Genomic DNA, 144,179 nt, shown 5'->3' on the forward strand with positions numbered 1-144,179 from the left:
TGGGGGGAGGGAAGTAAGATTAGGGGAAAAAAGTGCAAAACTCAAAATAAATAAATGTGCCTTTCCTCATAAATAAAAGAGATACTTGTTTCTTGTGAGGGGGAAGTGAGATGATTTTATTTTTGACTACATATTTGTGTGGACCTTACCTTGGTCTGTGTGTCAGGCATATACTGTAACATGTAGCTACCATCTGCTGGGCTGCTGACGCATTTTCCAGGCCGTTCTTTCCAGGAAAGCCTGACTTCAGGAACCAGTCTTTGGGTTTACTGAACACCGTGCTACTATATACACTATGGGTAGCTGCTCTGTCCAGTGACTGATCCATTTTTTAACTTGCATCGAGTTGTTTTGATGGTTGCTGTGTCTTAAATGCATTTTCTCCTTATTGCTATAACTGACATTTCCGGAGTGAATTCCGAATTTGTGCTAGTTGGTAATGATGATCTTGGCATCCTTGCTTTACCTCTGATTTTACTGGAAAGGCTCCATTATATACATTTGATAGTGTTCTTAAACATTTTTTTACAGAGCCTATTTATACAACCATTTCATTGCATTTTATTCCTCTGGCTCAATAAAATTATTTGGATTTAACCGTCAACAAGCTTCTGGAAATTTGCTTAAAAAAATAAAACAATTAAAAAGAGATTAGAAAGAGACCAGGTAGGGTCACACACGCGTGCAGGGGGCCTCCAGATGGATGAAGGAGGCAGGATGAGGTCAGGGGTCAGCCCAGGCTCCGTGGGGGGCGGGGCCGTAGCCGCTCTCCCGGGCTGGGGGAGGGGGAAGGACCCGGAGGCGGAAGAGACGGGCCGCGGGGAGGAAACTGAGGCTCGGGGAGGTGACGTCATGCGCGTCACCCAAGGGGGAGCTAGCCGACCTGGGGCTTGAACCCTAGACCCGGCACATAGGAAGCGCTGCTGTTGTTGTTGTTATTATTATTATTATTATTCATGGGGGACAGCAGGGCAGCCGCGGCCGCTCGTGCCGGACGCAGCGCAGAGGCGGAACCGTCAGGAAGGAAGCGGCCAGGGGCTGCTCCGCCCGCCCTTGATCTCCTCCGCCCCGCGGCATCCGGCGCGTCCGCATGGCAACCAGAGGCGGGACTTCCGGCCTGCGTTCGCGCCGTTTCCGCCGGGACCCGGAAGTCCGGCGCTGAGCCGGCGCGGCGAGGGGACGAGCCCCGCGCGCCTTCCTGCACCCCGCCGCCGGGCCGGGCCGCGCCGCGCCGAGGCTTCCGCTCCGTCCCAGGGCCATCGGTGCCGCGGAGGCGTCCCCGCGCCGAGGCCCGCGCCCGCGCCGCGCCATGATCACTCCCGCCTTCGAGCTGAGCCAGGACGCCGAGTCGCTGACGATCGCCATCCGCGTGCCCTACGCGCGCGTCGCCGAGTTCGAGGTCTACTTCGAGGGCGTCGACTTCAAGTTCTACGCCAAGCCCTACTTCCTCAGGTGAGGGCGGGCGGGGGCGCACGCGCGTGGCAGCAGCGGCCCCAAGAGCTGGCAAGGCGGGGAGGCCGCCTCATTCCCGGCGAGAGGCTCCCCGAGCCGCTGGGAGGAATGGAGCCCTCCCCGGCGCCACCCTGGCCCTTTGGCCCTTCCTTTTTGGCTTCTGGAAAAACAAAACCCTTTGCTCATTTTTTTATCATCACGCCCCTCATTTTCTATCTCCAGTCTTTAACCTCGAGGCACCATCACACTTGCATGTTGCCCTAAACTCTAGAGAACAGCCATCCCCTAAGATAAGAGAACAAAGACAAGGGGAAAAAAAAGGTTAGGGACCACTTGCCCATAGAAGCCTGACAGCTGCTGTGTGCCTGATTTTTAGTATTAAATTCTAGAAGGAGAACCAGATTCCTAGTCTTGAGTACTTGGGTTTTTATCTCAACTATGTTTCTTTACAACCTACTTGATTTGGGGGTGCTTTCATTTTATTTCTCGGTTTCCTTTTCTGTGAAATGAAGGGTTTGGCTTAGAGAATCTCCCGAGGCCTTTCCAGCTCTGGATCAGCTCCAGTCAGATTCCAGGGCTTGCAACTCCAGTCAGTGTTTCCAGGGCTTGCAACTCCAGTCGGTGTTTCCAGGGCTTGCAACTCCAGTCGGTGTTTCCAGGGCTTGCAGCTCCAGGCAGTGTTTCCATCCAGTCGGTGTTTCCAGGGCTTGCAGCTCCAGGCAGTGTTTCCAGGGCTTGAAGCTCCCAGTCAGTGTTTCCAGGGCTTGCAGCTCCAGTCGGTGTTTCCAGGGCTTGCAGCTCCAGTCGGTGTTTCAGGGCTTGCAGCTCCAGTCGGTGTTTCCAGGGCTTGCAGCTCCAGTCGGTGTTTCCAGGGCTTGCAGCTCCAGTCGGTGTTTCCAGGGCTTGCAGCTCCAGTCGGTGTTTCCAGGGCTTGCAGCTCCAGTCGGTGTTTCCAGGGCTTGCAGCTCCAGGCAGTGTTTCCAGGGCTTGAAGCTCCCAGTCAGTGTTTCCAGGGCTTGCAACTTCAGTCATTGCTTTCAGGACTTGCAGCTCCAGTCAGTGTTTTCAGGGCTTGCAGCTCCAGTCAGTGTTTCCAGGGCTTGCAACTCCAGTCGGTGTTTCCAGGGCTTGCAGCTCCAGTCAGATTCCAAGGCTTGCAGCTCCGGTCAGTGTTTTCAGGGCTTGCAGCTCCAGGCACTGTTTCCAGGGCTTGCAACTTCAGTCGGTGTTTCCAGGGCTTGCAGCTCCGGTCAGTGTTTTCAGGACTTGCAGCTCCAGTCAGTGTTTCCAGGGCTTGCAGCTCCAGTCAGATTCCAAGGCTTGCAGCTCCAGTCAGTGTTTCCAGGGCTTGCAGCTCCAGTCAGATTCCAAGGCTTGCAGCTCCGGTCAGTGTTTTCAGGACTTGCAGCTCCAGTCAGTGTTTCCAGGGCATGCAACTTCAGTCAGTGTTTTCAGGACTTGCAGCTCCAGTCGGTGTTTCCAGGGCTTGCAGCTCCAGTCAGTGTTTCCAGGGCTTGCAACTTCAGTCAGTGCTTTCAGGACTTGCAGCTCCAGTCAGTGTTTTCAGGGCTTGCAGCTCCAGTCAGATTCCAAGGCTTGCAGCTCCGGTCAGTGTTTCCAGGGCTTGCAGCTCCAGTCAGATTCCAAGGCTTGCAGCTCCGGTCAGTGTTTTCAGGACTTGCAGCTCCAGGCAGTGTTTCCAGGGCATGCAACTTCAGTCAGTGTTTTCAGGACTTGCAGCTCCAGTCGGTGTTTCCAGGGCTTGCAGCTCCAGTCAGATTCCAAGGCTTGCAGCTCGGGTCAGTGTTTCCAGGGCTTGCAGCTCTGGTCAGTGTTTTCAGGACTTGCAGCTCCAGTCAGTGTTTCCAGGGCTTGCAGCTCCAGTCAGATTCCAAGGCTTGCAGCTCCGGTCAGTGTTTTCAGGACTTGCAGCTCCAGGCAGTGTTTCTAGTGCTTGCAACTCCAGTCAGTCAGGTTCCCAGGGCTTGCAGAATATCCAGAGGTGCCTGTGAGCTTGTTGACTACTTTCTTTGTGTCTTTGCATCTCAAGTACATAGCAACTAGTACATCCTAGGTTCTTATTAATCCTTGTTGAGACCTTGAATTGGCCTGATAGTTTCTCTCAATTCATCCTTGAAGATAGTTCTTGACACTTAGTAGCTGTGGGACCTTGGGCTAGTCATTTAACCCTGACTACCTCTTATCCAGGGCCATCTCTAGTCATCCCAATTCACATCTGGCCACTGGACTCCAGAGGAGAAAGTGAGGCTGGTGACTTAGCACAGCACCCCCCCCTCCCCCCAATGAAATCAAATCCTTACTTGTCACAGCATCATCTCATCTCTTATGATGTCATGGTCTTCTAGAAGGAAGGACAAACAGATCATCCTCTCTCTAATTCATTCATTCTCATGGAATGGGTTCACACGTCAACTTTAACCTGAGATAACTTCTATCCCTCTACCCTTTCACTGGTAATCTTGTAGCTTGCCAGGTTTCAGTTATCTCTCTGTTGATTATTCTCAGATCTTTTCATCTAGTCCTGACTTCTTGCTTCTCAGAGCTTAATTCTCCATTTGTCTGTTAGTTCCAAACTGATGCCCCAAAGACATCTTAAACTCAACATAATCTGGAACTGGAAATGCTCCCGTTCTTTTAAATTTTCCTCTTTCATCCTGGAGCACCCTCTATCCTCCTAGTCACTCAGGATCACATTCTTTAGGTTTAACTCTTGATTTCTCCCTATCTTCCCCAACCCCACAGTCTAATCAGTTGCCAAAACTTGCCAATTTTATTTTTATAATTTCACTTCAATTCAGTAAACATTTCTTGAGTGCCATCCTTGTGCTAGGCACTGGGTTTGCAAATAAGAAAAACTGTTCATGCCTTCAAGGAGCTTACAGTCTAATGGGACAAGACTGGAAAGGGGAGGTGGGGTGTAAGGGGTGTCCTAGGGTATAGAATGTTTCTGGAATACACTACTGATGAGGGATGGGAGTTCTTATTGATGATGTTGTCAAAGATTTGTGACTCAAGAGGTCTCTGCTCCCCAGGGAAGGCAGGTGCTGAGCTGGGTGAAACTAGGGGCTTATATGGGGCAAGAAGTGTTGTGTTTCTAACAGGATATGTTAGCTTTACAGTACAGAGAGGAGTTTGTTGTTATGAAAGCACCATGGAACCTTGGTGGAAAGGTGCACATGGTTACCCAGAATGCATATAGGAAAGCCTATTTAGAGTTTATTAATATATGTTAATGATATTATAATTAGTGTGACCTTAGCTAGTAAGACCTCATCATAAGTTCACCCAAGGACCACAAAGAGATGTAGTGAATAGGCACTGCTCTAGGGAAAGCTCCTCCTGTGATTTAGGCTCCTGGGTCCCCATTTTGTTGCAGCCTTCTTCTTGACTGGCCTCTCTGGTATGTCTAAACAGGATGATGTGGCCTGGGGTGGGCTGATCAAGTTATACTTTGCCTATTCTAGTGAGATCCTGTGAGGGAGTCAGGCCATTGGGCTGGGGGCTTGGCTAGGATTCCATCACTCTCTTTTCTCTCACAATTATCATGCTAGTAGATCCCTATCATCTCATATTACAGGAGCCTGCTGGGGCTCACTGCCTCAGGTTTCTGCAGACTCTTGGTAAATCTGACACTTTTGTCAGTTTGGGCTTCCTAAAGCACAAATCTGACTGAGCCCCACTTCAGGCTAGTGTTAAGCTCTCTGAGATTATCTCCAGTTTATTTTGTTGCTATTTTGTTTGCACTAGTTGCTTTTGAATTGTCTCCACCATTAGATTTGGAAGTCCTTGAGAACAGTGATTGTCTTTGAACACCCAGGGCTACTTAGCACAGTGCTGACACATAGTAGGTCCTTAATAAATGACTTCCTGGAGGACAGATTGTAGGTGTAAGACAGTCAGACCTGGGCTGTTGCAGTGGGTCAGATGAGAGGACCTGAACTTGTTTGCTTATTTGTACCTGAGTGGAATGAAAGGCACAGTTGACTCCTCCAGCAGTGGTTAGGATGGTGCAGGCTCTGGGGGCTCCTGTTCTAATGGGGGATGCTTTCTTTAAGTCATGATTAGTCCTGTTTTCTACAGAAAAATGTCTTTCCCAGTCCCTTGTAGGACAGTTAGAGGATCCAGTAGATAAGACTCCTCTCCCTGAGTTCAGATCCATCCTCAGACCCGTACTAGCTCTGTGACTCTGGGCATCATCCTTTTTTTTTTTTTTTTTGCAAGGCAATGGGGTTAAATGGCTTGCCCAAGGCCACACAGTTAGGTAATTATTAAGTGTCTTGAGGCCAGATTTGAATTCAGGTACTCCTGACTCCAGGACCAGTGCTCCATCCACTGCGCCACCTAGCCACCCCGAGTATCATCCTTTTGGCCTTAGTTTCCTCATCTGTAAAACAAGCTGGAGAAGGAAATGGCAACTTACTCCAATATCTTTGCTAAGAAAACCCCAAATTGGCTCACAAAAAGCTGAGCACAACCGAAGGACAACAAATGACAATCCCTCTTAATTCTAGTATCTTCTGTCTGTCAGTTATTTCTTATTTATCCTTATAGAGCTTACTTTGTATGTATTTGTTTGCATGTTCTCATCACCATTTTACTGGTGTGGACATTGAGCCTGAGACAGACTCTGACTGGCCCAAGGTTACACAGCTAGTAAATGTTAGCAGGAGGATTTAAAAATGGGTCTTTCTGATATGAGATCCAGAACTCTCTGCTAATCAACTGCCAATTTAATATATAATCTTGAGTAATAAGCTGCCCATTGTCTAATGGGTTCAACTCTTGCCTTAAACAAACACTAATTAAGTGATCCTGGACTAGTTCCTTAACTTCTTCAATCCTCAGGTAAGGATTAGTTACTAGGGATTTAGGAGTTTAGTGTAGATTTGTATTAGAGTGGCCTACCTGGCTTTGCGGGTATGGATTCCAGAATCAACAAATTCACAGGTCCATATCCTGCTCCCTCAGAGAGGGAAAAAAAAGATAACTTGCAGAGTCATTTTTTTTCAAGTGTAATTTTTTTCATTTTATTGGACATTTTTAAGGTAAGTCTGCTTTTCCGTGGTTTTTGTAATGTCACTAAATTGCTCAAACATACTGCTATTTGATTTAAGTGCTTCATAAAGACTTTTTCAAATCTACAGATTAACTCTTCCTGGAAGAATTGTGGAAAATGGAAATGAAGATGGTTCTTATAATGTGGATAAAGGTACATCATTGGATTCCTTATATATATATATGCTAGGAATAATCACATAATTGTAACTTGAGGCACTAAGGGGATCTCTAGGGGGAACTAGAATCAGTCTAATAAAACATGCCATTACTTTTTGTTTATCCCTTAATGTAGTGTGTTTAACATTTTATTTTAATGCTTTTATTTGCCATTGTAATTTTAATCTGTTTCATCATAATGTATTTTATCTGTAAAATAAGGGTATTGAAGTAGATAATCTCTGAGCTCATTCTCAGCTTTAGAATTCTGTGATTTTATATTCTGTGTTAAATGGAATACTAAAAAGTTCTTTGTAATCTTTAAAGTGGAATTTCAGCCACAGTGGTGGTTGATATTCTGTAGTTATCTTTTTTTAGTTATGGAGTGATATTCAGAAATCAGAAAGTGTGTGAGGCAATTTCTAATCTATGAACACTGACTTTTGTTATAGAAGTGATAGTATAACATCTTAATATTATTCTTGTGCAATTTTAAAATGAAAACATAAACTTTAATACCTAGTTTACCCAGTATCCTGGATATAATTATGAATGACATTCAAAGACAGGTTAAATTTTCTTTATATAGATGAAATGAACTTCAGTTTTCTTAGTTTATTTACCAATGCATTTTACTCTTGTTCACTTTATTTTCTTATTACTAGTACCCCATTTCAAAACTCCTGCCCTAGACAATTGAAATAGATTCCAAACAAATATATTATTCTTACTCATTTGTTCTGTTCGTTATTGCTAGGATAATCTTCTTTACCCACAGCTTTGACTGTGACATTCCTCAGCTCCAAATCTGGTAACTCCTCATTTCCCAACTGGTTTCTTTAACCTGATCCTCTTCAGTCTGGTTACGATGTCCTTTTGAACCTGTCTCTCAAATGATCATCCAGCCGTCATTTTCAGAGCATACAGTGTCAAATTCTGTACCAGATGCTGGAGAAAAATGAAATTACCTGTTCATGAGGCACAAACATTCTAATGGAAGTATCCAATTCACATCGAAACAGCATAATTCCAGATAATGTAGTTATACAAAAGGTGGTCTAGGAGTGAGAGCATTAGCAAGTGGGGGGGGAGAGAGGGACACTGAAGGGTCAAAAAGAAGGAATATGATTGGACGATGGAATGGCAAGTTGGAGGAGCTTTGAGAGAAGACTATTTTGGCTGGATCTGAGAGTGCAGAAAAGAGAAGCCCTATCTATCAAGGCTGGGAGATGGTGGGGATGAGGTTGGACAGGGCTTTAAGTAGCTGAGGATGGGGATCACGTGATCAGAGCTTCACCTAAGGAAAATTGCTTTGACTGCAGTTTATGGGATGTACCAGAGTTGGGAGAGACTTATAGCAGTTGGGAGACCAATTGGAAGGTTGTTGTCATCCAGGCTAGAAGTGGTAAGAAATTGGAAACTGAGTTAGAAACAGGAAGATTACAATTGATTGGGTATGTGAGGTGAGGGAGGGAATTTAACAGCAAGGAGGTTACAGACTTGGAAGATTGGAGGAATGGGGGTATCTTTACAGAAATGGGAAAGTTTGGAAGAGGGAAGGAGAGGTTTAGGGTGAAAAACATTGAATTTAATATTGGACATGCTGAATTTAAGATACTCCCAAAACATGCAACTTGAAACGTTCAGTGGTCATTGGTGATGCAGGGCTGAAGATAAGGGTAAAGACTGGCCTGAATATATATAGATTTGTGAGTCATCTGAATAGCGCTGGTAGCTAGTCCTACCTACGACAACCAATGAGGTTTTGACTATAGAATTGAGATCTGAAGAGGAGGAAAATGAAGGGAGAGCAAGGCTCTTGACTTGAGAAGATACCGAGAAGTTGGAGAGATTGGAGATCTCCATAAGGATCCAAATGGATTTAGAGGAGAGAGGCGAAGGGAGTTAACTTTCAGAATGGCAGAGTTTTTAATTCAGGGATTTCTAATTCACTGTCACATATAGTTTTTAGAAACACGTATACTTTTAAAGAAAAAATTCACTGTTACATATACTTTTATACTTATACACATATACTTTTTAGAAACAGTTTTGAAATATTTGAAATTTTATACCATCTGCTAAATTGTATATAATGGGCTAAATTGTAGATTCTTTTAATTCAGAAATTGTTTCATCTTTAAGGAATCTTTACGCTTCGAATGTCAAAAGAGACTCCTGGTCAGCATTTTGAAGGATTGAACATGTTGACATCACTTCTGGCTTCAAAGAAAACCAGATCTGCAAAGCCTCTTGTGGAAGTGACTGGTATGTTCATTTCCATTAGGATCAGGAAAGCTTCTGGAGTTGTGTGAGTCCTTGGTGTCTGGGGAAGAGCAGAGAGCAGATGAGGAACCAGGGATTGTGGAAGGGAAGGAAAACTATGTGCTATAGGTTTATGAAACATACAGGGGTTCCCCAGTTAGAAATAAATGTTTCTCATTGAGTTAGTTTTAAGCCCCCCCCCCCCCCCCCCAATTTCAGAGAATGTTATGTAGTGTGCTTATTTGCTTAGATTTTTTCATATATTTCTGGGCTTGGAGTCAGGGAGGTTCAAGTTCAAATATGTCCTTAGACACTAGATGGGGGATCAAAATATATCACCAGAAGTGTCATCCTAATCACCACCATGGGAAAGTGGCCTTGGAAGATCACTCTTTTTCACAGATTCACAAAGTACATGCTCTGGAGGCGGGTGCTCTGTCTCCTGTCATGGTCATGGGGGTCACTGGGTTCAACCTACTCCTAGTTGTTGTAGTTCTGTAGTGGAGGGATCAGGTCACTTGGCCTCATCTGTAAAATAGGGATAATCATAGTGCCTGCCCCCAGGGTCATTGTGAGGATCCAATGAGATGTTTCTAACATGCTCAGCACAAAAGTGAGTGATCAGAGCCAGGAGAAGATGGCACACATCTCAGCAGCACCATGGGAGGGTCAACTGGGAAGGACCCTGCTCCTCCCAGCAGCACCGGATCCATGAGGACTCCCAGAGGCTGATGCTGTCCATATCCAGACAAAGAGCTGATAGACTTGGAATGCAGAGTCAAGCACTGGCTTTTTTTTTTTAATTATTTTATTCTTTCTCATGGTTATTTTTTTTTCTTTTGATCTGTTTTTCCACAAATGAGACTGAGATGGAACTTTTATGCAAATTAGAATACAAATATAACACAGTTAGTACCAATGATTTTTTTTTTTTTTTGGTAAGGCAATGGGTTAAGTGGCTTGCCCAAGGCCACACAGCTAGGTAATTATTAAGTTTTTGAGGCCAGATTTGAACTCAGGTACTCCTGACCCCAGGGCCAGTGCTCTATCCACTGTGCCACCTTGCCACCCCAGTACCAATGATTTTACATGAAAGCACAAGTATAACACAAAAGCCCTCCTGTAATGGATTATTTAGCTGAAAATTTTGAAGTGTAATGTAAAAGGTAAAGTCTTTTTTAGGGGGCGGTTTGCAAGGCAATGGTTCAGTGACTTGCCTAAGATCACACAACTAATTAAAAATTGAGTATCTGTCTGAGGCTGGATTTGAACTCAGGTCCTCCTGATTCCAGGATGCTCTATTCACAAAGTCTTTTGAGAACTATGAAAACCTTGATGAATTTGAGTTTCAACCCTTGAGTTAATGAATTTTGATAAGATTGTCATTTCTATAACCTAATGAAAATCATCCTGTTTCCTTTATTTTATTCAACATATTTAGGTTCTTCTGAGCTTCCTGTAGAGTCTAAGGAAGATGAGGAGGAAGAGTTTGATTGGGAAATCGAACAGTCTCCTTATGAAGAATTAACAGAGAGTGATTTGAATTCACAGTACCATTATGGGTTTGGAAACTTGCGCTCAGGAGTGTTTAAAAGATTACAGGTTTGTCTGAGACTTTTTTCTTATATTTGAAGTCATTGCTTCTCAGACTCAGAGTCGCAGCATGTTCATTGAATTTGATAGAAATGTGAGTTATTATTATTCAATGTTTATTGACTATTATTTATTTATTTTTAAGATTTTTCAAGGCAATGGGGCTAAGTGGCTTGCCCAAGGCCACATGGCTAGGTAATTATTAAGTGTCTGAGGTCAGATTCGAACCCAGGTACTCCTGACTCCAAGGCCGGTGCTCTATTCACTGCTCCACCTAGCTGCCCTATTGACTATTATTTTAAACTCTTACCTAGTGGGGTATGGTTTAGGGGCGTTGCTATGCTGAGCCCAGAGTCAGGAAAACCAGGGTACACACCCAGTCTCAGACATGGACTGACTGTGTGACTCTGGCATGTCACTCCACCTCTGTTCACCTCAGTTTCCCCCTTTGTAAAACAGGGATAATAGCACCTTCTTCCCAGAGTTGTTATGACGATCAAATGGGACATTAATTGTAAAGGGATTAGCACAGAGATAGCAGAGTTATTACCTAGTAAGCCCTTGATATTTGTTAATGATAAAGATAATAAGCCATCTATATGGATGAAAATAGAGATAAGACACAACAAAGGAAAGAGACTTTTTATTTCCCCTATGGCTTGAATATTTTGCTACATTCTATGAGAATAAATGAGAAAGAAGGGTGAGACTTTTAAGTGATTTTCCCAAGAGATGATATAGGATGAAAATATTTGAGAACTGCTATCTTCATCCTTTTTTTAAAGTAACATTTCTTAACTGCTTATTAGATTTCGTGTGCCCCAGGAGACTTAGTATTGTTTTTATAACCTAAAGCCAAACTGAGACTTTGGGGCCCCCTATGCTTTGAGTATTGGATGTTAATCTGTTGCTGTAACCCATGAGGGCAGGGATCCTATCTTGGGAGATCGGGCAGGGAAGGGAGAAGGTGACCCTGGTTGGGTTGGCTTCCTTCAGGGCTCGGCCGTGCATTGGGACTGGTCCTTTCACTTTTCTGAGCCTCAGTTTTATTGTTGTGTGAGCCTCTGCAGGTTCAGACATGGAATTGGGGGGATGTTTGGGATGTTACTTGAATCTTGGTGAGACTTTCCTTAGACAGTTCAAATAGGGGTTCATTATTTCCAGACAGGTTGCTGATAGAAGTCAGGAATACCTTCATGTTGCTTCAGTCCTCTCCCCTGGTACCTCTGAATATGGGATTTGTTCTGTAATGGATCAGATCTGTGCTTGTACAAAAATATATTCAGGGAAAAGTAAACATATTAAAACAATCTCCTTTTAAACTTTTTCCTGTTGTATAGAAGGAGGTTTAAATAGTAGTCAAGTAAAACTTCCTGATCAGTCTGTTTTTGTGTTTTAAAAGGTTTTTCCTTCAAAGTGTAGATTATACTAGATAGGATGACCTTTCATCCTTTCCAGCTTTGAGATTCTATAAGACTACACTTTTTTCCTTTTGTATTAATATTAACCCATTACGCTCATGAACATTAAAAAATAACTACTTCCCACAAATACATGCAAACTGAGATGTCAAATGGTTTTTTTATTAGGTTTTTTTTTTGCAAGGCAGTGGGGTTAAGTGGCTTGCCCAAGGCCACACAGCTAGATAATTATTAAGTGTCTGAGACTGGATTTGAACCCAGGTACTCCTGACACCACGGCCTGTGCGTACTACCCCACTTAGCTGTCCCATTCACTGCACCACCTAGCCACCCCATTCAAATGTTAAAGAATCCATTTTGGGGAGAATATTAATGTGTTGTAAAACTGTATTTTATACACCCAGGTCTAGAAATTTCCAGAAAAACTTGCATAGTTGGGTTAATATGCAGAGTTCCTGTGTAATTTTATGTACTCTATTTATGATAATCATTCCATGTGATTAAAACAGATTTATAGCTTTAGACTAAAAATATGACCCTTTTAATAATTCATGCCAGTAATGCAGTTAGAAGAAATTGAAATAATTGCTGCATGAATAATAGCTTTGAGGAAATTGCTACTAATTTAAAATTGTAGATTTAAAGTCAACTTTAACATGCTTTGAAATACTGCTTTCCCATTTAAAATGACAAACTGGTATATAGTTGCTGCCTTTGGACCAGATAAATTCCTCAAATTATTTTGACTATTGTGGCAGACCTGTGAATTCGTCCCACCTCTAGGGCTTCCTATCCACTTACTGCCCCAACCTGAGGCTGCTTAGACTTGAGGCTTCTGTGGGCCGATGACTGCCCAGACCGCTTGCTCTCAGCAATTGGAGGAGGGGGATTGCATTAGGGGAGACTTCCAGGTGCTGGAGCTCCCGGGTCCTTCCTTGAGCCATGCTCCCCTCTCTACTTCCCTCTTTAGAATGGAAATGTGGGGGAGAAAACAATAAGTGCACAAATACTGTTCTCTGTCTGTCTGGGTCACCGGCTGCATTTGCTGCAGTGGGTCACTCCGAGCTGGAGGGTTTAACAGTCATTTTTCTGAAATCCTGTCCACTTCCCTCTGGGAGATGTACAAAAGCAGCCTTGAGGATCAAATAAACAAGCTACCAGATGGAGGCATGGGGGTTCTCTCCAGAGTCTCAGAAGCCATCTTTGTCCCAGCTGATCTGTAGCGGGGACAAAGCGCAGCCCTAGATCCTTGCTCGCCACACCCTCAGTTTGTGTAGTGGGAATGAGTGGGTCTGCTCACGTTCTCCTAGTTCCTTCCCGTTATAGCTGCAGGCTTTGATTGTGGCCACACAGCCGTAGTTGGTAACCAGGAATATTCAAACCCTCTGGAGGGGTGGTCTCTTTGTGGGCTTGCATTTCTTATTCTGGACTGCCCCTTGCTTAGTGACTGCTGCATGGTGAGTGACTCCTGGAGGAGGGTGGGTTGTTTCAGATGAGAGGCCCCTTTGGGCTGCTGGCTGTTCCAGTCTCTTGCTGTTTTGCCTGTCCCCATGCGACTTAATAACTGATCAGCCTGGAATGGGATCTCTTGTGCTAGTTCTGCCTGCCGATGCCATCCCACAGTGAGCTTTTGGGATCTGCTCTCAACTTGTTTTAGGCTCACCATTGATTGACCTAAGCAGTGAAGAGACTTCTGATTGTGTCCAGATTGTTTGACCATGGCAAGCCACTGTCCACGATATGTACACTGCCCACCTCACGAGGCTGTGAGAGCTGCTGCCATGTAAACATGGATGCTTATTGTTTCTATTTTTGGTTTACAGGCATTGGTAGATAATATTTTATTTGTTTTCCAATCACATGCAGAGGTAGTTTTCAACATTCATCCTTTTGAACACTCCCACCCTCCATTCATGACAGCAGATAATCTGATCTAAGTCATACATGTACAACTGTGCATTTGGAGATATTTGTTCTCGTAAGCAGGGTCTCAAGAGAAATGACCTATAAGCAAACTCCCTAGTAGATTGCACTTTGGATTGGGAAAGATAACGTGTGTGTAGGTAGAAACAGTTTATTTTAGACGTGAATTTCTTGAAAATGTGGTTGGGTGTAGTTTTCTTTAGCTTCCTAAATGAAAAATTCAAACATTTCTAATGAGGCATTTTTTCTGCTAGTTGGAAAGCATTTTGAAAAGTTGCGAATATAAGATATAAGAAGTTTATTCAATTTGAAATGTTGCCATTCTAAAAATGTCAGTTTACTAGCGTGAATGCAAGGAAGCTCTTTATTTCCTTTTTACTGATAGGATGATGTACCATAGCTTACAGAATCAGCTTGCTGAGAAAGCCTGGTTGTGTTGGGTTTTTTTGTCTGAATTTTGTGTCTTGAGGCTAAAGGAGGTGACTGGTTCATCTATTCTTTTCGTGCTGTCTGCTGCTAGGATGAATTGAGTGATGTCATTGACCTTAAAGACCCAGATGCCACTCCCCCGGCCGAACGAAGACAGAAGCGTCTTGCTGCTGAAGAGTCCAAATTTGATCCCGACCATTACTTGTAAGTAGCGTGTTTAGTTCTAGTAGGTGGAATAAAGTCATTGGACATGTTTCTTCTACATGCTCCCCATCCCAGTTTTGAGAAAGACATTGTAAAAATTGAGTCTTGGGGGGGGAAATAGTGATTTTAAAATTTCCTAGATGTCATAGGATCTTAACTGGAAAAGACCTTATGGTTTATCTTGGCTCACTATCTTTAATAGACGACAAAACTGCAGCCCAGATACTCACATAGGTTGTAGGTAGCAGAGTTTGAATTGAGGTCCCCTGCCTCCAGATCCAGCCAACCTTTCTTCTGTAATATGACTTTGGCATAAGGTGCTTCTTCTGGCTTAACTGGCCATTTAACTAAGTCACAAGAGCAGTGCCTCTGTGAACCAAATATACCCAATTGTAAATTTATGTATAAAATGCTATTTTCTAAATGACTACCTTAGCAGCAGTAAAAGCTTTTAAAAGAGATACTTCAAACTCTGTTTGTCTAGGGTAAAATGTAACACTAAACTTAAGGAATGAGGATATTTTAGATAATCTATTATTAAGACCAATCATTTAGTTTATTTTAAAATAAAGTGATCAAAGTCATTAGTAATGAAACTATTTGAATTTTCATTCATATAGTTCAATTTTTACCTTTTTGCATTGTATAGCAAGGGTCCAAGCTTAGCCAGTACTTTAATGTACTAAATCTTGTCTTCAACTAATGTATAATTCTTCACCAAAGAAGTATAAATAGAATGCTAATATAGATATTTAAACGAACATTCCCCCCCCACCTCTGTCTGCCTTTGACATCAATCTTCTTGTCAAGATTAGTTAAATAGTTCTTTTTTTTAAAAGATTTTTTTTGCAAGGCAAATGGGGTTAAGTGGCTTGCCCAAGGCCACACAGCTATGTAATTATTAAGTGTCTGAGGCCGGATTTGAACTCAGGTACTCCTGACTCCAGGGCCGGTGCTCTATCCACTGCACCACCTAGCTGCCCTAAATAGTTCTTTAGTAAAGGTCAGACTGAGTTCTGGAATCGAGAGGGGCAGCATGGCAAAGTGGATAGAATGTCAGACTTGGAGATGGAAGACCTATCTCTTGTCCTGAAGTGATTCACCTCTCTTATGTTAGGATCTCTGAATGCCTGCAGTTACTCTAGTAATTAATATTTTATCTGTTTCCTTTTCTCTAAAATGGGGATAATAAAATCCCTAGAATCTTTCTTTACTGAGACTTGTTGGTGGGACTCAGGTGAATTGATATGTGTAAAACTCTTTGTAAGTGCTTCATTAATATTATTTTATCACATTGATTATAGTATTGATCTATTTTTTTTGGTCATGCATTATAAAGTGATGTAACAATGAGTAAACCTCATTGTTTTAATAGTTATTCAAGTCATCAATACATTTGGATATACAATTCTATATGTTTGTATTTATTTAAACTTACTAGGTTTATTCAGACATTTGCAAATTTTAATAGTGCTAAAGTATTAATCATGAACATTATTTTAAAGAACTATTTTTTATTATGAATTTACCATTTTATTTGAGCCATAAAAACTTTTCTAGACTATATTCTAAATATAAGTTCTCATTCCTCTCAAATTTGCTCTTTTTTTGGAAACAAGTTTTTGGTAATTGGGATCTGCTACTAAAATCATAAAGAGAAGTTAACATTTTTTTCCTAATTTGTTCTCATGTATGATCTGTGAATGCTTGCTGTTATTCTAGTAATTAATATTTTATCTCCTGTCACAGTATGAGACTAATTGGAATAAAGTATATCTTATTTGCAAATGTCATGTACTATATGATGTTGTGATAAGTGGCAAGACTTTGGGACATTTTAAGGGGACAGCAGGAGTAGTCTATCTTTTATATTTTAGAGGACATCTAAGGTTCTCCTCCATTTATGTTACCATTTCTAATTATGTTTATCTCACCAATTGGTGGTTTTAAAGATCTCACCAATTGGCAGTTTTAAAGGCCTGCTGAAGAGCAATTTGAAGAAGCCCATTTAAATTCATGCTGAATATTTAAAATAGAATATTCATTGTCAGCAAATTTCTCAGGCAAGGTAAGGGCATCCTGAACATTTCTGAAAGGGAAGGAGCTTAATTAGAACAACTGCCTAGCTTGTGTGAAAAGGAACAGAAAACTGCTTGGACTAAGGATATTAAAAAATTTTGTTTTATGGTTCAAAGTATTAAACAAGAATTGTCTTTTTCTCCATCTTTTTCTTTTTCTTTTATTTGGAACTTTATCATTTTAATTGATATGCAAGCACTAATCTTTGTTGTTTATTTTTTTTAATTTTAATTTCATTTTATTTATTTAAGGCAATGGGATTAAGTGACTTGTCCAAGGTCACACAGCTTGGCAATTATTAAGTGTTTGAAGCTGCATTTGAATTCAGGTCCTCCTGACTCCAGGGCCAGTGCTGGATCACTTAGCTGCCCCCTTTGCTGTTTATTAACAAATGTGATAATTCTTCTGATCATAATGTTTGAAAAAGGTATTTTCAGTTAAGACACAAAAATTAGGAAAATGGAAGAATGAAAGTCTTGTTTCATTTGGTGTCCATGAATATGCAAAGTTTTAAATTTTATCCATTTTACAGACTGCTATAAGTGATTATGTTAGTTGCTAAATCAAATGTAAACTTGTTGATTACCTGAAAGCTAATTTTTTACTACACATATTTTGATGCTAGCCTAGCTTCTTGTGGAAACAGTCTGATTCTTTTCACTTTCAACTGGTATATGAACTCAGAAAATTGTAGTTTAGAAAAAACTTGTCCCTCTCTCCTATTTATGTCATCAGTTTATTATTTTGGGGGATTTTTTAGAAATAAAAGAGATGATTTGCATAAATCCCAAGATATTATCCTATTTAAAATATTAGACTTGGGGAAATGGTAAATGTAAAATTGCCCCAATTCAAAGTAATTAGAATAATCCAAATTAATGAAAAGACTAAATGTGTAATTTTCTTTCTAAAGAACTATAATAATATTGTTGCCCTTATAGGAAAAGTTCTAATTCTACCCATTTCTCCCTCAATCAGTTCATACGACCCAGATTCCCTGAAGTTGTTGATCTTCGTCATTTCTTACAGCTAGAATCTTCAGTTGTATTCATATTCCACAGCTTGTTCAGCTGTTCCCCATTTGTGACATATATAATTATTGGGGTTAATATAAATTCACTTTAATCTCCTACCTTACTGCATCTGCTCCTGAATTATTATATCGGCATCCCCAGCCTAGAGTCATTACTTAGTTCTGTGAAACAGAATATTAGAAGAAACAGTGTTAGAGATAGTTCTGTCAGGGTATTGTTATAAATGAAAGATCAATTCTTGGGGGAGGAGCAAAATTGATTATAAAAGCACGTACCTCCATCTGTACAAATTCACATCCACATATGTCCATGTGTGTAAAGGGTCTTTAAACAAGACCTGAGACTCGTTTTCCTAAATTGAAGTGCCAGACTGAGCTCTCACCTCGTCCTTTATAGTCTGTAAAGACCAAGAAACATGAAGGGAAGAACAGGCTATTTGGGGATGTGGTCTCCTTTTAGCTTGAAAGAAAATTGAGCCCTGAGTCCCAGGTGAGGATGAGGAAGTGGGGGAGTGGGGACTGGGGGCAAGGTGGGCCTAAGGCAAAGAAGCAGTAGTGGAGTCAGCTAGGAGGGGCATCTGAGAAGCATCAGAGAGAGGAATAGCAATGTAGAGAAACAACATCCTCTCTGAGATTACCAACTTTTTTTTTTTTCCAATTCAAAAATACAAGAATCTCAATCATTTTATCAAAAAACCCCAAAATATTCAAAACAAAAAAGAATAAACAAGGAAATTACATTTTGATGAAACACTTATTAAATTGATAAAGGAAATATTAGCTGAACTACAAAGAGGCAGCAAAACATTGTGACAGAAGATTTCACTGTCCCTCTTTCAATTTCCAGTAAGTCTAACAAAGATAAACAAAAGGAAAAGTATGAATGAACAAATTCCTAGAGAAACAAAGTTAAAATAATTATGGCATATTTTAAATGAAACTGCAAAGAATAACTATTTTTCAGTATCACATGAAATATATTTAGGACTAAGATATTGAAAAAAAGTTTTTTTTATTAAAGATTTTATTTATTTTGAGTTTTACAATTTTCCCCCAATCTTACTTCCCTCCCCCCACTCCCCCGCAGAAAGCAATTCCAACTAGTTTTTTTTTTTTAAGGTTTTTGCAAGGCAATGGGGTTAAGTGGATTGCCCAAGGCCACATGGCTAGGTAATTATTAAGTATTTGAGACCGGGATTTGAACCCAGGTACTCCTGACTCTAGGGCCGGTGCTTTATCCACTGCGCCACCTAGCCACCCCCAACTAGTTTTAAAGTAAGCAATTTATTCTATGATTTATGGGTCTAATTTAATGATGGCCCTCAAACAATTATAATAAGATTTTAAACTGTAAAATTTGCTTAAAAAAGATACTCTATTGAAAAATCATCAATTAAGGAAATAGTATATGAAATAGCATATAAATGAGATTTGTGTGTTCAGAATTTTGACTGATTCATCAAAGAAAGTTTGAATTATGTGTGGTATACTGTTCCTTCATGGCAAAAAAGTAAACAGATATATTTTTGAATAATTGAATTTGAAAGAGTAAAGTATTTGAGCTTAATTGATTCGATTTTAACTGAATTTTATTAGATGAAATCTTGTCAGAAAGGATGTTCTCCAAATGATAGGCACATTTATGATGTGATGGTGATTTTCTAGTTAAATAATAAAGAATAAATTAAATTGTATTGTTATCTTAAAGTAGTTGAGTACTGTCAGGTATATACTTTGATTATATGTTATGCAAAATGCCAAAAGGACTTCTTGGTAATAGTGTTTTTCGTTTTTTCCATTATGTTTTTCTTCTCCAGAAAGCATTTTGGGGTAGAAATAGTGGTTCTACTGTTATAATATTAAATGCTGCTGATGTTGGATTTCTAAAGTCATCTTGAGTGTCATTGATTTAAGCATTTGAACAGTTGTAAAAGTAATTTTAAAGAAAGTTAAAAAAACCACTACAGCATATTACATGTAATCTACTTACCAATTATTTGTGCATTTGTTCTTGTGATGATCAATACTGATATTTAATAATGAGTAATTGCTAACATTTAGATCATGTGTTAGGATTTGTAAAGCACTTTACTTATATTATCTCATTTCATTTTTATCTTCACAATAGCCCTTTAAGTTAGGGACTATCATTAGCCCTATTTTATGGTGGAGGAAACAGAGGCAGACCGAGGTTATTTTTTTTTTTCAGTTTTTAATTTTAATTTATTTTTTATTCTCATTTTGTACAAATGTTTTTTTTACATTAATAAAATATACTTGTTTACAAGTAAACAAAATACCCCTCCCCCCATGAATATAGATAGACTTGCTTGGGCGAAAAAGTAAAGGGGAGAGAAAAAAATTAAAAATAAAAAAAATAATAGTAATAATTGTAGGTATGGTCAGGTGGCGCAATGGACAAAGCACCAGCCCTGGAGCCACGAGCACCTGAGTCCATATCCATCCTTGCACCCGAGTCCATATCCAGCCTCGTAAGCCCAATAATCACCCAGCCATGTGACATGCAAGCCACCTGATCCCCACTGCCCTGCAAAAACCAAAAAGATGAAAAAAAAAGACCCAAAATAAAATAAAATAGTAATAATAGTAGGGGTGTCTGGGTGGCAGACAGAGCATTGGCCCTTGACCCAGGAGCACCTGGGTCCGAATCCAGCCCCAGACACCCAAAGACCACCCTGCTATGTGGCCCCAGGCAGGCCACCCAGCCCCACTTGCCCTGCACCCTCCCCCAAATAATAATAACAAAAAATGTGCTTCAGTCTTTGTTCCAACACCAACAACTCTGTCACGGGTGGGTCACATTCTTTATGATAAGTCCATCACAAAAGTTACTTCCATATTTTTCCAACGTTGCTATTGCTGATCTCAACTTCCTCCTTTCGTTTTTCTCCACTACCATGTACTATATTTTCTCTCTCCTTTCACTCTGACTCTGCTGTAGGGTTGCTGAGTGGCGCAGCAGACAGATCCCTGGTCCTGGGGCCAAGAAGCCCTGAGCCCCCATACTACCCCTTAGGCCCAGAATCCACCTGGCCCTATGGTCTTGGACAGGCCATCCAATCCCAGCCCCTTGCAAGAAGTAAAAAAGAAAATGTGTTATATCTGACCACTGTCCCCCCCATGGTCCATCCTCTCCTCCTTTATTCACATCCCCACCCCTTCCCCCTGCTCCCCCCTCCTTCTTACTCCAGATGTCTGTACCCCATTGAGTATATTTGCTGTTTCTTCTCCTAGTCACCTCTGATGAGAGCGAAGATTCCCTCATTCCCCCTTGCCTCCCCCCTTCCATATCATTGCAATAGCTCATTGTAATAAAAAAAAAATCTTACTATGTGAAATATCTTGGACTATTCCCCCCTCTCCTTTTTCTTTCTCCCATTCCATTTCCCTTTTTTTCCTATTGACTCCATTTTTACACCATATTTTATCTTCGAATTCAGCTTTCTCCTGTGCTTCAACTATAAAAGCTCCCTCTACCTGCTCTATTAACTGAGAAGGTTCATATGATTATTATCAGTATCATTTTTCTATACATGTAGTTCATCCTCATTAAGTCCCTCATATTTACCCCCTCTCCTCCAATCTCCATGCTTCGCCTGAGTCCTGTATCTGAAGATCAAACCTTCTGTTCAGCTCTGGCCATTCCAAAAGGAACCTTTGAAATTCCCCTGGTTCATTGAAAGTCCATCTTTTTCCCTGGAAGAGGACATTCAGCCTTGCTGGGTAGTTCATTTTTGGCTGTATTCTAAGCTCTTTTGCCTTCCAGTATATTGTATTCCAAGCCCTACGAGCTTCCAATGTAGTTGCTGCTAAGTCCTGTGTGATCCTGACTGCAGCTCCACGATATTTGAACTGTGTCCTTCTGGCTGCTTGTAATATATTCTCTTTGACTTGGGAGTTCTGGAACTTGGCTATAATATTCCTGGGGGTTGGTTTTTTGGGATCTCTTTCTCAGGGGGATCGATGGATTCTCTCCATTTCTATTTTGCCCTCTGCTTCTAGAATATCAGGGCAATTTTCTTGTAGTAATTCTTTGAAAATGATGTCAAGGCTCTTTTCCTGATCATGACTTTCAGGTATTCCAATAATTTTTAAATTATCTTTCCTAAGTCTGTTTTCCATATCAGTTGTTTTTTCAATGAGATATTTCACATTTTCTTCTAATTTTTTCATTTTTTTGGTTTTGAAGTATTGATTCCTGATTTCTGGTAAATTCATCAATCTCCCTGAATTCTATTCTTTGTCTGAAGGATTTGTTCTCCTCAGAGAGTTTTCTTATCTCTTTTTCCATCTGGCCAATTTTGCTTTTTTTATTTTTTATTTATTTTTTATTTTTTAGGTTTTTTGCAAGGCAAATGGGGTTAAGTGGCTTGCCCAAGGCCACACAGCTAGGTAATTATTAAGTGTCTGAGACCGGATTTGAACCCAGGTACTCCTGACTCCAAGGCCGGTGCTTTATCCACTACACCACCTAGCCGCCCCTCAAGTTTGCTTTTTAAAGCATTCTTCTCCTCAATAACTTTTTTGAACTGCTTTGTCCATTTGACCTAAGCTGGTTTTTAGCATGCTATTTTCTTCAGCATTTTTTTGGATTTCCTTGACTAAGCTGCTGACTTCATTTTCATGTTTTTCCTGCATCTCTCTCCTTTCTTTTCCCAGTTTTTCTTCCAACTCCCTCATTTGATTTTCAAAGTCTTTTTTGATCTCTGTCATAGCCTGAGCCCAATTTCTGTTTTTCTTAGTCTTTAGATGCAGGAGCTTGTGCTTCCTCATCTTCAGACTGAGTATTTTGATCGTTCTTGGGCTCATTTGCAAAATATTTCTCAATGGTCTTCCTCTTGTTTCTCTGCTTGCTCATTTTCCCAGCCTAAGCCTGTTTTTTTAGGGTGCTTCCTGAGCTTTTGGGACACTCCCACAAGGGTCTCAGTGTGTGAGGCTCTGTCCTCCCTCCTGGTCTGTGAATGACCATAAGCTCCCCCCTCTGCCACGGGGCCGAGGTGGGGGGGCCCTGTTGTTCTATTGGGGGGGTCCTAGACTGGGATCAGGATCTGAATGTGGTCAGAGCCCCAGAGTCCTGTTCCAGAGGCAGAGGACTCCCTCAGGTCAATGGGCTCATGCCCTAGGGGCTCCTGCTTACCAGCTCAGCCTGCTTCTGTTAACTGGTCTGGGCTGCTGAAAGACCAAGCTGCTCCCTGTGTGCTCACTCTGGCAGGGGTCCCTGCTGTTGTCCCACTTTGTGCCGGTGCTCCCTGGGGTGCAGCTCAGGAGACTCCCCCGCTGCTGTGAGCCGCGGCTCCCAGCGCCCTGGGGCTGCCTCCGGGAGGCTGAAGTTCTTTGGCTCTGGCAGGCCACCCCTCAGACCCCAGGGAGCAGAGCCTTTCTGCTCTTTTCCAGGTTACCTTGAGTAGGAGAATTGCCTCACTGGGTCCCTTTGTGGGGTTCTGTCTCTCGAAAGTTTAGTTAGAGTTCTTAGTTTATGTGTTTTTATCAGAGAGCTCCTAAGACTGGATCCCTTCATCTTGGCTCCGCTCCCCCCAGACCGAGGTTATTTTGCCCAGAGGCACACAACTAGAAAGTAGTGAAGGCCAGATCCATACTCCTTTCCTCAGTCATCCTGACTCCTAAGGCTGGTACTTTTTAAGTAAAACTCAAATTATAGCAGGCATAGGATTTCATTCCCATCTTGAATTTTTGTCCAACCTTTCTCTTTCCTAACTCCCCTGTTTTAAAGTGGTGCATTTAGCCATTCTCTCTACTTGGTCCTTCTTTTCATTTGGATGACAACTAGGGGTCAGTAGCATAACTTTGGGACCAACATGAAGCTTCTCTAGCAGTTCTCCAATTATCATTTCATCTCCTTAGCATGAAGAGTTTCCTGCTTTCTTTGTTTTTTGGGGTTTTTTTTTTTTTTTTTTTGTAAGGCAAATGGGGTTAAGTGGCTTGCCCAAGGCCACATAGCTAAGGTAGTTATTAAGTGTCTGAGACCAGATTTGAACCCAGGTACTCCTGACTCCAGGGCTGGTGTTTTATCCACTACGCCACCTAGCCGCCCCTTCCTGCTTTCTTTGAAGTGATAACTAAGACTTTAAGTTGAATCATTAATGAAAATGTGAAAGAAATTCCCTTCCAGAGTGTTCTGTGGTTGTAGTTTCTCCAGATGCCATGCCACCTTCCACCTGGGAGTGAAAAAAAAGCACATTCAAGTCTGGGAGCTGTTCTTGGTCTCTGGTGAAAAGGAGAAGGAACAGTCAGGAGAAGCCCACCCATCGGGAGAACCAGTGCAGGGAGCGGGAGATGAAGATGACTTTCCTTTCTCTCTCGTCTGCCTGCTTGTCAGTAGCTACAGAAACTAAAATTAATTAATTTGTCAAGCACTTCTTCTGTGCATCACCTTCATTATATTAAGAACTGTCTTAGGCTGGTTTGGACAAAGGAAAGGACACCTTTGGTAGAATGTGGGTGGCTGTCTGGGGAGATTCTGGGTGCTGCTGAGATCTTTGTGTTTGTTGTTTTTTTCTACTTGATTGAAAAGCCCTCCTGCTCCTAATAGTCTCAGCAAAGCCTGATGAGTGGAGCAATGTCAGATGTTTATGCTGTTCCCCATTGCCACTGCATCATCCTTGTGATGAGAGGGTGTGTGTTGTGTACTTTTATTGCATAAAGATATTGTGAATGTGGGAGGCCTCTTCTTAAAGTGTGCTTTTCTTTGATTACGTAGTAATTAACAACTGAGAAAAAGTTATATTAAGCAATTAACAATCAATTAGTTATAAGTAATGAGCTGTCATCCTTTTATCTTGGACCATATTCAGTCCTTTTCAGTCATATGTGAGTCTTCATGAACCCATTTTTTCCTTGGTAGGCATTGGAGTGGTTTGCCATTTCCTTCTGCTTATTTTACAGGTAAGGAAACTGAGGCAAACATTTAAGTTTTTTGCCCAGGGTCATGCAGCTGGTAAACATTGGAAACCTGATTTGAACTCAGGAAAATGAGTCTAACTTAACCCCAGGCCTGACATTCTTTCCACTAGCTGCCCTGTTTCTTCTAGGACTGTATTCAATTTAAAATAATATATTGAAAGATAGAGTAAAAATAAAGATGAGACAATTCATAACAAGTGCATTCCCTGTTTTTCCAGGGCAGACTATTTTGAGGATGAAGCTATTCAAAAAGTTTTGAAGTACAAGCCCTGGTGGGCTCTGGCATTTGCCCAGAAGATAGCCTCTCCCGAAAGCAGCGGGGAGCAGAACACTCAAGAAGCCTTTCAAGGTGAGCCCATGGTCAGCTTCAGTTTGTTTGTTGGATTAGGCTCATGGGGGTCAGGTTTTGTGGTCTTGGACTCCAGCTCTTAACTCTGACTAAGGCACAGCTGAACTATCTTCTTCTCAAGGCTTCTTCCAATCTTTTCATGGCATTGAAGGGATCCTGGGTTTTCCAAAGCTGTGCCAGTAGGGCCTGTCCTATCCTGGGAAGTCCTTCCAAACTGGAACGGCTCAAGTCCTGGCCACACATTAGGCAGGGTGTCTGTTGTCCTTGTTCAGACCAAACCAACGTGGAGTCGCTTATCACTAGAAATTTGTCAACATCATCATTTCTGATGATGAATATTTTGTCCTTATTTATGGAGGGAGTATTTTTTGTATGAAGATGGTTTATTTTCATGAAAGATTACTTTGGTATTTCCTGGTTTACTCATTAAATTTCCCATGATGGTTATTCTAAAGCATCTATCCATCCAATTGCCTGCCCTTCCTGCAGAGGGAATCCTTCCTCACCTCCTGCTTTATAGAGAAAACGAATGTCTTCTGAGACCTTCCTCTCCTCTACTCAGCATTTTCCAGACTTTCTCTTCCTTTGCTCCAGTCTCTGGATAACATTTGACTTTCTTCTTCCCTAGAACAGCTCGCTGGTGCTCTTTATACTTCCCTTCCCACCTCCCGGAGGAGCTTGTCTCATTCCTCCCTGTCTTCAATGGCCAGGCCTCTACTATTCTTGCTTAAACAACTCCTACTTTATAAATCTTGAATCTTTTTTCCTTTTCACATACAAATGCCTAAAGAAAGTTTTTTGTATTTGTTACCCTCTGGTTCTTCACCTTCAAATCACTCTCATCCCCTTCCAGCTGCTGTATGATCACATATAACTGCTCTTCTGAACACATCCAAGGTTGCCAGTGGTCATTTTTTTAGAAAAATTTGTTTTTACATTGCCAGAATTTCTTTGCATTTCTCTTATTATTAGTAACTTGAAGCATTCTTCCATTTTGTTATAATAATTTGCAATCCTATTTTAAAAAATTATACATACTCATTGACTACTTATCTCTTGGGGATTGAATACCTTTTTATATTAAATGTATATCATTTTTCTCTTAAATCCTGCTTTTGACACCATTGACCATTCCTGCTCCTGAATACTCTCTCTTCCTTTGACTTCCATGCCATTGCTTTCTCTTGATTCCAGTCAACTCTGGATCCATCTCTGGTTCTTCTTTTCTCTCTCCACTGTCAATCATTGTCAAGTGTTTGATATTTCCTTAGTACTTTGTTTTGGGTTCATTCCCTCCTTCCCACCAAGTAGGAATCTGTTCCCTAAAACTCTTCCTTCATCCCTCTTTTAGATTGTTCTCTCTAGACAGGGATTCAGCTACATTCAGCCCTGTCTTGCTTCTGAACTATAACCTTTCTTTTCCATTTGTCACCTGTGTGTCTTCACCTGGAGGTTTGCCCCATTGGTATCTCAAATTCAACATATCCAAAGCAAAATAGATTGTTTTACCTTTTCCCAAATCTATTCCGGATCCACACATCTCTATTTTTGGTGAAAGCACCACCACCACCACCAGCCCAGCCACTGATATTCACAGCTCTGGATCCATCTCGGGTTCTTCCTTGCTCTCCCTACTATCAAGCATTGTCAAGTCTCCCAGGTTGTATTGCTACCAGATCTCTTAGGGTTCTCCCAATCAAGGCATTATCCTTTCTCACCTGGGCTCTTGTAAAATCTCCTTGCAACCATTCTCTTACTTTATTCTAAACTCCATCAGATGCTAAATTAATCTTTCCAGGATGCAGATTTGCCTGTTTAACTTCCCTGTATAAAAATTCTTTAGTGGCTCACTACTGCCCCTGGGAGAAAATGCAGATGCTGTAGCCTTGCATTGAAAGCCCCTTGCAGACCAACTCCTGCCTTTCCAGACATATTTCAGATTATATCCCTTCTTTCTCTCTGTGTTCTAACAAAACTGACCTACAAAGCTGTTTTACCATTTCTTAAGAGCCTTTGCTTCATTCAAGGCTCAGCCTAGCTACCACAGGAAGATTTTCCCTGATCACTCCAGTACTTTTTATCCCCCAGGAATTAAACTAATTTTTAATTTTTGTTAAACTGAAGAATATATGCTTGTGTACAGTACAGTCCTGATATTGTAATTTTTTTAATGAAAAATTGATTCTTTTCTTTTACCTTCTTACCTTTAGCCCCCTCCCCCCAAAGCCCTTTGTGACACTTAAGCAAAACAAATATCTGAATTGTCCTCGTCCAAAAAGTAGGCTTCTTTCTGAACCCCTGAGTCTTACCATTTCTTTGTCAGGAGGTGAGTAACATACTTTATCACTGGTCTTCTGGAATCCAGTTGATCATTGTGTTCCTTCCAGCCTTCAACTCCAGAGTTGTTTGTTTTAGAGTGTCTCTGGTTAGTCTATAAATTGCTCTCCTGTACTGCTCATTTCACTCTGCATTAGTCAATATAAATAGTCCCAATGACCCCAATAGTATTCCATTATATTTCTGTATCATCATTCATTTACCCATGTCCATTGCTTTTTAGTTTCCAGTTCTTTGTTAGTACAAAAAAGAGCTACTATGTGTTTTTGGTACAAATGAGACCTTTTTTCTTTGATAGTGAATTAACCCAGTTCTTAGTGCTATGTTTTTCCCCTCAAATTGTGTTGTATTTGCTCATCTGTTTACATTTTGTCTCTGTATGGAAAAGGAAGATTATAGTTCAGAAGCAAGACAGGGATGAATGTAGCTGAATCCCTGTCTAGAGAGAACAATCTAAAAGAGGGATGAAAGAAGAGTTTTAGGGAACAGATTCCTACTTGGTGGGAAGGAGGGGATGAACCCAAAACAAAGTACTAAGGAAATATCAAACACTTGACAATGATTGACAGTGGAGAGAGAAAAGAAGACCAGAGATGGATCCAGAGACTGGATTCCAGAAGACCAGTGATAAAGCATGTTACTCACCTCCTGACAAAGACTCTTTGATTTTTGTTTTCAATATCCCCAGGACTTTCATAAATGATTTGAGTGAAGATAATTTCTCTGCCATTTGTTTTGTCTTAGGAAATACCTTTTTAAAATTTTTTGTCTTTTGTTAAAGATTCACTTGTTAGTACATTCAAAGAAATTAGTATCTTAATATGTTAAGTTGGAAGATCTTTTTGGAACACTGAAAGTCTTGCTGTTAGAAGGATTGTTGAGTGGTAGAAAGATTAGGAAAATAGTCTTGTCTCTATGGTACTGCCTGTTAAATGCATTAGCATATTTCCTTAAAATCTGTCAGATGTGATTTTCTGGGGCAACAGGCATCATTTATTGCTGCATCTGCAAGTTATAAACAGCAGGTGGACCACCTGTCCAACTTATTATAAAAGACAGCTAACAGCGAGGGGGTTCTGGGAGGCACCACTAGTGTCCAGAGCAGTAGTTAAAAATTGAATCTCATCTGTAAAGTGTCTTCCCCCCCTTATATTATTAATGCTTTTGTATCATTCCTTAGAATATTAATGCTTTTGTATCCTTAGAATATTAATGCGTTTGTATCATTCCTTAGAATATTAAGATTGGTTTCATTTTTTGAAACATAACATGAAAATAGTTTGTTACATGCCCAGATAGAATTACTGTTCTTTGTTTGCAGTGTGTTAATGCTCTCCACTTCATGACCTTAAAATTATAAGTATGTGATGAGTTCTAAGGCTGCAAAGAAGGAGAAAAGACTGACTGGTTTGGTTGTATTTGTGTCATTCTAGAAAAATTATCATGACTTAGAAAACTAAGAGTTGGGCCATTATAGTAATCAAAACTCATTTATAGTGACTGCTTGATAAAAATTCATATGTTTATTTTACCATTATCTGGAGTTTGCATTTGACTTCATTTGGAAAATGACATTTTTCTGTAATTGGACAGATGTCATATAGGTTTGATAGACATAATAAGCTAGCTATATAATCGAAAGACTTAATGTCCCCTAGACCTACTTGAAACATTTTGAGTATCAATTGGGGAATATCAGTTCTTATACTTTAAATATATCAAGTTAAACAAGTGGCATGCAGGAGAATTGCAGTCTTCTATTTGTAATTTCCTTTTATAAGTTTGAACTCTGGTTACTCAATTCACAATAGGCTGTTTTCTTTTTTTGAAATACTATCATTTTCTCTGATAGAGTATTGCAATGATAATACTTTATCATATTAAGGGGCTAAGTTAACTCTTGATCTTTGATCTCTTAGTTATAGTAAACTGAAACAGTAGACTGATGATAATTTGTATCTAATTCATTGTAAATATTAGCAATGAAAAAGTAGGGTTTTTAAAAACATTTTAAAACTTTTGAGATCCAAATTCTCTCCCTCCTCCAATTCTTCTCCTAACCACTGGGAAGGCAAGAAATATGATAAACATATGTGTGAAGTCATGTAGAACATGTCTATATTAACTATGTTGCAAAAAATAAAGTGAAAAATAATCTGCTTCATCATTTGTCTCTCTGGAGGTGGATAGCAGGAAATGAATAATTTGGAATCATTTTGGATTACTATTTTGATCAGAAAAGCTAAGTCTTTCACAATTGATCATTGTTACAATATTGCTATTACTGTGCACAGGGTTTTCTAGTTCTTCAAAGTTTGTGTCAGTTCCTATGTCTCATCATTCCTTATAGCATCACAGTTATATTCCACTGTATGTGAGGGGCATCCCTTCCACTTCCAATTTTTGCCACTCCAAGAAGAGATGCTGTAACTTTTTTTGTGCATATAGGTATTTTCCCTTGATCTTTTTGGTGGTATCTCCTGGTCAAAGGTTTTATAAGGCCCAGAGTGGGTGGATCAGGGAAGGCAGCCAGGATGGTGAAGTGGAAGCTGGATGGGTAGATCAGTATACACGTCTACCAATTGTGCATCAGGGTCCTAATTTTTCCATATTCCCTCTAGGAATTATCCTTTTAAATGTAGGCTGTTTGTAAGCAACTACATATGAAGCAAGGTGGATGTTATTTAGATAGATTGTAAAATAGTGGGATACTCCTTAATCTCTAAAGGGTTTTGTAGCATCAAGGAGCTAGAATTGCATGTATGTACATTCTTTTGATGTAAAGTGATAGTTTTTGTTATCTTCCCACATACAAAACTTTATATAGGGATTTTTCTTTTTTTCTTTTTTCTTTTTTAGGTTTTTTTGCAAGGCAGTGGGGTTTAAGTGACTTGCCCAATGTCACACAGATGAGTAATTATTAAGTGTGTGATGCTGGATTTGAACTCAGGGCCTCCTGATTCCAGGGCCAATGCTCTATCATCCACTGTGCTGCCTAGCTGCCCCTAGTGATTTTTCATAAATACTCTTTGAGATAAATTGTTGAGGCATAGAAGGTGTGACTTTAAAGAATATTGTATATGACAGTTACTCAAATAGTTCTGTGGTCTCTTTTATTTGGAAATTCTCTACAGTGATAGGGATTGTAATCCATTCATGCCTGCCCAATCTGTTCTAATCTTTGTTTTCTTCTGACATTTGAAAGTTAGCTGTGGACCACTGTGACTTTCCACCTCTTATTTCTTGCTCTCTCCATGAGATCAGCTCGATCAGCTCATCTTCTCTTTAACTGAGATAAAATATGGCTGAAAGAAATGAGTTTCCAGTGAAAAAGTAATTTTTGAGTCAAGATTTTTTTGAACTTTTCCTATGGAAGGTGAGAATTGTGGAAAATTGGAGATTAATTATGGTCATTTCTTTTTTTCTTCCTTTTTCCTCCCTGGTAGTCTTCTTTTAAGACCTTTAACTCTGTCTTGCTCATTCTTTGGAGCAGAAAGTCCTGGCTTCTTTGCCTCTCCCTTTCCTCCCCTCCTCCCTAAATATATCAATGCAAGTTACAGAAACACAAGTGATTTTTAAATTTTGCTTGTCCTATCAAAGGGATCATAACCTGAAAATGCAAAATTGAGTTATAGTTGTCTAAAGTGCTTTGCCTCTTTCTTTATAAGGCTGTTATTCCAATCTTTTAGCCAAATGTGATACTGTGACTATTAAAGTAATTATCTTTGAAATGTCTATATTTCTCCCCTGCCCAAGGACTGTAAATGGATATACCAGATGTATTTTTTTTTTTAGGCTTTTGCAAGGCAATGGAGTTAAGTGGCTTGCCCAAGGCCACACAGCTAGGTAATTATTAAGTGTCTGAGACCGGATTTGAACCCAGGTCCTCCTGACTCCAGGGCTGGTGCTTTATCCACTGCCACCTAGCTGCCCCCAGATGTATTGTTGATGATCTGATTTCTTGAAGATGGCTTTACCTTGTTTCTTGACTTTGATTAGGCTAATTTTAACCTAAGAATCTTGGCATATTGTTTGTTTTGGTGGCACATAAAGTTTAGGTTTATAGTCAGTGTTCTTCCTATCAAGAATGTCCTGTTTAGCTCTGGTGAATGTAGTGTTTCTGAGAAGGAGTCATCAGTCAGCTCTGAAAGAAAATCTAGCATTGTAGTCCTGTAGTACCTCTTCCAGGTAGTTGTGTGATGATAAGGAGGTGACTTCTTGTGGAATATTGCCTGAAAAAGGTTTTTCTAAGACTTCTTGGCCCTCCTGAGAGCAGAGTTGAACTCTTTCTCCATAGGGGTGGGTTTAGAGGGGAGGGGAATGTAGAGTAGATGTGATGACTTGAAATAGTCATAAGGGATGGAGGTATTGCAGGCTGTGGGAAGGATACACTGAAGACAGGAGGAGGGAGGCATGAGGAGAGAGAGGAAAAAATATTGTGAGTAAAAGGGAAATTGAGGATTGAAGTTGGGAAAGCAGAACTTTTGTGACTCGGTGGACCAGAGATGTGCTTGAGAAGGTGGAGCAGATGAGTAGGTCATGGCAAGAAAGAACAGTAGAGACCTGAGAAATTAGGGTCAGTGTCCATGGGTCACTATAAGCTAGGGCCAGTGTCAGCATTCATATTGGAATTCCCTGAAATGAAGGCAGGGGTTAGGGATGAGGGTGAACCCCTTCTGGGGGGAGAAAGCAGTTACTAAAGCCTCAGAGGAGTTAGCTTGTTGAGTGTTTGTAGGAGAGAGAACCTGGAAGTGACCAGGGGAGGGTATGGAGGGTCCTGAGTCCCTGAGACAGGAGTGAAAGAGAAAGGGTCCTCTAGAGTTCTAGGAAAGGGAAGGGTTAAGAAAAGAGGTGTTGACGGAGAGGGCATTGGTTATTGATCATTTGTCAGGTGGGACATAGGTCCTTGTGCCTTTGTTCCCTTCTCTTTTTCCTCACAAAGGAAAGGCTATAGTGGTTCTGGAGCAGGATATTGGGAGGTATGTTGGGTGGAGGCTGGCGAGAAGATGGAGTTGAGAACTGGCACTGGGCATGGGGCCTTGATGGGCCCCACATCTAGGGCATCCATTGTTCCTGGATTGAGGAGATTAGGAGGAGAGGGGAGTGTGCCAATCACTGGAAAGCCCAGGTAGAGTGTGGCATGCTGATAAAGCAGGGGCAGGAAGCTTCATATATGGCCCTTGAGGTATTGGCATGGCTGTTGACTATGTCCTGGGGGCACAAGGGAAGCCCACCTTGCCTCCTAGTTGGAGAGAGGTGATGAACTTCAGGCCAACATAGTATAGGTGTATATGTGTGTGTGTGTCTCAACTTCTGAGGGGGGCTCCCTGGGTTGGGATCCTCTGGCTGTGAGGATCTTGGTCAGGGCAAGGTAGAACAAGACCCAGAGGGGCCAGGAGGGAATAAACACAGAGATACCTGCCAGGAGCCTCAGGCACAGCGTTGGGACCATTTCCCATTTCTGTGGCACCGTTGATGGTATTTACAAAGTGCTCTTAATGTTAGCCATCCCATGAAGTGGGCAGAATAAGGATTGAGACTTTTATTAAACTAATGAAAATGTACAATGTTCTGGGAACAGCTAGGTAGTGCAGTGGATAGAGCACTGGCCCCGGACTCAGGAGGATCTGTCTAACTGTGTGACCTTGGGTAAATCACTTAACCCCATTGCCTTAAATAAATAAAATAATAAAAAAAGTAAAAAGAAAGTACAATGGCCTGGTGCTGTCCCAGCCTGGCGTTGCCTGGGCTCCTCTGAATCGGGATCAAAGATGCCCTTTGGGTCGTGGCTTGGAAGTCCTGCTCTGAGTCAGCATGGTTTCATTTGTGAGAAAAGGATCATGTTCTTTGAAGCATCTACCTCATGGTAGAGCAGTAAATGTGGAAAGTATTGTGTAACTGTTAAAATCGTAGGAGTATATAGAAATGTATGTCATTGTGCCAGAGGCTCCTTGCTAGGATCCTCGGTTGTTCTCTTTCTAGTCTTACTTTGGAGATGGCGCAGGGGGTAGAGCACTGGTACTGAATCAGGAAGGCCCGAATTCAAATGTGACCTCAGAGATTTCCTTGCTTTGTAACCCTGGGCAAGTCACTTAGCCCAATCACCTGGCATCCAGGGCTATCTCCAGTTGTCCTGATCCACATCTGGCTACTGGATGACTCTGGAGGAGAAGGTGAGGCTGGGGACTTGGCACAGCCCGCCCTCCCTCTCATCCACTTCAGGTCCTGGCATCACCTCCCTGATGGTCAGGTTTTCTTTAAGAATGAGGATGGGGCAGCTAGGTGGCATAGTGGATAAAGCACCGGCCCTGGAGTCAGGAGTACCTGGGTTCAAATTTGGTCTCAGACACTTAATAATTACTTAGCTGTGTGGCCTTGGGCAAGCCACTTAACCTCGTTTACCTTGCAAAAGCCTTAAAAAAAAAAGAATGAGGACAGAGCAACAGCTTTGGAGGTTAGTATATACCTGAGTATGAAGGGGCTTGTGGACCCCTAGAGCCCAGGTGGAGAAGGACCCCTAGAGCCCAGGTGGAGCCCCCAGGGGCTGCTCTGGAGCTGCTGCCTTCCCAGATGAAGATGAGGAAACTGAGTCACAGACTGGGTTCCTGTCACCAGTGTGGATCAGAGGTGAGACTTGAACTCAGGCCATCCTGCTTCAATGCTTGCTGCCCGATGTCCCCAGTCACCATCCTGATGGGCCCCTGTACATCTTGCCTGGCCCCTGAGAGACTGCATGGGAAGGCGCTCCCCGGACTCCTTGGTTTTGTTGTAGGTCAGACTGTAATGGTGGAAATGACCCAAAAGAAGAGAGGTCATCCCAAGGACGAGTCTTCTGACCTGAGTCCAGCATGAGAGTACCAGCCTCTTGGAGCAGGGACTCTCTTCTTCTTTTCGTATCCCATCCTTGGTTTGGTGCTTTTCCTACTGTGAGAGTGTAGATGATGCTTTCTTCTTTGGTGGGTTTGTGCTGCCTTTCTCTGCCTAGAGAAGGAAATGGAAAATAGAGGTGCAGTGGTAACTGGTGGGGGTTGAGGGGGTCCGAGGGTGACTCCCAAAGGACTACACCCTTGACCTGAGCTTATAGGACATGGGGAGTGTACAAGGCAGAGCAGAGGGAGGCTTGGGTTCGGGCAGCTGGGATCCTGGGGAGGAGCGACAGCCTGGAGAGGCCCCATGGCATGATGGGGGGTGGGGGATCAAGCCTTGCCTCTGATTCAGATGTGTGTGTGCGTGCGCACGCACGCGCGCGCGCACACACACACAAACACACACACACACACCTGTCAGAGGCCCTAACCATGCCCCCAGAACAGTTGAAGGCATGGATGTTTCCTCCCCCCAGGGGCTTGCCGGCTAGCCGGCCTCTTCCTCAGTGCGGCTTGTTCTGTTTTGTTCTTTGCAACTCGGGGTCACCCCCTGATCTTGATAGAGCATCAAAGTCAGATTTTGTGGAGGATGCAGTGAGGGAAAATGGGAAGGGACTGAGCCTAATGAAGCACTGCCAGTCGCTGAGCTGAACACTGACCAGTCTTGTAGCCTTGGTCCTCCCTACAGCCTGGGATGGAGCTGCTGTCATGACAGTTGAGGAAACTGAGGCAGGCACCAGTGACTCATCAAGGGTCCCACCACTCACACATGTCCGAGACCAGACTTGAACTCAAGACTTTCTGACTCCAGTCACCAGCTCCCTCAGAGAACAAATATACAAAGTTGAGAAAAGCTCCAAAAAGAGAAATCCCTTTCGAGGGGAGACTTCCTGGAAGGACTTGAGACTTTGGGTGAGGACAAAGTTCTGGAGTAAGTCTCACTTGTGTTTGTGGACTTTGAGGTGGCATTGCAGTTGGCGGCTTCTATCTTTTGTCTGTGAAGACTGGTTGTGGAAGAATGATTAACAAGAAATGTGAAGTGTAGAAATGCCCAGGAGTGCTCTGTCTGACGGGCCTCCTCCGTGGCTCCTTCCAGGGTGTGTTGGCCCAACTGTCCAAGCTCTGACTTGGAGGGTCCTCCTCCCTCCTCCCTTTTGTGCTGTTAGGGTGGGTAGCAACCACCAAGAAGAGGAGCAATAAAGAGAGAAGCAACTTCAAGGGAGGTTGGTGTGTATTTGTGGAGGTTTTAGAACTTTAAGGCTGTGTAGACTTCTTTGTAAAGGAAACTCAGACCTCATTATTTTTAGTTTATTAGAGTTTTCTCCAGTTTCTATGTTAATTCTTTTTAAAAATTTTTATCTTATTAAAACTTTTCTCAATTTTATTTTCAGTTCCAAATTCTTTCTTTCCTACCTGTTGAGAAGGCAAGAAAAACAAAGCCCATTTTTTTTCATAGGTCATGCTAAATAAGTTCCTGCATAAGCTATAGTTTAAAAAAAAAGATTAATGAAAAAAAGAAATACACTTCAATCTCTTCTTTGTCTGGAGGTGTACAGCATGTTTCATTCTGAGTTCCTTTGGAATTGTGGTTGTTCATTGTTTTGTTCAGAGTACCCTAGGTCTTTCAGGATTGATTGTATTAAATTGTTGTCCTGGTTCTGCAGCATTTCACTTTATGTCTGTTCACAGAAGTCTTTCAGAAACAATTCCCTTCATCAGTAGTCCGTCTGTCATATTCCTATGCGATGACTTGTTCAACTATTTCCCAACTGATGACATCCCCTCAGTTTTCAGTCCTTTGCTACTATATTTTTGATCCTATGTGTCCCTTTCTCTCATCTTGGATGTCTTTGCAGTATGCACCCTAGGAGTGGCAATGATGGTTCAGAGGTTATACACAATATAACAGGCTTTTGTGGGCATCATTCCAAATTGCTTTATAAATGGTTGGATGAGTTCACACTCCAGTAGCAGGGAATTAAAGTACTGTGTTTTCCCCAGCCACTCCAATAATTGTCATTTCCTTTTTCATCCTTAGCCAGGCTGACAGGTGTGAGAGAGATAGTGTCTTAGACTTGTTTTTTATAAATAGCTTAAATATTTAGAGTAATAATTATAATAATGTCAGACTCAAATAGACCCTTTTGGAGTATTGACATCATGGTATATTGAGAGACACAAATTATTAACATTATCTATGTTTTCTTCTATTTTTATAGTCTTGTTAAGCATTTCCCAGTCACATTTCAATCTGGCCTGTAGCCTGCATATGGCCCAATTGATAGTTTTGATTTTTTTCCTTTGGAAAACTACCTGTTCATATTCTTTGACCATTTATCAATCGAGAAATGACATATTGTTCCCAATATGTATTAGAAATGAGTTTATTAGAAAAACTTGCTTAATTAATTTCCTGCTTTTTTTCTAAATTTATTTTTCATTGATTCTGTTTGTGTAAAAACTTTATTTTATGTACTCAAAAGTGTCCATTTTAACTCCTCTCTCTCTTATTTAGTCTTGAATTCTTCCCTATCCATGTATCTGATGAATAATTTCTTCCATGATTCTGTAATTTGCTGATGATATCACCTTTTATTTAAATCAATTTTAGCTTGATTGATAAAGCACTGAATAAATAGATGAATTTAGGTAATACTATCATTTACTATATTGACTCAGCCTACCTCTGAGCAATTAATATTTTTCCAGTTTTGTTTGTGTAAAGAATTTTTTTTGAAATTGTATTCATAAAATTCTTGATGTGTCTTGGTAGGCAAATTCCTAAATATTTTATGCTATCTTTAGTTTCAAAACCAAAAGCAGTTATTAGAAGGGTTTTTGCCCAATATATGCCAATAAAACTGACAAAATAAATAGATAAATATTTACCAGAATATAAACTGTTCAGATTAATCTTAAGAAAGAGAAATTAAGCCAGGCATAAATGTATTCCCAAAGAAAAGAACCCCAGACTTAGATGGATTTGCAACTAAATCCTATCAAACATTTAAAGAAAAGTTAGTTCTTTTTTTTTTTGTTATTAAAGATTTTATTTATTTTGAGTTTTACAATTTTCCCCCTAATCTTACTTCCCTCCCCCCACCCTCCACAGAAGGCAATTTATCAATCCTTACATTGTTTCCATGGTATTCATTGATCCAAATTGAGCGTGATGAGAGAGAAATCATATCCTTAAGGAAGAAACATAAAGTATAAGAGATAGTAAGATCAGACAACAAGATATCAGTTTTTTCCTAAATTAAAGGTAATAGTTCTTGGTCTTTGTTCAAACTCCACAGTTATTTCTCTGGATACAGATGTTATTCTCCATTGCAGGCAGCCCAAAGTTGTCCCTGGTTTTTGCACTGATAGAATGAGCAAGTCCATCAAGGCTGATCATCACCCCCATGTTGCTGTTAGGGTGTACAGTGTTCTGGTTCTGCTTATCTTGCTCAGCATCAGTTCATGCAAATCCCTCCAGGCTTCCCTGAATTCTCATCCCTCCTGGTTTCTAATAGAACAATAGTGTTCCATGACATACATATACCACAGTTTGCTAAGCCACCTCTCCAATTAATTAATTTCCAATTCTTTGCCACCACAGACAGGGCTGCTATGAATATTTTTGTACAAGTGACGTTTTTATCCTTTTTCATCATCTCTTCAGGGTACAGACCCAGTAGTGGTATTGCTGAGTCAAAGGGTATGCACATTTTTGTTGCCCTTTGAGTGAAGTTCCAAATTTCTCTCCAGAAAGGTTGGATGAGTTCACAGCTCCACCCAGCAGATTTCCCACAACTCTTCCAACAATTACCATTATTCTTTCTGGTCATATTGGCCAGTCTGAGAGGTGTGAGGTGGTACCTCAGAGAAGCTTTAATTTGCATTTCTCTAATAATTAATGATTTAGAGCAATTTTTCATATGACTATGGATTGCTTTGATCTCCTCATCTATAAATTGACTTTGCATATCCTTTGACCATTTGTCAATTGGGGAATGGCTTTTTTTTTTTAAATATGACTCAGTTCTCTGTATATTTTAGAAACGAGTCCTTTGTCAGAAATAACACTTGTAAAGATTGTTGCCCAGTTTACTACATTTCTTTTGATCTTGGTTACAGTGATTTTGTCTGTGCAAAAGCTTTTTAATTTAATGTAATCGAAATCATCTAGTTTGTTTTTGGTGGTATTCTCCATCTCTTCATTAGTCATAAACTGCTTCCCTTTCCATAGATCTGACAGGTAAACTAGTCCTTGTTCTTCTAATTTACTTATAATATTGTTTTTTATGTCTAAATTCTGTATCCATTTGGATCTTATCTTGCTAAAGAGTGTGAGATGTTGGTCTAATCAAAGTTTCTTCCATACTAACTTCCAGTTTTCCCAACAGTTTTTATTGAAGAGAGAGTTTTTATCCCAATAGCTGTACTCTTTGGGTTTATCAAACAGCAGATTACTATAATTGTTTCCTGCTATTGCACCTAGTCTATTCCACTGGTCCACCACTCTGTTTCTTAACCAATACCAGACAGTTTTGATGACTGATGCTTTATAATATAATTTTAGATCAGGTAGGGCTAAGCCCCCCCCCCCCCCTTCTTTTGCACTTTTTTTCATTAAATCCCTGGAAATTCTTGACTTAAGTTAATTCTAATACTACTAAATTTTTCTGAAAAATAGGTAGAGAAGAACTACCAAATTCTCATATGGGAGGGCTTCTAGGTGGCACAGAGGATAGAGCACCGGCCCTGGAGTCAGAAGGACCTGAATTCATATTCAACCTCAGATATTTAATAATAATCTAGCTTTGGGACTTGGGCAAATCACTTAATCCCATTGCTTTATATAAATAAAAATTTTATATACATATATATGAATTCTTTATATGACACAAATATAGTCTTTTTTCAATTAAATTTTATTTTTACAGTTACATGCAAAGGTAATTTATCATCAAATATGGTTTTGATATATCTAAAGCAGAATCAAAACAGAAAAACTACAAGCAATTTCCCTAATTAACACTGATGAAAAAAATTTTAAATAAAATATTGACAAGGAGATTACAGCAATATGTCACAGATCAGACATTATAACCAAGGTGGATTTATATTAGATATGAAGAACTAATTCAATGTTAGGAAACCTAATAAATAATCATGTTATTATTTAAAAAGATGCAGAAAAAGCTTTTGAGAGAATATAGCTCCTATTCCTGTTAAAAAAAAACCCACCAGGAAGCATGGGAATAAAAGGAGTTTTTCCTTTTTTTCTTTTTCTTTTTTTTTTGCAAGGCAATGGGGTTAAGTGACTTGCCCAAGGCCATACAGCTAGGTAATTATTAAGTGTCTGAGGCCATATTTGAACTCAGGTACTCCTAACTAAAAGGAGTTTTTCTTAAAAAATTAAGTAATATTTAAAGGCAAAAACTAGTATTATCTGCAATGAGAACAAACTAGAGACCTTTAAGATTAGGAGTGAAGTAACACTATTATCTCTCTACTATTCAATATTGTCCTTTTTCACGGATCAGCCATTCTTTTTTTTATTTTTATTTTTTTTTAAATCAGCCATTCTTAATTCTTATCCAGTAGCAAATTGTTTAGAAAGTTAGTGCTTTATGGTAAAACATTCAAACAATTTTAACATAAACTGTTACAGGAAAAGATTAAAATGTGATAGCTTATCTCTGGTACATTATGGGATTCTTTTTAGTAAAGTTGTAAAAACTTAATCTTTGAGATCCTTTTGCTATATAAGGACATTTTCACCAGCCTTTCCCACAGTTCCCCCTGAATCCATCTTTTAGAATTTCCTTCTCAGCTCTAACATTGAGGCTCAGTTGAGAGAATGTGTGTGAAGCATTTTATACCCTTTAAAGTACTATATAATTGTTATCTAGTAACGATGGCAATATTTTTAGGACTGAGTTTTAGTAGAGACCAAATTGCTTTTGTCTCCCTTCATGTAGCCTCAGCCCGTTTCCTGGTGCTAGCATCTTTTCTGATGTGACTGTTTCAGGAGCATTGCTGATGAGGCATGGTGTCTGACTTTATACTTGTTAATTGAGAGACCCAGGATAGAGGCCTTCAGCAGCAGGCTTGCCATCCTTGCTTCCCACCTTCTCAGAGCTATTCTAGGATCCTCCTGAACTTACATCCCCTTCTGTGCCCGTGTTACCACCTTTTCATCATGGGGCAAAATCTATAGGCCCAGCCTCTGTCCTCAACCCTGCCCCAGATGGGCCCTTCTTCTGGGCATTGCTGAGGTGACAGCCCCACCTCCTCTGCCTTCATTGTCTGTTGCTGTGAGAGTAGACCAGGAGGATACACCTTGAGCAGCCTCAGGAGACTGCGGATACTTTCCCCGTGTTCATTCCTCTCCCCGTCCCAGTAGATCTGACTCCCTGGTAACTGGGGGAAAAACTCTATCTCCACCCCCCTGGTCCTGCACTTAACCCAAGCCCTGCAAGACCTATCCAGACCATCCCTTTCCCTGCTCTTGGCAAGGCGGTTCCATCATTCACCAGTTCACTTGCGGGGGCTTGAACGTCTTCCCTCTTCTCACAGTCTCTGATGCTTGGGTTCCTCCTGTGGCCCTGCTTTCCTTGCCACACTGTCTAGGATTGATTTCATATTACTTACTCACTGTCGCTATTTACAATCCAGATTTATCATCCATCAGATTCTGTTCCCTGTCTCCCCCCCCCCCCCCAGGATTTTATTCTTTCCTCAGTGAATTCAGTGAGTGACTCAACATCTCTCTACCCCAATTTCTGTCCTCATATTGGGGGAGTGCCACCATATAGTGATGATCTCCCAATCACTCTCACTTCCCATTTGGGAACTCAGTGGACTCAGTTCTCATGACTTCTTTGCTACACAGATGGACAGTCACACCCTTGATTTGTTGTCACTCACAGCCTCCATGTACATGAACTCAGAAATTCCTTTTTTTTTTGATCACAAGCTTTTTATCATTCCATCCTTCCATCCCTCTCTGGGAGACATGCCTCAACCTTGTTCTTTGCACACATTGTGACTTCTGTTATTACTCTGTGCCCCCTGCTAGCTTTTGGTAACCCCAACTCTGCAGTCTTCTTACCATTTGCTTCCTTAATCCTACCCATGTGCTATAAGATTGAACTGAAGAAAATCATGAAGCTTGTGATTGGGTCCCCTCTATGTGTTGTCTTTGCTTCATTCCTCTTTAATCGATTCTCTGTTCCACTCACCATGGGAGATGTTTCCAAACTTTTTATCTTCTCAAATTTACTATGATCTTCCTCCCTCCATCCTTTCTGCCCAGAACCTGCTCTTATACTTCATTGAAGAATTGAGACCATTCACCAAGAGCTCCCTTGTCCTCATTTCACAGAACTCAAACATCTTCCTTCACTATTTCCTCCACTCAAATGAAAAGTTGGCCCTTCACCATGCAGAGGCCAGTCATCTAGCATCCTTAATGCCAGCCCCTCTTGCTTTCTCCGGAAGATTATGCCCCTGGTCATCCATTTTCTCTTGTCTTCAGTCTCCTTTCTGCTGCCTACAGACATGCTCAAGTCTCCCCCAGACTTAAAAATCTCCCACTTTGTCCCTCCTAGTTTTCATCTCATATCTATCCTTCTTTCTTAGATAACTCCTTGAGAAAGCCTCTCCCAGTTATCTCCATGACTCCTTTAACAACCCTTTCAGGCTTCCCTTATTATTTAACTCGGTTGGCCTGCTCAGCATTACCAGTCAACCTGAACTTGATTTCCAAATCTAGTGGCTGTTGGAAAGTCATTCCTGACCTTTCTGCAGCCTTTTTTGATGCTGTTGATCCCTCCCTCCTTCTGGGTACCACCTCTGCTGGGTTGTCATGACACCGATCTCTCCTGACTCTCTTTGTCTGTGGGAGCATGGTTACCTACTTTATGTGGGAGAGGGGAACTCTACTTAGGGCTGGGGATAAAAAAGAGAACAAAGATAGTTTCTCTTCTCACAGAGCAGATTTTAGCATTCCAGCCAGAAAGGAAGAATGCTTAGAGTCAAGCAATGGAGGGTCTTGTGGAAGAGCCAGGAGGCTGGGGTCCTTAGATCCAAGAGAAGATGGAAGAAGACACCAAGGGAGGAGAGGGTTAGGTTAAGAAAGGTTTTGAATGCCCTGGAGGCAGTGGGGAGCCACTGGGGTTTATTGGTCAAATCTTTTTTTTTTAGATTTTTGCAAGGCAAATGGGGTTAAGTGGCTTGCCCAAGGCCACACAGCTAGGTAATTATTAAGTGTCTGAGACAGATTTGAACCCAGGTATACCTGACTCCAAGGCCGGTGCTTTATCCACTACGCCACCTAGCCACCCTATTGGTCAAATCTTGATGGCTGACTGGAGGAGGGATTGAATTGGGGAACATCCTTGAGACTTGAGGTCAGTATTAGAGGAGAGGAAGGGGTGGATATTGGGGGAATGAAGAAGGTCATGACAACACTCCTAGGATGAGGGCCTGGAGCATGGAGTCACCCTCTACAGTAACAGGAAAGCTAGGAGGGGCTAGATAATGAGTTCTGTTTTGGATAGGTTGGATAGGGGGAGGGGAGAGGGAGGGAGGGAGGGAGGGAGAGAGAGAGAGAGAGAGAGAGAGAGAGAGAGAGAGAGAGAGAGAGAGAGAGAGGTGTGATAGTGTGATAGTGGGGATGGAATAATCAGGGGAGGGTTTTTTGAGCCTGGGGAACATTGAATATATATAAACACACACATGTGTAGGAATTAGAGAATGAGCTGTAAATGGAGAGGTTGAGAATAAGTGTTAGAGAGGGTCCATTGAAGAAAACAGAAGGAATGAGATAATTTGTGCAGGGGGAGGCATTTGCCTTGGTAAGAAGTGAGGCCACCTCTCCATGTGAAAGCAGGGTGAAGGTGGGGAGGGGACAGAAGAGAGTGATCAGAGATGAGGAAGAGGAAGCTCAGCCTGTGAACCTCTCCCCACTAACTCCCTGGGGGTCAGTTTTCAGTCTCCTGGACTTCTCAGCTGGATAGCCCTTCAGCATCTTAACTGAACATCCCATGCAGATTTTGTCCCTTCCCAGGGGCTCTCTTGCTTCTCCCAGGTCCCCAGCCTCTGAACCTCGGAATCCTCCTCTGTAGCACCCTCTCCCTTACCCCATGTCCTTGCTTCCCTCACAACATCTTCCATCTCTGGACCCCCTGCTCAGCCACCTCTGCAGTGCTTCTTGCCTGCTCCTTCCTCCATGCTACTCTGCTACCAAAGGGACCCTCCAAAGTGTGCCTTGCACCCCTTTGGTGAGCTCCAGGGTCCCCACTCCCTATTCCTCAGCATGAACCTCAGTTTCAGTCCTCTTGCACATTCCTTGCTTCCAGGTCCTCTGGGCTTCAGCTGCAGGGGTCCTGCTGCTTGCTCTTTGTCCGGTCCCTCCCTCCTCCTCTCCAGTGTTTGTGTGGGCAGCATGCCTGCCTCTTTCCCAGGCTCTACAGCTGCTCTTTCCCTCTGAGATTATCTCCCATCCGTTCTTTGTCTTGTATGTACCTTGTGGTTAACTGTTGTTTCCCATTAAAACAGAGGTTCTTGGGGGAGAAGTGACTTTTTATCTTTCTTTGGATCAGCTCTGATAATTGCTGGGGCAAAAAACACTTGGTAAATCCTTTTTGATTGCCTTGAGATTACCTCTTAGTTCTCTCTCTGGTCAGCTCTTAACTTTAATGCCACGTCTTCATTATCAAGGTGGGTGACTGTGGATGTAAAGTATTGTTTGCTCCCCTGATTAATACCTTGGTTAGCTTTGCTGAAATGTTCTTTCTTTCTTTTTAAATTTTTGTTTACATGGGATAGTTCTCTGGGCAACAGAGGGGTATATTTAGAATTAATTAGATGTAAAAACAAAAAATACCACTAAAAGTGAGATCACTTTTATTTTAATTGTCTCAAAAATTAAAAACTTGTTTTATAAAGTCTCTAAACCAACTATATATTCTCATCAAGGATTAGAAATGACATGCCCCTTGATCATTCTATAACAAGTCTTCTTTGTTCCTCTCATATTCTTTTCCTTTGTGCCTGTTAGGATATTGGGACACTGGAACAATTTGCTAGAATTTTATCCAGGATCATCTGTAGAGAAAAGTAAAGCATGTTCTTATGACTCTTTGAGAAGATATTTCTTGTTCTCATATTCACTATTATTTGTTTTCAGAAAGTTGAAGCTATTTTACAAGCATTTTGTATTGGATTTATCTGTAGTGTTGTCACAGAAGATAGCATGAAATAGATATTCCCATTTTCCCAGATGAGAAATCAAAAGTAGAAAGACATGCCATGGAATAACTGACATCCTTGTCTGCCCTCAGCTCATAAACTTCCTTACAGAAGTTAAACAGTTGATGGCTCAGGTCCTGTGCTAGGAATCCAGAGATCCGCTTCTGGTCTTATTCTTTCAGTTAACTAGTATGTAATATGATCGCAGAGTATTTATTTAATCCCTCTGTGACTCATTTTTCTCTCTGCATAATTTAGGCAGTAATTTATATAAAGATGTTGTAAGGATATAAGAATGGAACCTTGTATGTTTCCCCAGCAGATTTTAGAAATAACTTAAGACATTGTTGTTGGTTTCATAAATTTATGAATAGGAAAAATATTTTACCTTTTAAAAATCCGTGCTTTGATTTTATTTGAAAGAAATGACAGGTTAGGTTTATTATAATATCTCCTCTGACTCCCATGTTGGATTTGAACCCTCTAAAGAATAAATAATATATGAATCTATCTGAGCTCTTGTATGATGATACAGAAAGTAATAACTAATTAGACCTTCCAGTTTATCTTAATGATGACATTATTTTCACAATGTCACATGATTCTGATGGTGATTAGATGGGTAATTAATGCTGATTTTTGACTGGAAATTGATGCACCCTGCTTATAAAAGATCTAACTTTTAAAAATTGTCATAAGAACAACTATAAACATTTTTTCAACTAAGATTTTTGATCTTTAAATTTAAAAAACTAGTATTAGAAACTCTTGAACCAGTGGCTTTATTTTAGAAATGGTAGAGGTAGGATGATCAGCTGTGATTGACTTCCCTTTTCTCAGCAATGTAGTGACCCAAGAGAATATTATTCATCTTAAAGACAGAGCTGATGGTGTTTGATTACAGACCGAAGCATGCTTTTTTTTTTAACTTTGTTTTTCTTTGAGTTTCTTTTTTTTTTGCAGGGGTAGGGATTATGTTTACTTTTACAACATGACTATTGTGGTAATGTTTTTCATGACTGCATGTTTTTAACCTATATCAAATAACTTGGATTGGGTTGGGAGGAAGAGAGAGAATTTGGAACTCAGAGTTTTCAAAGTGAATGTTGAAATCTGTTTTTGCATGTAACCAGGAGAACAAAAAATAAAATAAAAAAAAAAAAGAAATCAATAAAGGTTTGGAGGTGACTTCTTTAAAAATACTACAACAGTGAGGAAAAAATTGACCTTTTAGTTCCATTTAGGCAATGTTGATCTGGCTTGATGGACCCCTGAGGGTCAGTGGATGGTTTTCAGGGGTTTCATGAATTTGGATGGAAAAAAAAATTACATCATTATGATGGATTTCCTTTGTAACCTATGCAGTTTATCTTAAACATTTAAACACATCATTCTAGAAAAGGGTCATAGGCTTCACCACATTGCCCAAGAGATCCATGATACAAAAAAAGGTTAAGAACTATTGCTCCTTTTTTTTAAACTAAGACCCTATAATAGAATAACTTTATATATTGACATAAATGTAAAGATTTACTGAAGACTGTGGAAATTCTTAAAGGGTTTTTGAGAATATGTGATTTTTTTTCTTCACCAAAGTTGGGATATTTGATATTCTGCTCTAATTTTGACAAAGCAAGATGTGGCACTGGGTAGTGAGAAGACTGTTTTTCTTTAATGTTTTATCTTTGAAAATCTCCTGTTTTCCTTTCTAGTTTCTTTTTCTAAAGAAGAGAACTATCAACTACTAAAATTTACAAATAAATCTTATCTGTTGGATAAAAGAGCTCAATATTATGTGTACTACGGTTTGATCGATATTCTCTTGGCTTACTGCTATGAGATCCGTGTTACTGAAGGAGAAAGTAATGTAAGTATGTGTTTATTTCTGTTGAACATTGCATGCCCCAACTAGACCAAAATGTCACCTGCCTGTTGGCAGAACCTGAAAACCAACTATTTGAATATGGTTCTAAACATGAAATTTGTACTCAGTGGCCTTTTCCAGCCATCTGTACTTGATCAGTGTAGGAATTAAAGTGGTTAGTAGCACAGTATCAGAAGCCTTCTGGGTTCTCTCAAATCCTGTCCATTGGTGAAGGATGGCCAGAGAGAAATTCTGGTCAGCCCAGCCAACGTTTGTTTGTCAGTTCCTGGGAAGGGAAGAGACCAAACTGAAGCTGTCACTGTCAGAGGGGGTGAAGACAGAGAGGCCATGTGCACAGGGATCAGGGACATCAGAACAAGGGATTCACACGTACGTGCAGAGTGAAGCAGAGCTGTGATTGTGTAGTGGAGGAATTGGCCTTGTTCCCCCAGACCCTGGTGGGCTGAACTGGGAGTCAAGGCCCCAGGCTCGCTCCAAGGAGAAACTCGCTGAGAAGTATAGCTTGGGAAGTGTGTGGAAGAATGATCTAAAGGATGTTAAAGGAAAATATCATTTCTGTTTTTTAAAAGTTACTTTTCACTTAGTTGTGTGAGTGTTTTCAATTAGAAGTTTCTTTTATCCTTGAGGTTTTTTCATTCCTTGTACCCCAAGTTAGACCTTAGTTCCCCTCCCCCAAGGCATCCCAATTACACTTTTAGAAATCAAATAATGTTGTAGTATATTCATTCAGTTTTGTTATGTGTGAGAATCCTGTGATAAAATCCTTGTGTAAGATAAATGATTGCTTAATAACTTTTTGGTTTTCAGAGTATTTTTTATGTATATTTTTTATATATACACATTACCTCATTTGATCCTTACAAGAATTCTGAGTAGAACAGAACTGAGCTTCAAAGAAGTGATTTTTTTCAGAGTTACTCATTACATATCAGGCAGCATGTGAACCAAGTCAAAAATTTGAATGATCCTATTTCTAGTGGGTTAAAAAATTCTGGAAGAACAAAAGTGAACCTCCAGATTTGGTTGTCTCACTACTAAGGCTCTATCATTTAGAAAAGCATATCATTGTTATTTTTCTTTGGTAGAGTTTGAATACGTCATTTCATAATTTTTATCATCATTTTTAAATGCTTTCTATTTCATAGTAACAAATTTTTTTTTTCAAATTCCTGTTTTATCCCTGTCGTGAACAAGGTTTGTTTGTCAAAATGCTTTAATAGTAATAGCACGGTTTAAAGTGCTTTATTTTCTAAAGACACTGCTGTTGGCTTCATCAATTTATGAAGAAGAAAAATCTTTTACATTTTAAGAAATCTGTGCTGTGATTTTATTTGAAAAAATGACAGGTTAGGTTTATTACAATATCTCCTCTGGCTCCCATTTTGGATTTGAAGTTTGCATGTTTGAAGGCATAATACTATAATCTGAGATTTGTAGAATCTACTGTTCTTTTAAATCTCAGCTATAGAAAGCTTTTTAGGGTTAGAAATAACACTTTAATAAAAAATCATAACAGCTGACAAGAAATGTGATGGTTTCTCTGGTGGGAGGTGTTGCTTTTGCAGGCACCAATAACTTTTCAAGGACAAAGACTGAGTAGGCACTTTATTTTAGTTACTGCTTCTAAAGTCTTAGTTCAACCAATCTGTTTTGGGACACTTAGCAATAGAAACATTTTATTGTTCCTTCATCCTTTCCATAAAATAAGTAGAAATTATGTTCCTAGGAGTGTACCCATTACTAAATTTATTCAAACAATTAGTTGCTGAGGTAAAATATGTTAAATCTTAAGTATCAAATACCCTTATACTGATTTTGTCAACTGGCATTAAAAAACAAAAATAGCCCTCTATGTCTTTAAATAATGGAAGTATGGCATAATGCATTGAATTAAAAATCAAAATACTTAATGCTGTCAATAAACTGTGTTTCACTAACCTCAGAGAATTAACCCTGCAGAGGGCTGGTAGAGGGGCCTGGTAGACAGTAATTCCCTTTTGTCAGGATTGTTTTAAAATGAAGGGTGGGATGATTGCTGTCCTTCACCTCTCTTCTGAATGAGTCTGAAGTTGGTCTGGTTGCCAACAAAGTGGACTCATTCCTGTGAAAAAATCTGTTTTTTCTTTGGAAAGAATTAGGTTGGAATGTGAAGGTCTTCTTACAGGAAAGTTTTGGTATGAAGTGGTAACTGGGACCTTATTCCAATATGATGATATTCGTCTTTAGAATATTGAACAAAAAGTGCAAGGAAATCCTTGTTATTTTTTAAGAACTGATTAAGAGATTTCTTTGTTACAGTAGAAACTTTCTTTCCTAATTGAAATGAAAAGATAAGGAAGTGTTTTTTTTTTCAAACATTTATAATTCAGGCAATTTATCATTCAAGGAATGGGGTCTACTATTGCTGTACTGGTGTCCATAGCCATATTTTTATTCTGTAATCCTGTGAACTTGTTAATTCTTGAGCTTTCCAAAAACTATGACATAGCTATAGTCTTAAAAACTTAATGTTCTGTTGTTGTCATTTCTTTACATCCATTTATATATGCATTTACTTTACTTTTAAATGATTTGATATAAGACAAAGACATTTTTCTCTCCTAACCAAATAAAGGTTGAATCTCCATGGAATATCAGAAAACTGAGTGGAACACTGTCTTGGTTTGAGGTAAGATTTTCTGATGCTTATAAGCTCATATTTCTTTTTTTTTTTTTTTTTTGCAAGGCAAATGGGGTTAAGTGGCTTGCCCAAGGCCACACAGCTAGGTCATTACTAAGTGTCTGAGATCGGATTTGAACCCAGGTACTCCTGATTCCAGGGCCGGTGCTTTATCCACTGTGCCACCTAGCCGCCCCTCAAGCTCATATTTCTACACAAAGAGATTAGAGACTATTTTAGTTGACTAATTCTCCCTTTTTTAAAAATAGAAATTGCATTTTGCAAGTTCTCTTAATATATTTGTGCCACATCTTAGTACCAATAGTTCATAACATTTAAGCAAGAATCCTTTATGAGAAGCACCTAGTTCAGTTTCCTGCATCTTATAATATAAGTTAGGGAGTCTGAAGAAGGAAGGTTATTTGAAGTAATGGAAGTGATTGAAAACAGGTAGTGTTATTTGATGACATGAGTTTTAAGGAAGATTGAAAACATTAGTGGAGAGGATTGGAGGAGCAAGAGTCCTCATGGTGAGATGAAGGTTATATATGCTGGTTCAGAGACAGAGGGCAAACATGCACAAACCTGAAACTGTGTTCATACACATGGAGTGGAACATAAAAACTCTGCCCCAATTCTAACGTTTTAGAATAGCACTTTATCCTTTTTAAAGCCATCTTCCAATTTTGGGGGGGGAGATTTGGACTCTTAGGATTGTAAGAATCATGGGACTTTATGAAGTCTACTGTAAGAAACATTGATCTGATTCAGTAAATGATGTTCAGAGAAGTGTGGAGACACAGGTTTTTGAGAAAATCGCTCTTACTTCATATGCAAGATACATTTATTGGAAGGCAAGACTGAAAGTTGACAAAAAGATTTGGCATGATGACTCTGAGAATGTAAGAAGTAGGTGGAATCTGAGCAATATCTTTTAACTGAATTTTTATTTTCCTGTCCAATTTTTTTTTTAAGATTTTTCAAGGCAATGGGGTTAAGTGGCTTGCCCATGGCCACACGGCTAGGTAATTATTAAGTGTCTGAGGCTGGATTTGAACCCAGGTACTCCTGACTCCAAGACCGGTGCTCTATGCACTGCGCCTCCTAGCTGCCCCTTTTCCTGTCCAATTTCAAAGATAAAGCATTGTATTGCTGACTTGAAATTTGGTGTGCATATGCACCCTCCCCCCCTCCCTACATGCCCCTACCTTTTTGGAAAAGGCAGTTGGGGGTTAAGTGACTTGACTTGAACAGGATCTCACTATATTTCAGGCTGGATTTGAACTCAGATATTCCTGATTCCATATCTCTATCTACAGTACCATCTAGCTGCCTAGATGGTCATAGAGTGACTATCCTATGACACTCATTTCCTCTAACAAAATAAATTATGAGATTTCTTATCAAGGTTAACAGTGAATATAATACATAAGGAGATTTATGTCCCCATCTGCAATATTTATAATTTTACATAAATTAAACATAAATCATTTTCAAAAGATCTCATGTACATATATGTTCTGCAATGTCATATGTTTTAAATTTCTTTATAGTATTTTAAGAGTCCATGACATAATTATACTTTGGAAAGAGCAGATATAATTATAGCACTTTTATAAGAAGAATAATAAATATATATTTGATTATAAAAAGTGAAAATATTCTCAATTCAAAACTGCTAGTATTTTTGTGTACTTTATTTGGTAGTAATCCTCATGTTTTTAGATTTTTTTAAAATGAAAATCATGCTATTTGTTTAAGGGTTTTTATGTAATATTTTCTGGAAATTAATAGCTTTCAATGACAATTGACAGAGTTGGAATAATATTCATGAAATCCTGGTTTCTTTTGGAAGAAGAGTGTTATGTTACCCACTTTATCGACATTTCAAGCTGGTGACAAAAGCCCACATTGATACAGTGAAGATATTACAATTAGGTAAGATGCTTTTTTCTGTATGCAAAAATGGGAGAGATTCTCTGATCTTTCAATAAAGTGGGAGATTCTAAACCTTTAATCCTTGAGAAATCAGTTAAGTTGTTCTTAAAAATAGTGTGAAGATATTTATTGTATTATTTCTGTCCTTGCGTGGTATTCTACTTTACACCCTTTTTTTTTCAAGTTAGATGGTATGGATTGTATAATATGCTTACCTATTTATTTCCCCTTGGTGAATCTTGTTGCCTCTTTAGTGACTTTATATCTAAGTGATGCTTCAAATATTTGTGGTTCCATCATATGGGTATTCCCTCTACCCTTGTATGTCATAATTCTTCATTGACTTTGTAAACAATTTCCAAGAATAAATGTGAAGAAAACCAGGTTATCGCCACACTTGTTCATGAGGGAATTTTACTGCTGAAGCTTGAGCTTTACTGGCACAACCTTTGAACATTTGGGGTCACCGCCATATGAGGAATGAGTTGTATCCTGGACTTTGGAGATTGGAAAATAACCAGGGTTATGTTATTTAATATCAACAACAGTAATTTACCTTATATTTGACTAATTTTGTGCACACATGTGTTCCCCCCCACACACACTGCACTTTTTAAAATTTTTTTATAGAGTTGCAACAAGCAGAATCAACTGGGTCTGTGAAGGTTTTGGGTAAATTAAAGGGCAAATGAAATTTTATTTTTTGAATACCAGTGTAAGACATTATATTTTTTTTTGGATGGGAAAAATACATCTTTATTTCAATAAATTGATTTCTTCACAATCTTATATATTTTATGAATTTAAAAACATTAAGAGTCCATAGGTTTCATCAGACTGCCAATGGGTTCCTAACTCAAAAAGGTTTAGGAACCCCGATCTTTATTTTTTTTATTTTTATTTTTATTTTTATTTATTTTTTATTTTATTTTATTTTTTTAAAATTTTTATTAAAGATATTATTTGAGTTTTACAGTTTTCCCCCAATCTTGCTTCCCTCCGGCCCCACCCCCACCCCACAGATAGCACTCCGTCAGTCTTTACTTTGTTTCCATGTTGTACCTCCATCCAAATTGGGTGTGATGAGAGAGAAATCATATCCTTAAAGAGAACAGAATTCTCAGAGGTAACCAGATCAAACCATAAGACATCTGGGTTTTTTTTTTTTCCGAATTAAAGGGAATAGTCCTTGTACTTTGTTCAAACTCCACAGCTCCTTATCTGGATACAGATGGTACTCTCCTTTTCAGACAGCCCAAAATTGTTCCCAATTGTTGCGCTGATAGAATGAGCGAGTCCTTCAAGGTTGAACATCACTCCCATGTTGCTCTTAAGGTGTACAGTGTTTTTCTGGTTCTGCTCATCTCACTCAGCATCAGTTCATGCAAATCCCTCCAGGTTTCCCTGAAATCCCGTCCCTCCTGATTTCTAATAGAACAGTAGTATTCCATGACATACATATACCTCAGTTTGCTAAACCATTCCCCAATTGAAGGACATTTACTGGATTTCCAATTCTTTGCCACCACAAACAGGGCTGCTATAAATATTTTTGTACAAGTAATGTTTTTACCCTTTTTCCTCATCTCTTCAGGGTATAGACCCAGTAGTGGTATTGCTGGGTCAAAGGGTATGCACATTTTTGTTGCCCTTTGGCCATAGTTCCAAATAGCTCTCCAGAAGGGTTGGATGAGTTCACAGCTCCACCAACAGTGTAATAGTGTCCCAGATTTTCCACATCCCTTCCAACAATGATCATTATCCTTCCTGGTCATACTGGCCAATCTGAGAGGTGTGAGGTGGTACCTCAATGAAGCTTTAATTTGCATTTCTCTAATAATTAATGATTTAGAGGATTTTTTCATATGGCTATGGATTGCTTTGATCTCCTCATCTGTAAATTGCCTTTGCATATCCTTTGACCATTTGTGAATTGGGGAATGGCTTTTTGTTTTAAAAATATGACTCAGTTCTCTGTATATTTTAGGAATGAGTTCTTTGTCAGAATCATTAGTTGTAAAGATTGTTTCCCAATTTACTACTTTTCTTTTGATTTTGATTACATTGGTTTTACCTGTGCAAAAACTTTTTAATTTAATGTAATCGAAATCATCTAATTGGTTTTTAGTGATGTTCTCCAACTCTTCCTTAGTCATAAACTGTTCCCCTTTCCATAGATCTGACAGGTAGACTAGTCCTTGATCTTCTAATTTGCTTATAGTATTGTTTTTTATGTCTATGTCCTGTAACCATTTGGATCTTATCTTGGTAAAGGGTGTGAGGTGTTGGTCTAATCTAAGTTTCTTCCAAAGACATTATCTTTATCCTTATGTTTTAGCCTGTCTCTAATGTTGATTTATAAACCAGAGTTCTTCAGTTTTGACAGCGCTGTTCCTATTCTCCATAGCAGATATGTATGTCATTATACCTTTCAAATGTAGTCTGGGCCAGATGACCTGACCTGAGCCTATTAGGGTGTGCACACACACATATACACAGAGAAACATAAGCATATGAGCATATCTATATATAATTGTATTTATATGTGTACATATGCATTTTTTTTTTAGTCAACAACAGTCTTTTTTTTTTCCACTCCTAGCTCCCTCTCTCCAGTCCCCTAATGAAGGAAAAAAGCCTTTGTTATGAGTCAAATAAAGCAAAGTTTCTTTATTGCATCTCAAAAGAAAGGTCTCATTCCTGTGCTCTGAGTCCTTTGCCTTTGTCAGAAGGGAGTGGCAGTTTACTCATAAGTCACTATCATTACAGTGATTGATGTATGTTTGATTTGATGGCAATGCTCCTTGTTTTCCAGTTCTTTTATTGAAAATCATACCTTTTGTTTAAGGGCTTTTCTTCATGTAATATCTTCTGGAAATTAATAACTTTCAATGAAAATGAACAAAGTTGGAATAATGTTCCTAATTCTTTCACAGTTAATTGTCTTACACATATTTTGATTTTTTCCTATAATTTATTCTACTGGTTCAGTTCATTTCACTTTGTATCAGTCATCTAAGTCTTCCTCAGCTTCTATGGAAACCATCTTCATTATTTCTTTTTTTTTTTTTTTTTACAAAGCAATGGGGTTAAGTGACTTTCCCAAGGTCACACAGCTAGGTAATTATGTGTCTGATGTTGAATTTGAACTCAGGTCCTCCTGCCTCCAGGACTGGTGCTCTATCTACTGCACCACCTAGTTGCCCCTCCATTATTTCTTATACCCCAATAATATTCTATTTGTTCACATACCATAATTTGTTCAGCCATTCTCTAATTGATAGGTATTCCCTCAGATTTCCATTCTTTACTACCTCAAAAAGAGCCATAAATATTTTTAGTATATCTTTAGGGTTTCTTTTGTTTAGGACTTATTTTCGTTTTAAAAGTAATTAGTAGTTGTGATTACTGTAGTATGAACAAATAGAATAAAATGATCTTATAATGAAGTGTTTAAAACTTATTTCATTGTTGAAATTCAAACAGTCATTGTATACAGATAGACGTAACTATTCTCATTATTTTCTTTCATAGAATAAAACTATTATCCTCCAAAGGGAAAAGGTAGTCATCAGAATTTACATTTCATATATACATGCACATGTGTAATTTGAAATTTTTATAAACTGATTTTAATTTGATCAGGCTAGCAAAATTTTGTATAAACTAACCCTAGACTGATACAAAATATTGGTGGTTTTTTATTTTTCCAAAATCCCAGGTGAGACATTGAATGAAATGATAGGGTTTTCATTTTTATCTTTGGTGTAATTGGGAATTGCTATTTTGGGAATTAGACTTGATTTTCCCCCCTCAGTTTGACTTATTTCACTCTGCAAAAGTTCTTATTACTTAACATTCACTGAAATTGTCTCTGTCATTTTTTATGGCACAATATTTCAATTCACTGTTTGTTTAGACATTCTTCATTTGTTTAAGAAAATATCTATACTATTTACCTTCAATTGTCAGATTATTTATTTATTTTTGGGGGGTTTTTGTTTTGACTTCTTTAATTCCTTTTTTTTTGGATTAAAAGGTTTGTTCCCCTTATTATCCTCCCTCTAAGCCCTCCTCCTTTTCTTATGACTTCGATGTTCAAATTCTGAGAGTGTATTTATGCTCAACTCTCCTTTGTCTGTTTTAAATGAGGAGCTTCTTCTGTTGCCCAAACCTCCTACCCCTTAGTTAGCATTTATATCCTCTTCTCATGCACCCCAATTAGAAAAAAATCACAAGTTCTCTCTGTTGTAAGTTATATTCCTTTAACACTGCCCCCCCCATAACAATCCATCCTCGAGACACCCTCAGTACCCTTAGAGTAATTAACATTCGGAAATGTTAGCATTATATCATTGTATAAATTCTTCCGTTTGCTCAAATAAATTCTATTTTCTATATTTCTCTGGAGTCATTTTTATATTCACAGTTCCATTTCAGCTTCAGATGCCCTTGAAAGTCCTTAATTCATTATAGGTCTGTTTTTTTCCCTGTTGGATGATATGCTAGACTTTGAAGAGTAAAGTATTCTGGGTTATAAGCCTATAACTGTTGTTGTAATATGGTATTCCAAAATCTCCTCTCTTTTGTAGTGGAAGTTGCTGGGTCTTGTGTGCACCTTACTGTGGCTTTGGGGTACCAGAATGGCTTTTTTTCAGGATGCTTATGACATCTTTCTTTGTTATGGATTTTGATTATGACATTCCTAGGATTTTTCTTTATGGGGTTCTTTTCAGGAGTTGATCTGGATGTTTTCTTTTTTTTAATTTTATCCTCTGATTGTATAGTTTTTGGATAATTTTCACTTAAGAATACTTGAACTGTCATTAAGACTTTTTTTTAATCATTGTTTTCAGAGAATCCAGTGATTCTTTTTTTTATTGCAAGGCAATTGGTCAAGTAATTTGCCCAAGGTCACACAGCTAAGTAATTATTAAGTGTCTGAAGCTGGATTTGAACTCAGGCCCTCCTTACCTCAGGGCTGATGCTTTGTCCACTGCACCACCTAGCTGCCCCAAGCCTAATGATTCTTAAATCATATCTCCTTAACTTGTTTTCTAGGTCTGTAGTTTCTGGTGTCAGATAGTTTACATTTTTTGTCTCTTTTTCAATCTTTTAGTATTATTTAAATATTTATTTGTATCCCATGGAGTCATGATTTCTTTTTGATCTTAGATGGTTTTTAGGAAGTCTATTAATAAATGTAGTTTTGCTACTTTCTGAAGCTGTTTGTTCTCATTCATATTTTTTCTTCCAGAATTTTTTTTTTTTTTAGACTCTCTTGCCATTTTTTCCCCTTCTATTCACATAGTCCTCGTGAAAAGATTTATTTTGGTCCTTCGAGTCCGTTTGTGGTTCTTCCAGTGTTGCTCTCTCATGCTTTGGGGGGATTTTGACATCCGTAAATATTTTTTGCTGGTTGGGGTCTTCTTTGGTTTATTGGTCTCTTTAGCTTTAGTTGTAGAATCAGGGTCATTCTCTGTGCCTTGTGTGACCACTTGGATTCCTCCACCGACTTCCACCTCTTGGAGTCAGACTCCCTGAGATCTTGGTGTGTTGGGGGTCCAAGTGTGTCAGGCAGAGCCCTGGAAACCTTAGATTCTTAGTGTTGCTGCCCTGTTCACATTGCCAGGGGCCTCTTCCCCCCTTAACTCTGTGCTGCCGGGTAAGTCGTGGTGCCTCTTGAGGGTTCCAGGGGCATGCCCATGTCACCTGGTTGATGGAGGCCCAACCCTCAGGATGAGGTGCTCACATGTGCACACCCATGCATACACACATGCAGGTGCGTACCTTGGTCACTCAGCTTGAAGGGCAGAGTGGAGTGGGGGGGAGCCAGCTGCCCTCTCAAGAGCCCAGTTCTGTTTCTACCCCAACTTTTTCTTTGCTAAGTGCCACTGACTGGTTCTTGACCTTCTCAGAGCAGAGAGAGTCCCCTGTAAGTGGGTGGCTGCTCTAAGCAGGCCACCCCAGAGGGAAGGGTGCCGGGCAGCGTCACTCTGAGTGGAGCTGAAAGAGCCTGGCAATTTTACTTGTTTTTTTCTTTTCTTCATTATAGAAAACAAGCTGAGGGGACATTTGTTAGTTCATCCCCTCGTGGCTCCCTCCCCCTGGGGACAGGGATGATGTTCTTCTCCTTGTGGGCGGCAGTGTGTATTTTGTCCCAGCACTGGCTGGTTCCGGGCCCATTGTCTCTGGAGCAGGTGAACTATAGTTGGGGGCGCTGACTGGCTCCCCTGGCGTGGACCTGCCAGGAGTGCTCGCAGGGCAGGGCAGCTAAGGACCATTGACCTCAGAGCAGTCACTGTTGCTGTTGGAGTCATTGCTCCTTCTCACTCTCCGCGACATCCACAATGTGCCTTTGTTCCATAGTTTTCCTTGGAAATATAACTTGTCTTCTCTTGGACATTTGAAAATAAAGGAGAACAGGCAGAAAGGGAGAAGCTTTTGTAAGTATCCTATTAATTTTCACTCTTATCTGTGTATTGGATTCTGGGTGACCTCTTTTTAACTACTTATTAGATGTGATTTATATTCTGGTTAATCCTCATTCCTTTTTTGTATTAATATTTACATTTCATTATAGTTTGAAATGGTATTACTCTCACCCTAGGCCCATAAAACCCTACAATTTAATAAAATACAATTTAAGATATACCATTGTCCCCTTTAGAACATATATTTTAGCACATACCATTCCTAAAAATGCTTGCATTATTAAAGCACTTGAAGTATTCTGCTACAGTCTTGATTTTTCTGGCCATTATAGATGTGTGTGTATAAATATATGTCTGCAAATTTCATTTTTTCTCTGAAGTAGTGTTTTCTTGTTTAAATTAAATTTTCTGTTTAAAATAGCACAAATGTTTGAGAGCGATCTTGAAATTGCTTTGTCCTAGAGACATTTTAAAAAGGCTAATGAATTAACCTTTTGCATAGCAAATTTACCTTATTTGAGAAGACAGTTTCAGAAGACTGGTCCTTGTCACTTGTTAATAGCTGGTTTGTCATTTTTTTCCTTAGAGAACTAACAGTCGTATTTGAGTTAATGTAAAGTTTTGTAGAGACTACTCTCTTCCAAACTATTCAGAATATGGTAATTTTTTCTCTTTTAAATTAATTCCAAAAGTAAATGCAATTCTGTCTAAGCTTAATTCAATTCAGTAACCATTTATTAAGCACTGGCCTCATGCCAGGCGCTGTGGCGAGGACCTCAGGGACACCAAAGGAGCTAAAGGGCAGTCCTGGCCTTCCAGGAACTTCCACTCTAGCCAGGGAGACAGCCAGTGTATCTGGAGCAGGTCTCTACAGGATACCTAGGAAATCATCAAGAGAGGGAAAGTTCTGGAATTGCGAAGGAGTCAAGGAGGCTTCCTTCTGGAAAGAAAGGACTTAATTGGGGGGCTCAAGGAAGCCTGGGTGTTGGGAGAGGGAGAGGATGGAGAGCATTTTAGGCCTGAGATGAGAAGCTAGGGAGAAGACTCTGGTCATGACATTCAAGGGTTAAATTGACTCCCCACTCTCTACTGGATGAAGCCAGATTCCTCATTTTTGAAGCCCTTGAGGTTCTGGTCCCCACATTTTATCTCCAGACCCTGGTTCCCTCTCCCTGTTCTTACAGTGACTGTGTCTGTTAGAGTTTTATTTTTCCTTTTCTGCTTTACCCCCAAATCACTCAACTGTTAAGATAACATTCCAATAAAATATTTGTCATGAAAGATAGAGAGTCACAGTCTGAGTGGTTCTTCCCCACTGAAAGGGGGGGGTGTGTGTGCCCCATCTGGTGGATTATGCCTTTGCCTCTGTATATTATCTTGTGCAGGTGGGACCAGTGATGATGCTGTCATTAGTTTAGAGTGCTTTTATAAGTCATTAATTTCCAAATCAGAAAAATCCTTTATCAAAGGTTAGATCCTGGTTTGGGATTAAGAAAATGTAGCCACTCCAGCTCTCCCACAGCTGAATTACTGTGCTGAAGCACTTGGCTTCTCTCCCTTCCCTGGATGCCCTTCCTGGCCTTCCATCCATGTCCTCTCCTGTAGATCCTTCTCCTTAGTCAAGGCCTTCCCCAAGGGCCATCTCTGTGAAGACTTAGCTCATTGCCTTTCGAGGTACGGCACTTGTTAGAATGTGCCTTGGAGGTTTCTGGGTACTTGAGCTCTTGCTCAGTTACAATCTTGAAGTCGTGGACTGGTTTCCTCATCTTTCTAGTATCCTGTTAAATGATTTTAATATTTTGTCAACCAGCATTTTTTTAAGGTGTGCCTATGATCTGGGGATTGTGCTAAGAACTAGGATACAAAAAAGGCAAAAACACAGCCAGCCTTTTAGTGTAGGAGGAAATGTGAGAAAAATTGCAGATATAAAAGAAAATATGAGGGAGTCATGGATTGTTTTGCTCCTAATACTTTCTCATGAAATAGAAATATCTTTTCCACCTAACCGCATAGTTACTAAGAGGTTAAAATTTATGGTTAAAAGTCACAAAAGAATTGACCTATCTTCCTTCCCTCCACCCTTCACTTCCCTCTCCCCCTCTTTCCCATCTCTCCCTTCCTTGTTTCTCTTTTCCACTTTCTTCCCTCCTTATGGTTTTGACTGTGAAATTGGTTATCAGGTTGTAAAAAATTAATTTAAATTATTTCTTTCATCCACTCTTTTAATAAAGTTTACAAAATTATTTTTTGCTAAATCATTGCCATTATATGATGAGTAGTATGATTTTGTGACATTTCTTTAGGTAGACTATTTTAAGAATATAAAATGAATAAAAACTAATACAGCCAGGATTCCCCCAAAGAACCAATTTCCATTAATGTTGCTGATTTAGTGAGAAAAATAAGAAAAAAAGATGGGGTGTGATGATTTCCTGAGTTTCAGTGTGCTGTGCAGATTTGGTATCCACACTAAGTTTGGCATTAGTCTGTGAAGATGGGGACCAAGGAGGGGCAACCTGGGCCAAGCCCAGACTGGAAATAGGCAGGTCAGGATGTCCTTGCTAGTCTAGGATCAGGTCCATGAGATCTAGCTGGGCTGAGTCAGAGAGAGAGAGAGAGACAGAGACAGACAGACAGACAGACAGACAGACAGACAGACAGACACAGACACGAGAAATGAAATAATTTTTCATCTAAGATTTTAAAAATGAGAGACTTCTTTGATTTTTAGCAAAATAATATAATCTGATAAAATGGTTTGTTATCTATTTTATAATTACCTTTTTTCTGATATTGATGTATATATTTTCAAGCTATAAGAAATAAAAAGAAAGTCTTTATAGGATTTGTATAAAAGGAGATTTGTGATCATTTGTTTTTTCCTTCTAGAAATGATTTTTAAATATTATTTTGTCTTTTATGCCCTTTTCTCAGCCATCCTTTTCCATTGTGCTGTGGTTTCATGCTGTTGACTGCTGCTGCTGCCGCCGCCTCCCCCTCCTCCCGGATGCCCTCTCTCTTCCCCAGGCTCCCATGATTCTGTTCTCAACTGATCCTCTGCCAGTCTACTAGAATCTTCTGTCTTTTCCCCGGACACCTGAGTATCTGGAGGCTCTGTCCTTATTGCTTTGCAGTTCCTTCCTTGGTGTCATCTGCTCACATGGATTCACTTATTTCTTCTGAATCAGTTTCTGTCTAGCCCCTGGTAATTCTTGATCTCCACTTGGGGTTCCTCCACCAGGGTGTCTTCTCTAGACATCTCAAACTCACTGTGTCCAGTCTAGACCTAATGAGCTTCCTTCTGCCCCAAACTGATTCTTCCTCCAAAGATTTTCTATTAAGGGTTGCGTCATCCACTCAGACATACAAGTTTGCAAGCTCACATTGTTTCCATCCTCAACTTTTCCTTTTCCTTCTTTGAGCTCAAATTTATTTAATCCTCTGCTAATACTCATCAGTTCTGCCTGCACAGCCATTCTTGGACCTTTCTCTTTCTCTCTGCTTACACAGCCACTGCCTCCATTAGACCCTTATCACTTGTCATCTCTGAGGCTGAGCTCCAATTCCACCTTCCTCCCCAACTCACTTTGGATCTCCTTTAGACACACTTTTATATGGACACTTTGTCCCCTGCAGTCAACTGAAAATTTCTGTAGGTCAGGGATTATCTGTCTTGGTTTCCCCTGTGCCTAAAATATTGTGACACAGAGGTTCTTACTAAATGCTTGTTTATTGATGGATTGGCTCTTATGTTAGCTTTCTAATCATTCCAGTCTCTTCCCACTCCAGAAAACAGCTTCCTAAGGTTTAAGTTTAACTGTGTCACTTCTCTTCCCCAAAACCTTCAGTATCTCCCTGTTTCCTCCAAAATAAAGTGCTATTTTCCACCTGACTTAAGATTTTTCTAAAGACTGATTTCAAGGAACTGTTCTAGCCTCAACTCCTATATTCTTTTCCCACACATTCTACCTCCTAGCTCTCTGCCTTCATAAACACTGGCCCTCAAAGCCTAGAATCCACACATGCTCAGTTCAGATCCTTCCCTCGTTTGCACTCTCTTCCTCCACAGATGAATTGGCATTTATCTGTTTACTTGTTGTAGCTTCTCAGAAAAAAAAAAAGGTATTCTCCTTGTTTGGGGCTTTGTATTCCCAGGGACTATCTCCATGCCTTACATGTAGATGTTTTTTAGTTTTTGCAAGGCAATGGGGTTAAGTGGCTTGCCCAAGGCCACACAGCTAGGTAATTATTAAGTGTCTGAGACCAGATTTGAACCCAAGTACTCCTGACTTCAGGGCCCACGCTCTATCCACTGTGCCACCTAGCTGACCCTTCATGTAGATTTTTTTTTTTAGGTTTTTGCAAGGCAAACGGGGTTAAGTGGCTTGCCCAAGGCCACACAGCTAGGTAATTATTAAGTGTCTGAGACCGGATTTGAACCCAGGTACTCCTGACTCCAAGGCCAGTGCTTTATCCACTATACCACCTAGCTGCCCCCCATGTAGATGTTTCTTAATAAATGCTTGTTGTTTAATGTGTTATAAAATATAAGGGCTTAAAATTGCCATATATATTTAGAAGCTCTTATAATATTTTGTGTATGTTTTATTGATAGTAATTTGACTTGTATGTTTTCTCACCAGTGGCCTTAAATTATCACATTTTCCTTTATTAATTTTGATTAATTTGCCAAGGCTTTTAATTTCCCCAACACCCCTTTTTTGGATATTCAAATTATATAATTAGATGATCTTTCAGTTGCTTTTAGATGATTCATTAGAGGACATAGAATAACATTCTTTAATAGGAAAATAATTTCCCAAATTTACCATGTCCTAATAAGTCCTTTTTGATCTGTGATCTTTTGCTAGAAATGAGACTATTACTAAGATTGAGGTTAAAATAATTCATAGTGTATCAGCCAGTTTTATTGTCCAAACATATTTCTAAAGAATACATTACACAGACATAACCATAGGTACATTTAAAAGAGTTGGAAGAGTTTATTTGTATTTTGGAGTGATTTTATTTAAAAATTCTCTCTGTAAACTATTAGCCAAATCATCAATAGTGACTCAGCCCTTATTCAGCATCAGTTCATTCTCACCATCCTATTTTCTTGGAAGCTCTAAAGGGCAGGAGGATTAGGCACCCCAGTAAAATACATAGGTGTCAGCTGCATAATGTGAATATTGAAAATAAAGGTAGAAACTAGAACAACTTAGTTGTGCCTTGGACAGGGTCTGGTGCCTTTTGGGATTAGTTGACACTTGCATCCTTCATAACTGATTTAAAAGCCCACTAAAGCATGCCCAGATCTTGGACCTAGACAGTCTGTTATTGCTTGCAGTTAAGACCCTTCAGGGTACCTTGCTGGTCATTATGACAATGCCTGTTGTCTCCCCAAGAAGTCATTTTATAAAGCCTGATTCCAAACAGCCAGTTTGACCTAATTTAGAACCATCTGAACTTGTTTCACATCTACAATCAGACTATAAGACTGATAGAAATTAACCCAGGAAGTCATTTGATCTGTCAGAAACTTTAAAATGTGCCTTTCTTGGGCCCCTTCCAATCTTAGGAAAAACTAGTGAGAGAGCAGCTAGATCAAGTATTTGGAATCATCAGGTAGGATTAACCCTACAACTTGTTATACGGCAAGATTGATACATACATACATACATACATACATACATACATACATACATATATATATATATATTCATGAATACTATATATCTAGTTTTAAGAACTCTGTTTTCTCTAAAATAAATTGTTCTTGCCTGTGTATGTTTTGTTTCTGTGGACAAAGTTAACGTAAGGGAAGAACAATCAATTTAGTTGGAATCCTTTGCCTGTTAAGTTGATGCATTGTGGAAAATCTTACCATGAAAATAGTTACTTACCTCAGTTAATATCCTAGTTTGCTTAGCTTGGAGTAGTCATTTATTTATTAAATTCTTAATTTGAGCTAGACATTAAACTGAGATTAAACAGAAAGAATGTCCTTGCCCTCAAGGAGTTACTCTTCTAAAAGGGAAAGACAATATACAAAAATGTGGGACAGTTGTGTGATGCAGCAGATAGAGCACTGGCCTCAGACACTTAATTTCTGTGACCCTGGGCAAGTCATTTCACCCTGTTTGCCTCTGTTTTCTCATCTGTAAAATGAGATGGAGAAGGAAATGGCACGTCACTGCAGTATCTCTGCCAAGAAAATCTCAGCGGGATCATGTAGAATTGGACACTACTGAAAAACAATTTAACAACAAATACAAGGGAACCAGAAGGAAGGGCAGAAGAGAGAATACTTGCAGGGTGTGGTGGGAGGAAAGGATGGCTAATCCAGTCGCTTCTTCAAAATAGAGGTTCCAGAGGAACTCAACCATTGACAAGAGAGGGATACTGGAGTAGAGCAGTCTTTAAGAGTGCGACCCACTTGATGGGTCTTCATTGTAGACACAATCCGAGGAAGTTTAGATCCTGGAAGAGGAACTAAAAACTAAAACTTTGTCTTAAAAAAGAGCAGACCTAATAAACTTTTTATCTTGATACCATTTGTAGTTCTGGTATAGCTTTTTTCCTTTTGTTTCTCTATCAGCTTTTTTTTTTAATTAAAAATTTTATTTATTTTGAGTTTTACAATTTTCCCCCCAATCTTACTTCCCCCCCGCCCAGAAAGCAATTTGTCAGTCTTTACATCTACCATCTTTTTAAAAGGACTAGTCTGAATCCCCTGCCTCATTAGAAGTTCTCTTGATTTGATTTTTTTGAATCATCACTCTACTGAAGCTGCTGTTGGGAATGATCATCAATCAGTGTATAGTTCTTGAGAAATCCTGGTGAAAGAAACCATTCACCCTTAGAATTTGTCTTTGGCTAGACATGACAGATTTCAAGGGGCTAAAGAGTGAAAAGGCAGGGGAAATTAAGTCAGGGAAGATGGAAAGCTCTTTAAGATGAAATTCTGAGGACAGAGACCAATGTGGATACCCAAAGAAGTCATTGACCAACCTTAATTTTAGAAATGCCAGTGAATAAGGATATAATTCTGTGAGAAGTGCCAGAACAATCTGAAGGTGTTAGAGAGTAAAGATCAACTAGATAGCTTTTTTAAAAAAAAAAAGTCATACTGGGGAAAAGAGAAATATCCAAGCAGGGAATTTCCTTATTTTGCTTCTGTTGTGCAGTCTTTCATTCCATATATTGGTCCATCCTTTTGTTTTCAGTTTTCGCTTTTTGTAAGGTTATCTCTGATCTAAATTTCTAGTCCCTAAAATCTTGGTTTTAGTTCCATATTTTTGACTACCTACTCTTTGTTCCTGCTTAGATATCCCATTATAACCACGGATTCCACTCAGTGGACAGAGTGTGGGATCCAAAATCAAGAAGACCCAGGCTCTCCATACTGGAACTTCAGACTTCATGAACTTGGGCAAGCTGTTGACCTTCACTCAGCTTCACTGCCCTTTACTGTAAAAGTAAGGGGTTAGAGTAGATCTATAAACCCTGAGTTTTCTATCTCTTACTCTCTGAGGCTTTGTTTAAAACCATACTGCAGGTTTGTTCTAAATCTCTACTAACTTAAGCATTTTGGTTAAAGGTGGTGGCATGATGAAAATACACTATTTCTAATAGATTGTGTGTAAGGTAGATTGGAAGAGAAGACAACCTGAAGTCAAGAAGGTGGTGGCCAGAATGCCAGTGTGACTCAGTGATGCAAGCCCATGCCTATACTGGCATATGCGGTGGTGAATGTCAGTGGGTAAACAGATCTCAGAGTTGGTAGCCAAGGTAGTACCCCTCTGCCATCCCCACCATGCCATGTTCTACAAGATGCATGAAAGACAAATTGTTAGGGAATGTGTGAGTTGGATGAATTCAAAGTGTTGGGCCTGGTTAAGGGGAAGAGTTGTGGTTTTCTTGACAAATGGAGAAGTAGAGAGAAGGGAAGAATTGTTTGGGAAGCTTGGAGTAGAGAATATTGTAAAAAGTTCTGTCAATAAAGAATGTTCCATCAAAAAAAAATCATTTTTTCCTTCAGTTCTCTAGGTTGTTTTTTTGTTTTTGTCCAGAGAGTTATAGTAAAATATCCTTCTTTTGTTTTATTGATGTTCAGTATATTTCAGAATATTTTCCCTGCCTCATTTGCCTGTGGGGGGGGTTGTTTTTGTTTTTTTACTTTTTGTCATCAGAAACAAGTTTGCTGGGTTGTCTGTTTTGCTTGTGTTGCAAGTGTTCAGTGAGAGTAAGTTGGGTTTCTTTAGGGTCTTGATATTCAACTTATGACTAGAAATGATCATAGGATTATTTAGTATCATCATGAAATTCATACACTTCATGTTTTTATCACTATTAAGTAAACCATGAGGCTAAAATTTATCCAATAGATGAAAAAAAGTAGTCTTGCATATTTAATAGTTTGCTACAGAATTATTAAATTTAGTGAAATTTCATAAACTTCAGAATATGGAGAATTCTTGTTGAATTATAACATTTGCTTACTTTTAAAATTAAAGTTAATCTAATATCCATTAAAACCTTACTCTAATGTCTCGTGGCAAGAAGGGGATGCTGGATTCTGAAAGGGTATTTTGGTCTATTATAAGCTCCAGCAAGTCTTACCAGGCTTAAAAAAAAGGCTGCAGGTATGTGAACATGGTCTGAAGTTTGGGGAGATTAGGTATTGGGGTTGTCTGCCTCAGCAGGTCACAGAGCAGCCGCTGAAGAATGGAGACACTTTGTCAATGGAAGGGTTGGCTGCACAGATGGGACCCTGGCTCTTGAAGTTAGCATCATTTTGATGAGGGGGAGAATTAGGTGAGGCAATTTCCAGTGGCTACTTTGAAAAGAATAACTTATCTATATGAAAATGTTCCTGAAGATAAAGATTTAGTTTTTCCTAAATCTCGAAAAAAGGTTTTATTTCAATAGAATCATATTTCTATCAATTAGTGAGTATTAAGTATCTGTGTGATAATGCCAAGTATTGGAGCTACAAATAGAAAGAATAAAACCATTCTTGCTCTCTGAAAATTTATATTGTAATTAGAGAAACAAAAAAGTACATATATATATAAGTAGGAGAGAAAGAAAATAAATGCAAAGTCGGGCTTCGTGTAGGAGTTGCTGCTTGCCTTCTATCCCTTAGAAACGTTGAATTGGGCCCAAGTACATTTTAGGCAGGGGTTACAATAGAACAAGTATATATCTTTCTTACAAAATACAGATAGTATCAGTATGTTCCTAGGCAAATATAGTAGTATTAAGACATTATAAGTTTTAAATTTTAAGTGAAAGAAAAATTGGAAGTCATGTCTAGCCTTTTTTGAAATAATGTTGTATTTTTCTATCTTCCTCCAGGAAAAGGTGCTGTTTTGAAGTGTCTCTTGGATATTCACAAAATTTTTCAAGAAAATGATCCAGCATATATTCTAAATGACCTCTATATCTCAGACTACTGCGTCTGGATTCAGAAAGTCAAGTAAGTTATGTTACCCAGTTTGAGAATATACAGGAATATCTTAGTGAGAGTTGAAAATGAAGAAATCTGATGGAAACTTAAATCCACCAATACCTAAAAATGAAAGGGTCTGTATTTGCATATGAAAAGAGACACAGGCAGCTGCTTATTACTGTTTAGTTAATCAAATTAGCATTGAATTGTGGGTGAATTTTAAATCTTAATGCTTCTCCATTGGAGGGTATAGTTGATGATTATGTCTGTCCAGTACTACTGTTCTCACTCTTCAAATTTTGTGTTTCAAAACATATATCTTGTAAAGCATTTCTTTATCCATCCAACTATAGTCCTGATACCCTCATTTATAAGGCATTTTAAGGATAGCAAAGCCCCCTTAAATATAGCATTTCATTTAATCATCTTATAAACCCTGGGGGATAGGCGCTGTTATTATCTGCTTTTTACAGTTGAGGAAAGGGAGGCTGAGGGTCCCAGAGCTAAGACAGACAGGTTTGAGGGTGGTCAGACCTGTGGGGCAAGTTACTAAGCATGTGTAGAACAGTTGATCCCAAAAGGAAATCTGGCCTTTGATGAGTTTTATTATATGTTCTATTTTATTTAACAAATAAAATTTATGTTAAGTCTAAAAACGCAACTAAGTTTAATTTGGTTAAGAATCTGGATTATTTGTTCCATGGATCACAGATTTAAAGGATTCATGAGATTTTGGCGTAGATTTAGAGTTGGAAATGTCTTTTAGGTCAGTGCATCCAACTCTGCTTTACAGGTAAGGAACCTGAGATCCAGAGAAGCTAACCCCAGCCCCTTAGAGTCATAAGGACTAGAGGCAGATTTGATCTCCCATCTTCCCTGCCTCTTCTAGCTCTTCTCACTTGCCCCACTGGCTAATGCATTTACTCAGAATCAAGCTAGCTTTCTTGACCTAACCCCTCTGCTGGCTGCCCTTGTCTCTGAGCACTGGGTGGAAGAACTTCTATTTATTTTTCACTTTCTTTTTCCTCTTTCTGGCGTCCTTTTCTGATCTTTGCAGTGGTCTATGTGGGAGAGCAGGACTTCTCAACAACTTGGCAGTTTGCCGTCTTAGTTGAAAGTTCTAATGCAATGATTTGCTTCATAGGAGACACCTAAAATGTTTGAAAAATAGATTTGTTTAGTTTATAGAATAGTACTTTGACCAGTGGGTTTAGGGAATAGATTTTGACCCAGAATAAGTAAAAATTTCTTGTTTTTAGAAATCATTTTCATTGTTATCTTGTTTTTGTGGAACTTAAATGTTTCATTGTTCCTTCCCCTAGCCCCAATCCTTCACAGAGAGCCATCTTTATAATAAAGAATTTTTTTAAAAGAGGAAAAAAGAAAAGGAAAAAAATCACACATTCCATGCTGTATTTCACACTCACAACCTTCTCTTCTGCAGAAAAGCAGGGAGTGATGAATTCATATCTCCTTGGATCCAAGTTTGACTTTTATAATTAGAAAGCATTCGGTTGTGTTCTTACATAATAAGAAATTCTCTTATTATAAGTTGCCCATCCCTAGAGCTGTTCTGGTGACATACAATTATCAAAAACTTAAATTGGCTGTGGTGAATATAGATAGATTGTTCTGGCCTGTATATATCTTATGACCATGTATGTAAATAAAATGTGATAATATACAAGATGACTTAAGGGAAGCCTGGAGACTCTGTTTCATCTTCTCCTCCCATCTGTTTGTTAGGACACTCAGAAACATAGGGATCTCCACCTCTTTCCCTGAGTCGGTTGGTGGTCTTTACCTTCCTATCTGCGGTGGTCTGGACTGGGGTGATTGGTTCCTCAGTTTAAGGCTGAAATTGATCAAGCATGTCAGAGAACAGGGCAAGGTTGGACTCAGGGTCCCTTCCCACTGCAAGATTCTATAATTCCATGTCTTTACTGGAATGCATCTTCAAAAATAATGCGGCAGAGTTCATTCTGATAATTTTTTCCCAAATTTAGAAGCACATTTTCTTATAAAAATTGGGATGTCTTTTGGAACTGGTTTTTTAATACCTAATGTGAATTGTACCTTGGACCAGAATTGGCATGAGTGGCTTTTTATTTTTAACTTTTAATTATGAGAAGTAGTCATTTTTCACAACTAAAGAAATAAAGACATAATTAGGTTAACTTCTAATACTGAAAATACTAAGAAACTGCTGAAGACAACTCAGATTAATGTACAGCAGGTGGTCTTAGTGTTTGTGTTGAAAATCCAGATTCAGCCAGATGGAAAATTAACATCTTTAACCCCTGAGGTCATAATGGCATGTCATCACCTCACTTGATCCTCCTGCTAATTGAGCTTATCAAACACCCTGCTGTCATTTCCTGTTATTACTTTCATTTTTGTAATGAAATCAAATTTAATTTGTCTGTTCATACAGGATTTTGGTTTTGTTAGTAGTAATATTTCAGGTTAAGGATATTATAAACTTCTAGGGCAGTCAGACTTACAGAGACATATCTGCATTTTGTTTAAATTAATTATTTTATTTATTCATGATTTTCTTTTTAATTATAGTAAAGAAATAAAATTTCATGAATATAGATGACCTCAAATTGCAGGGAAGAAAACTGAGGCGATAATTTTCCTTTTAAAAATGTTTTCATTTGGTTTTAAATTGTGGAAAAGAGACTAAAGTTCTGGGCCAAGAGACCATATATTTTTTGGATATAGATAATAATGTATTAACTCCGTGATATCTAAGTGTGATAACTGAGCATTTATATGAGAGACCCAAGGAAATAGAGTGATTGATGCCAGAAATGCTCCAACCTCCCCCCCCCCCCCCCAAACATACACAGCCCCCCAGAGCTCCAGTTCTGGCTCCTGCAGCCACTGTTGCTTTCTTCCAGAAAAGAGGTAAGTCATGCTCCCTGGAATCTGGCTCTACTTCTCTGAAGGGATTCAATAGGAGGGGTCCCTAATTCTAATAGCTGAGCTAGGGCTGGTCAAGTAGATCCTCCTTCCTTCCTTCCTTCCTTCCTTCCTTCCTTCCTTCCTTCCTTCCTTCCTTCCTTCCTTCCTCCCCTTCTTTTCTTCCTCCTTTGCCTTTTTCTTCCCTCTCTTCCTCCCTCCTTCCTTCCTTCCTTCCTTCCTTCCTTCCTTCCTCCCCTTCTTTTCTTCCTTCTTTCCCTTTTTCTTCCCTCTCTTCCTCCCTTCCTTCCTTCTTCCTCTCTTCTCCCTTCCCTCATTCCTTTCTTTCCCTTCCTTCTTTCCTCCTTCTCTCTTACTCCCTTCCTTCTCTTCTTCCTTCTTTTCTTTCCTCCCTCCCTCCTTTCTTTCCCTCCTTTTCTCTCTCTCTGTCTTCCCCTCCCTCCTTCTTCCTTCCTTTCTTTTCTCCTTCCTTCCTTCCTTCCTTCCTTCCTTCCTTCCTTCCTTCCTTCCTTCCTTCCTTCCTTCCTTCCTTCCTTCCTTCCTTCCTTCCTTCCTTCCTCTTTGTGTTTTTAAGCATTTATTTTTAAATTTTGAGTTCCAGATTCCCTCCCTACCTCCCCCACCTATTGAGAAGGTGAGCAGTATGATACCTATTATACATGTGAAGTCAAAGTATATTCTCTTCAAAGTTGAACTTTTGCCTTTGTCAAGACTCTTTTTTTCCTCTCTCTTGACTTGGAGAAATCCTCCTATACCTGTTTTAGCAGGTTTGGTTATTTACGAGTTTGCTACTGAATAAGCAATATTAGCTGTCCTGTAGGATTATAATTGCCAGCATTTCACCTGTTTTTAGCTAGGTATATTGAGACTAAACTTGTTTAGTCAAGACGATTATAGAGACCGGTTCAGTCAGCCATACAAAGTGACCAGTTATCTCAACTTAGCAGTTATATTTTTTCTGCAATGGGAAGTTTAACAACTTATGATTCAGTACAAATTCAGCCTCAGATACTTACTGAATGTGTAAACTTGGGCAAGTTACTTAATCTCTATCTATTTCTTCCTTATCTGTAAAATGCAGATAATAATAGTATCTCCCTTTTTTAAGTTTTAAGGTTGTTTTGATGATAGAATAAGATAATATTTGTGAAGTGCTTTAGAAACATTAAAATGCTATAAAAGACAATGGTAAAATATTGACAAAATGCTACCGTTAGATTATATTCATTATGTGGTATGATTTTTAGATTTTTGATGGTTAAATATAATTTGAATTGATATTCTTCAAGGAGATTTAAACCATTATATTAATTTGAACATCACTTTCACTGTTTATTTTTAATTAAATTCACAGATTCAATCTGAATAGAAGGATTTTTTTTAACCATAAAAAAGATGAAAACATGCCAATATATATCCAGTGATATCTATTCATTGTGGTTTCATATAGAAAGGATTTACCTAATGGCTCATTCCCTTTTCATCAGGGTTCAACCTTGTCCACAGGGCATTGTTGCTCTTTATTAGACTTTGCTTATTAGATATTTGCCAATAATTCATAGGATTATGAATGTTAAATAACTCTCCTATAAAGATATGAATTCTGCCCATACATATTTTGATTGGGAAACCTAGCCAAAGCATTTTTCCTCTGAATATTTAGATTTGTTCCTAAAAACTACAAAATAATTCAGCAACACTTAATTTTTTTAACTGTTTTGAATAAAAAAATGTCTAAAAGTCCAACACCTTTATAGGAATAGAATAAAAGAATTTAATTGTGCAATAAAATTATTTTTTGAACACTGCATCTCTTTCTTTTTAGGAGGCTAAATGTATGCAACCAAAAAAAAGGGGTGCACATTTGAGGATTAATATTAAATTTTAAAATATACAAATGATTGTCATTAATTGTACTGAACTTATGAAAAATGTTTTTAAATTTTAATATTTTTATTTTGGGATGAAAGGAAAATTGGGGGGGTTATATATTTACAAATACTAGATAAATAGTTTATTTTCAGAAGAGATTGGTGAAATGAAGACATTTCCTGAATTTAAAGTACTATCTTTTACCCAAGAAATAATTTTGAATTTCATAAACTCTTTCGTTTTGCATATGATTTTTAGATCAGTGAATTTTCAAAATTACAACTTGGATATTGGGGTGTTTATTTGTTTGTTATTACTTTTGGCATCATATCTGAGCATTGAAGTAGCTGATTCCTGGGTTGGTGATTTTGCTTGTTGGATCTATTGCTCCCTCTTCCCTCCCATTTTGATTGTTTTTTTTTTGAGCGAACAAATAGTTATTAACAGCTCTCTTCTCTATTTTTGTTCATAAATTGTTTTACATCCCAAGATTTGCTCACCTTTTACCATGAATGGGTAGTGATTGTAATTAATTCCAATTTTAGAAGTCATGCTACAAGTCTTTATATACATTTTAAATTATTTTGGATTGTTTTTCACATCATACTTGTTGGGTAAGTGGTTTTGAATTCTTGAATATCATAACACTTGTGCAATCATGACACTTGGAATAATCTGTGTTTGGTATAGCTTTGTCAGGAGAGTCATTTAAATGTAATCAAAATAAGTCCCCCCCCAAATTAACAAGCATTCTAGTAGAATTTTCTGTTTCTTCTGCTAGTTGAGATTGAAATTCAATCCATTTTGTATCTTAATTACCTCAACTGAAGTCATTAGGGAGTTGGTGTTTTAATGTGAGAGGTGTGAAACCCCTTAAATAAACAAGATTAATTACATTCTCATGATGACTTGAAGGTGATGAGATTGATTGTGAATTTTTTTCATTTCTTCTCCTTCCTGCTTTAGAATTTGTGAATTAACTCTTTCTGTAGTAATTAGAAGCCAGACAGATCATAAAATCTGGAAATTTATTTGTTTGGAAGTGAGTGAATTAACTGACATTTTAAATAGTTGAAACGCATTGCCCAGATATATAACTTTCCAGAAGAAATAGCTTAAAATTTAAGTCAGCCTTTTAATGAAGGTTTATTGAATAGCTACTCAGTGGAAGTTACTGAGAAGGACATAAAGATGTGTGTGTAGATAGATATACCTATATGATAGATACAGATATAGATGTAGATGTGTATATATAATATAAAGCTATATATCATTTTTTGTTCTCTAGGAATTTATGATCTATTGGAGGGCTACATAGGAGATCAAGTAGACTAAAATGTGAATTAAATTAAAAACTCATTCTAAGGCAACAAGCACTGTATCTGAGTCCATCTTTATAATCTAGTACAGGAGTCTAGTGTGGAGAGTCCCTGATAAATACTTGCTAAATTCAGTAAATAGCTACAATTTAGAGCCTGTGAAAATGTATGAGATAGACATTAGGAAGCTTAAAAGGAAGAAGATTACTTTGGCTGGCTGTGAGTTACAGACAGTACATAGAAGATGTAACATTGGAATTCAGTCTTGAAGACTGGGAAAGATTTAAGCCCATATGATCATATCGGTAAACCAGGAGCCAGCAATAACACATAAAAGGGAAACAGTCTTTAATCTTAAAAGGGGTTATGTCCCATCAATCAAGAGAGATGGTCTATAGATACCCAGGTTTTGGGGAAGGGCTGCACTATCCGAGGTGGGGGATTGGGAAAATCTTCATGGGAAAGGGTGCCTCTTGATTTTAGTCTCAAAAGAAATTTCAAGATTCTGTGAGGTGAATAGGAGGAAGAAGTGCATTCTAAGTATGGGGGACAACCAGTTTTGGAAAGGCTCAGAAAGAGGGAATGGATGGTTGTGTGTGTGGAACAGCCTGACCAGAATATTCATCGCCTGAAAGAAATGAAATACCAGAAGACAGGAAGGGATGGAGGACTTCAAATGCTAAATAGGATTTTGAGTAGGGGAGTGATGGCCCTTTTTAAAAAAAAATGGACAAAATGGTGGTGCCATTGACAAATGCTGAAGCTCAGAGAAGAGGATTTTGATGGGAAAATGTTTATTTCAATTTAACTTGTAGAGTTTGAAGTACCAGGAGATCATTTAGATAGAGATGACCAACAGGACGCAGAGCCTTAGAGATTATCTAGTGTCACCCCTTCTCAGTGATGAAGAAATGGAGACTCAAAAAGATGAGACAGATCAACCAGGACCATGTGGAGCCAGAGAGAGATGAGATATGGAAGAGTAACATCTGGTTAGGGAAGAGCCTTTTAAAGAGTGAGGCTAGAGAAAGGACAAGGGTTGGCAGAGCCGTAGGAGAATCCCAGAACAATCACACAGTTGCTGCAGAGTTCAAGAAAAATAAGATCTTAGAAAAGGCCATTGTATGTCATTGAAGATGAATGTTTGGTTACAGAAATTATTAATTTTATTTGAATCTTTGCATTGCTTATGATCCTTTCTCAAAATTTGTCCTTTTCCTTTTGTTACATAAGGCCATCTGGAAAGTTTGAAGCTAAAAGAAGTTATCTTTTTTCTTCTTAAAGGAGATCCATATTTTTGGTTGATTTGGAACTTGAGGACCAGTATGGTGTATATAGTATTCTAAAATAAGTATCACTATCCACAATCTCTCCTATCTCTAAAAATGATTGTCCTTTAGATTCCTTTCTTTAAAGATTACTTAGTTGTCTGTAAATGCCAAAGCCATTCATTTTGAGTAACATTTATATATATATATATATATATATATATATATATATAAAAACATACATATGTGTATATATATACATACATATGTGTATATATATATAGATACTTTATTCTGCCCTATAAGCTTGTCTTTCAGAAATCATTTTTATTCATTTATCATTATTCTAATCCAGGTATTTATACCTTAAAGAGAGAAATGTCCAAAATGATATAACTTCTCGAGGCTCTCAGACATCTCTCTAGCAGATGGTTTGAAGTAACATTTATAGTAGTAATCTTGAATAAGGAAAAGAGTTTCAGATGAATAAATCTCAGTTTGGAGTTCTCATTCTATTTCATTTAATAGAACAATAGTCACTAGATTGGGGAGAAGTAAGAAAGATCCCTGGAGAATCGTCCCCCAAGCCCATTCCATCCCTTGTTGACCACTTTGACTCTGTTCTCTAGTTGCCAGAAACAATCAAAGGGCCCTCCTTCTCATCAATGTCCCACTCTTTTCAGAAAATGAGAAAAGAGGGAAGTATTCTTAGGTAGTTTAGAACTAAACTTCTCAAACCAGTTCAACAAGAATGGATCTGAGATGTTTTTCATCCTAAGTTTGGTTACCATCCTTAATTCAAGGGAGAAAAGTCTGACAAGAACTTCAGACTGGAGAAAAATGATCTTTATTTTTAATTAAACTAAAATGATTTTTAATATACATCTACTTTTATTACCTGTACTTGTTTGTATCTATTTAGCAATGGAGTTTTTAACTTGGTCAGATATATTGGTAGTTTTTTACCCCCCCCCCCCTTTTTTTTTGTTTTTTGTTTTTTGCAAGGCAGTGGGGTTAAGTGACACAGCTAGGTAATTATTAAGTGTCTGGGGTTGGATTTGAACTCAGGTTCTCCTGACTGCAGGGGCCAGTGCTCTATCCATGGCACCACCTAGATGCCCCTACTCCCCTTCTCCTCGAAGATTAAAAGCCCTCATTTAAATTCCCTAAACTCCAAAGTAGCTATTTGTATGTGTCTATTTTTTCTTAAACTATTGTTAGGTGCCAATCATTGTTTCTGTACTTTAATCTCGGATTCAGAAATCTAAGTTATCTTTCTTATAAACTGCCTTAGTAACTAACTGCTCATTTTCAAATTCTCCTTTCACTCCAGAAGCTCCTATCATCCATCAGTCAACAGGAGTGATTAAATCACTCCTTGCATCCCTAAAATGTTTAGTTGTTTTTAATTCTTAGTTTTTTTACTAGGATTTCATCCACTTTAGCGGTGTTTCTTGTTCCACTGCTAATGTTCTAATGCTTCAGGGAATATCAAATGTCTCTATGAATTACCATTGGTGGGTTAGTTTTCATCAGGTTGGAGGAACTCTGTGTGTTCTTATTTAGGTCCAGGACGCCAGCCTTGGGAAGGCAGTGGAGGGCAACAGCAGTTTCCTTCAATCTGGAGTTGTTCTTGACTCTGTGCTCTACTGCACAATAGGCTGTGGTGCCCTCCCTGTTCCCTAGAGCGCCAGAGAGACAGACCCCTTTGGTCTGGAGGGGATTCTGCTCCTTCACCTGGGGTTAGCTCTAGGTGGTCAGTATTCCTCCCCCCCCAGTTCTCATCCTTCTAACATCTTGACACAGGTTGGCTTTGCCCTCTGCAGCCTTGTTTTTCTTTCTTAAGCTTGTCTTCCATTCTTTCAAGAAAGACTTTTTTTCTTGAGAATCTCAGTTGTAGGAACAAACCTTCCTCTGGCCCTTTCACTTTGTCTTCGTGACTCTTCCAGCTGGTCCTTGTGACGCATTGTCCGTGGGGGCTCGTTGGCAACGCCTGTTTATGGCTTCTTGCCTTTTCTCACTATTTTAAGTGCATCTCCTTTAGCATTTTGTTACTGGGTCCTAATAGACACAATGCTCTCATTAGTCATCCTGCTAATAATTGCTCCCGTTTAGATGTTGCTTTAAGCTCTGCCAGATATTTTGCATTTGTTACCTTGTGGTTCTTAAGAAGCTCATTTTTCCTCTGCTTGTGAAAGAGCAGATTTCCTCAGGTTTCCATTGGCTGCTCCATCCTCTATCCTGTGATGTTAAAGAATGGGGGAAATGACCCTGTTACAGAGTGAGAATGAGAGGCTGGCCACGGACGGTCAGCCTGAGGGCTAACCAGGATGATCGAGGAGTGCTCATTTGTTGTTTTGTTTTTTTTATTCAAATAGAAAATTTTATTGTGACAGTTACTTTGATTCTAATGAACTGATTGTAAATTGATGCAAGTCATATCCACTGTGACAAATATTCCCTTAGGAAAGAGTAAACACCTATATCTAGGAACAAAAAATATTTTTGGTTAAATGAATGAATGAATGAATACCCTGGTCCTATGGCATATATACCTTTTGCATATCCTCACATTAATGTCAGTATTTTCCCTAAATAGTACCACTTCTCCACTTCTCTTCCTATATCTCATGTCTGTCTAGCCATCTATGTGTATACATGTATCTGTGTGTGTAAACATATACATATTATACATATACATAAAAATAAACATAAACGTATACATATAGAGAGACTGAGTTTCTCTATATTTTGTAGGCTGAAAGTATGACTGCTCACTGACCCAACCCCACTGCTATCTACATGGAAATTATGATGTTCTCCATTTCTGACCTGGATCCCTCCTAAGGCCTTCACCATTCTGGCAGTAGACTGTCATCTGATAAATTTTAACTCTAATGTAGCTTAAAATTCTAGAACTCAATTGCTCCACCAACCTCAGTCTCTCCTGGTATCGGATTACAGGCTTGTGCCATCATCCCCAACACATGAATAATTCTTAATTCAGTAGTAATTCAGTGGTAAAGAAGGGCTAATTCAGAATAGAACCTTTATTACACCTCCATGTGGACAGTTGGACCAGGCTGCCTGGGGTTGGGAATGGGGAAGACACATAATGCCAAAGTTTTATGATTCAGTGGTAGTGGGGATATTAGAGATATCTAGAAACTGAGGCCCAGGGAGGTGAAATTACTTCCACAAGGTCACATAAGGAAGAAGCAGCATAACCAAACTAAATGAAGGGGGGAGGGGAACACAAGAAAAAATGAGCTATTAAAAATGGAGGATTACAATAATTCTTCATTTGTACAATCTCCATGTAAACTGAAAATTATATTTTATAAAAGTGAGGTGAAATAATTATACTGACTTAAATTTCCATCTTTCAGCCCTCCTCCCCCAACACATTTCCACCCAGGAGTCCTATACTCCTGAACCTCAAATCTCAGATCTCTTTGTTCCCAAGTGGGTTCATCTGTTACTAATAAGATGATAAAGTTGGGAGTGGTAATCCAAAGCAGTTATGCAGGCGAAATGGGTTCTTCAAGGGCCTGAGGCACTATCCAAGTAACTTCAAGGGATAACAGGCTCTAGATAGCCCACATTCATCTGTAAGATCCAGCCTTCCCATTCTCTTGAACCTCTTACCACCATCATAGACCTACTCTTGTACCTTTACACAGGCTTAGGTGTTAGAGAGCAGAACAAAGCATATGTGAATTCAGTGGACTGAATTGTTGAGTGTGTCTTATTATAAAGGGCATTCTAGGTTAAGGGAGAAATGATGATTACAACATTGAGCCTGGCTTAGGCAAGCACCTTGCCTCTCAGTTCCTCTGCCTGCATCGAACAAGTAAGTTTCAAGAGAGCCCACATGGCAAAGCTTCAGCCACAGCAAGGACAGAAGCAGCATCACTACTCCTCAGAGACTCCAGAACATTGGGGTGGGGTAGGGGACCTCCTGGTATGGGTACGCTGATGGTTAAGACGGAAGTGGGCCTCTCGGAAGGAGCGCCTGCACTGAGCACAGGTATGGCTTCTTGCTGCTGTGGATGTGCTGATAGGCGAGTAGATTCTGTTTGAGGCTGAATTGCCGTCCACACTCAGGGCATGGGAAGGGACGCTCACTTGTGTGGGTATGTTGGTGAACTGAGAGGTTGTGCTGGATGCTGAAGGCCTTGCCACACTCAGGGCAGACATACAAAGCCCGCCCTGCTCCATTCATTCCAGTGTGGGCCTTATGGTGCCGAACCAGACTGGACTGCTGAGGGAAGGTCTGACCACACAAGAGGCATCGGTAGGGCTGCTCCTCGTCTGGGTGGTGGATAATGAGGCCCTACTCATCACTGGGACTCTCCTCATCTGCCTCAGGAGGCTCTCCTTCGGGGGGGGGACAGGTCTGACATGGGGACTTCCAACAAACAGCACAAGGGTTCCATTCATTAAGTCACCAACCTCAGCAACGACCTCAGGCAGCCCTCAGGTAAATAAGGTAGTCGTCCTCCTCCTCCTCCTCCTCCTCGTCGTCCTCCTCCTCCTGCTGTGGCTGTGGTGGCTGCGGCTGCCCCCTCGGCTCCTCTGGTCCTGGCGAGGAGTGCTCATTTGGATGGATTGTCTGTGTGGGAGAGGGAAGGACAGTCATTATCCAATGTGAGATGACGCATGGCCTTTACCAAGTTAGGAAGTAACTGTTTTGATGAGGTCATGGATTCATCAGACTCTCTCAGAATGTTTCACGTTGTGAAAATATTGTCATCTTAAAGTCTTGAATGTGATATTTGATGTAACTGGATTCTAAAAAGTTGACCTTAGTGTTTTTAAAAGAACGAGGATGGAAGTAGTCAAGAATCATTTATTTATTGAGGTATTTACAATGGGTGTACCACAGACTCCCCCATCCTCAGAAAGCCCCAGTTGATCCATCCTGCCCTGCAGCTGTCATGCCATGCTTCTAACTGACTTGACTATCATCTTCCCTCCTTGTCCTCACCATTCAGTTGAAACTGGCCTCTCAACCCACCAATGGTAGCTCTGGCTCCAAGGTCCTTGTTGAGGTTTTTGAGTTTTTGCATTATCATGGTCATCCCCTCCCCCTTCCAGAGAATCAGCTTATATATGTTTTTTTTTTAAGAGGGAAAAAAATAAATACAGCTGATTGATACATTGAAAAAGTCTGAAAATGTGTGCAGTTAGGTAACATCTATGGACCTTCACCTCATATCTCTTCATTCAAGTCCTATGTAATCATTATCATTTTGTTAGATTTACTTGTTCTTTTTAGTGTGTGGTTGGTTTTCCATTTATGTTATTGTAACCTGTGATCTCTTAATTGCCAAAATCTAATGGCCTTTTCTCTATCCTCATCCTTGACTACTCTGCGGCTTTTAGCGGGGCTGAGTGCCCACGTCTCCTTGATGCCTTTTCCCTGCCTGCACTCTTCTCTCTTGGTCCTCCTCTTACCTGTCGTACTTCTTCTCACTCCTTTGCTGGATCTTCATGCAGATCATCCTCCTGATGGGGATGTCCCTGGGCACTTTCTGGATGATCTCCTCTTCTGCCATTCTGTTTCCCTTGGTGAATGCAAGCCTTTCACCTGTCTCCTGATGGCCAGGCTCCTGTCTCCCCTGCCTGTCAGCCAGCTTCAGATGTCTGTTTTGCAGACCTCCTAAGATCAGTATGTTATCCTTCCCTCTCCAGATTTCAGCCTCGAATATAGTGTCCTCTCAGATCAGTTGTCCACTTGGTGCTCCTCCTCTCCCTTCCACCCAGTCCTGTATCACCTCTACTCCACCCTGGTAGCATTTCTTAGAGATGCCCGCTCTCTGGCAGGAACCCGCTGCTTGGTTTTTCCTGCCTGTCTCTTCCCTCTGCTGCCCCCTTGATCTCCTTTCTCTTTCCCCTGCCCCCACATTCACTTCTAGGGCTTCCTGTTGCCTGGGATCAGGATCACATGGAGGAGCTTTTAGAGCCAGGTCTCCTGTCCCCTGAAAGACTTCCTCGCCCTTACTGCCATGTACTCCAGGCCTCCATCTGGAGGCTCCTGGCCTGGACCATTCCCCCGCCCCCTCCTGCCTCCCTGCTGCCACCTCTACTCAAGATTCGCCGTGGGTCAGACTGCGGTGCCCATCTTGGGCAGAACCATTTGCCTGCTAGGTCCCTCCAGACAGCAAGCTCCTTGGGGCCAGGCCTCAGCCATAAATGCTCCAACCTGTTGACTTGACCAGAAGTTTTGGACTGAATTCTGTGTGGGGGTCCAGGTTCTGTGCTAAGTGGAACCAGTGAATGAACTGGCTCTACCTGCTTCCCTCTACTGAGAGAACAAGGTTCCAGACTGGGGGGAGCAGGGAGCAGATAGACTGCACGCAGCATTTTACTGATCAGTCAGTTCAAAACAACTTGGATTTGAAGTGCAAGAGGGGAAGGAGAGGGCCACAAATCTGTAGGGAGTTGATGTGAGCCATCAATAGAAGTATTTCTGATAATACCACCTTACGTATAACATGTGTCAAAAGGACATATGGAATTGCCATTTGTTTTTGTTATTTTCAAAGAGAGTAGTGGTTTAAAAGTGTTTAGAAAGCTGTGAAATTTTCATTTAATGTTGCTGAGGAAATGGTTTCTGTATGGAAGGAGTTCTTAATGTGTTGTGAACACCTTGGGTAAAAGCTATTGAATCATATTTGTATACAGTTTTCCCTGTGTTTTGATGCTCTGGTTTTAATTTTAGCTAGATGAAAGTATAAAAGCAAAGAAGCATTAGTTAACTTTAAAAGTAGATTGATTCTAAAAGTTGTAGAATGCACCAGGCTGCAGTCACACACACCTGTAATCTAATACAGCCTTTGCCTTTTGTTCTGGTTTTTTTCCCCTATTCTTTTCATATTGTGGTGAAAGCTATATCATGTTACATCACAGATTTATAATTACATGGTGCCGTGCTTTAAGTGACAAAGTGAAATTTGAAGTGCAGTGTCTGCTATCACCAAGTTATTTTCTGAGATTCTCCTTCCCTCAACAAACCATTTGAGACAATCTGCTAGAAACCTAAAGAATTTTTTTTCTTTTTCTTTGTGGGGGAGGAACCCCACATCTTTTTTTCTGTTACAAGGGTTACAAGGGTTTTGCTTGACCTACTTCATGGGGGAGAAAAGCCACATGAAATATTTTAGATTTTATTTGCATCCTTCAAAAATTTTGTTTCATCGGGTTTGTCAATATTTTATATGTGTGTATATATATACATATATATATATATATATATATAGAGAGAGAGAGAGAGAGAGAGAGAGAGAGAGACACACACACACACATATTTTGCAAGGCAATGGGGTTTTGCAAGGCAAGGTCACATAGTGAAATAAGTAATAAGTATCTGAGGGTGAATTTGAACTCAGATCCTCCTGACTCCAGGACTGGTGCTCTGTCCACTGTGCCACCTAGCTGCCCCTGGTACATTTTTTTCTGAAGGGTTTTAAATTTACAGGTGTATATAATGTTCATTTGTTAATGAATTTTACCTTTAAGGGCTATCACTTAAGACTTTGTTAGAAGGATCTGAATAAAATTATTCCCCTATTCCCCCAATGATATTAAAATATGACATCAAGCTTAGAAAACCCGGTCTGTAAAAAATAAAAATCCCAAACTCCATTGGTCCTTCTCCCCTCTCCTGGATCTGAGACCTAGACCAGTGTCCTGAGTTTTCCCCTGTTCCTGCCCCTGCTTTCATAGTGGATCCTCTGGCCTTTGGACCTCCCTTCCCTGGTCTCCTCTCTCCTAGATTCTGCTAAAGTCAGGGACTGGCTCCATTGTAAACTTCCTGTTCTCTGACTCAGCCTCATTTTGACCCTCATTTTTTAAGTGAATTGCTGTAAGAGTCCCTAAAAAAAGTTGGGGGTTGGGGAGGGGCGGCCGGAGGCTTCTGTCTCTCTCTGAGATCCATGGCGCTCCCTGGCTGGTGGCCCTGGACGAGTCACTTCACCCTGTTGGCTTCTGATGCTCCTCTGTCAGATGAGCTGGAGAGGACATGGCAAAGCCCTCCTGTGTCTCAGCCACTCTGTGGCCGGGAGCAGCCCCCACCCAAGGGAACTTCGTCCTCCAGTTCATCCTTCACATGCTGACAGCCCAGGGAGTTACCTTCCTGCTCAAAGTCTTCTGGGCCCCTCCTTGCCTTGCTGCAGCTGAAGTCGCCCCCTCCCCTCGTCTTGGTCTGCCAGTGCTTTTGGCCACGCCAGCGTGCACCTATGGAGACTCCCCAGCCCCATCGTCCCTCCACATTGAAACCCTTGAGCTCACTTTGGAGCTCTCCTGTGCATGTGGACTCTAATTCTAATTCATCTGGAAGGCCAGAGGCCGTGGGAGGCCAGCCAGGACGCCAGAGGTCACAGAGCACTGAGCCTGACCTCAGGAGGACCAGAGTTCAAATTCTGCTTCCAAGCCTCAGAGTTGTTCAGGGACCCTGACTGCTGTGGTCCAGTCATTTCAGCTCTGCCCAACCCACCCTGCAGGAGCTTATTGGGTGAAGATGCTGCAGGGCTTTACCATTTCCTTTTCTAGCTCATTGTAAAGATGAGGAAACTGAGGCAGATAGGGTGAAGCCACTTACCCAGGGTCTCCAGCCAGAAGTGTCTGAGGCTGGTCCAGGAGAGGAGTCTACCTGACTCCAAGGAAGGGGTTGAGGAAAAATTCTGTTTGCTCACATTCCAAGGTGGGCAGGGTATCAGAAAAGGATGGTGAGAGTAGGAAGCAAGCCAAGGTGTAGTGTGTGCTGGGGGGCACAGGTCCTGTATAAGCATTTTCTCTGTGAGAGAGGTGGCTTTGGGAAACAGGCTGCCCTGTGAGAACCAGCCCCCACTGGACCCCCTTCCATCTTGGGTCCAATTGGAACTTCAGAGTAAGCCCTGCACACATAGAAGCTATGACCATCCTATTATCTGAGAGTGCTTTTACAAAGGAGAGAAGCTGTCTGTAAAACCTGCCAGTCAGTAGTGGTCGGGAGACCCTCTGGTGATCCGACTGCCCCCTCTGGAGAGCACGGCACTGTTGTCATTGAGCCTCCCTTGGGAGGCCCTCTCATCATGGAAATCTCGGGGGGGGGTGTCCCGAAGGTGTCATTTCATCCTGTTCTGTGGGGTACCCTGGTCCATTGTCTTGTGCAGAGTAGATTTTGCATAAATATTTGTTGAATTGGACCATGAAGAGAAAGCAGCCAGAGATGGGGTCAGTTGAGAGAGGCATCGGTTGTGCTGGGCCTCTGGAAGATGTGACCCCCTGCCCAGCACAGACCCCAAGACTTCCCAAGCCCCTGGTGAGCTCTGCAGGCCCGGGTGCTTGCAGTGTAGAAAGGCTTTCCCAGACGGACACACATGGATAGCCACCCAGCTGGCTTCATCTTCTAACCCAAAACCCAATAGGACAAAAGGGGAAAAAAATACCCAAAGAGGGCTTGGGAGAAACCACCTGTCAAACTGCTTTCCCTAGGGAGTCCTGCCCAGCCCTGTGTTCTCCCCTTGAGTTTATATATTTTCCTTGATTCTGCAGTTGCTGTTCCTCCAGGCTATGTCCAATGCACCTTGCCTTAGGGAGAGATAGACCTGAAGGAAGCCCACGGTCTTTCCCCTCAGGCTCAGGCTTTTGAAAATCAAAGCTGGCTGCCTTGCAGTGGGGTCAGTGATTTGTCTAATGTTTGCTCTGTCTTTTTTAGCTCTCCTGATTTCTTTTGAGTAAGGGAAGGAAAAGCAGTGTTGTATGTAGCTGTGATCAGAAGCACCCCCCCCCCCCCCAGGCCTTGATCAGAAGCCCCCCAGGGCTCAGGCCACTGTCCTTCCTGATCTTCCTCTTGTTATTCTCTGAGGTGAGGAATTCCCCCAGAACTCCCCCATGTTCACTGAGAAGCCCAGAATGGAAGAACTCTGAGCACCTAAGTTTTCAGCAATGCTTGAAGGATTTGGATAACCTAATTGGCAATCAGACTATAATTGGGATTTTTACATCAAATTATTGTTGTTAGATGAACTGTTTGTTATTCATCTCATTTAGAATACTTTACATTGAGTTCTGATTTGTCGGAAATTAATCGCAATGACTCTTTCATTTATATTGGCAGGAATAATCAGCAATTTTCTTAGATTATGATTTGGGTCTGATTGGGACATTTTGGCAACCTTTCAGTTGCTGGAGCCGAGACAAAATCTAATTATACAAGAATGTTGGATAGTCTACTAGACTTTTTAGAGTTTTCAGTCTTGTTGCTGTACAAGGTAAGTTCAGCATTATCCTCTGCAGCATCATTGATCACATTCCATATAACCTTGATTTTCTTCTCCATGAAATGGAATAAGCAAGTCATTGAAATCAAGACTAGAATAATTAATCAAGAACCCAGCTTACATTTTTAATTAGTGAGTAACGTTTCTATTTTTGGGAAGGCCAATAATGAAAGTAAAATGTTAACATAAAAGCCATTTTTCTATAACACTCATTATGAAATATCTTTACACACGAGCTTTATCTGTGCTCATTCCATTGGTACAGTAGGCGGCTCTATCTATGCTTTAGGAGATGGTTTTCATGAGTTACTCGCGCTAAAAAATGTTCATCTCCTTCTAGCCAGCTCTCTGGGGCAGAGCTGTTTTGACTTAGCACAATTCTCTTATTGCAGACATATATATTAACAGGCCTCTTCTTAGACCTCCTGGAGCCTCTACTCTGTTGGCTTTGTTTTCTAGCTCTCAGAACTGCCATACCATTATAAACTATTGGATCATTAAAGTTTTTCAAGGTTGTTTTTCTTTAGAATGTTGTTGAACAATGCTATATATTGTATAAATTAGTCTCCTAGTTCTGTTCAGTTGTTTCTGTATCCGTTCAGACAAGCCTTCCCCAGGTTCTCTGAAGTCATTCTGTTCATCATTTCTTGCAGTGCAGTGATGAAGAGTCCATTATTTTGTAAATAATGCATTACTCTGCCATTTCCCAATTGATGTGTTTTCCCTGAGTTTTCTTCTTTTTGCCATTGCAAAAGGAGTTGCTATAAACAGTTTTGTACATACTCTTTCTTTGAACTCTTTTAGGAAACTGGCTTAATGGTATGCACACTTTAGTGAGTTAAGGCATAGCTTTGAATTACTTTGCAGAATGGATAGCCCATCCATAACAATGCCACCAGTGCTTTCCTGCCTTCTTTTCCCTCAGACCCTTCATTTGTCTTTTGTCAATCTATTAGATATGAGGTAGAACCTTAGAGTTGTTTCACTGTACATTTTTCTAGTTATTTGTAATTTGTAGCATTTTTTCATTTGACTATTATTAGCTTTGATTTCTTCTTTTGAAAACTGCCTGTTCAAATCTTTTGGGCACATATTGATTGGAGAATGACTCTTGTTCTTGAAAATTTGAACCAGTTTCTTATATATCTTGAAAATGAGCTCTTTATCAGGGAAAAACTTGATGTAAAGATTTTTTTTCTCCTTGTTTTCCTTCTAATTTAACTATATTAAATGTTTGTATGGGCAGCTATCTGTGCCAGTGGATAGATTGCTGGACCCAGAGCCAGAAACTCATCTTCTTGAGTTCAGATCTGGCATCAGACACTAAAGCTGTGTGACGCTGGGCAAGTCACTTAATGCTGTGAAATGAGCCAGAGAAGGAAACAAAACCATTCCTTGGTCTTTGCCACAAAAACCCCAAAAAGTCAGACTCATCTGAAATGATTGAATGGCATTTTGATGCAGAAACTTTAATTTTATATAATCAAAATTGTCCTTTTTTCTTTTTTTTGTGTATTCAAAATTGCTCATTATATCTTGTGTGATACTATCACTTGTTGAGTCATGAATTTTCTCATTCAATAGTTGTGAAAATCAGGGTTTTCCTTCCTCTAATTTATGATCTACCCTTTTATCTTTAGATATATCCATTTGGAACTGTTCTTGGTATGTGGTATGAAATGTTAAACTTTACCTAATTTCTTTCTTTGTACAGTTTTTAGAATTGTTAGTTTTTTCAAGTTAGATTATTTAGATTTCAGGGTTTATCTCTAAGCTACTATCTTCCTTGTTTCTCTATGTTTTGTTCCTAATCTGTTCCACTGATCAGCTGGTCTTATTTTTAGCCAGTATCAAAACATTTAGGGGAGGATTGCTTTATAGTATAGTTTGAGGCCTGGTACTGCTAGGTCCCCCTCCTTTCTCCTTTAAAAAAAGTTTTTCCTTGAGATTTTTGACTTCTTATGCCTTAAAATGAATTTACTTATTGGATTTTGTAGTTCTATAGAGCACTATTTTGGTGGTTTGATTGTTATAGTACTTAGTATACTTTGAATAAACAAACCAAAACTAATTCACCAATATAAAATTAATTTAGATTGTATTGTCATTTTTATTATATTGATTCAGCCTGCCCGTGATCAATGAATATTTCTGTAGTTATTTCAAAAATGTTTCCAATTCAGGTCTGTATTTATATAAAGAGTATTTTGTGTTAATACTCAGATAGTTCTTATGTCTATATCTTGGTAGCTTGACTCAAGTGCTTTACATGTTCTGTAATTAGTTTAATAAGATTTCTTGGAAATGCTGATTATTTTGTGGAATTATTTTATATGCTGTGACTTTACTTAAGTTATTGTTTTAGTTACTTTTGGGGTGACTCTCCAAGATTTCCTAAGTAAATCATTATAACTGCAAAAAATGAACTAACTGGGGATAAAACTAGCCTTTTGTTTTAGATATATATTACATATGCATTATTATGTATAATTTTTTTGAAAAACCTGTTTAATCCTGGTTCTTCTTGTTGATGTTTGTTAAAATGGGAGTGAGTTCATATTTTGTCATGCTTTTGTTGCATCTGTTGCTATTAGCATTTTTGTTATTGTAAAAATATGATTTATTATTTTTTCCCTAATATTGAGCCAACCCTACTTTTTATAAATCCAATCTAGTCATTTTATGTATAAAATCTTGTGATAACTTTTTGTATTCTCTTTGCTAAAATTTATTTTAAAATTTTATGTCAGTGTTCATTAGTGATATTGGTTTGTAATTTTATTTCTCTATTTTGACCTCTGGTTTAGACCATATTTATGTCAGAGAAAGAATTTGGTAGGATTCCTTTTGATACTGCAAGCACTTCGTGTAATATAGGAATTAGTTGTTCTTCAAATGTTTGATAGAATTTATCTATAAATGCATCCCTTTTCTTGTGGTGAATTTGTTTTGCTTGTTGCTCTCTTCATCTGTTTTCCCTTTTATTTTCCCTACTCCCTTTCCCACCTGTTTTCCTCTTAAGTGAAAAGTATTTTTTGACCCCCTGCTTTGTGAGTGTGTATATTCTTTTCTTATTTTACCAGTTCAAATGAAAGTGAGATTCAATTGTCTCCAGTTCTCTAAACCTTCCTCCTTATTCCACTTAGGAGATAATTTTCCTTTTCCTTCTACCCCCCCACCCCCCACCCCATACCTCTTTGCTTTTCAATTCCATTATTCTCAAGATTGTTAAAAGCTTAACAAAACTAGTTCCAATCTGATATTAGACTGTAGTTTGCTATGGTTATGTGGAATGTTAGAGACAAAGGGTTCTAGTCAGAATTGTTATGATAATGTAGTCAATCCTTATCTTCCGGCTGGGGTGGGGGGAAATATTCCTAGAAGACAATGTGAAAATCAAATGTGAGTGTTGCTACACTGAACCTTTGGGAAATAGGAGGTTAGGTTCCTGTGACACTTAAAAACTGTAATTCTTCACTAGGGTTTGCATAAAATACACTTTTCTATATATAATTCTTTAAAACAAAACATTAATTTTGATAATATGAGCTGCAATTCACAAAATAGAATTGAAGCATATAAAACATTTTTCTCCCTTAGTAACTCCCTACAGTCTGTGACCTTTTGTGCTAACTTCTCAAAAAACCCTAACACATGAATTTCAGACAGTATTCACTAAACAAAATCTACAATACCAAAGATACTGTTCAACAACAACAGCAAAAAAATCTTAAAGCTAAAACATTTTTTAACCTGCATCTTTGTTTCCACTATGTCAGATGGCAGCAAGAGGGTATTATTCCCTGTATTAAACCTCTCTGTTCTGGCTGCCCTCTGAAAAGCAAGGGAGAGGTGGTTGGGGAAGACTCCAATTGGTGCGGTCCCAGCTAGTAATGGCGTGAAGGGTGCAGAAACTTGAAATGACCCGGCAGCAGCATCTGCTTGGGGTGCTGATTGAGATCTGGGAGGGTCTTGGAGAATGGGAGGTATCAGAGGCAAACCCTGAGGTTGCCATCAGGAGGGAGCAGCCACCTTTGTCGCCTGATCTCTCCAGCTGATAGGGTGCAGGCTTGCAGCAGTGACCTGCTGGCTGGGGCCTGGAGCCCACAGGACTTGCACTCCTCATCGAAGCATAGTGGAATCTCAAAACTCAAGTTTTACAGTGGATGATGAAAATATTCAGCTGATGCCCAGGAAGCTCTTTACAACCATGGGGTGAAAAACCAGCCACTCCACAAACTCGGTGCAGCTATCCTCCATTTTGTCTGTGCTGTGCAGCTGCTATGTGTGTGGTCACTATCCCTAAGGTGAAAAAAGAGACTATTAATCAAATCTTGTGAAATGCTTGAAGTTGTGGAAATCAAATGTGCCTATGTTCAGTATTGACTCTCCAAAGTGGTCCATGCTTTGACTTGGGAGTTCGCTAGTGGGAGGAACCTGAAAAGTGGAAGGTGGTTTTACTCTGCTTCTTCTATTATCCCATTGGGTTTCCTTTTTATCTTGTCATTCTTACTGTTTCTCAAGACTGAGATACCTATAGACACGCATATATTTGTGTGCAGATGTTGATAATGATGCAGTTGTTATCCCAGCCCAGGTTTCATTTCACCCCAGCTTGAAATGATCTTGGAGGAGTTTCTGACATTGTCATCACGGTTGGCACCGATAGTGCTAAAATGATATAGTAAGAATATTCCTTATTGTTTGACCTATAATTTCATGTATGAAACATGGATTATCTATGTTAATGAGAAATTAATAAAAAGGGAATGGTAGTTTTTGCTTCCTTCCCTTAAAACAAACAGTGGATAGAGTTCATATAAAAAGCAGTTAGAGTAAAGGACAGTTACATTGCAATAAAGTGGGTGGTATTGTTGCCTTTATGAGAACCTTTTACATCTCATTAGAATGCTCATAATTATTTCATCTTATCTCTTATCTTAATATTCTTTACAGCTTTTTCAAAGTTATAGACTGTATTTTCTGGTATTTTTATTAAACACCAACTGACAGTCCTTAAATGAACCATTTTTTGAGCTTGTAATGTTGGCTACTACAGTTTTTTTCCCCTCTCATTTTATCATGACCTTAACATTCCTCTGCAGGAATTAAAGTAGTATTTGCCTTTTATTCATTCTTTTTTTCATTTTCAAGAGTAATAACTTTTCCTCGATTATGTGTGATAGTCCTACCATTGGGAGATTTTCTCATGTCTTGGACAGAGTGGAAGAGTTTCCATTTCTATTCTGTGTTCTGGCCCTTCAAAAACATGAAGATGGATATGGTGTCTTCTTTGTCTTTTCTTCAGACTGAATATCCCCAGCTCCTTTCCTTAAGCCTCATGAGGCCTGGACTCAAGGTCCAATCTGATGGCCTAGCTCTAGAAGTTTCCAGGCTTGGCAATGTGATTCCTTCAGTGTACAGTCCAGAGCTGAATGTGTAGTTTGGCCAGGGGTTCAGAGGACCATCACCTCCCATGTTTTGGCTGCTTCTCAGTGTGATTCCTTTCAACATTCACCTTAAATTGAGCTTGCACCAGTCACCAGTTACCCTGCTGACTGTCCACCCCTCTTCCATCTGTACTTTGTAGCATCTACCCGGTGCTTCCACCTAGTTCTCCACCTTCTCTCCCTCAGTTAAAGCATCCTCTTCACAAAGTACCTCTCCGCTATCCTGAGGGCCAGATAACTTTCGGAGTGAAGTATGGAGAGTACAGGGTCTTTTTTCATTTTCTTCCACACTCACTGCCTTGGAATTACCTATCAATAATCTGATGGCAAGGTGGCAGCATTTCTTCTATGTGTTTGCATCTGGTGAGTGCATGGAAGGCAGCACCCCTGTGAACCCTGTCCTGGCCAGAGAACATACTTTGTTGTGGGCTTCAGAATTTAGGAATGAATGACCTTGATGGGCAGGCAGAAACTTGAGAGTGTGACCCTGACCAGGTGAGTCATCTGGCCTTAGGACCGGGCTGGATGAACTGGCCGTGGAAGGGACGGGTGATGCTCAATCTGAGGACCAGTTTAGATATGACCGAAGGGCTGGCACGCTTGGGCTCTAGAAGTGGGTGCAGGATGGAGAGTGTGTCCAAAGCTACCAACAACCTGACCTTTCCAGAGCAGAATGGGCTCTCTTGAAAGACAGAATGAATCCCACCCCCAGAAGTCTTCATGTGAATGATGGATGGCCAGTGGGGGAGCTGCTTTTTCCTTAAATTTAAGGATTTCTTTTTCAATCAGAACCCTTTTCTTTCATCCAATACATGGGACTCTTAATGTCATATCAACCTCTGGTGAAACACTCATTTGAGTTTTTGATGGGGGTTAGAGTGTTCTGTATTTTAGGACCTTAATTAATTGAGCTTGGACAGAGAAAATGGATTTGTTCTAGGGTGAAATAATTGAGTTAGAAATCAAGTGTCTTAATTTCCTGTCTGCTTTTCCAGTTTTCCCAGACAGAGACACATACCCTTCCCCTTTTTCTGAATGCTCTCTGAACTGTCTATACACGGCTATGGATTCAGGGCTTCCGTGAAGTGCTGTGGGTATTTCTGGGAGCCCTGTTTTGGGGGGGAGATCCTTCTTCAGACCCCTGGGCATGAGTCAGTGAAGCGACTCCTCTTGTGTGCTTGAACCTGCAGGTGCCACAGGCACCTTTGAGGCCCCACCCTTGCTAGAGCCTTCTGGACACCCACCAAGTAGGTTGGAAATGCAGAGAGCTGCCCCCAAAGAGCAGAGCAGTCAAGATAAGAAGTGGCTGCAGTCAAGGCGTTTTGGTGTCCTAATGCAGAGCTCCCATTTTCATTACTCTCCTAACAATCACTGAGTAAAACAGGTTTTGAGTTTCTCCTACTTTTTTTTTTCAATTAATTTTTTCCACCTATATGGGTTGAGTGCAAAGAGCACTGAGTTTGGAGCCAAAGGGGACCTGTATTTGATTTTTAGCTCTTCCATTAATTTTCTCTGGGAATTAGGACCAGTTATTTAATCTCTCAGGGCCTCATTTTTCTCATTTGTAAAATGAGCAGCTTGGATTAGTTGACCCATGTGGCCCCTTCCAGCTCAATGGTCGTTTGCTGTAGAAAGGATTTTTGTATGGGTTGGATTAAATTGTTTACGGATGTCCCTTTCAATTCTCATTCTATGATTCTCAGTCACACATGTGGTATACCTTGAAATTTGATGTTTCCAAAAATGGTTGATCCTTTCATCCCATTCACGAAGGTATATGGTTTACCTGCCATTCATTTCTACCTCCTCTTTCAATCTTTTCATTCACACTTGTAGTAATTTTAATGCAATATAGTGTGATTCCTCAATTTCTGTGCTTTAGAGTGATTAGGTCTTCATGATTTGACTATATTTTAAAAAAAAAAACCAAACTTCTGTTCTTTGATAGATCCATGATCTCATTGGTTTGTTAGGTTAATTCTTTCCACTGATTCAGATAGGAAACCCATATGTGCCTCCTTATCAAACAGTGCCATTCTTGCCACTGTTGGTGACACTTGAAAGATAATGGGACATGAGGAGTGTACCACAGAATTTGAGAGGGACAAATGGCCTCTTACTCAGAAGTTGATGGGGAATGATTTCTGTAAGTTTCGAGACATGAAACTCCATTTCATTTCTAGACCCAATTCTGGAATATTTTATTAAACAGATGGTTTGTGAACATCGTGAAAATATTCACGAAGTGGCTTCATTCAAAAGTGTTGGCTGGTCTTCTTACTAAAAAGCAAAATACAAGGGCCCTTAGAAGACCTCTCCATGTACCAGATTATCAGGGATAAGGATGTGAACCTTTTCAAACAGAAAGAAGGGTTTCTGCATACAAAAAAGGAAAATTGATTGATGACCTGTGTTTGGAAGTATAAGAATGTCACACAGAGGAGGAAGGAATAAAGATCACTAAATACCTAGAGACGAGAAACAAATTTGAATCACTTCCTGGAGAGGGAGGGAGTTTACCCTTGAGGAAGCAACTGTCACTGTTCCAGGAATGATAAAGATCAGCCACTGAGGCTCAGAGAAAGGAGGGGAAAGGAGGGCTGCTGGGGGACCCACACCGGGAGAGCTGTGCTTATGTCTTCTGGGTTTGTGGCCAGGCTTTCTGCAGATTCTTTTATTCCTGTAGATTACTCATGACACGGTCTTGTTATCTTTGGTCAACCTGCTTTCTAATGTTCTGCAGCTGAGCATCAATGGTCAACCAGTGTTTCCCTTGGCTTTCATCCTCTCCACTTGTTGAGAAGGTCATCAGAGTGTTTGGACTGAGGGGTTTTCTGAGCTTTCTGGCTTCCTGTTAATGGTATTTTTGTTTATAGCCTTTAAATTACTCTGAGAGACCCAGAGTTCGAACTTTTTTACATTTCTTATTTTTTTATTGTCATCAATTTATTTGAATAGGTCAGGTTAGAGCTTTTGTAATTACACAGTGTTGTCTTTTTATCTTCATCTTAATTTGATGTTAATTTTGACTTTTGCCCTAACCAGTTGATGCTCTGCCTGTATAAGGAGAGCTGATTCTAAAGTAACTCCCAGGTCAGCCACCAGTTGTTTCCCATTAAGATATAACCAGTTGTATTTTTAAATTGGTCAACCATGGGCTTCTGAAAAATCTGTAGCCTATTGGCTCTTTCCATGAACACCCCACACCCATCTTCACATGGCGGGGCACTGAGTAGCAAGGTCTCTGTTGACTTAGAACATTCAGTTTGGGGGCGGGTATGGAAGGAGGACAAGCATTTCCATGGTATTTACTCTTATCCAGACACTGTCCCTTAACCCGTGGGAATTAGGGGCTGTTATGAACCCCATTTTACAGATGAGGAAATGGAGGCAGCTGAGCTTCTGTGCTGCCTGGGATCTGTCAGCGAGTGGATGAAGTGGGATTTGAACTCAGGTCTTCCTGACCGTGCTGTGCTCCAGGGTACCAGCAGCTGCCTACAGTAGATGTTGCTCTATAATCTGCCGCTGTGTTTGGGTTTCACTGGCCTGTTCCATGACCTGAGGTTTCTTCTTTCATTTGAGCTCAGGAGATCCCATTTAGCTGCAGCTTTGTTATTTCTTCTGTTTGCATTTAAATTGAGTATATATATACATATATATATATATATATATATATATATAGTTTGATTTTTTTTTTCCAGTCTTGTAAGGATTTGATGGTTTTTGGGCAGAGATCCCTTGTTTTGAGCATGGGCACCTCAACTCCTGTGTCCAGAGGCATGAAAGTAGGTGAGATTGTTGATACTCTCTACTCTGCAGCCATCACTTTGGATGCAGAAGTCTCAGGATCAATAGGGAGCAACCCCCACCTGCTGGCAGGCAGCCTTCTGCCCAGGCCTTCTGCTCTTAGCAGCACCATCCTGCAGAGGTTCCCAGGCTGGCAGGACTGTCAGAGGGGCTTCCTTCTCTGTGACAACTGGAGCCCACTCATTTCAGCTGGGAGACCAGCTGGACATTTCAGCATGAACAGCTATGCCTTGGACTGGCAAATGCCAAAGATCGGGGCTTGATTCACTGTTTTGTTGAATGTCGAAGCTTAAGAAATGGAGGGATCAAATGTCCATTTTTGCAGATTAAATGTAAAAGTGTGTCATCCACAGGTTCTCTCCTTCCCCTCCCCAGACCCTCCAAGAGAGCTTTTTGTTACACATTTATAGGCCAAGTCTTTGTCTTGGTTACCTTGGAGTAGGAGAATAGACTGCTTTCTTCTAGACTCTTAGCAGCCAGCTTTAGGCCCTCCACTCATTTGGAGACAGTTTCCAGCTGTTTTGCAAGTTGTTGCCACAGTGTGTTTCCCTCTAGTGCCAGACCACAGCTCCAGATACTGTGGAAATGAGTCCATTCAGTTTGGACCAGCTTCATTGAGGAATGCCGTAGGGCCTTAGTGGTTGAAGAATACCTGTGCTGATTTGTCAGCGTCTTGTTCTCTGGAATGTGGGTAGATTGCCGTGAGGGCCAGCTGGAGTTTGTAGTGAATCCCAACTCATCTTCACAATAGGAAGCTCGTTATCATTACTTTTATCAGTACAATGGATTCTTTTTCTGTATTCAATCTGAAATATGGCCCTGGAGATGACAGAGTGAAAGCACCATAGTGCATCCTGGTCAAGTGAAAGCTCCCACTATGATGTCCTTCGCTCTTTTACCTGAAAAACGATCCAGTCACTTCAAGCATCAACCAGTCCCCTACTTTGATGGTGGTCCTCAGAGAGCAAAACATGCCGCAAAGGGTTAAATGGTGGCAACTTGTGTTCACATTCTACTTTGCTCATTTTTCCAGCATTAAGGAGAAAATGTCGGTGTATATTTCATTCTCTAGTGTATGTGCATTGTCAGTGAAGTTTTAGGTGAGGTATTTTAAATAAAAATTAAAAGGTGATCCCTGTGTTATCACACATTAAAAACAAACCCTGGGCCTCCCCATCTTTTTCCACCAGGTTGGGGGTATGGGGCCACTCATGTTTTCTGGGGGCTTTTGTATTGATGTTAAACCTAGTGCAGATCCTTGGTCTGCCCACTGTGAAGCTCAGAGTTACATATTCGAGATCCCACAGCTTCCGCCTCCTTGTAGATGGGACACAGGCACGTGCCACTGTGACCAACTTCATTATGCACTTAAAAACAAAGAAGCCTCCATACCATTTAGCCTGGGTACTTGCTTGCATCTGCATAGCCTGGTAGGGTTGGCGAAGCCCTCGACGAGTCTGGAGGAGATGCTTCTCTAAGCTTCTAAATCTGCTTTGAGCTGAGTGGGCAGGTCAGATGATGTGTTTCCATCCCGCACGAGAGTTCCAAGGATGTCCACAGATTGCTCTTCCTACTGGATAAAGACCTAATCTCCACCCCCCCCAGTTTCTGCATTATGAATAACCCCAGAAAATTGAATACAACTCTGTTTAAAGTCACCGGACTGGCGGGAGCCACGTGAGTATTATCCTGAGTGCTTGCTCCTGAGCTGGTGCATCTGCCATTCAGGTTAGCTGCTGTTGGCAGAGGAAATGAAACCCCGTCCGTTAGTGCAGAATTTATAGTAGCCCTGCTGCTGCAGGAAGTGGTGAAAAGGTGATTGATGGGCTGAGGCAAGGCTCTTGAGCAAGAGACAGGATGCAGGCTTTCAATTTTTACCCGGTTTTCTTTTCTTACATGTCTTTGCTCCGCTTACACTATGGTTTGGCTGTTTATCAATAAATCTGTGGTCCAATTTTCTTGTAAACTCTACACCAAATTTAAAACAATGGCAATAAATAGATATCAACACAGCTATGTTAAGGATGTGCTGCAAAAATTAGATACATATGGTTTGTGGTGGCTGGTTTTTTTTTTTAACCTCTCACAGAGTATTCACAAAGTATAATGGGGGGGACCTATCATACCCTAAAGACAATGATGCCTCAAATAGAGCCACACTCCCATCGACATCTCATTAAGTGCCTACTATGAGAAAGGCACTATGTTAATCAAGGTGAATACAAAGATAATATGGCACAGATACTCCTGTAAAAGGAGTCTATCTACAGTGTAATGGAGAATTGGGGAATGGTCAAACAGAATGGGGGTGGGGAGGTGCCCTTTATGGAGAATGTTGAACTTGAAGTTGGGGTGCCCCGAGAGTGAGTCCTTCTTCCAATACCTACTAGCCGCACATAGCCCTGGATCATCCATCATCTTACCTCTCCCAGCCTCAATCGCCTCGTCTATAAAGTGAGGATAATAAATGGTACCTTTTGTCTCAGGGATTTTGTGAGGATCAAATGAAATAATGAGAAGTGCTTTGTATACATTAAACTTCTATATAAATGCTAGCTATTATTAAAGAAACTGATATATTGATGAAATGGAATCTATTGACCCAATAAGAAATGATGAATAAGAAGAATTCGGTGAACATCAGGAGGACTTGTAATTTTATCTTTTTATTCTGAACTTTAAACCCCCCAAAATGTGCACTTTGTACACAGAGAAGAACATAAGATTTTGTTTGAAGCCACATCTTCCATTTCATACTATTTGGGGTTTTTAAAAGTATGTATTTAATTCATCTTATTATTTTCTAAACTTCCTTACCTTGTCTGTTTTTCCTTCTGAGTTTGCTTTCCTTCTGCACATTTAAAAATTTGGTTTCAATGATCTTTTGGGGGATATCACTATTGTGGGCTATTCTTTCCCACACCCTTTCCCACTAAAATCTAACCCTTTGGGGGCGGCTAGGTGGCGTAGTGGATAAAGCACTGGCCTTGGAGTCAGGAGTACCTGGGTTCAAATCTGGTCTTAGACACTTAATAATTACCTAGCTGTGTGGTCTTGGGCAAGCCACTTAACCCCATTTGCCTTGCAAAACAAACCTAAAAAAAAAATCTAACCCTTTGTCATGAGCATAGTTAAGCAAAATAAATACACACAGTGCCCAAGTCCACCATGTATGCCTTTTTCTGCCTTTCATGTCTGTCACCTCTCTGTCAGGAGAGGAGTAAAATATTCTATCAGAGCTCTTCTAGAGTAGTTGTCCATAGGCATTGGTCTTTCAGGGTGATTTGTCTTTACTGTTTTGTTGTTTTTGAATAAATTGTTCATATTTCATTCATATTAGTTCATAGTACTCCAGATTCTCTGAAATTCTCTTTCATCATTTTTTTTTTTTTTTTTTTTTGCTATTTGAAAGAAAATTTTATTATCAGTACAGTTGAAAATGACAATGCACAAAAGCACACAAGAGGCTATTTATTGTCCTGGAGGTTTTCACTCCCCTCCCACTTGGAATGCCAGGGAGAAAACAGTTGAAGAAAACATGCAATCACAAACAATGATCAACTCTAAAGACAAGAGGTTTGGTCCAAAAGAACCCAACATAATTAATCCAATGACTGTGAACAGCTTCACTGAGTAAGATTAAGATATTGCAATCGTGGGGTTTCCTTGGGCTTCCCCTTCAGTGAACCAGGGAGGCCTGCTTGAGGGAGCTGAGGACTGAATACATGTGGGACATATCCTTGGCCCGCTTGCTAGACTTGGGGTTAAAGTCACACAGCCGAGCCACCCGTTCCCACTCAGTGCCAGGAGAAGTCTCTTTAACATCATTTACAAAAGCTTCTTCAGCTGCCCTGTTATTTACTTTTGTTTTTTGTAGTTGTTCGTCTTGCCTTGCATACCACTCTTCTAATTCTTGTATTGCTTTTTCTTTCCATTCTGCTTCTTGCTTCTGAGAATTAGCATCAAGGACTTCTCGATGTTTCATTTGTTCTATTTATGGATACTTTCTGGTTCTGACTGTAATCGATCCACTTGTGAAATTAGCCACGTAACTATTGGTTGGGCCATTACTCTCCTGGTAGTATTCTCCATTCATCACTCCATCAATAGCGTCCGGGCCTCCGGGGGGCTCCCCTTGCAGGGAGGTGGTCACACTGGCGCTGTTGAGGATGTTGAAGCCCTCGTCATTCTTGATGCCTGCGATCTTGCTCTCCTGCTGGGCTAGGAAGGCCACGGCCAGATCCTCTTCACTGCTCCTGCCGCTCGCCACCCCATTACCCACCGGGGCAGGGACCAGGGGCCTGGGCAGCAGTGCCAAACAGATCTACTTCAGCCATGGCGCAGAGCCGGTGCGGGCAGGTGGGCGGGGAGCAGGTCCAGGGAGGGAAGACGGTCAGGGACGGAGCTCTCATCATTTCTTACAGTACAGTAATATTCAGTTAGATTCATACGACCCCCTCTCAAGGCAAGGAACTTTGTTTTGCTTGCAGCTGACTTCTCCTTAGTATTCCTCTTTCCCTCTTCAGAGTCCCTGATCAGAACCAGCCCTGTTCTGTGTCAGTATTCTGTATTCCATGTCACTTTATTTTTTATATCAACCCTTTTACATTTTCCTCCATTATTTTTAAGCCTTTAATTTTGTTCTAATGTTTTTTGCTGTCCTATAGAAACATTGATTCTGTATGATCTGTTCTAGTTCTCAAAAAGTCTATTAGTTGGGTGCATAGTGCCACTTTATCTTCTCAACTATTGCTGTTCTGCCATTCTGTCTCTCTCTGACTGTCTCTGTCTCTGTCATCTCTTCATTTCTTCTAGTCCTTATGGAATTAATCCATTTTTTTTTCCCTCTTTGAGTTTGCAGTTGTTAAAGAATTGTTTACTCCTTGTTTGAAGGGATCTCTAGATATCCAATAGTTTCTTTTCATTTGGAGTTCCTGGTGAAGGCCTTGGGCTAAGAGGGCCAGACTTTCCGTCCTGAAGACTCTGGGGGGCCCAGCCCTGAGTCACTTGGCTCCTCCGCTGACCCTACTTCTCAGGTTAGGTGGCAGTTTGAAAGGCTGCTTATTCAAGACCTGGGGCATCTCAGCCCTTGGGTTTGGACAAGGTGCTCTTCTGAACTCTGCCAGTCCCACAGTCTTCTTATCAGGACAGTCCTCTTCTTTCTGCTTTCTTCTGCGACTTGGACTGGTAGTGTTTACTAATGGTCATCTTTCCTATTGCCCATGGGTTTCTATTGTCTTGTGTCACTTTGGGGTGGAAGAAGTAGCTTATGGTAGTCTCTTATTGGATTTCTTGGTAATTATTTCATTTGTGTTTTGCTTTCCTGGGCATCTGGCACATGGATGGTTTGCTTCCTGTTTATGAAGTCATCCTGCTGGAAGTCCGCACCTTTAAATCTGCTGGTCTTCTGTCAGTCCGTATCCTTCTTGACTTCTTAGCTGGTTTGGGCACAGCTGACTTCCCCTTTCTTCTAGACATTGTCCTCTCCTTCGTCTCTTTTGCTGGATTATCGTCCTTCTCCTGCCTGCTAGTTGGGGACCCCTCTCTCCACACCCCCACCATAATGTTCTACCTGAGTCTTGCTCTCTGTCTCCTATTCCTCAGTGATCTCATTACTGCCATGAGTTCAGTCTGATTGCTATGCAGAAGCCCATTACCCTCACTTAGGTGGCCCACATGCATTTCAAAATCAGCATGTTCAAAATAGAACTCATATTGTTTTCTCCTACACATATTCTTCATCAGATGTTCTCCATTTCTATAGCAAACATCACCAACTTTCCAGTTAGTCAGGTTTATGATTTCTCATTCTCTGTCTGTCTCTCTCTGTCTCTCTGTCTCTCTGTCTCTCTCTCTCTCTCTCTCTCTCTCTCTCTCTCTGTCTTCTGTCTGTCTCTGTCTCTCTCTTGTCTCTGTCTCATTCTATCTATGTCTCTCTGCCTGTATCTTTATTTCTCTTCTTTCTCTCTGTCTCTGTCTCTATCCCTCTGTGTCTCTCCGTGTCTTTCTATTTCTTCTTTCTCTCTCTCTGTCTCTGTCCTTCTGTCTCTCACTGTCTCTGTCCCTCTGACTCTCTCTGTCTTTCTCCCTCTGTCTCTTCTTTTTCTCCCCTGGCCCCCATATCCTGTGAGTTGCTAAGTCTTGTTGATCCAGGTCCATAAGATCTTAAACTTGATCATCAGCATTACTCTTAATTAGTTTCATTCCTTCCAGACTTTGCCCTCAGTCATTCTTTGTTGTCTTTACAATAAAATATAAAATGTTTAGCTAAGTCTTTCAATCTCTTCCTAACATGATCCCAGGTGTCTACAGAATTTAGTTGATAAGTCAGCTACTTCGTTCCATCTCCTGCCTCTGTGGTCTTTATAATAGTTGATGTTGGAGAGGTTGTGGAAAGACAGACATGCTAAGACCCTATTGCAGGGACTTTAAATTAGCTCAACTATTTTGGAAAGCAATTTGGAATTAAGCTTAGTGAGAACACTGTCTATACCTTTTGACCTAGAGATCCCATATCTATGTATATTTTTTCAATATACATCAATAGATCAAAGATAGAACTTTCTGATACTCAATAGAGTATCAAATATTTCTATAGGGCATAGTAGCTTGTTTTTGTAGTAATAAAGAACTAGAAACAAGACGGCTATCTGTCACTTGAAGAGTTTCTAAAACTTTGGGATAAGTGGTATCTGAGTGTAATTATCATTTAGTTAGAAATGAAAAATATAAAGAATTTCAAAAAATGGATAAGATTTAGATGATACAGAATGAAATAAAAAGAACCAAGAGAAGAACGATGGATAGTTTCTACAACCTTGTAATTAAAAAAAATGACAACAGAAAATCGAACCCATTAATATAATGGCCAGACTTTGCCCCTAAGAAGACTTTGAGGCCTGTCCCTTCCTCACTCCCTTCTTTGCAGAGTGGGTGGTGGGGCTGATGGTCATTTTTCTTAAACCACTTTTTCCACTCTTCCTTTCTCTTTTATTTCTTATTACAAGGGATAGTTCTCTGCTTTGGAAAGGGGAGAATGATATATTGGGGAATGAAACAAGCTAAAAAGCCAGTGACCCACCTTGTCTGGAATTCCCTCCCACTTCCCCTGCCCTTGCACAGTTCAGCCAGCAACAGCAGGAAGATTTGCCTGACCCCCTCTCCCTGTACTCTTCTGCCTGGAATGATTTTACAAGACTCTTTTTTTTCTTGTCTCTGTCCCCAAAACAGTGGCTTTCACATTGAAGGTGTCTAATAAATATTTCTTAAGTGAAATGTAATTGCTGGAGGTGGCTGGAAATGTAGATGTCATAGGCTGCAGGCAGGTTAAGGAGGATGAGGACAGGGGAATCTTGAATTTAACCCTTAGTGACCTCCCAGAGAATTGTTGTCCATGAAGCAGCAATTGTGAGGTGAGCCAGATGGGAAGAAGTGGAAGTAATTGAGTTCTCTTTGTATAAGTGTGACTGTGAAAGGGGAAATAGAGACAGAGATGGAGAGAAGAGGTGATAGGAGGAGGAGGTAGCAAGTTAGGGCAAGGGAAGAATCTGGAGGTTTTCACCCCAATAGAGGGGACTGGAGATCAGAAGACAAAAGGAGTTCAACCTGAAAGTACAAGTGCAGAAGAGAAATAAAAACAGAATGAAAGTGCTTTTTAAAAATGGATCACAAGGAAGCGATTATGCATCTCAGTACTTACAGAAAACGTTTTAAATGGATTTTTAAAAAAGTATGACATTCATTATAGCTCACATTCATTGTGCTTTCATTCTTCAGTGAACTCTTCATCACTAGACAAAGATCCTTACATTCCTTATGTCCTTCACTTAACATTTATTCAATGCCTTGATGGACCAGGCACCCTCCTAAGCCATGGAGCCATACTTGTGGCAAAGGGAAGATAAATGATAATCAGGGTTGTTATTTTTTCTTTTTTTCTATTTGGTATACATTCATTATCTTATCTCTTGGGTACGTTCCATTTCTGTCGTGACATAACGTTGTTAGTATTCTCATTAGTTAATGTTGACAGAGATTTCTTGATATGAAAGTTGTCCACTCCTCATGAGTGTTCCACTGAATAAAGAAAGCATGGGAACTTTATAAAATATGTTTTTCTAAGCTTCATTTCTAAAGAGTTTGGAACGCCACCTGTGTATGTCTCTAACTACAATCAAAACATCTGACTGTCACCCACATTTTACAAATGTGGGCTAATGAGGCAGAAAAGTGAGTTGATATGCTTAGGGGTTTCACAGCCCATGAGCAGCAAAAATAGAATAAGAGACGAGGTTCCTGATTCAGAGTCTGCTGCTTTTATCACTATATAATATATAGTATCTCTTGCCCTTGTTATGTTATATTGTCAGTTGATCTCTTTCAAGTATAATGATAATATTTAGAAACACACTTATCCTTAAGAAGGATAGAAGGTTCCATCAGTTGCTACTCCAGCAAGACCCATGAGTCTGCTCTGTCTTTTTCAGGGTCCAGGAGGTTTGAGTTAATACCATGTTTTCAGTTGTCACTTTTCTAGTTCATTTGTTACTTCTCTAGTTCATCTGATAAGGCAATACAGAGTCTGGGAACTGAAGTGAGAGACAAATGATTTGGGAATTTTGGAGGTATTAATTACATGGTAAAAGAAAATTGGAGTAAAGAGTATTTGAAAGTAAGAAATAATTAAGATCTGTCACTTGCTATAAATTGGAACACAGTTAAAATGGCAAATGTCCATCTTTTTGTCTAGTATATTGAATAATTGAATTTTCATTAAATCAGGTGTCATTTTTAAAAGAGAATTTGCATATAAAATAAAAACTCATGATTTTTGTTATATGCTTGGTTCAACTGCCCCAGGAATCTTCTTCTCAGCATGGGCAAGTCAACTTCTTCACTTGCATTTCCTTATCTCTAAGAGATATGTATTGCCTAGCTCATCAGATTATTGCAAGAGAGAAAGCGATGTATGAAAAACATTATGGACACCACATAAATGTCTCTGCTTATTACTGTTGACTGCCATGTTAGTTTGCTTTGTGCAGTAGACTCAGGGGCAATATAGACATCACTGTACGTCCCCTGTTAAACTCCATCCATCAGATGATACCAGGGTAGGAGAGACCCCGGATCAACATGGAAGCCGCTCCCTCACTGTCACCAGGCATCTCCTTGCACCAAAGGATCTCTTCACCTTGATTAACCCATACTTGGCTCATTCATTCTTATTTTATTTATTTAGGTTTTTTTTTTTTTTGCAAGGCAGTGGGGTTAAGTGGCTTTCCCAAGGCCACACAGCTAGGTAATTATTGAGGCCGAATTTGAACTCAGGTCCTCCTGACTCCAGGGCTGGTGCTCTATCCACTGCGCCACCTAGCTGCCCTTCATTCATTCTTTATCAGGACTTGTTATCTGAAGTTCTTGAACTTTAAAATTTTAATCTCTGTATTTCAGTATAATTGGTTTTCTTTGTATTCATGTTCTATTTTGTTTTTATGCTTTAAACCTTATTCTGAGAAGGGATCTGTAGGTTTCATCAGAGGGTTGGGAAGAGGGGGTTCATGACACACAAAACCCCCTCCTCTGTATCATCAGATAGTACCTAGTCTGCACTAGAAAATCCCATTTTACTCCAGTAGCTTCCCTGCTTCCAATCCCCTTCATCTCCTAGCAGATGGACCATTTTGATTTGGGGCATCTGCATTGAACTGTGAGAGGTGGGGGGGGATTCCTCGGCTTCTGGGCTACAGGTAGCAGCCCTTGACCATCTTGCTGCCTCCCTTCAGGGTTGTACACAGTTAAATGAGTGGTAACGAGTGAAGCCCGAATGCTAAGAGGGGTGCGGACACATTTAAGTCTTGATTCTTCTCACACATCTTACAGTGATCTTTTCAGACATTTACACTGAAGCCTTCCTAAAGGTTTCCATTTCCCATTTCTTGGGTTGTTTGTAGTTGACTCTTCAGTGAAGACTCATTTAGTAATAGAGGATTGAAGCTGTGCCCTGAGGTCTTGTAAAATCAGTACATGTATGATCCAGACCTCCACTGACTTCGGGGCTGTGGCTTTAAATGTAACTCTGATGCTATGTACCATTTGGGATGTGTGGATGAATATTATGTTAAATGAACCGAATACTTCAAATTTTATGAATTCTTGGGCAAAAGGGATTTTTACGTGCTTGTGAAATCATTCATCCACTCTTCTTCCTCTTCACCAGACTTACCTCCTCCATTTCCTAGACTTTTGGTCTCAAGCACAAGGTGAACTTGGCCTGTGGGAAAATTAGTCTTACCCCCACCCCTGTTGACACCCTTACCCTGATTGGTTCACACTCTTGTAAATTTGGCCCACCTTCTGCCCTGTGCAGCCTTGTGTTGTGCCAGAGGGCTGGAAGCCATTGTAGAAATATTAATGCACGACTGTGTCTGCATATGCACAAATGAAGCCCCCCAGCTCCCTCTGACTCCGGTTGACTCCCAGCCATGGATGGTTCTCCACATTTATCTGTCTCTCCTTGTCTCCCAGCCATGGTGTTTCCATCTGCTGAGGTCACTGCCTGAAGTTTTTCTCAGAAAGATGGTGTTGGGGAGGATGCTGTATGACAGTATAATTTATGTTGACATTTTGCATTTAAAAAGAATTCCATCTTAATAATGAATTAATTCAATGCTTGTAACTTAAGTAATTCAAGAGAGGAGCTGCTTTGAAATATATGCCATGGTTCTCATCCAAGGTGGGAAACACTTTTTGTGGGATTGTCTAATATTTTAATTTTGTTTATTTAAGGTCCAGAAAGTTGGCAAGTCTTGCCGAAACTCTACAGAGAACCTACGTTGCGAAGGGTCATCTGGGGTTAGAAATAGAAGAACTGGAATCAGCTGCTCTTCTTGTGCAGGGGGAAGAATCTGAGGTAGAGGAACCCTGGTCAGCTTCCAGGCAACGGGTCTCAGACTTCAATTCACTCACAGGGGGCTCTGGCAAATCAGATGGGGTTTCATCATCTAAGATGGAAGACACGAATGTAGACAGAGCTAAACTGGCAGATAGTGAGGGTGGGAAAATAAAGGGTTTGCAGGAAAACACTACCCCAAAGACTGAATCCCTTGAATCTTGTACAAAACCTGCTATCTGGCTGCATGAGCTTGGTCAGGAGAAGCCAGTCAGTTCTTCACCATCTGCCAGGGTTTCTGCTCCACTCATCATAGAATTGGAGGAAATGGAAACTGAACCTCAGCGTTCTCAGCAGCAGGAAACGTCACCGGTGGATGAGGGCAAGCAGCCCACCTAAACTCGCAAGCACTGGCAAATGAACCTCGAGCTTAGTGCTGAAAGTAGCATCCCATCTCATAAGTCTTCTGCAGCATCTACTGAATGAAAATCCATCACGTGTCTGTCGTGGTGCATTTCCTCCTCAGTATTTAAGCAGCATTGCTTTAGCAGAATTCATATTTAGTGTCATTTCAAGTTGAAAGTTTTTAAGAATTATGACAGCATAGTGATAACTTTTATAAATGAAAATGAGTGCTCTAGCAGATTGTAAACTCCTTGAGAGCAGAGACAGTTTTGTTTTTGTCCTTGTACATAGTGAAAGCCTGGCACAAAGTAGACTTTTAATAAACATTTTTTTTAGGTTTTTGCTAGGCAATGGGATTCAATGGCTTGCCCAAGGCCACACAGCTAGGTGAGGCCAGATTTGAACTTAGGTACTCCTAATTCCACGGCCAGTTCTCTATCCACTGTGTCACCTAGCTGCCCCCAATAAACATTTGTTGTAATGAATCTAAGATGTGAATTTTTCAGGGACACATTCAACAATAAAACATTGCTTTTGATGAAATTGAGTAATTACAGGTCTCTTTTCAAGAGGACTTGTACTTGAAAAAGATTTTTTATTTTGCAAAATATTTACACAAATCACAACTTTTTTGTTAGTCTGTCTTGTGGGCCACATAAAGTGGTATATTGATAAAAACAATTGTTTTTATTAGCAGTTGACCCAAGTTCCCAATAACTGACCCAGTAACTGCATGGAGGTTTGTCAAAGGGTAGAATGGAGTATCAGGAAATAGGGGGCAGTGGAAATAAGATGGGCAAAATCCAGTGGAACACAAGAGGATCAGAAGAGCCTGGCCAGCTTTCTGCACCAGAGAGATGGGGAAATGTAAAGAAGAGAATCCCAATTGTGAGAGAGGACATCATTGACCAAACAGTTATTAGCAGAATTTGTGGCAGAATACACCAAGGTTGTCACAAATGCCTGTAATCAAATAAGCTATCCTAGGGATTCAGATCTTGGATCCCTTGATCTGTTTATTGCTTCTAACTTCTTGTTACCCAAAGAGCCAAACCCTGTGATGAGAAGTTACGTTTTTGTGGCTAAATAGCCTCTGATGGGACTCCTTCCATACATACACATGTTCTAAAACAACTGGCTTTCTTTTTTAAATTCAGAATAAAGCAGACAGACCAGTGTGACAGCATTGTGATAGCTATGGATGTTAATTGTCCTAGAGGATAGAGGACTGCACTGGAAGTCAAGAAGACAGCCTCAGACACTTGCTAGCCTGCAGGGCCTCAGATAAGTCACTTAACCACTCAGACTTAGTTTCCTCATCTGTAAAGGGGTAATAATAGCAGTAATCCATCAACATGATTGCTGGGAAGATCAAATGAGATAATTTAGGTAAAGTTCTTTGCAAACTTAAAAGTGACATATATTATTGTTTAAAATATGTTCAGCTAAAGATTATTTCCCAGAAATATTTTAAATCATAAACTTTTTCTTCCTTGAAAACTCTTCTGGTCATAAAGAAATGACCACTGGGGTATATTGGTTAGGCATAAAAACATTAAAAAATTATGATTTATGTTGAATCACATTGGTAGTATGTTGCTGTAAAGAACAAGATAGTATATTGAGATCTTGTTGAGAAAGTAGGAAATAATTTTTTTGCCTTCTACATATCCAAAAGGTAACACCAATTTCAATATCCTATCCCAGGGAATGGGGATACTTTTACTGTATCTTTAAGAGAAATGAAGTCTTGAGGCACAGAAATTTTACTCATTCTGGATAATCTAATTTTGATAGAAATTGAGTGAAGTTCAGAGAGAATGAGGACAGTTCTTTATTGAAAACTATTTTTTAACTCTTTCATAGAAGTTTTTATGAAGAGAATACCTGAGAATTTTTATTTTTTTTGAATTATAAAGATTTTGTTTATTTTGATTTTTACAATTTTTCCCCAATCTTACTTCCCTCCCCCACCCCCACCCCCACAGAAGGCAGTTTGCCAGTCTTTACATTGTTTCCATGGTATACATTGATCCAAATTGAATGTGATGAGAGAGAAATCATATCCTTAAGGAAGAAGCATAAAGTATAAGAGATAGCAAGATTAGACAATAAGAGTTTTTTTCCCTAAATTAAAGTTAATAGTCCTTGGTCTTTGTTCAAACTCCACAGTTGCTTCTCTGGATACAGATGGTATTCTCCATCGCAGACAGCCCCAAATTGTCCCTGATTGTTGTACTGATGGAACGAGCAAGTCCATCAAGGTTGATCATTGCCCCCATGTTGATGATAGGGTGTGCAGTGTTTTTCTGGTTCTGCTCATCTTGCTCAGTATCAGTTCATGCAGCTCCCTCCAGGCTTCCCTGAATTCCCATCCCTCCTGGTTTCTAATAGAACAATAGTGTTCCATGACATACATATACCACAGTTTGCTAAGCCATTCCCCAACTGAAGGACATTTACTTGATTTCCAAGAGAATTTTAATTTTAATAGGTATTATGTGACAGAAGAATGGTAGCACTTTATTTCCAGATCTTAGAAAATAAAGGGTGATAGTGATCCTTGGAGGTGACTTAGACTGTCTGCGTTCCACATATGGTTCAGCAAATCCCTTTGGACACTGAAGTTTCAGGTGGTCTTTACTAAAAAATTATTCCAATGCCCTCAAAATGAAAGCACTTCAAGAAAATAAAAGCTACCATCAAGAAGGGTAAAAGCAGATGGTAAGAAGCCTCTCTGGGGACTCAGGAATTCCTTGCCAAAGTCCAAAGAACTTTTAATTCACTCCTTGCTTAAAGGGCCAATAGATGGCCCTTCCCTGGTCAATCTACCTGAGAGCAAAGTTAAGCCAAAATGCCACAGGTCTACCCCCCCCCCCCCACACACACACACACCTTGCTTGAAGAGTCTTGGTTGGTAATGGTATGTTGGGGACTAATTATATGCCATTATTTAACTCAAGTTGACCTACAACACTTTCATCTTTTTCAGTGTTAATTAATATACTATAAATATTTACTTGTATTTATTTTATTGTGTGCTACATTTAATAAATTTTATAGCATAACTTTGATATCTATTTAGGCCTAGGATATTAGGTATTGGATTTGATTCGTGATATGAACAAAAAAATTAGGAGAAAAGTTGATTATCCATTTTGCTAAATAATATTTAATAGTGAGTGGCTCAGCTCTAATTGGTTAATAAGAAAGGTCATTTATGAGGGAATATTATAATAATACTCTTTGAATGCCTTAGAATCCAGGATGAGCATGAACCATTAGACATGAGGATGATCACCTTTTTATAGGCTACGCAGGCAAGGTGTCAACCCTGAAACCTGTTATATTTTGGAGTTTATCCAGAATATCCTTAAGTAGCATTGAACAAAAGTAGTGTGGCATATTTTTATCAGCCCCAGGAAAAGGGGAAAAGTTACTTGATCTACCTCCATAGAAGGTAGATGTGATCACTGTTACTGGATACACCTGGATATGGAGCTTATCCTGGAGAAACACTGGAGCCCTTAGAAGAGAGGGGTTTGGGCTTCCAGGAAAAGATCTGGTGGAGTGGAAGAGCTTTGGATTTAGACCCAGACGACCTGGGTCTCCTGTCTGCTGCCCACCAGCTGTGGGACTTCAGTCAGGTTACATCTCTAAACCTGTCTCCTCTTTAAAATGAGCTGGTTGGACCATATTATGAGGTAGTGAAAACTGGTGTGGACCTCCTCTCCAGGATGCACGTATATGAAGGCTTAGTGGGTCCGAAGACTAAGCAGTGCCCCATTTCCAAAAGAATGGCTTGATGTGACCTGGAGTTAAATCTCCTGGCTCCCTGCCCCTTATTCCTAATTCTTTATGAGGGAACTCAATACTTTGAACTTTTGATTACGCCATGGCATTGCCCCACAAGAGATGGGCCAGACCTCTACTAATGCTCCATCAAGTCTAAGGCCTAAGTGGCTGCGGTCTGAGGATCAGAGTGAGCTTCTTGTTGTATGTCAGAGGCTGGCCTGTCCTTGGAGCTAGGGGCCATGGAAGGGGCACCCCCATGCTGCTTCCCACTGGCATCTTCTTGGTGTGGCTGTGTCATATGTTGGAATTCCCTCCTTTTCTCCCCTGAACCTGAAGTCTCTAAGGGTCTTTCTACCTTTAAATCCATGTTGGTGATGATCTCCTACAGTCACTCACTGGGGGAGGGGCAGCCAAGAACCCTGCCTTTCCAATCCCCAACTGTTTGAATTCCAGAAGTGGTTAGCTAGCTGAAGGAGTGGGTGTCACATCTGCAATACACCTGAAGAATATTTCTATTTGCAAAGATTCCTGAAGATTTTTTGGGGGGTCCTGGAGAGTTGCAAAATTCCGGTGGCCATTTCAAATTCATTTCTTCCCAGGAACTTAATACCAGCAGCTGATTTATGATGCATCATTGATTATTTGCTTCATTTGTTTTTTCATACTTGCTCATTCAAAAATAGCTTCAAAACTTCCTTCCCAAAACTTCTATCCCTATATTCAGCCGTGGCTTGCCTGCCCATGGTTTAGGCCCAGGACTTGGAGTTGTTTTTGACTGAAAAGCTGTTACTCTCTTCATACAAAGAAAAAGTTAATAACTCAAACCATTCTGGACATCCTTAAGGCAAAGAAATTCATAAATCAATGGAAAAGTATGAGCAATTACAGTGACTGAGCTTTTAAAATTGGCCTTAAGTCTCCCCAATGTTTCCCTTGTCCTCTCTTAGTTCAGAAGAAGCTTAAAACATTGTATTGAGCCCTGATTTTATTTACGAGTTAAAAATATAATATTCCAATAATCCCAAAGGCGTGCAAAGAAAGATTCCGTGTTCTTTGCATTTGGATAACTGAGGCTGCATCACTTGAGACAATTGATGGAGAATTTTCTACACCATTCTGTTGCAAATATCTGCATTATTCACAAAGTTCAGCCCTGGTACCATTTCTTAGTAAAGTTTTTCCTGTTTCTCCCAATTCTTAGGGTGCTCTCTCTTCTGACATTTCTTTGAATTTATTTTTCTGGGTGCCTATTATATTACGCAATCCAATGTAAAAGCCTTAAAGGCAGGGCTCATTTTTTTTTGTCAGTTTATCTAGCACTAATAGGAGTTTAGTAAACATTTATAGATTGAATTAGATCAATCTAAAACTTTTTCAAAACCTGCAACAAACTCCAATTGAGTATGATGAGAGAGAAATCATATCAATACGGAAGAAACAAAGTATAAGAGATAACAAGATCAGACAATAAGATAACAGGTTTTTTTTTTCTGAATTAAAAGAAATAGTCTTTGGTCTTTGTTCAAACTCCATGGTTCTTTCTCTGGATACAGATGGTTTTCTCCATTGCAGACAGCCCCATATTGTCCCTGATCGTTGCACTGATGGAATAAGCGAGTCCATCGAGGTTGATCATCACCCCCATGTTGCTGTTAAGGTGTACAGTGTTTTTCTGGTTCTGCCCATCTCACTCAGCATCAGTTCATCAACATTCATTTTTGTAAGATTTTTGAGTTCCAATTTTTTCTTCTTCCTTCCCTTCCTTCCCTCCTTCCCAAGAAAGGAAACAATCTGAAATAGGTTTTACATGTACCATTGTGTTAGACGTATTTCCACACTAGTCATGTTGTGAAAGAAAAATCAGAACAAAGGGGGGGAAACCACAAGTAAGAAAAAACATTTTAAAAAGTGAAATTAGGGGGTGTCTAGATGGCACAGTGAATAGAGCACTGGCCCTGGAGTCAGGAGTACCTGAGTTCAAATCTGGACTCAGACACTTAATAATTACCTAGCTGTGTGGCCTCGGGCAAGCCATTTAACTCCATTTGCCTTGCAAAAAAAGAAAATCATAAAAAAATGAAATTATTATGCTTCAATCTGCGTTCAGACTCTACAGTTCTTTCTCTGAATGTGGACATTTTCCAAATGATAACTGATCTTACTGGGAGATGGCAGGAAGATGAATCTTCCTGAGTTCAAAATCTAGCTTCAGATTCTCACAAGCTGTGTGACCCTGGGCAAGTCACTTAGCCCTCTTTGCCTCAATTTCCTCATCTGTAAAATGAACTGGAGAAGGAAATGGCAAATGACTCCAATATTTTTGTCGAGAAATTCCCAAACTGGGTCGGGAGGACCTTACAGAGGACAGTAGAAGTCCCATCAACTTTTACCTCAAGTCATTTCCATGATTTGGTTTGTTAGAGCACCTCCATTTCTAAAAACAAAATTGTAACCAATTATTTCTCAAGACTTCCAAATCTCCAAACTAAGTGTATAGTCGTCCTCTTCTTCCTTGCACTCAAAAAAAAAATCCTTTTTATATAGGTTTCAATCTCTATCAAGCAGGGGAAGTCTTGATTAGACTAGATTTAAGGCAGCTATTGATGAATGGGGCTGAGAAATTGATTCATGCCCTAGGAGTGACTAGGGCATAGCCATCCAGAGCTGAGTCTTCTAGTGTCTCAAGGCTGGAGAAAACAAACAGGGGAACACATGTCAAACAGATAAATTACTTGGCTGTTCTGAGCTCTCTATAGAGGCCATTTGTTTCCTAGATAAGGAAGGCTGCTCTCCAAAGTTGTGAAAAGATAAGCTAGGAGAGAAGGATGAATGTGGAATTCTTAGGTTATTCAGCTACCTGAGCTCTTGAAAAAAAGAGCCTTAACCCTAGAAAGGATCTTGCAACATTTATCTGCAGTTGTTTTTCTCAAAATGTGCCATGATCTGTGAATTTCCCACTTAAACCTTATTTAAAAAAATTAACTGAATTTTTATTGAGTTTGTTTAGATTCAGTTCATTTTTTAAAATAATCCTCCCCCTTCCCTTACCAGTCAGTCTTTACTTTAAAAAGAAAGAGAAAAAAAATGCAGTAGATGTAATATTCAACAACAGTAGACACCCCCCCCCCTTCTCTGCAGTGAAGGGATAGAAATTGTCCTTAATAGTTTAGAGAAGTGTGTTGCTTCCTTCCAAGCTATCCATCTTGTTAATGGAGTCCGGTAGTTGGATCCAGAGGATTTATTGATTTAAAATAGAATATACTCATTTGAGTTGGCCTGAGGAAAAAAAAAAAGAAAAGTTTTCAAAAACATCTCAGAAGATGAAATCTTACCCCTAAACTCAAGTTAATGAGAAAAGTGAGAGTTGTACTACTGTTTTACAGCCAAACCGCTAACTGGTTCATTTACAAAAGCACATAGAGAGGGGCTTTCTCAGAACCTTTCCACCGTGGCTCCATTTACTGGTGGGTTGGAAAGAATCTGGCCTAATTTATGGAGGAAAGGTTTTAAAGGGTACATAGAATTTCTGAGTTGGATGAGAGGCTATGTAGAGAAGCCCTGCCCTGAATAAGGATACCCTATAAAACATGCCCAATGAGTGATAATCCAGTCTTTGCTTAATATCCTCCAATAAGGGGCCCCTACCACCTCTCGAAGCAATCCAATTTACTTTTGGACAGCTCTCGTGTTGTAGGAAAATTTTTCTTAAATCAAAATTTGTCTCATTATTACTCCTGCTAGTTTCTTGTTTTGTCACCCCCCCCCCCCCCAGGGTCCAAATAGCAAGGCTAATTTCTTATATAGTAAGTGAAAATATTGATCCTACTGGATCTGTTCTCTAAGGCTTTAGCCTTGGTTATTTTTACATCTCCTGTTCCTTCAAATAGTCCTTTCCAAGCCCTAGTTTACCTCAATACCCTTTAGATTAACTCATGTCAAAAATCATTTATTAGAAACAGACAATTGTGCTTACTCTAAGCATACAAATGCAAGAAAAAAAATGAAGATAATCTCTGCCCTCGTGGAGTTTACATTTTTAAAGGGGAGGGAATGGGATGGAATACCCACATGGTGGCAGAATTTAGAGAACCATGGTTGACTGGCCCAGACCTTTCATCAAAAGGCAGTTTTTGGAAGAAATTCACCAATTGGAGGAGAAGAGTGGGATGATGGAGCAGAGGAAGAAGACAGGTGGCACATCTGGTAACCATCCTAGTTGCCTTCTAGGGTCATCCTTTCATTTTATAGATAAGGAAACTGAGACTCAGAGAAGTCATCCCTTGCCAAAGGTCATACACCTCAACTTTTAAGGCAAAATTGATCCTAGGTCTCCAAGGCAAGTATTCACTTCAACTTAATAATGATCTTTCTAAAATGTGGTGCCCAGAGTCATATGTTACTCCTGATGTGGTCTGGCCAGGTTTGATAAATCTCTCTTCGCTCACCTGTCTCCTTTACATTTGGCCATCTCAGCTTCTATTGGTCTTTTCAAGAAAGTGCCAGATACCATATTTTTGAAGCTACCCAATTGCCCAATGTCTCCCAACTTTTTATCAGATAGAAAACCATCAGATGTTCTTCAGTGAAAATACTGTTTCCCACTTTCCTCTACCAAATAAAACCCACACACCATCGCCTTTGTCCCTGAGTTCCACTGTTTGAAGTTCCCTCTTGGCTTGTTTCCTTGGACCTTTTGTTCTCGCTCCCATTCTCTCATTTCAGACCTTAAAGCCCTCCCATGTGTGATTTTAGATCTGCTTTAATATGGTAAGGCCCTTTACTTTGAGCATATACCTACTGACCCGTCTGACTTTTGTACAAAACCTCCATTAAGAACCCAAAGGATTGGCCTGGGACTCCAGAGTGCAGAGAGAGATTATGACCCTCCTAATTACAGGCTATAGCTCTGGGTATATGCTCTGGTGTGTCATGGGTTTTGTTTTTTTGTTTTTTTTTGTTGTTTTTGCTGCCATTTTGAGCTTGTAGTCTGTAAGATTTTTTGAATAAACTGTTGTGTAGCCATATCTTGTTTTTGTGAAATTGTGGTTTGGGTTGTTGTTTTTTTAAGACTTCTTTTAGATTATGAGCTCCTTAGATCAGGAACTGTCTTTTCCCCTTTCTTTTTATGCCCACCCCTTACCCCATAATAGATGTTTATTAATTGTCTGACTTCACCTTTATCTCTAATTTCATCTTTTTTTTTGTTCATTTTTGCAAAGCAATGGGGCTAAGTGACTTGCCCAAGGCCACACAGCTAGGTAATTAATTATTAAATGTCCCATGCTAGATTTGAACCCAGGTCCTCCTGACTCCAGGGTCAGTGCTCTATCCACTGCGCCACCTAGCCACCCTCTAATTTCATCTTAATAGAATCAGCCACTCTTCTAGACAGTCAACTTTTTGGGTCCTGACTGTCATTTGGTGATTTCGGCTTATTGGATTTGGCCAAATGTTCTGAAACCCTTCAGAGGCTTACCTCGTATAAGTACAACCCCATTAGCAAAACCAAAGGTCTTAGCAAGAATCTTCTATTCTGATAGGAGACAACTTTGAGAAACTAAAGGCACTTATCCTTTTAAGACTGACAACACTCTGAGATTATAACTTTATTTGTATTGGTGTGCTCCAATTTTTAGGGCAGCTCTGCGGATGGAATACTGAACCTGAAGCCTGGATGGCCTGAGTTCAAATTTGACTTCAGATAGCTGTGTGACCCTGGGCAAGTCATTTAACACTGTTTGTCTCAGTCTCTTTATCTGTAAAATGAACTCCAGAAAGAAATGACAAATCACTCTAGTATCTTTGCCCAGAAAACCCCCAAATGGTGAGTTGGACATGACTGCAAATGGTGGGATTTTAGTTGAGACTTAGAGGGAGCCAGGAAATACCTTGATTTCCCTCAAGTGCCTTCAGAAGACTTTTAAAAGGTTTACTGGCAGGACTAGATTGGATAAATTTGGAGGCTCCAGAGCCCTTCTCTTCAACAGAGGACCAGTGGACTTCAGCCAGAATCCCATTGATTTGGTAATTTGGGGAGGAGAGCTTTCCTATCTTATTTGTTCCTGGTTGTTTATGTTTTGTTTTCCCCATTAACTTGTAGATTCCTTTAAGTCAGAGCTCATTTTTCACTTTTCTTCATAGCTCCAGTGCTTAGCACATAGTTGCAGCAAGACCTTAATTAAATGTATATTGACTGACAGATTTGATTGATTGGTGGTGGTCTATAGTATTTTTATTTATTTTATTAAATATTTCCCAATTATGTTTTAATCTATGCTTCAGTTGTACTCCACAGTTGCCAGAGGCAGGTAGACACTTAGTCTAAGGAACAAGAAGGAAGCCTGGTATTTTGATTTATGGGGCATAATAAAAATGAGTATAAATAGCAATAAAACAACAACCACCACCCAACACCTTGTCCCAATTTGGATTATGTCATTCGATCAATCAAAAAGCCTTTATTTGGAATACCTACTTTGTTCCATGTGTTGTACTAGGCCAAAGACTCAAAGACAAAAGAGAAACTCTCCCTGCCCTCTAGGAGCTTATGTTCTATTGGGGGGGGTGGTCCCTGCTTGTCCCCTCTTCTGATGACCTCTTCCCAGGGCTAGACAACATGAATATGCATAGGTATTAACTAATAGTTGAGACATTCTTCTCCTTCAGAGGCTCTCCTCCCCCTGCTTTCTCCAGGATCCCAGTCTCCTCTGTTGGCCTTTTAAACCCATTATAATCTGGCTCCAAAATATCTTTCCAGACTTATTTCAGATCTCTCCCCCACATCCAGTAGCCAACTAAACAGACTTATCTGTGTCTCTGAAGAGGCAGTCCACATGGCTGGAATGGGTCTTCTCTTACCTGTGTGCCTATAGAAATTTCCGGATCTCTTCAAGGCTTGATTCAAGTGCGTTAGGAGAGGCGTTTCCTGATTCCCCCGCTTGGGATCTATGTTCTCCCCCTCACAGATAGTATTTTGTATTTACCTGTGTTTGTGTTGTATCTCCCACTAGAGTGTAGCCTCTTGGAAAGTGTGTGTGTGTGTGTGTGTGTGTGTGTGTGTGTGTGTATGTAATGTGTGAGTATTTTCAACACTGTCCACACTAACTCACAGAAAGTATTTATAGTAAGTATTTGTCACAATGAATTAAATTGAGTCCCTGGGGAAGAGAGAAAGGGAAAAAAAGTGAATTTCTTTATAAATGGGGAAACTGAGGCCTGGAGAGCCACAAAGTTCCACGGCTACTCGGAAGGGTTTGATTTGACCATCATTAGCTCAGCCTCCAGCTGAAAGCGGGGCCAGCTGAGTAGTCACCTCTGGCCATCGCTGGCCCCGCTCCCAGATGGGGCAATGAGATGGATTAGTCTTGCCTTTGGGCAGAAGACTGAGCTAGTGATGAACATGCCCGTTCAGGCTTAGAGACGTGGGGGTGGTGGTGGTGCCGCTGCACCATGTCAATACACAGATAGAGATTTAGACAGGCAACTTATCAACATTAATGAGAGGTGTTCCGCAGCATAAATCACCCTGGCAGTGGAATATAAAAATAAACCTGTCTCACTTTAGAAGAAGCCGGTATCAACGGCCCTCATTGGAAGGGCAGAAAGCCCCCAGCCCCACTCAGTCTGGTCACCCTCCTTCATCCACATCCAAGTTTGGGATGCAGTTAGTGGAACTAGGCCTCTATTCTCCAAATTTCCATTCTGTTTCATCTTGGTCTGGCCCCTTTAACAGGCTCCACTGTCCTTCGCCTTGCCTAATTACACATATTACAACTGCATCCTTCAGCAGCAGCAGGGGTCCTTACGGCAGAATAAGGAAGATGATCGGTCCATCTGTTCCCCTCTTGTGCTCTGTGTGTGTGTGTGTGTGTGTGTGTGCGTGCGTGTGTGTGTGTACATGGGTATATGTTTATTTGAAAAGGAAAGAATGACTATCAAGTGCAGGTGCCATCCGAGAAAAAAAATCCCAAAGCCAGGTGCTGCTGGGGATTGTGCCTGCTCTGTTATACATAAATACAGAGGGTTGTGGGTTGTTGGTGTTTTTTGTGTGCTTTTCTTTTTTTAATTTCATGAGGTCCTTTCAGATGAAAGCTGGGAGGGAAGCAGCCCTGTCATTGACTGTCAGAGGGTGGGTGACTTTCCCAGGAGGGCCATCTGAAAACAATCACCTGGAGCAGAGTGATTTTCTTCTCTTTCTAAACCAGAGCCCACTGAGCACTGATTAAACTCATTGTCACAGCCGGAGTCTGAGCTTTATTTCATAAACACAACCATTACAGGATTGCAAAAACCATACTCTTTGGCAAGCTTCCTCGTGGCCCTGGAGTGAGGATCCGAAATCTTTAGTTTGGAATCTGAGGGGAAAGTCTAGTGGGATTCCAGCACCCTAAAACCATGAAAACTTTCTTTCAAAGTGATCATTGAGTGATTGGCTGAGCTTCTGGAGACTCAAAAGGACCGAGAATTATTGACTTTAATCTGTATTGAGGGTATAGATGGAGTATTGGGTTTAAACTTGGGACAACTGAGTTCACTTCCAACTCAGACACTTCCTAGCTGTTTGACTCTGGGCAAGTCATTTAGCCCTGTTTGCCTCTGTTTCCTCATCTGTAAGATGAACTGAAGAAGGAAAAGGTAAACCGCATCAGTATTTTTTTTTGCCAAGAAAACCCTAAATGGGGTCACAAAGAATCAGACAAATTGACTGGGGTGGTTTTTTAGTATAGAAAATGGGACAGGTGGGTATCGGAGCAAAGGGCATAACTTAGTTTTATTGTTTTGTTGATTAGATAGAAGAAAGTGATGGAGAAAATGTTATTAATGCAAATTAAACTGAAAAGTGTGTTGTAGGCACTGGTTAGTTTGCTTTCTGGACAGCTGGTTATTAAACATTTACCAGCACATCCCAGGCTCCAGGGGTGGGGAAAGTAGGAATTTTAGTTAGGGCAGCCCCTCTGCCTTCAGCATAGAGGGGTTGTTTGTTGAGTATCTCTCTGTAAGACTACTCTTAAAATACTATTTATGAAATAAGAGGGGGCAAGGAGACAGGGCAACCCACCTGTAGTGGATGCAGATCACTACCTGAAGCGACTAGGAGTGCCAGGGGAAATGAAGCACAATTTTGGATTCTGAGCACATCTGGGAGTAGCCTGTGGAGGAAATGCTTCAGGAAATGCTCCTATCTGAGAAAACTATTAGGCCTGGCCAGCCGCAGATAGGACCCTAGAGGGTGACATGAATGAATTTTCTCGTTGCCCACTGAGAGACATAGTGACATGGTGGACAGAGAGCCCATAGTCTGCCAAGAATCCCTGAACCAAACGCTATATCCAGGCTGCGTGACTACGGGCAAGTCAATGCAACTCTCTAAGACTATAGCATCTGCCAAGGTCATATCAACCTCCATTGGTAGAGGGAGTTGCCCATCTGGGAGCTCCCCAACACCAAGGACTTCCAAGTTCCAGTCTTTATCCCGGTCCAACTGAGAGTCAATGTGCTAGAAGGGGAACTTCTGGTCTTAACTCCTGCCAAGAATAAACAGACGTCTGAATTCCACATAAGGAGGAAGGGAACCACTGGCAAGTCGGTTGATTTTTCTGTGCCTTTGTGACTTCATCTGTCAAATGGGGGCTAGCACTGTACATGGCTACTGTGAGAATCACAAGGGTTAATATATGTTAATGCACTTATACACGCCTCAAAGCACTATTTAAATGTCAGTTATTGACCATTTGATGGGCTCTTGCTCTGTATTTGTAGACTCTAGGGCCTTTAAAATTATCTCAATAAATGTCTTATATAGATTTTATCAATATCAACCATTTGTTCCATGGATTTATCTGATATGCCCCAGAAACCCTTGAGAATGACAAGTTAAAAGGCATGTTTTGAATGTTTCCAAAAAGAAACCATGAAATGAAGCATCTTGTGTGTCTCATGCCTTCCCCTCTTTTTTCCTGACCTGTAGGGTCTCCATTTTAAGATTTCAGTTTGTCTTTACTGTAGCGAGATGTTTCCCACTCAGATGTGGAATCATGCCAATACTTAGGTTCAGTGTGAGGGAAAGGATGCTTCTCGAGTCCCCCATCTAGGACATGTCTTACTAACAAGCCAGGCGGGGGACCTTGAAGCAAATAGCAAAAATGTTAATTAGGCTTGAAATAACATAGGTACAGTCGGCCAATGGGGAAGGGAACAATTCCCCTGCAAACTCTTGTCCTGAATATAGTGAAAAAAAGGTTGCTATGGAAGGCCACCTGTCTGACCTGAGTTTAGCTCTGTCTCCTAGCAACTGGCTGGGCCTACCCTGCTGTTGACTCCCCTCCCTAAAAGAAACCCCTCTGAATGCTAGTCTTGGCTAAACTCCTTGAGAAACCTGTCTTGAATAGGGGCCTCCACTTTCCCTCATTTCATTGTCTTCTATCTCCTTGGCAATCTGGCTTCTACAACATTCAGCCATTGCTCCAAAGTTACCAGTGATCTAATAATGATCTCTTAATTGCACCTCTAATAACCTTTTCTCTGGCCCCATTCCTATTGACTTTTCTTCAGCATTTGATGCTATCCATTGTCCTCTTCTCCTGGATATTCTCTTTAAGGTCCCTTTTTATCTGACTGACTGCTCCTTTTTGTTCTTTGATGATTCTTCATCCATGTCACGCCTATTAATTTTGGTTGTTTACCCAAGCCCTTTTCCCTTTTTTCTCTTATGTCATTTAGTAACTTCATCCACTCCAATGGATTCATTTATTGTGTCTTTCTCTGTTGACCACTCCCAGGTCTATATATGCAGCCCTAGTTTCTTTCCTGACTCCATCATCACTAATTGCTTTTTTTGGACATTTTCAACAAGATATTCTCTCAATATCTCAAACTCAATCTGTCCAAAACAGAGCTCATTATCTTTCTCTTTCAAATCAACCCTCTTCCCTATTAGTGTGAGTATACCTACACTCTCCCAATCACCCAGGCTCACAACCTCAGTATCATTGTCAACTCCATTGTCATTTCTTCCTTTGAAACATCTCTTGTAAATGTTCCCCTCTCGGCTTGCACAGCCAATACTCAGGTTCAATCTCTCATTATTTTTCACCTGGACTATTATAATAACCCAATTAGTCTTCTTTGCTTCAATTCATCCCCCACGTATTTGTCAAAGTGAGCTTCCTACTCAGATGTGGAATCATGCCAATACTTAGGTTCTGATCAGTCTGGGGCTCATCCATTTGCCCCTCTCCTTATTCAGTAACCACCAGTAGCTCCATATCTCCAGGATCAAATTCCTCTGTTTGGTAATTAAAGCTCTTCAGACACTGGAGCCTTCCTGCCTTTCTCAGCCTTCTTACGTGTGGATCCTCTCTTGTGCTTCCTGAGATCTGGCTGAACTGGCCTATTTGTGCAATGATGACAAACTATTTAACAAGCCAAGACTAAAGTGGACAAAGAGTTGATGTGCATCTTTTTGTTTGCAGCCAGAATGCAACAAAGGCTAGATTGACCCTTTGCCACTTGTGCTAATCTTGACCTGAGAATTAAGACCAAGAAAACATAGGTGCTCCACCAGCCAGCACCTCCCAGTCCATATATGTAATCATTGGTCAGAGTAAATGGAGACATTTTGAACACTTATGGTTAAGTTCACTTGTCTTGGCAGTATATTTTCCAGAGAAGTCCACACAGATGAAGGGATTGATGCCTACATTGCCCGAGTTAGCTCAGTGTTTGGGAAGCTCTGAAAGAAAGTGTGGGAGAGTAAAAGCATTAGACTGCACACCACACTGAAAATCTACTGTGCCATGGTGCAGATTATAGTACTGTAGATCTGGAAAACTTGGACCATCAGCATCATGCCTGAGAAGTGAATTGCTTCCATTTGCATTATCTCAGGAAGATCCTGAAGATCACCTGGCATCGAGATTTTCTCTAGAGCTGAAGAAGTCTCAAACATTGAAACTCGACCGTAACTCTGGTGGGCTGGCTACTTAGCCTACCAGCCAAGCATACACTTACCCAAAAAGCTATTTTACCAAAAACTCACATAGGCTAAGTGCTCACGTGGTATCAGAAGTGATACAAGGACCGTTCTCAGGTGTCTCTGAAGAACTTCAGTATTCACTGTGAGGGCATGCCCACATCAAAGCAGTCCCTGTGCTCCATGAGCCAAGCAGAATCATAGAAACAGAAAGAAAATGTGACTGCACATAACCAGAGCCACTTCCATTCTGTGTTCTAATGGACCACTTGTGCCCCATCAGTGATACTGCCTTCCAAACTCATATTGAACTGATCAGTCATCGCCAAACACACAGTGCCCCAGCTCCAACATTGTGAGGCCTTTGGTCTTCTTTGAAAACAAAGGACACAGGGGCAGCTAGGTGGTGTAGTGGATAAAGCACCGGCCTTGGAGTCAGGAGTACCTGGGTTCAAATCCGGTCTCAGACACTTAATAATTGCCTAGCTGTGTGGCCTTGGGCAAGCCACTTAACCCCATTGCCTTGAAAAATCTAAAAAAAAAAAAAAAAAAAAAAAAAAAAGAAAACAAAGGACAAGGGGCGGCTAGGTGGCGCAGTGGATAAAGCATTGGCCTTGGAGTCAGGAGTACCTGGGTTTAAATTCGGTCTCAGACACTTAATAATGACCTAGCTGTGTGGCCTTGGGCAAGCCACTTAACCCCCTTGTCTTGCAAAAACCTAAAAAAAAAGGACAAACAACCATAATATTGTATATACTTCCTTACTCACATGTTCTCTCCCTGTTGGAATATAAACTCTCTGAGGACAGGGACTGTTTTTTAAATTTGTATTTGCATTCTCAGAGCTTTGTATAATCTCTATCACAGAGAAAGTACTTAATAGATAATTATTTACTACTACTTTCCTAGGTGCTTGTATGCTGTCTCCCCATTAGAATGTGATCTCCTTAATGACACAACCCTCTATATGTTTGGCATTTAATATATAGTAAGTACTCATTAACTGTTCATTGACTGACTCTATATCTTCTTTTAAAATGTTTTTATTTATGTTTTTCTAACAACATTTAACGGTAATTTTCACCAATCATTTTTACAAGGTTTTGAGTTTTACATTTTTCTCCCCCATGTATAATTATGCTAAACATAGACCCATATTTATCATGTTGTGAAAGAAGAATCAAATTCAAATAAAAGGAAAAAATTAGAGAGAAAATAGCAACATAATACATAAGACAACTTTTAAGAATTGAAGATAGTAAGCTTTGGTCTACATTTAAGCTACACAGATCTCTCTCTGGATTTGGATGGTATTTTCCATCACAAATCTTTTAAACTGTCTTTGATTATTATAGTACTGAAATGAATAAATCCATCACAGTTGATCATCACCCAGTGTTGCTGATAATGTATGTAATATTCTTCTGGTTCTGTTCATCTCACTCAGCATCCGTTCATGTAAGTCTTTCCAGGACTGATCATATATCTTGTATGTAGCTAGTGACTTACGGGTTGTTAGCACAGTGTCTGACTCATGGGAAGCTCTTAGTAAATCCTTTCTGATCAGTTGATTGACTCCATCTTTGGCAATTCCCTTTAGGTGGCTCTGAAGCTCCCTTGCCATGGTTGCTTTGTTCTACCTTGGCTGCTATCATGGAAACTGAGGTGACATGGAGGTCTTTAGCACTGAAGCTCTGCCCTCTATCTTTGTGTTCTGCCATTGACTATTTCTCTATTGAGTTTTGGCCTTTATTCCTTGCACCTGTTATCTGGGCTCCTACTTCTATCTCAAAGCTGTGGTAGTGTTCTTTCAAGATAAGATGGCTAAGGCCCATTGGGCCCTTAGAAGCTATTGAGCTTCTCTCTAATCTGCACTTTTCTAATTCTTTTGCAAATCAGAGCTATGCAATAGCAGATTCAGGCAGTTGGTTGAGATGGTGTATTATTGTCCTCCTCTTTGGTCCCTAGGCCTCATTCACATCTGAGTTTCAGAGAGTCAATTTTGTTTGTTCCTTTTCCTTGACCAGAGGGCTGTTCTTATACACAGAGATTTGATCAGTGATATTCCTATCTCATTGGAACAACTGAACAAGTTCCACTAAGAACTATTAAATATATCAGTCTGTCATCTTTTCCTGTAACAAGGGGAAAATCATCTTTTCCAACTCTGAAGAATTTTGAGTTTCTTAAAACTACTAACCAATGAAAAAAATAGTTACTGAATACTATTGGGACCCAGAATTCAACTAGATTTAAGATATTTGTAAGATGAGCATCTTCATTCTTTAAAAAAATGCATAATCAGTGATGAAATGATTAGAGAGGTCAAGAAAGCATGGAATTAATTGCAAGACCCTATAATATATCACAAAAAAATCCATCTCTGAGGAATTCCAATCCAGTTCAGTGGGTCTTAGAAAAATTATGCGTTTGAATTAGTTGGTGACTTGGGGAAAGCCCTATTATCACTTCTCCATCTTGAATAGAGTAATTGATTGGATGATCTTTAAAATCCCTTCTAGTTAATAATGTGATTCAAATGATACAGCAAAAAGAGTATTGAATGTAGCATCAGAGGACCTGGGCTTGAATCCTGAACATATTACTTCCTTTTTTACTGGGAAAATTATTTATCCTTTGTGTTTATCCTCTGTTCCCCCACCCATAAAGTTAGGCAGTTTAGCTAGATAATCCATAAAGTTTCCTCTATTTTTGAGTTATGGCATAATGCAGTTAAAAATGTCTTAAGTCTTGAGTCTGAAGAATCCTGCTTCATCACTTATTAACTATTTGACTTTCAGCAACTCACTTAACTTTTCTGGTACCTAGATTCCTTCTCTATAAAATGATTGAGTTGAGGGGAGGCTAGGTGGCTCAGTGGATAGAACACCGGCCTTGGAGTCGGGAGTACCTGGGTTCAAATCTGGCCTCAGACACTTAATAATCACCTAGCCATGTGGCCTTGGGCAAGCTACTTAACCCCATTGCCTTGAAAAAAATCTCAAAAAATAAAAAAAATAAAAAAAATGATTGGGTTGAACTGGATTATAGCCAAGGTACCTTCCAACTCTATAGTGGGAAGTCTTTGAGTCTTGAGTTGGGTTTTGAAAAATGATCAGAATTAGTTAAGTGGAGAAAATGGAGTCTGGCATTTGAGTCCAAGGTGGGGGCGGGGGGGGGGGAGAGAAAGGTCATCAGTAGCAAAGAAGGGATGACTGCTTTACTGAGGAGTACAGATTCTTGGATGAGAAGATAAGTTTGCTTTAACAATATTAATTTGAGCCTTTGAGTTATGTAGTGAGAAAGGTGAAGAAATTTAGAAGCAGATGATGAGGCAAGCTTTAAAGTGATAGGATCATAGATTTACATTGTTAAGACTTTAAAAATCATCTGGTCCAATTCTCTCACTTTAAAAGTGAGGAAACTGTAGCCTATAAAGGTTGAGACTTGATCAAGACTAGTAAGCAAGAGGAATGGCATTTGAACTTTTGGTCTCTGACCCCAAATTCACTGTTCTTTCTACCACACCACATAGTTTCTCTCCTTCCTCTCTTCTAGTTTCCAAGGGAGACAAACTTTGAAGTTCCTTAAATTTTAGGGACCCCTCCACAAGGCAGAGGATAGGGTAAAGACATGGCTAACATTCACCCTTTCTTCAATGTTTTGCTAAAGCTTTTTCTGTCTCCAAGAAGCTGAGGTAGGCCTCCTTGATCGGTGATGTGAAGAAGACTTCCAGCTCCATTCTCTTAAAATATTCATTCTTCCATCCATCCATCCATCCATCCATCCATCCATCCATCCATCCATCCATCCATCCATCCAATCTGTCTGTCTTTCTATCTACCTCTCTCTCTTCATATATATATATATATATATATATATACATATATATATATATAAACAGATGTATATATGAATATAAATTTATATTCTAGATAGATAGATGAATTTATGTTCTGCTCTTCTCCTTAGTAATAAGGATGATAAGGTCAAATGATTCCAAGGTATCCATGTCAAACCAATTTCCTTCTTAAAGTGGTCTGAAAAGAAATGTAAGAAATTCCCACTTAGAGGTGATTTCCCCCTAGTGCTGTTCAGTTCACAGTCTGTTTACCTTGCTAATGGCATTCTCTCAGCAGAGAAAACATTATCCTTAAGGTCTGAAGTGGTTAACAGAAGCTGTGATTGAGGATGTAAAGTGACTTTCTGGGGAAGAAGGGGCCATTCAGCTTTCCCTTCCTTACTTGACCTGACCATGGACCACTCAACCATCATGTTGACAATTAATGTTGGGCATCCAGGTGGTTCCCAAGTGATGCTGGTCTCTGAGGGGTTGGTGTAGCAGATTCATGATTTGCTGCTTAAGGAGGATTTCATTTGTCTGCCCAGAAGGGAAGGAAGTCTGATTTCAGAGGGAGCAACAATAACAACGACGACTAAAAAAACCAAAGTCACTTCTTAGTTCTGAATAAAAAAGACCTTCCTGAAGTCTCTGAAGGAAACAGGTGGTGGATGTATATCGGTAGTCCTCCTTGGGGAGGAAAGTGAAGTGTGTGCAATTGTGAAGAACTTACCATTTCCCTCCCAGTTTGCTGAAATGTCATCCTTGGAATAATTAGTCCTTCTCTACAGCAGTGATGATTAATTTTTAATCCTGTATCTTCAGGTGAGAAAATTTTGAATTTGTAATATGATGAATGTGTCTATAAAGCATCCCTGTTGCATGATGATCTCTTAAAAGATTATCATTAATTAATTCACTCATTCATTCATAAGTATTTTTTTTAGGGCCAACACTTCCATTGTGTGGGACATAGAGAGCTCTCTGAGCAGATGGGTCCTTGGCACTGTTACCATTATGTGAGACGTCAGTTGATAGGAGGTATCCAAGCTCTGACCACATTAACATTTTATTTAATGAGTTGAACATCAGCATGCATCCGAAAACAAATAAGTCAAGAAACCTGGGGTTCTGTGTTTAATTTGAGAACCCCAAGAATCACAACCCTGAACCTTTTAATATTAGGAATAACTTCTTTGGGGGGAATTGGTCAAGAGGAAAATCTAGATTTGGGAGGAGGGATATTTGAAACACAAAAGATCTAATGAACTCTTGGCAGCCTTTCTGATTGCACTGAGGAAAGTTAAGTAATTTCTCCCAAAATCACCAAAGGAGAGAAAATGCATTGCCTATCATTATCATCACATAACAGATTTTGAAGAGTACAGAAAGCATATATGGGGTCTCATGTTCTAAAATTGTAGTTACAAAGGAAATAAACCAATGGGGGGGGGGGATGAGAAGCTCTCAAAAATGAAATTCTGAGAGAAACAATTCCAATAGAAGGAAAAGGGGAAATTTTCTAAAGAGTGATGCAGATGCATAGGATACTCAATAGATTTTATAACAACTTATTTAGAAGATGGATAAATGGACTGGTTACTGAGAATGGATTCAGAATGAATAAGAAAAAGAATGTTGTTAGAACAATAAAGCTCAGAATGAGCTAAGGTGAAAAAGGAAAGCTAAGGAAAACAAAAAGGGAGTTTGTATTGTTTTGTTTTTTTAGTCACTTTGGGAAAAGGAAGATAGGACCTCAGAGGGCAACAGAGAGAAAGTAGAACTGATAAACCCCTGTTTTGCTTCCATTTTGCCTGAAAAAAGAGAATGATCTTTGGATTAGAAAGGACAGAACACAATAATAGGAAGCTAATATCTATGATAAGAAGAGGAATCAGTAAGAGAGCACCTAGATGATACTGGTGAGTCTTCAAATCATCAGACCCAGATTGTATCATTGGGTCCTGAGAGACCTGATTGATGCGATCTCTGAGTCGGTTGTATCCATATCAGGCTTGTCAAATTGCCACCACAACCTGGACCTCCATTTCCCCTCGGGCTCTGATGGAGATGCCCTATGACCTTGAGCCCACAAGCCTTTAAAATGGTAGTATCCATTCCAAATCACCAGACCTACTTCCAGACTGGTCTCATTGAGAGGCAAAATCATTGTGGATAGGGGTCCCAACTTCCTCACCACTTTAGTGACAATTGCACATCAGTTGGCACCAGTAATCACATTGGTGTAGGGGTCCCGGGAGTGGTAGCATCTCCCAGATCCCTGGTTCTATCCTTCACAGATAGTGTCCAGTACTCAGCATTATGCTTTGCACATAGTAAGTATATTATAAATAATTCATTCATTCATAATTTAATGCAAAACTGCCTCTTTTGTGTGTTGTCATCCTCATTAGATTATAAACTCCTTAAAGGCAGGGAATGGATTTCTTTTTATTAATTATACCCAGTGCTTAGTAGAAGGGCTTGGAACATCCGCAGGTGCTTAAAAGATGTTTATTGGATTGGACTGAATTGTTAACTTGGTGAGAAGTCTCCAGGTAACTGCCTCAAGAGATATGTGTTTGGTCTTGTTTACTAGGAAGACACAGATGGCAGGCTTATCAGATTTTCAGAGGGCTTAAGGTTGGGAGGTATAGTTAATACATTTGTTGACAGAGTGAGGATCCAGAAAGATCTGGACAGACTAGAACATTGGGCTTAATTTAATAAGAAATATAATAAAGACAAATGTAAAGCTTTTAGGCTTAAAAATCACCTCCATAGGTATAAAATGAAGAAGGTATGGTTAGACAGGACTTTATTAATCAACAATATGATGTGGAACCATTCTATGATATTATAGACTGCCTAAAGAAAGGTAATTTGTTCATGACTGGGGAAGTGACCTTTGCTATAGTTAAGAACCCAGGACAAATTTGACATTCAAGACCAAGTGATCCATTTTAAGAAAGTCATTGTTGGACATCCTGTTGAGCAAGGTAACCAAGATGGTGGTCTGTTAATGAACTTGTGGGAGAAATATTCTGGGGGGAAAAAAAAGCTTTAAGAGGAAAGATAGCTACCTTTAAGCTCTATTTCAAGGACTGGCACATGGAAGATAGATTTTACTTTTTTCTACTTTATTCCAAAGGTCAAAACTAAAAGAGAAATGGCAAAGAGATCAATTTAATCTGGAAAAACTTCCTGACAGTTGGCAGAGTTGTCCAAAAAGGGGAATGTGTTGTACCACACACCGTCTGCCCCTCAGTGGAGATCCTCAAGCTGATGCTGGCTGGCCAAGTATCAAGAGTATTATGTAGGGTATTACTTTTCAAGTAAGGGGTGGTGTCTGAGCTCCTTGAGATCTAATGAGTACTTAGAATTAAATTGTCCTCTCCTTTTTCCCATTCTTTCTCCTTCTTTCTTTCTCAAGGGTATACTGGAACCAGTAGCTTATACCAACTTGCTTGTGAGAGCTGATTGTTAAATTTTCAGTGTAAGCATTTAGAAATTAAAAAGCTGGCAAAAGCTACAAATCAGGACTGGATTAATTGTTCTGATGATTGACTAGACACAAAGTGATTGAGAAAATGTTAATAATGCAGATTAAATTGGAAAGTGTGTCACAGGAACATTTTCCCCCATAGAGAGAGTCGGTTGTTAAATATTTACAAGTACTCCTCTGCCTATGCCCTCTCTCACTCAGTAAGGGCCAACTTTTTGACTTTTCTTGATGCTTCAGATTCAAGATTTCCAGAATGGTGTTTGGGTAGTGAGCTACCCTGGCTAGAATGAGCTAACAGTGAGTAAAAAATCCCTTCAGAATTAAACATCCCCCTCCCTCCCCCCCCCCTCCCCTTACCTACCAAAAGCCTGGAGGAAAACAGGCTCATTAGGTCTCAGGTTTCCTTGGCTTTTGCCCATCCACATGCTAAATCACCTGCCTGGAATAATTCTCTCACTGAGGGCTTGACAGAGGTATAATGTGTTGACTCAAATCAGAAAAAAATATTTAATTATCACCGTTTCCCCTTCCTCCAACTGCTTTTTTGGTTCACTGAAAATTTTGATGCCACTTTTCGGTTACCATTTGCAATTTTTTTTTTTGCCTTGTTACAGGAACAATTAATTAAAAATGGTACCACCGAACTCTGTTGATTCATTTAGCACAGCTGAGCTAATGAGGTGTAAATCCTACAGACTTCTCCATGGTACAGCTGACATAGTAATTTATATCAATTGGTGTGATTAGTACAAGTCTTCAATCATTCCATTGTGTCTCTCTGCAATCTGTCATAGTTCTAATAGGGAGAGCTTAACTTGGAATTGGTGTCCAATGGGAGAAAGAGCTTTTTGGATCTGACTAAAAGTGAAAATGCTGGAATGAAATGTCATAGAGAGGAGGAAAATATGCCTGTTTCCCAGGCAGAGTTTGTACTTTTTATACCTGAATTGTTAGTTTAATTTGGTAGCCTTCAAATGGTGGGATATTTACCCCTTGGGAAAAATAACTGGTTTGGCTGGGGACAAATTGCCAGTCTTTGTCATCTATTATCAGCTTATTATAGGGTCTGCCTGCAAACATCCACAGACTATAATGATAGCAGTGTCCATTTTGTTAGGATTTAGAGCAGTGAATGATAATTTATTGTAATGAGATCTACTCTAATGAACTCTTCTTACAATTAAAACGTTTTAAAAAGCTTTTTTTTTTTTTTCCTCCTGGGTCTCACCAGGAAAGCTCAATATGGACAAAAGTATGTACCAAGCCGCCACTGGGAAAAAAATGCTCATTGACTTTACAAAATGTCAGGGAATAGGCCATCTTTTTGAAATGTTTTTTTATGTTTGAAAATTCATTTTCATAAATTACTGAATATGAATTAAAAGTCAACCATTCGGAGGAATATTGAAATAGTTAGTGTTAATTGGAGAGTTTTGAATGTAAATTCTTAGCACATTGGGAAAAGGGCAACACAGTTGGGATAGCCAAGGCTGGACTGTCCTGGATGGACTAAGGAGAGAACTGAAAGAGAAGTCCTCAGAAGTGCTTGGTTTCCTCCTTTGTTTCTTGGTAAACTAATCTCCTTAGGTCACCCTTCTCTTGTTCCCTGCCAGTCATCTGCCCACTGTCATGTGAAGGCTTAACTATGGCATCACAATGACAGAACATGTCTAGGCTTGGGGAAGTTACTCTACACAGGATTTGAATCAGCATACCTAGCCAAAATTGAGGAGGGATAAATTTTTGTTTGTAGCACCTTTTCTCCTTTTTGGTTCTTCTGCCCAGGACTCATGAACGATAATAGCCATATGAGGACTTGATTTGTATTCCAAAGTTGTCACCAAGTCCCATAATCTCCCCATGGATATCCCCCCCCAATATATAATTCCCTCAAGTTTTCCATGACATCCCAATGCCCAAAGGACCAATTAACTAAGGGAATAAGACAATCCAATTGAATAATATTTTGAATTGTCCTCTGACATATGGATTTCCCTACAATTGAGCATTATTGCTAGATTTCTGAAGCTTGAACCCATTCTTCCTCTTATGGACATGGTGAGAACTGGTAGGAAAATATGATTAGAGCTGAGGGTTGGCATCACCCCCTCTACACACATTACAATTTAAAAAAAATTATTAATGAATTTTGTCATTGTATCACATTCATTTCTAAATTAATCCCTTCAACTATCCTATTGAAGAACTCAAAGCTAATAGCAAAGATTTTTTTAAAGTAAAATAGGAGGGAGAACAGTTTAGCAAAATCAATGTATCAACAGATTTTAATAGTATCTACAATTTTCCTTACCCATAGTCCTTTACCTATACAAAGAAGGGAAGAAAGAACATTTCCTTTACTCTTTCTGAGGGCCAAGCATGGACATTATAATCACAATTAACATTTTTGTAGTCATTATATATTTTGTTTTTCTCTTTCTATTTACTGCAATCTGAATCAGTTCATAACACTTTTCTCAAACTTCTCTGAATTCTTCCTATTTGTGATTTCTTACAATGTAGTATTCTGTTATATGTATGATATCACATCTTATTTGGCTTTTCCTTAGTCACTGGGCACTCACTTTGCTTCTAATTCTTTGCTATCACAAAAAAAAAAAATGTTTTCACTATCACTTCAACTTCTACTCATTGCTCCTAGTTATGATTCATGAAAATTAGAAAAATAAATAAATTTAACCCCCATTCTGAGTGATAGTTCTTTAAATACTTGAAGACCATTAGCATAGCCTCCCTACACCTTTTCTTCTCCAGGTTAATTAGGTTCAGTGAAGGGAAGTGTTGGAACTAAACTCAGAAAGACCCGAGTTCAAATCCAGCCTCAGATACTTAATAACAGGATGATCCCGGGCAAGTCATTTAACCTTTAGATGCCTCGGTTTCCTCAACTGTAAAATAGACATAACAACGGGATGGATCTAAAGCTCAAATAAGATTTGTAAAGAGTTTAACATCTCAGAAGTTTCTCTTCCTTGTCCCAGAGGCCCCCATAAACCCCAGTTCTTTCAACAGACCCTCCTCTGGCAAGGTTTCCTGCCTGTCAGCATCCTGCCTAATATGTGGCTCCCAGGACCGAACACAATGCTTTGGATGTAATCTGAGGAGGGCAGGGTAAAGGAGGATTATCACCTCTCTTGTTCTGGGCAATGTACCGTAATTAAAGAAACCCAAGATGGCTTTTTCTTTAGCCGCCCTGGTGTCAGATGCTGACTCACTGGGATCTCACCGCTGCTCCACTGTCCTGTAATTGTGCAGTTGACTTTACTGATTCCTATTAAATTTCATCTTATTAGATTCAGGCCTCCGATACTTCACTGTGGTATGGTTGGGACCCCAAGGTAGCTGAGGCCGGATCTGCAAAACACAAGGTTTAGCAGAGTCTTCAGAAAGATGTTGAACATGCTTCTGGCAAAAGACTATTGTCCTTTTCCCCAAAGATCAATTTGACTAAGAATGGGGGTGACTTATCACAACAAATGGTTGGCCATTTGATGACCTTTATGACCTTTGACCTTGATGAACTACTAAACAAAAAGATATATATCTATATAGATAAAGAGATATAACTATTATATAGATAGATAGATATAGATATTTACATGAAATGGTCTTTAGTTTTTTTATCTTAATGTAGTTTGAGTGAGGTTGGAGATTCCAAAGAGCAGCACAAGATATGCTGGCAATGCCACTTATGTTGCCAAGGGAAACACCCAAGGGGCACATGATTGGGTGGGTATCTAGTTACAGCTCTGGGGTCATGGAGGAGGGAGGAGGCCTACCATCTGGTCATGGAGCTCCTGACCCACCCTTGCATTTTGCATTCCCTATATTGTGGCCCAAGAAGTAGGGGGTGGATGCCAAGACCGCTAGTCCCAGGCCTCCTGGTCAACAGCTGATGCTTCTAAGGGGAAAATCTGCATAGAATGTAACATGCAAAAATTTCCACAAATTTTCCACAAAACAAAACCCAACCCAACTTGGGAGCAGGTGAACCAAGCAAATTTTATTAAGGGGCAATATAGTAAGAAGGAGATGGTCAGGGTGGATGGACACAGGGCAGGTCTGATGGACTCCTGGGTGCAAATAAGAATCCCAAATCAATAAATCAGGGCAAGTTTTTATGAGTTCTTATCTGGTTCAAGCATGAGTGGGGACTGGAGAAAAGGGAAGGAGGAGCCCAGACCTGTTGTGTAAATCAAGATCTGCTAACTCGTTCAAACTCCCCACCATCAGGTTTTGTTTGTAAGGCAATGAGGTTAAGTGACTTGCCCAAGGCCACACAGCTAGGTAATTATTAAGTGTCTGAGGTCAGATGTGAACTCAGGTACTCCTGACTCCAAGGCCAGTGCTCTATCCACTGTGCCACCTAGCCGTCCCACTCCCCACCATCAGTAAAAAAAATTTTGAAACCATTTCTGCAGCCTCTTTGGGATCCTTCGTTTGGTTAGCAGGAGGCCACTGAAGTCCTTAAAGCTAATTCATTAACAGAGGCAGAAGAAAAGAAAAGAAATCACAGTCACAGAGTATGTGAAGAATCAGTTTTCATTTGATCTATAAAAATAAATGTGACTATTAATCCTTTAAGTGTGAGAGCCTGGTCCCCTGGACCCAAAGTCTGAAGACCAGTGAGAGAGCCAGGATGACCTGTGGTCAAATCCTACTTCTGACACTTACGAGATATTTGACTGTAGTCAATTTATTTAACCTCTTTGATTCTAATTTTCTTCACCTGTAAAATGAGGGGATTGGACTGGATGACCTGTAGGATTCTTCCAGCCCTATATCTATGATCCTATAAAAATAATAATAAGTTATATCATATAATGGCAGAACTGAGACATGTTGAGATTTTTTCTTATAAAGGAAATCAACGAACAGGAGGAATTTGCAACTAAATGGAAGGATGACTCCCAAGTATTTCTTAGAGAAGCAAATAAAGGAGTTAAAGAATTGATTTAACTGTGTATCCAAAAGCAAGAAGAAAAATTTGTACTCATGTAAAATTACAGCTTTTTTAAATGTAGATTTACAAAAAGATTGAGATGTGTGTGTGATAGCTTATTTGAAAGTTCAATTACCTGGAAATTTTGGTAGCAACATAAACCTTGAAGTATAAACAATTTCAATTTTTTTTTCAGATAAATGGGTATGCTGGTAATGATGATTTCCCTTTTTCATGTCATGATGAAAGCAAATCAACACTTATATTTTAGGGAAAAAATTTAGTCATTCATTTAATGAAAACTTTCTTTTTTTAATGTCTTGCTTATTTTAAAGTTCCTGAAAGGAGAACTGTATTCATCTGTGTGCTTTATACACATTTTTATTAATATTGGGGTATTGGTATCCTATTCATTCAAACCAGCTAGGCAAAACCAAAAGCATTGAAACTGACTTCTCAATAGACAGGAAGTAACTGGTTGCCTTTGTAGAAGTTGTTTCTGAACTATCTCTCTGGGTAGTTAAACCACTGACATGTTAGAGCAAAACCCCAAAGTCAACATAAAATTACAAGGAAGAATAAAGATGAATAGATATGATATGCCATTAAAGAAGCTCCAACAAGACCCATTTAAACAAATTATTGAGGCTGAAACAGGGAAAACTGGTAAAGGAAGAAATCAAGACATATGATCATCATTTCCTGAAAAGCAATGTCAGTCAATCATCAGGAATCATCAATCATCAGGGGAAAAAATGGTCTAGAAATTGTTTTAGCCAGCAAATATTTAATCTCTTTTCAAGGAGAGAGATAGGAAAGTTAAAGGCAGCACTGCTTTAGAATTTAAAAAAGGAAATTCTATTTTTTCCCCCTTTATTTAAGGCAACGGGGTTATGTGACTTACCCAAAATCACGCAGATAATTATTAAGTTCATTTGAACTCAGGTCCTCCTGACTCCAGGACTGTCACTTTATCCACTGTGCCACTTAGCTGCTCCCTGAAAAAGGAAATTCTTGATGATAGTATAAGAAATGACTTTTGTGAATGAGAGCCTAGAGAAGGTCACATCTATATGCCTTTCCTTCTTTCTTCATTCTTTTGTTTCTTCCTTCGTTCCTTCATTCATTTGTTCCTTTCTTCCTTCCCTCCTTCCCTTTTCCCTTCCTCTCTCCCTTCTTCCTCCTTCCCTTCTTCCTTCCTCCTTCCTCTCTTCCTTCCTCCCTCCCTTCTTCCTTCCCCTTCCTTTCTCCTTCTTTCCTTCCTTTATCTCTTCCTTTCTTCCTCCTTCCTTCCTTCCCTTCTTCCTTCCTTCCTCCTTTCTTTCCTCCCTCCCTCTCTTCCTTCTTCCTTTCCTTTCTCCCTTCCTCCTTTCTCCTTCCTTCCTTCCTGCCTCCCTCCTTCCTTCCTTCCTTCCTTCCTTCCTTCCTTCCTTCCTTCCTTCCTTCCTTCCTTCCTTCCTTCCTTTTACAAGCAACAAATAAACCCAGCAGATGTTAGATTTTCCACATTTCTGTGAAACTATGATTTAATACAATCATTTTGGAAAGCATTTTTAAATTATGTAAAGTGGTTAAAATGACTCTATACTTTAACCTAAAGATTCTGCTGCTGGGCACATACCCTAAGGAGGTCATTGACATAAAGAAAGGTTTTATATACAACAAAATATCTATAGCATCACTGTTTGTGAGAAGAATTAGAAACAAAATAGATGTTTCTACAATGGAATATGATTGTGCCATAAGAAAAACAAACATGATAATTCTGAGAAATATGGGAAGACTTACATTAATATAGTGAAGTAAGAAGAACCAGAAAAACCATATACACAATCACTACAGCATTGTAAATGGAAAGAACAGCAAATAAATCAATTGAAAATCAATGCTACCAAATTGTAAAGAACTTTTGAGCCTGGTTCCAAAGAACAGATATGAAAAGATGCCTCTCATTTGCTTCTTTGCAGATGTTGTAACAGTAAGAGGAGTGCTAATTCATGATTGTGTAATTTTCAAATATTAGATTTTTTTTGCAATGTATTGATCCATTTTGCTGACTTTTCCCCTCTTCTTCCTTTTTTTCACTTCAAAAAAAACCCCCAAACTCCCAGCTCTTTAGACTTTCTCTGTCTTGACTCTTCTCTCTCTTCCAGTTTTTCACTTCTTTTACTGTATTTTCTTTCTCCAGTATAATATAAACTACTTGAGGGCAGGAAATGACGTTGAATTTGTACTTATTACTTGGGCCAGCTTGGTATTTAATAAGTGTTTAAAAATGACTAAAAAATCTTTGATAAAGGATTGCTCTCTGGTGGAGAAGGAGGGATACAAGGGGGACTTAGGTGATGTGAAAACACAAGATATTAATAAAACTCTATTTTAATGTATGTAGTCTGACCTCTCCTATCCCCATGCCCATCCATGTGGTTTTATTTGTGAATTATATCATTGAATGAACTTAATGTAGTGTTTTCACTTGAATCCAAGGACAAGAGTCACCCAGTATGAACAGGTGTGGATGGATTGTAGTCTGCAGTCTTGGAGAAGGTGGTTACAATAGGGAGATAACAGAGCCATCACAGTAGATTCAATTTTCTAAACTTGCAATTTTTTGGATGCAATGTTGTTTGTAGTTGATTTGAACCACATTCAGCTCTTCATGACTCCTTTTGGGAGTTTTCTTAGAAGTGGTTTGCCAGTTTTTTTTTCTCCAGTTCATTTTACAGATGAGGGTCTAAGGCAAACAGGGTTAAGCAACTTACCCAGGATCACACAGCTAGTAAGAATCTGAGACTGGATTTGAACTGAGGAAGACAAGTCTTCTTGATTACAAGCCCAGGGCTCTATCCACTGTTCCACCTAGCTACCCTTAGATGTCATACACCTGTTAACTGTTCCTTCAGACTTCATGTTGTCTGCTAAAGTGATAAACACGCCACCCGTGTCTTTATTGAATGGTTTTAACAGCACCACGACAAGCACAAAATCTGGAATACTCTACTGGAGACTTCCCTTCAAGCTGACATGGAACACTTAATGACAATCTGGGGGAATCTGAATATTCCACTGTTTCTGGGTCCATCTAACATTGCATTGTCTAGTACCCCTGTTTCCTTCTTTCCCACAAGAATAGCATGAGAGCCTTTTTCAAACATTTCATTGAAACATAGGCACCCATAGCTCCAGAATTCTTCTGATCTACCTGTCTAATTCTTCTGCCACAAAAGGAAGTAAGTTAATTTGGCATGACCAGTTCGTAAACCTTTGCTGCTATTTGAGATTACTGCTTTTCTTCCTATCTTTTAGTAATTCATTCTTGAATTTTGCCAGGAATCCAAGTCAAACTCATTGGTTTCTCAATTGCAGTTTCTATTCTGTTCCCTTAAGAAAAAAAAAAATCCAACCCAAAATGAGAGCATAGTTTGACCTCCTCTCATCCTGCTACTGTTCTCTGCAATCTTTACAAAGATCACTAAGAGGCTCAGCAATCACACCTGTCAGTTTTTTCAAGATCCTATAATATAGTTCATCAGGGCCTTGAACTCAGCAAGGACAGTTGGTGCTCTCTGACCGGCTACCTACTTATCTTGATTTTTCCACTCCCTATTAGCCATTTCTGTTTGGTCCTTTCCAATCCAAAGGTCATTCTTCTTGGCAGAGAAAAAAAAGAAGCAAAATTAGAATTGAGCAGCTTTCTTAGCCTGCTATTGCCAGTTATCATCCATCATGTTTTCTCATTGAGCAACAATCCTGTACCTTCCTTAGGCTTTCTCTTTTCTCCAATGAAGTTTTTAAAAAAATCCCCTCTTCCCCCATACCAGCCTCAGCTTATTCTGAGCTTTAGCATCCCAGTCACTATTCTTACAGATTCTTGTAGCATCCCTTAACATTTTTGTATTCATTCTCTGTTCCTGACTCTGTAATGGGAGGACTGACCAAAAGTGCTTCTAGCATTCATCCTCCTCACTTTAATGAAGCCAGAGAAAGAGATTGATCTTCTAACACAATCCAAGTTGGACCCAGTAGCCAATCAAAGCTTTTTTTTTTTTGCTTTGCAATAAGGCAGTTTCTAAATGTGATCTGAAGTGGGGAGCTTCTATCCTACAGCATTAGGAACTTCTCTAGAAGCAAAGTAACCCCAGGTTCCAAGTAAAGAACCATGCTCAGTAGGGACATTCTCATGGACTGGCTTTTCACCAATCAGTTACCTCCTATTCAGTTATGCCCCCATCTTCTGTAAAGGTCTTCAGGAAAATTTAAGTCGGTGCTTGAGTTCCTTATCCACCCCCATTGATCTCTTGGGACAACTGTCCATTTCGCCCTTATCAGAATGGATTTTCTTTGTGTCTTCAGAACTTAGCTCTTTGGGGCTAGCCTTGCTTGTCTGACTTCCAACTGTAGAATTTTTTCCATTCCATTAAGTTCATCCTTTTTGCCATCTATATTTTGTTTTTGGTCTATAGACACCTTAAACATTGGATTTTACTTCTATCTCTCCTCTAGTGGATTTGTTTTCTCTATGTATTACTAGCCCTCTCTGTAGTGATTCTTTTTATGTTGTTAGACTTGCTTTCTGTGATTTCCAGCTTGGCAGAATGAAGTTTGTGGATAGGTTTCTCCTTCCTTCTCCATTTTTAGAGTAAAATCCTTTTCTTTAGATTTATAAGTCTCCAGGAAAATATGTTTTAACAAGCCCTCTTTTGCTATATTCCAACCCTGATCTAGAACCTGGGATTCTCTTCCTCCTCCCTCAGAAATTTGTATCTTTTTCAGACACTATTTTATAATCAATAGTTCATTACCCAAATTCAGTTCTCTTTGCTGAAACCTTTGTTGTCATTTTGAAGCCGTGATTTTTTTTTTTGCAAGGTAAACAGGGTTAAGTGACTTGCCCAAGGCCACACAGCTAGGTAATTATTAAGTGTCTGAGACCGGATTTGAATCCAGGTACTCCTGACTCTGGGGCCGGTGTTTTATCCACTGTGCCACCTGGCCACCCCTTGAAGCCATGATTTAAAAAAAATTACTTGTACCCCTAAAGTCTACATAACACTACAACTTCATAACACTAAGCAATGATTTCTAATTTCCTTCTGATGGCTTGTATTATTTGTCCCCCCCCACATAAATTGTGTAGTGGTCCTCAAATTTGACATATTTCAGGAAGCTCTTGGTTATGTACCAGATACAGGGGAAGATAGCTAATTTTTCCATCATCAGGTTGACAAATGACTGTTTTGCCAATTTTCATCCTATTATTCATAGAATGTCTTTTTTTTCCCATCCTCTTTCCTGATCGTGCCATTAATAATGCTTTTATCCAGGGCCCTCTTCTCACATTTTGTTTTGTGATCTCAGTAGCTCCCATTGATTCAATTATCATCTCTATAGCAATGATTCTCAGACTCACTTATCCAGCCCTGTCCTCTTTCCTAAACTCCAGCTGCCTTTTGAACATCTCAAGACTGGGTGCTCCATAGATATCTTAAACCCACCCAATATGTTCAAAACAAAATTCATTGTTTCTCTCTTCCTCCTCACTCCATTGGGAACTTATTAAACTTGGCATTCTAGATATCATCCTTGATTCTTTACATTCTCTCATTTTCCATATCCATCCTATCATCAAATCTTGATTGAAGAAACATCACCTCATGCTTGGATCACTGTAATGGGCTTTTGGTTGGTCTCTCACCTCCTTGACACTCACCTTCTTGCTCTTCCTCCCACAAGACGCTCCGTCTTCTGCCTCTGGGCATTTTCACCCAATGACCCTTGGACAGGGATCCCTTCTCATCTCTACCTCCTGACTTCCCTGACTTCTTCCAAGAAAAATTCCACCTTCTAATCTACAAGAAAGACTTCTTTCAATATCTTTCAATGCTAGTCCTGTCTCTCAGTTGATTATTTCCAATTTCCTATATGGTTGTCTCCTCCACTGGACTGTGAGCTCCTTGAAAGCAGGGCCTTTTTTTAGATTTTTCTTTTTGTTTCTATTGTCTAGCACAATGCACATACTAGGTGTCTAATAAATACTTATGACTTGTTGCTGGGGGTTCCCATCACTTTTCTTTGGAGCACAAGAAACTCATTCCTCCTTAGATCATCTAGGTCTACCCTCACTTGGAAGAGCCTCAGACCTCTTATATAACTGTGAATATTCTAGTAAATGTTTAATAATTAGATTTAGGAAAAAATTGCACACATGACACACTTCTATGGCTCATCTGAATTAATAACATTTTCACCATAATTTCTTAAGTCTAGACAATTTTTGATTTAATAAATTAATCTCTTATTTTGTAGCGTTTGCTAATTTCTGAGGTGTCAATGAAAATTCAACAATACTTTCAGGATTCACTAGCTTTGGCTTTACTGAATCTTCATAGCAAAAGGCCCAAATTATAGGTATGTATAATATACCTATATATATGTATGTATGTATATATATGTATATATATGTATGTATAATATACCTAATATAGGAAGATAGAACCTGGAGATTTAGGTTTTAGAAACTGGGGGACCCTAACCTCCAGAGCTGTTTGATACTTATTGGGAAAATATCAATTACCTGGTTTATAGTCTAGTTTTCAGAAATGAAAATTGGGAAATGTATTCTCCCCCATTGGACTGTGAGCTCCTAGAGGACAAAGATTTGTCCATTTATTCATTTATTCCTTTATTTATTTACTTGTTTAGTTTTTTATTCATTCAAGCTTCTGGACCAGCAAGAACAGTCTCATTTGAGCCATAGAGGAAGGACATATTATATATATATATATATATATATATATACATATATATGTATACATATGTATATATGTATATGTATGTACACACATATATGTATATGTAATAATATATATATATATACATATATATAAATATAGATGTATAGATGTGCCATAACCAATGAAGAAATTTGTTTTACTTGACTATACATACTTATAAAAAGAGGTTCATTTTTTATTTTATCCTTAATTGATTGGAAGGATTTGAGACAGGAGAAAGATAAGACATATTTTGGCTCATTGCCTCATTGATATCCTCCTCATCTTTCAAGATGTGGCTCAGATGTGACCTGTCCCACATCTGATATTTTTATGAGGCTGCATTAGATATTATTTCTATTTTTGTATATGTTGTTTCCCTTTACCAGAGGACAGATTCCTTGAGGGCAGACACAGAGTTTAAATTATCTTTTTTTTTATCTTCCCTCCCCCCAGTGCCACTGCATAAAAGATGAAAAAATATTAAATAATCATTAAAGTAAGAAATATCAATTTTTAAATTATTAATAATTATTTATTGAAATGAATGTAGAAGCAGCCCATTAGAAAGCAAGAGTGATTCTGAATTTGGAGTAGAGAACCTGGCTTCCAAATCTTAACTTTACTAATTATGAATCAGTGCCTTTGCACAAAAGATGAAAAAATATTAAATAAATAAATATTAAAGTAAGAAATATTAGCTATTAAATAATTGATAATTATTTATTGAAATAAATGAAGAAGCAGCATGCTAGAAAGCAAGAGTGATTCTGAATTTGGAGCAGAGAACCTGACTTTTCAAATCTTAACTTTGCTAATTATAAATCCCTGTGACTTCAGGGCCAATCAATCACTTGACCTCTCAGGGCTTTAATTTCCTCATATTGCTAAATGAGGGAGCTGGACTAGATCAGGAGGTCTTAACCTGGGGTCCATGAATTCATTTTTCTTAATAGCTTAGAAATTAAAATAGCATTTTTAATAGCTTAAAACTTCACAACTTTTGAGACTCCTTGCATTTAGATGGCCAATTTTCCAATATATTTGGTCTCCTTTGGAATCCTATGTAATTTATTCGAATCATCATTCTGGGGAGACCCCAGTGTTGTGCAGACACTGCCAAAGAGGTCAAAGACATAGCAAAAGTTAAGCAGCCCTGGTCTAGTCCATTCCTTACATCCCTTCAACCTCTATATCTAGGCCCCCATGAATTAAAACAAAAATTGATGGTGCACTTCCTACCATCAGTGGCATCCTAACATACATGAGGATATAGCCCCCACTTTTAACAGTATTAGGGCTTTTGTGGCATTTGGCAAATCCTGAGTTGACCTAATTCTCCAAGAGATAAATTGAGGATTGTGATTATTTTTAGCCTCAGGACATGGTCAGATTTGAATGAATTCTTAGAGAGACACAGAGGCTAACCTTTTCCCCTACTGTCATTCTACAGGAGAGTCAGTTTAGGACAGAAAGAAGTAAATGGGCATCAGGCTTCCTGCCAGACCACTGACCTGGCTCTTGGCTCTGCCTTAGGGGGAGGAGGGTCTCCAGAGAGGGAACCAGACCCCACCCCCACCCCCAGAGCCAAACCACTAGGCACTATTTCTGGGGCTCTGTTCCCCTCTCCCTTTCTCTCCAAGCACAGAGAAGGGCAGATAATGCCACTGACCTTCCAGAACATTGTTCTCTGGGTCAGTCTAGGATTTAGCACTGGCAGAGTCCCAAGAAGAGGTCGGTTAGCATACCTCCCCCCCTCCCATTTTACAGTTAGGAAAACTGAAGCTTACCAAGATTAATCAGCTTGATCAAAATTATCCAGGAGACAAGGCAGGTCCTCAAATTTGGAATCCAACTTTTTTCCCCCCCTTGGGAAAAATCCCATTTGTAATCCCATTGGATTACAAGTTGCCACCTCTGTTTTAACATCTTCCATCAGCACCTTGAGGCCAGGAACCATTCCGTGCCACATAGTAGGCACTTAAATAAGTTCTTGATGATTGATCATTTTACCAACTTGGTAAGCAAAGTCATTTAGCTTGTTTTGAGTTTTAAAGATTCAACTTCCAAAGCCTACCTAGAAATGCTACACTGAAGAGCAAATAGTCAATAACATATGCGTGGGAAAAAAAACAATATCACCTTAAAAAATTTGTTGTCTTGTGTTTGTACATGGAGTGAAGAAACAAATTATAATAATAAGGAAATAAGGGAGCTGGAAGAAGAGTTAATCACCAACACAGGCTCAGTATCCTTTTAATTAAGCACAATAAGACTAATGAAATTATGCACCTAGCAATGTTTGCAGCTTAGCTATTTATATTTCACCAAAAGGGAAAAAAGAAATGGATGGCAGCCACAAAGTAGAAATGGTTGAAACACAGGGATGGCCTCTGTCTCATTGCTATGGCCATGTATTATGTTATAATGGAAAGAGGACCAAAATTGGAGTAGGAAGTCTTGGGTTCTTGTCCCAGCTATGGGATCAAGTACTCAATTGATCTTAGGCAAAAATACACAACCTTGTTGTTCCTCAGTTTCTCTACCTGTAAAATTAGATCAGTTGTGGGTAATGGGAAGGTCAAGGGCATGGCCATCTCTGGGTGGTTCAGGTCAAGTACTGGTATCCCTCCCTAAGGTCCTGTAGGATCCTCAATATCTGTGATTCAGTTACATTTATTGGATGACACTCATCCAAGTAGAAATTTCAGCCTTTAAGAAAGATGGAAACCAGTTTGATGGGTAACCCAAAGGGAACCTGGAAAATGGACTAAGATACTTGTGCATAAACTGAAAATGAATTGATAAGCTGTTGTAAGTTGGAATCATTCTTTTGCACTATAGTGGTTTAGAGAATGGTTCAGTTGCAGAGTTGACCTATTCCTTCCATAGACCAGGAAACCAAGAATGGACGTGAACCTTGGAGTGGGAAATGGGGCATATTGCTTTTACCTACAAACTCCAAGAGGTGGCAGCAAGAGGTAGTGGCAAAACCAGTCCACGAGATCCCAGAAGAGGGGAAATTATATGGTCAAGTGGTCAAGGTTCTGCCTTATTGGAGACTTGGTGTTGAACTCTGGGAGAGTTCAGGGACCCAGATTTGTAGAGAAATCAAAGCACCGGCTTCTTGAGAAAAACATGATTACATCATAGATGGACTCAAAGTTTGAAGAGCCCCAAGGGTTGAGTCACAATAGGGGAGTCAAAGACTTTGACTTTGGCCATTATTCCTATGAGTCATTTGGACAGTTCAATAGGAAGTTATCTCTTTAGCAACCCTAAGATTATTTTTCTTGGATGAATAAAGCCCAAACTCCGCATTTATTATAAGATTGGTTCTCATTATGAGTTGCTGGGGTGAAAGTGGGGACTCACTGGAATGTGGAAGGTCGTCTTTCTTGCAACCTCAATTCCTTTCCCTTCTGGAAGGAGTCTAAACCACAAGGTGGTGCTATCAGTCTGGAGGATTATCCACTTCCCTAAGGAGGGAAGTAGAATTCACTGAAAAAAAAATGGGGGTGGGGGTGGGGGGGAGGAAGAATGGAGAATTGAGTCAATTATTTATGGGCTACTCTGTCCTTTTTGAATTTTTACAGGGTGAAATAGAAGTTTTCTTTACTGTGTTTGCATTGTGACTTTGAGTGCTTGCAGAGGAGCTAGGAGTCCTTTTACCCATGAATTATATTCTGAAATTTCCTAGGGGAAATGTTGGATGAGATCAAAATGGACCAATGATGATTTTATTTTGTATTTTTTAGTACTGCCTCAAAAATTGAAGCTGCTTCTAGTAAGCCTGAATATTGTGATCTCAGGCCATAGGTTAAATATTTCTATATAAGCTTTAAGTTGAATAACATACTACATTTACTTGATGATATATACATATATATATATATATATATATATATATATATATATATACATATATTCAGCTAGATGCAAAGACAGTTTTCACCATTTGTCTATTTGCAAGCTTTTGAATTCCACATTTTTCTACCACCCTTCCTTCTCTCTCCCCTGCCCATGGCAGTAAGCAGTTTGATATAGGTGTCCATGTAGAATTGTTTTAATATATTTCCATTTTGGTCATCTTGTGAAAGAAGAATTAGAACTAAGTGGGGGAAAGCCACGAGAAAGAAAGAAAAAACATAAAAGAGGTTTTAAAAAAAGTGAACTTAGTATGTCTGTTTTGCTTTCAGATTCCATAGCTTTTTCTCTGGAGATGGATGGTGTTGACCAAAGCGTGTCTCAGGATTATCCTAGATTACTGAACTGCTGAAGGAGCTGTGTCCCTCTTAGTTAACCTTCTCACAATGTTGTTGTTAATATGTACAATGTTCTTTTGGTTCTGCTCGCTTTGCTTAGCATCAGTTC

The 144,179-nt window shown here is 39.8% G+C and overlaps 1 protein-coding gene and 2 pseudogenes across 1 annotated transcript; 1 reads left to right on the forward strand and 2 right to left on the reverse strand.

Annotated features, from left to right (window-relative positions):
• Positions 1-1,191: 1,191 nt before the first annotated feature.
• On the forward strand, positions 1,192-105,504 carry LOC141496306 (protein SHQ1 homolog). The gene is made up of 11 exons (XM_074198718.1): positions 1,192-1,452; positions 6,618-6,682; positions 8,833-8,955; positions 10,394-10,554; positions 14,410-14,522; positions 24,795-24,925; positions 46,089-46,243; positions 48,876-48,929; positions 50,735-50,858; positions 66,656-66,776; positions 104,450-105,504. The coding sequence occupies exons 1-11, from the start codon at positions 1,310-1,312 to the stop codon at positions 104,949-104,951; spliced, it is 1,692 nt and encodes a 563-aa protein (XP_074054819.1). The 5' UTR covers positions 1,192-1,309; the 3' UTR covers positions 104,952-105,504.
• Positions 77,168-79,697, reverse strand: LOC141495090 (uncharacterized; annotated as a pseudogene).
• Positions 97,140-97,998, reverse strand: LOC141495007 (clathrin light chain A pseudogene; annotated as a pseudogene).
• Positions 105,505-144,179: the final 38,675 nt, after the last annotated feature.

Source organism: Macrotis lagotis, chromosome 8 (genome assembly GCF_037893015.1).
Source record: "Macrotis lagotis isolate mMagLag1 chromosome 8, bilby.v1.9.chrom.fasta, whole genome shotgun sequence".
In the NCBI taxonomy this organism is placed as follows: domain Eukaryota; kingdom Metazoa; phylum Chordata; class Mammalia; order Peramelemorphia; family Peramelidae; genus Macrotis; species Macrotis lagotis.

Coding starts and splice junctions, on each gene's coding strand:
- LOC141496306 (XM_074198718.1), top strand. CDS start 1,310: ATGATCACTCCCGCCTTCGAGCTGAGCCAGGACGCCGAGTCGCTGACG. Junction 1,453..6,617: donor GCCAAGCCCTACTTCCTCAG/GTGAGGGCGGGC, acceptor TCAAATCTACAG/ATTAACTCTTCCTGGAAGAA. Junction 8,956..10,393: donor GCCTCTTGTGGAAGTGACTG/GTATGTTCATTT, acceptor CAACATATTTAG/GTTCTTCTGAGCTTCCTGTA.